This window comes from Musca domestica, unplaced genomic scaffold (genome assembly GCF_030504385.1).
Source record: "Musca domestica strain aabys unplaced genomic scaffold, Musca_domestica.polishedcontigs.V.1.1 11, whole genome shotgun sequence".
Taxonomy (NCBI): domain Eukaryota; kingdom Metazoa; phylum Arthropoda; class Insecta; order Diptera; family Muscidae; genus Musca; species Musca domestica.
The window spans coordinates 6,786,023-6,930,201 of NW_026712133.1; the positions used below are offsets into that span (position 1 = coordinate 6,786,023).

Here is a 144,179-nt window from a genome sequence, read left to right on the forward strand (position 1 = left end):
CTCCGAGACATTCGTGGCATTGACTCGTCAAAAAAGGTTGAGAAAAAAGTGCGGACTCATCTAACAAAGTCCGTACCTTCTGTGCGCTTCTTCCTTTAAATATTGCGTTCTTTGTCCTAAATTGGTTCATCCATTGCGTTTTTGTCCAGAGTTCAAAAAATTATCCATAGAAGGTCGTTTTTCAGTGCTAAAACGCTTCAATTGTTGTCTGAACTGTCTGACGGTTGGTCATGAAGTTAAAAAATGTGTAAGTCAAAACAATTGTGGGAAATGCAATAAGCGACATCACACACTTTTACATCGTGAGACGTCAAATCACCCAAATTCTACACCAGCAGCGACTCCGTCGCCATCAACTTCGAACCAATCCAACAATGCGAATCAAAATATTCCCTCGACTTCGTCAGGTATATCCCACTCTGTCAATCGGCAAGTGTATCATATTTCGCAAAACAAAAATGTTGTTTTGGGTACTGCAATGGTGAATCTAATTCACCAAGGCATCACATACCATGCTCGTGCCCTAATCGACCCAGCTTCTGAAGCGTCTTTCATCACTGAAAGTTTGCAACGTCGTCTTGGTATTTCTACTACGTCGACCCAAGCTACGATTTCTGGCCTTAATCAAAGTGTTTCCACTACATCCAGAAAATTGTGCTCATTATGCATAGGTTCTCCTATCGACTCATCAATTTTCATTGAAATCCCAGCTCTAGTGGTTCCCGCTATTTCTGGTAATTTACCCTCCATTTCAATAGGTGGTGACAAAACTTCCCGCTTGCCAAATATTCGTTTGGCGGATAGAAACTTCTGCGATTCTAGACCAGTTGACATTCTACTAAGCGCTGATTTATATCCTAGAATCCTTTTACAGGGAATTCAATCCCACATCTTAGGTTCTTTAATGGCACAGAGAACTGTTTTCGGCTGGATCATTACTGGTCCCATTCCCAATTCTACAATTACGGTTTTAACAACCACTATCAACTTTCCGGAAGAAGATCTTAACAAGACTCTTCTTCGATTCTGGGAATTGGAAGAACCTCCAAAACGCGCTATCTTGTCTCCTTCGGACAAATTCTGTGAGGAAAATTTCAAAAAGACGACTCGACGGGACTCAGAATGCAGATATATTGTCACACTTCCCATCCTTCCTGAATTCGCAGGCCAACTTGATCATTCTAGGACCAATTGCTTACGACAATTCTTTCGAAATGAGGCTTCACTCCTAAGAAAACCGCAAATAAAAACCATTTACGATGGCGTGGTCCGGGAATATTTAGAATTAGACCACATGAGACTGGTTTCGACTTCGTCAGCAAGCTCTACAGTTTGCTATCTTCCTCACCATCCGGTTATTAATCCGGATAAACAAACAACAAAATTGCGAGTGGTTTTCAATGCCTCGAACAGGACTTCCAACGAGAATAGTCTTAACGATATTCTCTATGTCGGCCCAACTCTTCAGTTGGACCTAGTCCTTCTTATTCTAAGATGAAGACTTTTCCAATATGTATTCAATTGCAACATAACGCAAATGTACAGGCAGATTCGGGTCGATTCTGCTCATACTCCTCTCCAACGAATTTTATTTCGGGATTCTCCCAACAAACCGGTTCAAGACTTTGAACTTCAAACGGTAACCTTCGGAGTAAACTGTGCTCCTTATCTTGCTACTTTTCTTCAATTGGCCGATGATACAGAAAATGAATTTCGTTGGAATGCACAGTTGGACCATTTCTATTTCAGTGTTAACCCGCTGGAACACCGGTCCAAATATACTAAACTGGAAGTTTTGTCAACCATCGCCAGGCTCTTCGATCCAGTAGGATGTTTAGGACAAGTAATTGTTGTAGCAAAAATCATCATGCAGCGTATTTGGCTGGACAACATTGGTTGGGACGATTCGCTTCCGTCTTCGACAGAATGGGAAAACTTTGTGATGTCCTATCAGGGTGTTAATTCCATATTCCGATGCCTCGGAAAAGGCATACGCGGGAGTAGCGTACATTCGTGTCGTTGCTTCAAATGGGAAAATTGTCACAAATTTGCTGACTTGCAAAACAAAAGTAGCTCCGCTTAAGTCCATTTCCCTCCCTCGCTTAGAATTATGCGGTGCTGTATTAGCATCAGAACTTGTCAAGGGTATTTTGAGTGAAATTGACATATCTTTTAATAATATCTTTTGTTGAACCGATTCTACGATAGTCCTTTCTTGGCTTCAAAAGACTCCATCTACATGGTCTACTTTCGTTGCAAATAAGGTATGTCGCATTCAAGAGAATGTTGGGCAAAATAAATGGTTTCATGTTCGAAGACAATCCTGCTGATTTAGGTAGCAGGGGGCTTTCTCCTTCGGAGTTGGACTCTTCTCAAATTTGGTGGCACGGTCCTCATTGGCTAAGCCTTAATAGTTCTAACTGGGAAATTCAAAATGTTTCTGTTGACACTGAGATCGAACTTCGTCCTGTTATAAGTCATGTCACTTTTATCAAAGACTATGATGATGTTTTAAATAGATTTTCTTCCATAGATAGGGCATTTCGTGCCATTGCATATATCTTTCGATTTTTCCACAACACGCATTCTTTTTATAGAGGTAAACATCATTATGAGGGTTCCGCTCCTAACAATTCAGAGATACTAGCAGTAAAATAACGTCTTGCTGCGCTTGCTCAAAAGGCATACTATTCAGAGGAATATTATGCCTTACTTCATAAACGACCACTTAATCCTAAAAGTGCTATTTTATCTCTAAATCCATTTCTGGATAAAGAAGGGGTAATGAGATTGAATGGCCGCCTATCGCAGTCTCCGACTCTCTACTATTCTGAACGGCATCCTATCCTCTTACCTTATCATAGTAAATTCGCAAGACTGTTGTTGGAACAAATTCATATAGATTCGCTTCATGGAGGAAACCAATTAATGCTCCGTATGCTTCGTATGGAGTGCTGAATTCCTCGCGCTACTTCACTGATTAGGTCAACCATAGGGCATTGCAAATTGTGCGTTTTAGCAAAGAAACGTACTTGTACCCAAATTATGACATCTCTGCCTCCTTTGTTTAGGCCTTTCACCTCTACAGGTATCGATTTCGCTGGCCCATTCGACATTAAATCCTTTACAGGTAGATGTTGTAAAATTACAAAGGGGTATATTTGTGTCTTTGTGTGCTTTTCTACGAAAGCAATACATAGCTAGCCTCGGATTTATCTACCACTACCTTCCTGGCTGCATTTAATAGATTTATATCTCGTCGTGGATGTCCAAAGACTATCTTCTCGGACAACGGCACTAACTTCGTTGGTGCATCTCGAGAGATAGAAAGGGAATTTAAGCAAGCATTAAATGAAATTCGTGATAAACTCCGATCAAAGTTTTCCTATCAAGAGCTTTCATGGAGATTTAACCCAGCTGGAGCTCCACATATGGGTGGACTTTGGGAAGCTGCGGTTAAAAGCTTTAAAACTCATTTTAGGAAAATGGCTAACAATAAGTGAGTCCACAATAAGTGAATCTCCATTGGATATCGTTAACCGGTATAGAAATTTAAAAGCACTCTCACAACAATTCTGCCTTCGGTGGAAAGAAGAATATTTAAAGAGCCTCCACCATCGTTACAAGTGGAAATTTCCGCAACGCGATATTCAACCAGACGATTTAGTAGTCCTTCGACAGGAACATTTACCTCCCACAGCGTGGAACTTAGGTCGCGTTGTCCAAGTTTATCCGGGAATTGACGGTCACGTTCGCGTCGCTGATATAAAAACGGAAAACGGTATCGTAAGACGACCTGTAGTTAAGCTGGTCATTTTGACCAACGACGATTAAAATGTTCACCTTTCTACCACGCCATCTCCCCTTTTTTCACAGATGGAAAATTTGAGTCAGATGGCCGCTTCCCTTCCTTATTATGATTAGGACATCCCAATTTCAGATGAAGAAAGAGGTGTCGAGGATGCCATTATTCCTCTGGGCTCCCAAGACTCCGACATACGCGGGGTCAGCAATGCTGCCGCTCCTCTACGGGAACCTGCACCGGCACTGCCAGCCAAATCAAACGGCTCTACGGCCGATCTAAAAGTTTCTGCGTCTCCTCTACGGGAGAATAGCACCGCAGAGCTTGCACCTAATCCGGGATCTTCGTCCCAAACGGCAGGAGATACCCCTCAGGTGCTCCTGGGCTTAACCAGTGCGGAAATTGCACCAGCGAGGTCTGCATCTCCCCAAGGCTCTTCCTGGACCGTCGTACGGCGTCTCCTCTACGGGAGCTTGCACCCGTCGTACACGAACTTCAATCGACAGATGTGGCTACTACAGGCGGAGAGGTTGCTCCTTTACGGGAGACTAAAACTCCCACTTCCGCCGAAACTCCTCAACGCAAATGCACAGTGGCCAGATCCATTCGACAACAGGGACCTATATGTGTTTTATGCACACAGAGGCACGGCCTTCGGGAATGTCCCGAGTTCATCAAATTGACCTACGAAAAAAGGATTCGATTTGTGGTTCAGGAGCATTTCTGCTCCAATTGTTTAGGCAGGTCACATACCCTCCGAAAATGTTTGAGTCCACATCGTTGTCAGAAGTGTAAAGGCGACCACCATACACTTCTTCACCTCGGCAAAAAGCCCCTATACAAGGGAAAAGTCCGACCTTCGGGTAAAAAAGATTCCACGTCACGTTAATCCACCTCGTCGCATATACCCGCTTCGAAAAAGTCCGTTCCAAAGAAGTCCTCTAAACCGAGTTTGTCCGCTCCCCTTGTCCGGTCTCGTCCAAGCCGTCGAGCTTTGTTGTTCCGACTATACAGTCCATCCAGCCCATTGTTACGCTGGGGCCGACAATGGTGGTTAATATTATCCTTCCGGATAGAAAAGTACCAGTCAGTGCGCTGTTGAACCCCTGTGCTGAACATAGCCGTATATGCTCAACGTTGGCTAGTAAGCTTCAGCTCAATTCTTTAGAGCTTTATTGCCAACTTACTTTGCAATCATTTCATGATTCGTCCCAACTTCTGCGCGTTTCCGCCAGAAGTATGTCCTTGAGGCATGTGGTCACGCCGTCGCAATCAGCCCACGACTATTTCAAGGACCATTATGCCGGGATGCAATTGGCAGATCCCGAATTCCATAAGTCCGCTCACGAGGGGGCTCATTCTTGGGCCTGATGTGTACCCGAAGGTAATAAAGTCACAGACTTATTCGAGTCCCGGGTTCCCCTGGGCTCAATTAACCATTTTTGGTTGGGTGATATCGGGGCCTTGAGCACTGTAGGATCGCCAGAGATGATCAGCCAACATCTGTCTCTATGGTCAAGCTGATTTTTTTGGCGGCAATCTTCAATTGTCTCGATGGTTCTACGACCATCAATTGTTTTTTTGAAAAAATTAAGAAAAAAAAAATAATAATAATAAAATGAATTTTATGCTCAAAATTGACGGTTACGCCTCTTATTTATTATATTTTTTCTTATTCATCATTTTAATAAGTTAAGATTTTTTAGTTGTAACATCGCTAGATGTTTCAAGGGCGACGGAAATGTTTAACTACAATTTAATTTAATTTTTTTTAAAATACAACCCTTTGCTCTTTTTCTTCAATTTGTCAAATACCATTTTATTCAACTTTGAACTTTCGTTCAAAGTTAGTGATGACAAATTGTAACGAGTAAAGATGATCAATTCGCGCCTCTCTTGTGACATCTAGGCTTGCTCGCTACTTTTTAGCTTACTTGTTTTTCGGATTATCGTCCAACAACATCGAGCAACACCCATTGTTAAAAAGGTAAATAATATTAGTTCTTCGACTAATATTCAATAAAACCGACAATTTTTATTATTGAAAAATTCTAATTCATTGTGTTTTATTTCCTTTTTTTATTTTCGCTGCTCCGCAACAAAGTTTTTATTTTGTATACACATTTGCATCTTCCTCTAGGCAGTTCTACCAATTTCCACGTATGATTTGCTTACATCGATTGCATTTCATCTTCCATGGCAGCAATATATTTTTCACTATCAGGGCTCTGAATTGCTTCATTAGATTGATGGTTCACTCGAGGAAACAATTTTGCATAAATATCTAGCACGTAATTTTCCCTTGTTTACTCTAGTCGATGTTCGAATGACAGGTCCTGTTTCAATTCCCTCTGCTTCTTAACCATTATGTAAAGTGTAATCTGCTATTAGGCTATTACTAGAACCTTCAAAATCGATCATCATTCAATATCTTGATCATCACAAATACTAATATATTCCATATTGTTACTAATATCTTCTACGTATGGGAATCTATTTAAAATTATCTTGCTTTCAGCTATGCGCCCGCTGAAATTTTCTTCGAATTACACATCTCTAGAAGTGATGATATTATTAGGGTCGTAATCCAATATCCAGTATTCTTTGGACTCGTCACAAAATCCAAATAACTACCCCTTCTTTTAAATATTGACCTTTTGACGAAACTTTTTATTATTATGGAAATATACATTGCAACTAAATTCTTTAATATACACTTGGTGATTTAGAGAACAACTAAAGTTATCGTTTCAGGTTAATGAAAAATAAAAAACTGCAGTATAATTTTTATACCCTCCACCTTGGAAAGGAGGGTATATTAACTTTGTCATTCCGTTCGTAACATCCTTAAATATTCGTCGTAGACCCCATAAAGTGTATATACTCATAATCAGCATAAAATTCTAAGCCGATTTAACGATGTCTGTTGAAATCACGATACAGCCCACATTATTTGACGTGGAGCGCCTATATTTAGCAGAGCAATTTGCATTGTGTCTAGGATGGTTGGTATTGAAAATGAGTTATATCGGTCCACGTTCTGGTATAGTCCCCATGTAACGGTACTTCCCGATATTCAGTATTTTGATAATTTATGCCACATTTTTTCTCGGATTTGCCTGAAAATTGGTATTTGTAGGTCATTTTTTTACGGATTTGTCTAAAAATTGATATTAGTGGGTTATAATGGGTCCTAGTTCGTGTGTCAAAACATTGTATGTACGGTACCTCCCAATATTCGGTATTTTGATGATTTTTGACATATTTTTTCACGAATTTCTCTGAAAATTGGTAGATGTTGATCATAATGGGTGCCAGTTCGTTTGGCGAGTCATTGTACTTATAGGTTCACGTTTTGGTATAGGCCCCATATAACGGTACCTCCCGATATTCGGTAATTTGATGATTTTTGCCACATTTTTTTCCGAATTTGTCTGAAAATTGGTATTTGTAGGGTTCTAGCTCCTTTGGCGAAACATTGCATGTGTAGATGCAAGATTTGGTATAGCCCCCATATAACGGTAACTCCCGATATTCGGCAATTTAATGGTTTTTGCCACATTTCTTTTAATCCATTACCCTAAGGCGGAGGGTATTAAAATTTTGGCCCGGCCGAACTTAATGTTTTTTACTTGTTTATAATAAATTGTGAAAAAATATTAAAAGGTACTTCATGTTGATACATTTTTACAGAAATATCACGATTCTAACATAAAACTATTTTATATAGTGTTTTTCAAACCAGTTTAATAAGTTCGACGGGTACTAATCCGAAACAAAAAGTTTTGGGAGTACAGTGAAATAAAACATTAGTATGTGTTAACGGATGCTCATCATGATCGTATAAGTCCATTGCTACTTACCCCAAGGGTGATCGGTCACATGAATGCTTGTGACTTGAAGTCAACCATCACCAAACTTGGAGATGAATGGCACAAAACAATCCATAAATGTTTACTTTAGCCAATACAGGTGTACAAAAACTGACACAACTGGAGGTCCAAGGGCTGGAACTTTAAAGACCAGACCCGATTTTATGTTAAAGGACAACGCCTTTACAATATAGGTCATTACGAAAATAAAACAATGCATACGTCATATATGAGACTTAAGCCACTGGATTTCACGCTGCTGACCTCGTTACCTTACACCAGCAGCTAAAAACCATTGAAATCGGAAGCCTTCCACAACTAAAAAAGTCGACAGCCATTCATCATTATACCATCAGTTATCTAGCTCTTTGTGTTGGAATTGGAGTAGCCATATACGTCACAGTGAAGATTCGCCACTACAAAACTTCCAAAAACATATAACCCGCAGTCAGTATCGTCATCATACGTCATTGACCAGACAGTTTCTTGAACGATTTCCGTTCAACGTTGGGAGAATACTTAAAAGAACATAATTTTTCATAAATATTTTTACTTTTTTATTATTGAATAGTTTCCTCATATATCAGCAAAGAACTGACCTAAATAATTTAATTGTTTACTTTAAGCAGGCATGGGTTATTGGCAGAAGAAATGTATTGTTTACTTTACATTTAATGCTAGTTTAAATTGTATTTAAGTTGTATAAATAGCATGTAAAAATAAATATTCTTGATAGATTGCAAGAAATTGTAAGCATATCAAGATTACGCAATTCAAGTGTTGTGTATATCTACCTTTCTCTACATTAAAAAACAAATCCATATATGTTTTTGCTCAATTTGCAAACTAAATTTTATTTCCCATTTAAAAATGCAGCTTTACTTCAATGTGTTGAAAAATCAAACCTTTGTAAGATATCACAGCCAATAGTGTTCTAAATGCAGATTGCTTCACAACTGATAATAATACTCATAATATTGACCATACTTTTGACAAAATCCTTTAGCCACCAAAAGTGTTTTGAATTTATGAGAAACATCGGATAAAGTTTTTATTTTTTTCCTCTAGACAGTTCTACCAATTTCCACGTATGATTTGCGTACATCGATTGCATTTCATCTTCCATTGCAGCAATCTATTCTTCACTATCAGGGCTCTGAATTGCTTCATTAGATTGATGGTTCACTCGAGGAAACAATTTTGCAAAAATATCTAGCACGTAATTTTCCCTTGTTTACTCTAGTCGATGTTCGAATGACAGGTCCTGTTTCAATTCCCTCTGCTTCTTAACCATTATGTAAAGTGTAATCTGCTATTAGGCTATTACTAGAACCTTCCAAATCGATCATCATTCAATATCTTGATCATCACAAATACTAATATATTCCATATTGTCACTAATATCTTCTACTGTTTTCTTTTAAAATTATCTTGCTTTTAGCTATGCGCCCGCTGAAATTTTTTTCGAATTTCACATCTCTGGAAGTGATGATATTATTAGTGTCGTAATCCAATATCCAGTATTTTTTGGACTTTTCACAAAATCCAAATAACAACCCCTTCTTTTAAATATTGACCTTTTGACGAAACTTTTTATTATTATGGAAATATACATTGCAACTAAATTCTTTAATATATACTTGGTGATTTAGAGAACAACTAACGTTATAATTTTAGATTAATGAAAAATAAAAAAACTGCTGCATATTTTTTATAATAAATTGTGAAAAAATATTGAAATGTACTTCATGTTGAAAACAGAATTCGTAATGAAAAAAAATATTTTTTTCATTTACCGATACATTTTTACAAAAATATCTCAATTCTAACATAAAATGTCTTTGGTTATAGGGAAATCCGTTAGATATCGAGTAGTTTGGAAATCGAATAAAAAAACGTGAATGACGAGAGATATAATGAAAAATTAATGAACAACAATAAGATCAAAACTATGGAGAAAGAGAAGCGAAAGATAGCTCAAAAATAGATCTATAACGCAGCATTACACCCTCGCGAAGTTGAGTTAGTGGCTACCCCAAACACAACTCCAGTATGCCAGCCACTAGAACATGGAATTATACGATGTTTTAAGATTTACTATCGCAGATTTATAGTAAATATATATTGTAGCATATTAAGAATATTTTTCTGACACTACAAACAAATACAACCTCCAAGAATCCATATTTTTTATTAAAGCCGCATGAAAGGTGGATTTGATTAAGATATTTACGAATCTTTTGAATTTGACGACGAAAATTGTATTCCTTTACAAGACTTACAAATGCTAATTAGAGGCTGTGGGACGATTCGGCATGAAGAATATCTCTCCATTAATCAGTTGACATCGATTCCGCAAGTGAAGAATGGGCAGATATATTGAATAAAGTAACAAATACCCCAGAAGCCGTCAAATGCCTCAAATTTTTAAAAATGTTTATGCAGAGTGATTTCGAAGCGCTTTATTATTTAAAATAACTATATAAATTAATTTACAATATCGTTTTATTAATGAAAAAAGCAAAGTTGCGTCAGGAATCTATAAAGAATTTTATTCGGAACTATTAAAAATTAAAAAGTTCGTTAAAAATGTTTGTAAGAACATATTGTGATGTGTGTACCTGTATTTAGGCTTGCCTTATGAGCCTTTTTAAATTACAGGAAATGTATTTGATTATGGTTTGTATAACTTATTTCATTTTTTTATACCCTCCACCATACATTGTATGGAGAGTATATTAAGTTCGTCGTTCCATTTGTAACTCATCGAAATAATAAATTTAGACCAAATAATGTACATATATTCTTGATCAGCGTAAAATTATATGACGATTCAACAATCCGTCTTTTGTAATCACGCTACAGTCTAAAATTTTGCACAGATCTGTCTGATGGCAGGTCAAGTTCGAAGATGCGCTATATCAGTCCACGATATCGTACCTCCGATTTTCGGTATTTTTGATGATTGTAGTCATATTTTTCAATGGAATTGTCTGATATTCTACACAAGGAGTTCTTTGTAAGTATTTTACTACCTGGACGAGAATTATACATATAGGTCCATTATATCGTATAGCCCCCATATATCGGTACCCCCCGATATTCGGTGTTTTGATGATTTTAGCCACATTTCAATGGAATTCTATGAAATTCGAGACAAGGAGTTCCTTGCAGTATTTTTAAGATTTTATCAGAATGTTTAATAGATTTTATTTTTTTAAGATTTCCTAATTCGTTCCAAATGGTGGAGGGTATTCAAAGTTCTGCCCGGCCGCGTTTTTACTTGTTTTAGTTTTATTTTGCAATAGCTGTTTTTGAGGATTGCAATTGAACGGAAGTATAGCTTTAAGTCTACATAATTTATTATTTTTTTTTTTAGATGCACTATTTAATAAGTTTTATGTTAGGTTGAAAAGAGGGGCGAAACAATTCGCCGCATGCCCTGATGGGCATACTTCTAAACAAGTATAGGCCTGTTGTGCACTCTAGACTAAAGGTTTTTGAAAAAACACGGGCAGTTTACAGTCTGTTATATTTGAAATTCAGTCGCCTTAATAAAATTTCTTAACTGTTTTATATCTTTTACCATGATCTGATTAAGGTTTGGTATGGAGTCGTTCCCTAAGAATTGCAAATATCAGGCAAACGCTGTGCATTTTCAGTATATGCTGTTATCTGCACATCCTATCTTGTATAGTTGAGCTTGTAGGCCCAGGTGCCCCGTAATGATGCCTGTTACTTCACTAATCTCCTTCTTACCTAGTAATAAACGATTCTTCGTTTTTTTTATCTCATTAGGGTCGCCCCACAATATTTTTGTGATTTCCCCTATGCCCTCATTGTTCCATAGGGACATGTGGGCGTTTTTTGCCAATGTCTTTAACACTGGATGTGACGCATTTAGCGGCACTGAATTGTAGCCTGTTTTGGCGAGAGTTCGCTATCATGTTACCTCTAACTCCCGCATGACCTGGTACCCATACAATGCGTACTGAGCCGTATTGAAAGTAGTTTTTGATTGAATTTATACATTCTAATACGGTTTTTGAAGTCACAGTTTTGGATGTTATAGCTTTTAAAGTGGTTTTATTGTCCGTTAGGACGTTTACGGTAGCCGTTCTCGGGTTAGCATTAAGACAGTTCAGACTCTCTGCAATCGCCCGGACCACCGCTTGAAGGAGCGTATTGTGATCGGGCTGTTCTTCAATAAAAAATGTCCCAGTCCCGCTCTCCCCCTGGCACTAAGGCGATATAACAACTGTTTCCAATCGGCATTTGCGTTAGGAATCCGTCAATCCACGAGTCTCTGGTAGGAATTATTGTTTCACAAGAAACAGCTACAATTGTCTGGTTTGATACAAAGTTTTCTATTGATTCTCTCGTTGTTACCTGTAACATGTTCGATGGTATGTAACTAGGACTTTACTTATCCACTCGACCATCGCCTTAAGCCTTATGGCCGTGACGTCCGCTTCATACCGTATCTGAATATCTATTGAGTCTAAAAATAGAATTGTCTCTAATGCCATTGTTAGTGTTCCCCTCATTGCGCCGCAAATGCTTAAGCAGCACGTTCGTTAGACTTTCTGTAATATTTTGGTATTACATTTTTTATCCAAAGCTGTTTACCAGACTACTGATTTATTTTAGAACAGGTTTATCACCATTTTAAACCTATAGCCCTTTTGCACGTTGTCCAACCCGTTCGTCGGCATGTTCTTGATTGGCCCAGCAAACAAGTAATCCAGATGCGTATTGTAGGCCAGGACATCGCCAATTCCTGCAGCTGTGCACCCTTCTTTCCTTATGGCGGTGTAAGTGTCCGCTCCTGATTTCACATCAAGGACGTAGCTCGTGAAACATTTTGTGGTATCTTCTAGTATTGGGTCTGAGTAAATGCGTCTGGGCAGATCTTCGATTATTACGACATTTACCTTCAGAGTCCATGTTCTCTTTGTGCGGTGAGGCGAAACTTTGAAGGTGGTGAATCGTTCCCCTTGGTATACCCGCCACGGAACGCTGCATAGGAAATTTTTGACATCGTCGCAGATTGGCTTATTATGGTGCACAACTTGCTAAAGCCCTCCATGAACTCGGCTGTTATGCGTACCATCCCCTTAGGTATAAATACCAAATTCCGCGCCAAAGCTGGGGTGGTTACGGTCTCTATGTTGAGCGATACCTCGTTTCCGGTCTGGTCTGCTGAGACTGCATTGAACAGGGCGTATGGGTTGGGCTACCGCTGCGATTGTCCAGGCAGCCATATCTGAAAAAGGCCAAAGGCGAGTATTAAATTCCTTTTTAAGTGGAAATCCGACTAGTTAGTAGAAAAACAATCTCAAAAAATTTTTTATGGGTCTGGTCCACCTGTATACGTTTTTTCGATACAACCTCAATTCCATTTATGCGGAGCCACCTATCATTCTTTATGACACCTAATTTATGACCTTCTTTGATTCTCTCCTTTTCATATTTCCTCCTAGTTCTTCTGTGAAGTTCTTGGAGATACTCTTACTTTAATTTGTTGCAGAAATATTGAGCCATGTGGTAGTATTATTGTATGACGTTCGCTTTATGTAAGATTGTACCAATCAGCCATTTTTTCCAATAATACCCTCTGACTCTAGAAACGGGTTTAGTGCCAATAGATGACTTGGAGGAGAGTGCGGTGTATTTTTTATTTGTGAGTTATATTTGTCTGCATATACGAATTTTTGTGTACGTATAATACAAGATCATTTTCCATCTTGAATTTCGGCTGATGTAAGATATTTTCCTGAGGTACCAAGATGTTGCCTATTTGCTCCCGTATTGTTAGAGTATGTATCGATAAACTTTAGCTAGAAAGGTGACACTTTTTTTTAATTTTTTTATATCTTTTTTTAACAACTTTGTTCCAATTCATCTGAGTTATTAGCTTCAACTGATCATCCCAGACAACTTTTTATAACCAGATTTGTTGCGATATTAGCTTGGCTACGACGACCACATGTGCCAGCGATCCATATGGGTCAAACAATTTAACTAAACTTGATAAAACTTTTCTTTTTTATTTCCATTGAAGGTGGTGTGAAATAAAAATAATCGTCTGAGATATTCTATCGAATTCCACACGTTTTTGTGGAAGAACCTTCGGAAATATTTAGCCAAATGAGTGGTAGTAAATGATGGTAACACCTCATGAAAATATCTTCAATTCCATACCGTCATTGATTGATTCCTATTCAGTGTGGCCGCCAGCATATATATCATGAACATATAAATTGTTCAAAACTATATATGCGGCTCTAAGATAGAACCTTTGACACACTCTGCTAGTTTAAGAAGAGTTTCAGTGCTAAATATGGTGCCCAGTTAACTCCAAATGCAACTGTTGGCAGCTCATAATTCTCTACTAGGTCTTCAAGAAACTGTCCAAAGAGCATTCTTGAATATTTTGTTGGCTTTGAATCCAAAAAGTATTTTGGCGATACATCTTTGTTTTATCTGCACTGAAGGCATATTTGACAAATCTCCATTTGGAATAATGGGTTCGGGAAATAATATGTCAATGAGATTTGTTTTGCTTGATGTAGGAAAATAAGCGTTTGTCTCGTGTGTTTTCATTCTACAGAATTGAGCTAGAGCGATGTTTCGTGAATTCCCTAAATCTTCGCATTTTTGGAATGGGAGAGTCACCACATATCTTCTATCCTTGTTCCGCATTGTTACTTCAGTATAAATATGTTTCCAAATCAGTCTTATTCTGACTGTAACATTATTTTAGGAGTTCCAAGTGTGAATATTAATAGTTCTATGACCAATATAAAATTTCGGGTCAGCCAGTTCTAATGATTTCACATCTCGAAGTTGTGGTTCATCTATGTTTTGTGGTGGTAAGCATGAAGGAAAGGTCTTTATAGCTAGAGCCCAATCTTTAAGTTTAGAGCTAGGGTCGTATTTGGATATCATAGATATAAAAAAGCAAGCTTTTATTGATGGTCTCGGAAACAAATTGATTTAAGCCAGTGATATAAACTAAGTTGTTCCGTGTAGGTAACGTCATGATCCTGGATTGTGATCCTGTGTCTATTAGAGCTCGGGCGTCGTAAAGTTGTCCCTCGGTTTCAATTTGTACTATTGCTGTGAAATGTAGTGTTCCACCAGATTGTCGCTAACTAATTTGCTTATCTTGGAGGGTCAAAGTGGTAATAGAGCGGCAGCACTGGTACTAGATTGTGCTTCCACTCGAGCTAGATATGTATTAATCGTTTGAGTTTCTTTTTCCCTGTGTAATAAAGTATTGTGTCAAATACGGCGATTTTTGTATGATCCCACGGGGTCCATATATTGCTTCTTCAGTTTATTTTTGTCGATAGGCTTTCCTTCTTCTTCTGGAACATAAACACGGCAGTCTATTTATGCTCTTTTGACCCGATCCCACGCAGAGTCCAAATACATGCATCGGGTTTGGTTATTGTAAATGTAATCAAGAAAATTGGTGGCGCAGTTTAAGAATTTACTGCTTAAAGTTTTATCCATTTTAAAAGATAAGCGTTAACCTTTACAAAATTTTGTTGCATTACAAAAAGGAGAGGTAGCCCAATGGAAAGGACTATCTGTGATTAAGATTTAAACTTTTGCCAAAATTATAATTTTTAAAATAAAGATAAGTTTTCTTCTTCGCTTGTTGTCGACAAGAATGGTCATATCTTGTTGTTTTGACTCAAATTATATAATTGAAAAATGCAAAAAATTTACTTTATATTTGACGCCAATCGAACTTCAGTTTGGCATTGTGTACCTAATGTTATCTGGACTATTATGTGTACATCAACACAGGCACTGGACCTAAGAGTCGAGATGAAATCAGTGCCTATAGTGTTATATAAATTGTTCAAAATTATATATGCGGCTCTAAGATAGAACCTTTGACACACTCTGCTAGTTCAAGAAGAGTTTCAGTGCTAAATATGGTGCCCAGTTAACTCCAAATGCAACTGTTGGCAGCTCATAATAATCTACTAAGTCTTCAGGAGACTGTCTAAAGAGTATTCTTTGATTTTTTGTTTGCTTTATGCGTTGAAGGCATATTTGAAGAATCTCCATTTTAAGATATGCAATTGAAAATTCTGTTGAAGAATGGGCTCAGGAAATAATATGTCATTGAGATTTGTTTTGTTTGATGTACGATAATAAGCGTTAAATACGACTCTTAGCTTCATTGTGAGTCAAACTGGTTTTATCACAGCGTGACGTAGTAGGCAATAAATTGAAACTTTATCTACTTCGTTTGGATTGATATTTCGTATATGACCAAGTTCTAAGTATTCAAGTATTAAGAAGTCGTATTGTTCTTTTGTCTCGTGTGTTTTCATAAGTTTCGTTTCCATTCTATAGAATTGAGCTAGAGCGATGTTTCGTGAATTCCCTAAATCTTCGCATTTTTGGAATGGGAGAGTCATCATATATCTTCTATCGGCTGATGTAAGATATTTTCCTGAGGTGCCAAGATGTTGCCTATTTGCTCCCGTATTGTTAGAGTATGTGATCGATAAACTTTAGCTAGAGAGGTGACACTTTTTTTAAATTTTTTTATATCTTTTTTTAACAACTTTGTTCCAATTCATCTGAGTTATTAGCTTCAACTGATCATCCCAGACAACTTTTTATAACCAGATTTGTTGCGATATTAGCTTGGCTACGACGACCACATGTGCCAGCGATCCCTATGGGTCAAACAATTTAACTAAAGTTGATAAAACTTTTCTTTTTTATTTTCATTGAAGGTGGTATGAAATAAAAATAATCGTCTAAGATATTCTATCGAATTCCACACGTCTTTGTGGAAGAACCTTCGGAAATATTTAGCCAAATGAGTGGTAGTAAATGATGGTAACACATCATGAAAATATCTTCAATTCCATACCGTCATTGATTGATTCCTCTTCAGTGTGGCCGCCAGCATATATATCATGAACATATAAATTGTTCAAAACTATATATGCGGCTCTAAGATAGAACCTTTGACACACTCTGCTAGTTTAAGAAGAGTTTCAGTGCTAAATATGGTGCTCAGTTAACTCCAAATGCAACTGTTGGCAGCTCATAATTCTCTACTAGGTCATCAAGAAACTGTCCAAAGAGCATTCCTTGAATATTTTGTTGGCTTTGAATCCAAAAATTATTTTGGCGATACATCTTTGTTTTATCTGCACTGAAGGCATATTTGACAAATCTCCATTTGGAATAATGGGTTCGGGAAATAATATGTCATTGAGATTTGTTTTGCTTGATGTAGGAAAATAAGCGTTAAATACGACTCTTAGCTTCGTTGTGAGTCAAACGGGTTTTATCACAGCGTGACGTAGTAGGCAATAAATTGGCACTTTATCTACTTCGTTTGGATTGATTTTTCGTATATGACCAAGTTCTAAGTATTCAAGTATTAAGAAGTCGTATTGTTCTTTTGTCTCGTGTGTTTTCATAAGTTTCGTTTCCATTCTATAGAATTGAGCTATAGCGATGTTTCGTGAATTCCCTAAATCTTCGCATTTTTGGAATGGGAGAGTCACCACATATCTTCTATCCTTGTTCCGCATTGTTACTTCAGTATAAATATGTTTCCAAATCAGTCTTATTCTGACTATAACATTATTTTAGGAGTTCCAAGTGTGAATATTAATGCTTCTATGACCAATATAAAATTTCGGGTCAGCCAGTTCTAATGATTTCACATCTCGAAGTTGTGGTTCATCTATGTTTTGCGGTGGTAAACATGAAGGAAAGGTCTTTATAGCTAGAGCCCAATCTTTAAGTTTAGAGCTAGGGTCGTATTTGGATCTCATAGATATATAAAGCAAGCTTTTATTGATGGTCTCGGAAACAAATTGATTTAAGCCAGTGATATAAACTAAGTTGTTCCGTGTAGGTAACGTCATGATCCTGGATTGTGATCCTGTGTCTATTAGAGCTCGGGCGTCGTAAAGTTGTCCCTCGGTTTCAATTTGTACTATTGCTGTGAAATGTAGTGTTCCACCAGATTGTCGCTAACTAATTTGCTTATCGTGGAGGGTCAAAGTGGAAATAGAGCGGCAGCATTGGTACTAGATTGTGCTTCCACTCGAGCTAGATATGTATTAATCGTTTGAGTTTCTTTTTCCCTGTGTAATAAAGTATTGTGTCAAATACGGCGATTTTTGTATGATCCCACGGGGTCCATATATTGCTTCTTCAGTTTATTTTTGTCGATAGCCTTTCCTTCTTCTTCTGGAACATAAACACGGCAGTCTATTTATGCTCTTTTGACCCGATCCCACGCAGAGTCCAAATACATGCATCGGGTTTGGTTATTGAAAACATTGAAATGTAATCAAGAAATTTGGTGGCGGAGTTTAAGAATTTACTGCTTAAAGTTTTATCCATTTTAAAAGATAAGCGTTAACCTTTACAAAATTTTGTTGCATTACAAAAAGGAGATAGCCCAATGGAAGGGACTATCTGTGATTAAGATTTAAACTTTTGCCAAAATTATAATTTTTAAAATAAAGATAAGTTTTCTTCTTCGCTTGTTGTCGACAAGAATGGTCATATCTTGTTGTTTTGACTCAAATTATATAATTGAAAAATGCTAAAAATTTACTTTATATTTGACGACGAGAAAATGTCAACTTTTTGCTAAAATGAGCAAACAAAAGAAAAACTCTCAAAATAAATATATGTGCCGGTTTGTCGAACAAAATATCCAAAATTTTCATTTAAAATCGCTTAATATCCTATGATATAACCCATTTACGAAGTTAACCTGCCTACTGCCAAAAAACGCATGGGTACAAAACTTCAGCCTTCTATCTCAATTCGTTCAAAAGAGCGTGATTACAACTGACAGACCAACAGAAATCACTTAATCCACTTAGAATTTACACTGAACACGAATATATATACTTTGTTGGTTCTGACATAAGTATTTCGAGGAGTTACAAACGAAATGACAAAGTTAATATACCCTCCATAGTATAGTGGAAGGTATAAAAATGAAGTCGCCAAGGCTTATGATTTCTTCCGGAGTCCCATATGAAGAAAGTTCTCAAAGCCGACATTGACGAAATCGATAGACTTCTAAAAGTTGTAAATTTTCATCATAGATTTCAACGGGGATTGAATGAAAACTGTGGTTCGTGTTAGCCAGTATGGGATATACCCAGAGAAGAAAATCTCAAGCCCCGGCTACTTTCAACAAGTATCCAATTACGGCCGAATGCTGGCTATTTACAAAAAGTATCAAATTTAGAAAACTTTGGTTCGCGTTAGCCGGTATGGTACATACCCAGAGTAGAAAATCTCAAGCACCGGCCGAAGTCGGGTACTTTCAAAAAGTATCCATTTTAGAAAACTTTGGTTCACGTTAGCCGGTATGGGACATATCCAAAGGAGAAAATCTCAATCCCCGGCCGGAGGCCGTCTACTTTCAAATATTATTAATTTTAAAAGAAAAGAAAACTTTAGTTGTCGTGGTCGGTTGAACGTACCCAGAAGAGTATATCTCTAGACCCAGTAAATCTCTGCTGGATAAGTATTGTCATTAGCTTTCAAACGATACCTATATTGTCTATATCGGGTAAGTAGATCCGGGTCCAGACCGGGTCTTGAACCCGGAATTTCGGGTCACAAAATCTAGGGGCCCGGGACCGTCTCTCAAGAAAAAATAGTTTCCCGGGATCAGAGTAAAAATAACTACCTCTGAGAAAACATCGAAAAAATCGAAGAGTTTTTACTAAACTAGAGTTGTTCCGATAATATTATCTCTATATTTTTCTATTCGAAGAATACAATTAATACTTTTTGTTGCCTTTTTTTATTTTTAGGCACTTCAGCATTCAGAGAACTCACTTGTAAAAAATATAGAACTCGTTTCCGAAAATCCGACTTTAAGCAGTTGTTTGCGAACTGTCGACGCTACTTCGAAAACACGCACTTTAAGTAATGCTATTTTCCGCTACTTACTACATGGAGCCTACCTATCTCTTTGGACAATTTTATATATTATTGCAATCCAACTTCAGTTCGGCATTGTGTACCTAATGTTATCTGGACTATTATGTGTACATCATCACACGCAGCGGACCAAAGAGTCTAGATGAAATCAGTGCCTATAGTGTTTTTAATAAAGATTTTAAAAGCATTGATGGATCTCTGAAGGCTGAACAATTCGAACGCGAAATAGGAATTCGATGATTTCTCAGATCAACTTTGTTTAAAGTGCGTAATATATTTTCGTTTGTTCAGTAAACATGTATGCACATTCTATTGTTAACATAAGTAAAATTAAAAAAAAATAGCAATTGTTTATTAAACTAGCAGAGGGGTTTTTGTGTCGGCGCACATTAAAAATTTTGTAGGAGACAATGATCTAAAAGTGACAAATAGAAATAGAAACAATATGATAAATGTACATAATTAGTAAAAACGAGCATTGGCGTATAATGTATTTAATAAAATAATGTAAGAGACAACCAGATTCTACCACAGACTATTGGAAGAGGTGTGTCCTCAAATGTCCAGATTCAAGACACGGAACTAAAAAACGATATGGGTATTGTTTGAAAGCTAATGAAAACAAGTGATCAAATGAGTAGTATCAAACTTAATGATTTTCACCCGTATTCATTTAAAACATTCCTCGAATGTTGAAAAGGTCCCCATTTTGGGAGTCCCCAAACTATATACTAAATAATAGCTTACACTGCAACCTTTTCAAAATGACAAAGTGCTATTATCGTTCCTGTACACTATTCAGTACATTCTGTTCAGTTTTTATACCCTCCACCATTCTATGGAGGGTATATTAACTTTGTCATTCCGTTTGTAACTCCTCGAAATACTCATGTCAGACCCAACAAAGTATATATATTCTTGATCAGCGTAAAATTCTAAGACGATTTAGCTATGTCCGTCTGTCTGTCTGTCTGTCCGTCTGTCTGTCCGTCTGTCTGTCTGTCTGTTGTAATCACGCTATCTTTCGAATGAATTGAGATAGATGGCTTAAATTTTGCACACATGTTTAGTTTTCCAGTAGGCAGGTTAAGTTCGTAAATGGGCCATGTAGTTCCACGTTTTCATATAGCCCCCATATAACGGTACCTCCCGATATTCGGTATTTTACTGATTTTAGCGACATTTTTCACCGGAATTGTTTTAAATTTGGTATTTAAAGTTCGAAATGGATACTACATCCTAAGACAGAAAATTGTCTGTGCAAGTCCACGTCTTCATATAGCCTCCATATAACGGTACCTCCCGATATTCGGTATTTTAATGAATTTAGCGACATTATTCACCGGAATTGTTTCAAATTTGTTATTTGAAGTTCGTAATGGATACTAAATCCTAAGTCAAAAAATGAGCCATGTAGGTCCACGTCTTCGTATAGCCCCCATATAAGGGTACCCCCCGATTTTCGGTATTTTGATGATTTAAGCGACATTATTTATCGGGATTGTTTCAAAATTCGCATGTGAAGTTCGTAATGGATACTTCAGTCCATGACAGAAAATTGTCTGTGCAGGTCCACGTTTTCGAATAGCCCCCATATAACGGTACCCCCCCCCCCATATTCGGTATTTTAATGATTTTAACTACATTATAAACAGATTTTTGTTCAAGTTTCACATTTAAATTATTGTAATAACTTATGACAAAATATGCCTATGGAGGCCCACGTCGTCGTATAAGCACTCGGTATTCTTAAGATTTTAACAGAATTTTTAACGGATTTTATTTTTTGGAAATTACCAAATTTGTACCAAATGGTGGAGGGTATTAAAAGTTCGGCCCGGCCGAACTTACAGCTTTTTTACTTGTTCTAAATGTTATGCTGTTTTAGGTAGCCGGCTTTCGGGCGGAGCTTGAACGATATGGGTATTGTTTGAAAGCTAATGAAAATACCTATCATACAAGTGGTCAAACTTAACGATTTTTTTCACCAGTATTAATTAAAAAAATTCCTCGAATGTTGAAAAAGGCCCCATTTTGGGAGTCTTAAAAATATATACTAAATTATAGCTCACACTGCAACCTTTTCAAAATGCCAAAGTGCTATTATCGTTCCTGAACTCTATTCAGTTTTTCTAAATTTTATGCTGTTTTTAAACCCGTGCAACCCGACTCTATTCAGTACATTCTGTCCGGTTTTTCTAAATATTATGCTGTTTTAGGTAGCTGTCTTTCGGCGTATGTATGTTTTAATTTCATTTATTTCATACAATTCAATATAACTAAGCCAACGTTGCCGAAATCTTATATAAATATACAGCAACATAAAACAGCTTATGACTAAGTTATCATTTAAAGCTCAAACGTAACAAAAATTAACAACTTATTTATTTGTATAAAATAATAAGACCCTCAGTCTTAATTCCTCTACCAAGCTGAGCAACAGTTAGGCAAGGCGGAGGGGAAAAAAGCAAGAGATATCTGTTACGCCGAGATTGCGTGAAATTAAATCAAATAAATAAAACACGAACGTTTTAGTTATAAGATATTAACTAAAGGCAGTTGCTTTATTGAGAAAAAAAATGGGTTAAAAAAGTAGATAAAGAATATAGATTACCTGCTTTAGTTGGTAGGCAAGAAACAAGTGAAGGGCACTCATAACATTGAATAGTGGCGTTGGCGGCAATTCGCCACTCGTTAGAACGCATTTTGACAATTCACTGTTGTAACAAAAAGGAATATGCAGATTCTAACGAGTATAACGTTAGATGAAGTTTCAAAAAAATGAATGTGGAAGCTAAGATACTATACTAAATTAAACATTGGCGACCACCTTGCAACATTATGAATGTTGTAACACTTACTTAAGACTAAATATAATAAATAAGGTGGACAGTGCAGTTTGTATGAGCAATTCGAACCTATTCAATTTATTTCATTTTTTTCCAATTCAAACTTTAAATACCGAGTATAATTGTAGCAAACTCCCAATAAAACTCATCCAAATAGGGTGTAATAAGCTAAAAATTCTGGCATACACGTCGGGACCGAACAATAAAGCCACGCAAACTGGTTTGAAAAAACAGGGATCTGCCAGTGGTAATCCCAAAAAAGGCTCCTTAATGTTTTCGGGGACAGCTTCCGAAGGCGTGAAAACATGCCTTAGATTTGTTACTTTCGCAGTAACCGAAATAGCCTGATTAGAGTCGTAGTTAGAGGCTACTGTGATGCGACAAAAGAACACTCCATCCAGATTGGAGGTTGGTAGTCTCAAATGAGACACCATCGAGTCGCAAATTTGGGTTTGCGGTCCGTAAGGGTCTAACACTGCTCGAATAGGAACAGATGGCTCAACGTCTAAGTGATATGGTCGAAACAGTTTGGAGTACCAGTGACCCCAGAGGTTTCCCGACGAACTGGGAAATCTGTTTTTATTCCTCGGGCGAACTGGTCGTAGGATCAAACCTCGTACGACCCGTTCGACTCTGACCTGTACATCTTCCGCGATCGTATGCATTACCGGAGAAGCCGCAGTTACGGATTCAGACATTCCAATGCACGGATGCGTAACCGACACGCTTGAACCCGTAGATACGGATTCTATATTTTTACCGCAGCTTGAACCCGCAAATACGGATTCGGATAATATTGAGGGGGAGGTCGGATTCCGTTTCCGATTCCGGCAACTTTACAGCAGAAATAGGCTTTACCAGGGCTTCAACAACTTCCGAGGTACTGCGCTTCTTCGTTCCCTTTAAAACACGATCGATTTTGGCAATGAGGTCGATTTTAAACATGTTGCTGGCGTCCATATTACTAGGAAAAGAAAACATTTTAATTATTTTCATCCGGCAATTGGTTGGTAAGAACTACCAAGTTAGTTATCGGCCGCTTTACAAAGTCGTTTGCCGAACGAACGTCCACGACTCGATCGTGCCGGTCTACTCCCGGATATACTTTTTCTACACGACCTAACTTCCACGAGGTCGGAGGAAGATTCTAGTGCCGAACCACGACTAAATCCTCCTTTTCTACTTCTTTTCCGGGAATTTCCATTTGTACCGCTTATGCAAAGTTTTAAGATATTCCTCCTTCCACCTATTACAAAACAAATGCGCAAGTGCTTGGACCTTTCTATACGGATTCACGAGCAATATCGGATATTGAAAAATGAAAGGTTCAGGAGGAGAAAGTAACGGCGCGCCAATTAAAAAGTGACCGGGTGTTAAAGAAACTAATTCCTGAGGATCGTCCGAGATAGGACAAAGAGGTCGCGAATTGAGACAAGCTTCTATTCGCGCTAACACTGTTGCTAATTCTTCCAAGGGGAAGCGAAGATTTCGTTTATGTCTCCGAAAAGGTTGTTTAAAACTTTTAACTCCAGCCGCCCAGAGTCCACCCATGTGAGGAGCACCGGCTGGAATAAATTTCGACGAGAGACCTTTGGGCGCGAGAACACCGAGGCTGATTTAAAGCTATCTCGAAGGAACTGAATGAAATCTTTGCGAATATCGCGAGAAGCTCCTACAAAATTTTGCGTTTATCAGAAAATATCGTACTTGGACAACATCGACGAGCAATAAATCGATGTAAAGCGGCCATGAAATTAGGCCGTATCGGATTTGTCTACTGCTAATTTCATGGCCGCTTTACATCGATTTATTGCTCGTCGATGTTGTCCAAGTACTATATTTTCTGATAAAGGCACAAATTTTGTAGAAGCTTCTTGCGAGATTCGCAAAGATTTCATTCAGTTCCTTCGGGATAGCTCTAAATCAGCCTCGGGTGTTCTCGCGCCCAAAGGTCTCTCGTGGAAATTTATTCCAGCTGGTGCTCCTCACATTGGTGGACTCTGGGAGGCTGTAGTTAAAAGTTTTAAACAACATTTTCGTAGACATAATCGAAATATTCCCTTCACCTTTGAAGAATTAGCAAAAGTGACAGCGCGAATAGAAGCTTGTCTCAATTCGCGACCCATTTGTTCTTTCTCGGACGATCCTCAGAAATTAGTTTCGTTAACTACCGGTCACTTTTTAATTGGCGCGCCGTTACTTTCTCCTCCTGAACCTTTCATTTTTCAATATCCGATATTGCTCGTGAATCCGTATAGAAAGGTCCAAGCACTTGCGCATTTGTTTTGTAATAGGTGGAAAGAGGAATATCTTAAAACTTTGCATAAGCGGTACAAATGGATATTCCCGGAAAAGAAGTAGAAAAGGAGGATTTAGTCGTGGTTCGGCACGAGAATCTTCCTCCGACCTCGTGGAGATTAGGTCGTGTAGAAAAAGTTTATCCGGGAGTAGACGGGCACGTTCGAGTCGTGGACGTTCGTACGGCAAACGACATTGTAAAGCTGCCGATAACTAGGTTGGTAGCTCTGACCAACCAATCGCCGGAAGAAGATAATTAAAAAGTTTTCCTTTCCTAGTAATATAGACGGCAGCAATATGTTTGAAATCGACCTCATTGCCAAAATCGATCGTGTTTTAACGGGAACGAAGAAGCGCAGCACCTTGGAAGTTGTTGAAGCCCTGGTAAAGCCTATTGCTGCTGTAATGTTGACGAAATCGAAAACGGAATCCGTATCTGCGGACTCAGTGATGTTGCCGACCTCCCCCTCAATATTATCCGAATCCGTATCTGCGGGTTCAAGCCGCAGTAAAAAAATAGAATCCGTATCTGCGGGTTCTAACGTGTCGGTTACGCATCCGTGCATTGGAATGTCTGAATCCGTAACTGCGGGTTCTCCGGTAATGCGTACGATCGCGGAAGATGTACAGGTCAGGGTCGAACCCATAACTGTGGGTTCTTTGGCGTCCTTGGCTCCTGTTGTGCAATCCCCGTAATTTCGAGAAGTTAGGTCCGAATTGGAGTACGTAACTGCGGGCTCAACGGGTTCCGGCGTATTAAATCGCAATTGTCGCATTTGCAATCGCAGACACTCGATTAGTACGTGCAAAGAGTTTCTGGCTATGACAGTTCAAGAGAGCAGAAAAATAATTGAAACACATCGGGACTGTACACGTTGTCTGGCAAAATGGCATCAATCTAATGCATGCCACAGCAGGAAATCTTGTGTTTAGTGTGGGGGTAGACACAATATATTGCTACATTCCGAGACCATGTATGTCAACACCATTACCAAAAGGTCAGTCCGTTATCGACAGAGTGAAAGGTCATATCCATACCCCAGTCCGTCATCTCGTACGAGGTTTGGTCCAACGACCAGTTCGTCCTGGGAATATAAACAGATTTCCCAGTTCGTCGGGAAACCTCTAGTGTCACTGGTACTCCAAACTGTTTCGACCATATCACTTAGACGTTGAGCCATCTGTTCCTATTCGAGCAGTGTTAGACCCTTACGGACCGCAAACCCAAATTTGCGACTCGATGGTGTCTCATTTGAGACTACCAACCTCCAATCTGGATGGAGTGTTCTTTTGTCGCACCACAGTAGCCTCTAACTACGACTCTAATCAGGCTATTTCGGTTACTGCGAAAGTAACAAATCTAAGGCATGTTTTCACGCCTTCGGAAGCGGTCCCGACGTGTATGCCAGAATTTTTAGCTCATTACACCCTATTTGGATGGGTTTCATCGGGAGATTGCTACAATTATACTCTGTATTTAAAAAAATGAAATAAATTGAATTGGTTTGAATTGCTCACATAGACTGCACTGTCCACCAGCTTGGTAGAGGAATTAAGTCTGAGGGTCTTATTATTTTATATAAATAAATTAGTTGTTAATATTTGTTATGTTTTGAGTTTTTTAGGATAACTTAGTTATAGGTTGTTTCATGTTGCTGTATATTAATATAAGATTTTGGCCACGTTGGCTTATTTATATTGAATTGTATGAAATAAATGAAATTAAAACATACATACGCCGAAAGCCAGCTACCTAAAACAGCATAATATTTAGAAAAACCGGACAGAATGTACTGAATAGAGTCGGGTTGCACTGGTTTAAAAACAGCATAAAATTTAGAAAAACTGAATAGAGTTCAGGAACGATAATAGCACTTTGGCATTTTGAAAAGGTTGCAGTGTGAGCTATAATTTATTATATATTTTGTGGACTCCCAAAATGGGGCCTTTTTCAACATTCGAGGAATTTTTTAAATTAATACGGGTGAAAAAATCATTAAGTTTGACCACTTGTATGATAGGTATTTTCATTAACTTTCAAACAATACCCATATCGTTTTGTAGTTCCTTGTCTTGAACCTGGACATTTGAAGATGCACCTCTTCCAATAGTCTGTGGTAGAATCTGGTTATCTCTTACATTATTTTTTTAAATACATTATACGCCAATGCTCGTATTCACTAATTATGTACATTTATCATATTGTTTTCTATTTCTATTTGTCACTTTTAGATCATTGTCCCCTACAAGAGTTTTAATGTGCACCGACACAAAAACACCTCTGATAGTTTAATAAACAATTGCTCATTTTTTTAATTTTACTTATGTTAACAATTGAATGTGCATACATGTTTACTGAACCAACGAAAATATACTACACACTTTAAAAAAAGTTGCTCTGAGAAATCATCGAATTCCTATTTCGCGTTCGAATTGTTCAGCCTTCAGAGATCCATCAATGCTTTTAAAATCTTCATTAAAAACACTAAAGGCACTGATTTCATCTCGACTCTTTGGTCCGGTGCGTGTGTTGATGTACATGAATAATAGTCCAGGTAACATTAGGTACACAATGCCGAACTGAAGTTCGATTGTAATAATAAAGTAGTAAGTAGCGCAAAATAGCATCACTTAAAGTGCGTGTTTTTGAAGTTGCGTCGACAGTTCGCAAACAACTGCTAAAGGCCCGATTTTCGGAAACGAGTTCTATATTTTTTATAAGTGAGTTCTCTGAATGCTGAAGTGCCTAAAAATAAAATTGTAAATAAGAAATAATAAGTCATAACTTAATAAATCAAAGGATTTTTTCCAAAGGCAACCAAAATTATTAATTTTATTCTTCGAATAGAAAAATATAGAGGTAAAATTATGGGAACAACTCTAGTTTAGTAAAAACTTTTCAATTTTTTTCAGAGGTAGTTATTTTTACTCTGATCCCGGGAAACTATTTTTTCTTGGGAGACGGACCCGGGGCCCCAGATTTTTTTTACCCGAAACTCCGGGTTCAAGACCCGGTCTGGACCCGGATCTACTTACCCGATATAGACAATATAGGTATCGTTTGAAAGCTTATGAAAATACTTATCCAGCAGAGATATACTCTTCTGGATACATTCAACCGACCACGCGAACTAAAGTTTTCTTTTCTTTTAAAATTAATAATAATAAGATTTTCTACTCTGGGTATGTCCCATACCGGCTAACGCGAACCAAAGTTTTCTAAATTTGATACTTTTTGTAAATAGCCGGCATTCGGCCGTAATTGGATACTTGTTGAAAGTAGCCGGGGCTTGAGATTTTCTTCTCTGGGTATGTCCCATACTGGCTAACACGAACCACAGTTTTCATTCAATCCTCGTTGTAATCTATGATCAAAATTTACAACTTTTAGGAGTCTGTCGATTTCGTCAATGTCGGCTTTGAGAACTTTCTTAATATGGGACTCCAGAAGAAATCATAAGCCTTGGCGACTTCATTTTTATACCCTCCACCATACTATGGAGGGTATATTAACTTTGTCATTCCGTTTGTAACTCCTCGAAATACTCATGTCAGACCCAACAAAGTATATATATTCTTATCTTTATTTTAAAAATTAAAATTTGGGTAAAAGTTTAAATCTTAATCACAGATAGTCCTTTCCATTAGGCTTTTTGTAATGCAACAAAATTTCGTAGAGGTTAACGCTTATCTTTTAAAATGGATAAAATTTTAAGCTGTAAATTCTTAAACTGCGCCAACGATTTTCTTGATTACATTTCAATGTTTTCAATAACCAAACCTGATGCATGTATTTGGACTCTGCATGGGTCAAAAGAGCATAATATCTAGCTCGAGTGGAAGCACAATCCAGAACCAGTGCTGCCGCTCTATTACCACTTTGACCCTCCAAGATATCAAATTAGTGAGCGACAATCTGGTGGAACACTATATTTCACAGCAATAATACAAATTGAAACCGAGGAACAACTTTACGACGCCCCAGCTCTAATAGACACAGGATCACAATCCAGGATCATGACGTTATCTACACGGAACAACTTAGTTTATGTCACTGGCTTAAACCAATTTGTTTCCAAGAACTTCAATAAAAGTTTGCATTTTTAACTATGAGATCCAAATACGACCCTAGCTTTAAACTTAAACATTGGGCTCTAGCTATAAAGACCTTACCTTCATGTTTACCACCACAAAACATAGATGAACCACAACTTCGAGATGTAACATCATTAGAACTGACTGACCCGAAATTTTATGTTGGTCCTACAACCATTAATAGTCACACTTGGAACTCCTAAAATAACGTTACCGTCAGAATAAAACTAACTTGGGAACACATTTATACTGAAGTAACAATACGGAACAAGGATGGAAGATATGTGGTGACTCTCCCATTCAAAAAATGCGAAGATTTAGGGAGTTCACGAAACATCGCTCTAGCTCAATTCTGTAGAATGAAAACACACGAGACAAAAGAACAATACGACTTCTTAATACTTGAATACTTAGATCTTGGTCATATACGAAAAATCAATCCAAACGAAATAGATAGTGTCAATTTATTATCTACTACATAACGCTGTGATAAAACCCGATCGATTCACAACGAATCTAAGAGTCGTATTTAACCCTTATTTTCCTACATCAAACAAAACAAATCTCAATGACATATTATTTCCTGAACCCGTTCTTCAACAGAATTTTGTATTGCAAATCTTAAAATGGAGATTCTTCGAATATGTCTTCAATGTAGAAAGCAAACAAAATATCAACGAATACTCTTTAGACAGTCTCCTGAAGACTTAGTAGAGGATTATGAGCTGCCAACAGTTGCATTTGGAGTTAACTGAGCGCCATATTTAGCACTGGAACTCTTCTTAAATTAACAGAGTGTGTCAAAGGTTCTATCTTAGAACCGGAAATATAATTTTGAAAAACTCAATGACTGAAAGGAATTAACTGCCGCTTTAGACTCTGCACTCATGAAATGCAGAAAAATAATACACAATATTCCACATGAACATTTACACCACTCAATTGGCTAGACAATTGGCTTCCACTAAGACATTTGGAATTCGATAGAATATCTCAGACGATTATTTTTATTTCACACCACCTTCAATGGAAATAAAAAAAGAAAAGTTTTATCAACTTTAGTTAAATTGTTTGACCCATATGGATCGCTGGCACATGTGGTCGTCGTATCCAAGCTAATATTGCAACAAATCTGGCTATAAAAAAGTGTCTAGGATAATCAGTTGAAGCCAATAACCAAGTTGTTAAAAATAGCAAAGATAAAAAAATTTTAAGAAAATGTCTCCCCTCCAGCTAAATTTTATCGATCACATAATCTAAGCTCTGGAAAAATACTGGAGCAAATAGGCAACATCTTCGCACCTCATGAAAAAATCTTACATCAACCGACATCCATGATGGAAAACGATCTTGCATTATTCGTGTACAAAAATTCGGATATGCAGACGAATAAAACTCACTAATAAAAAGTACACCACACTCTCCTCCAAGTCATCTATTGGCACTAAACCCGTTTCTAGAATTAAAGGGTATTATTAGAACTTATGGGCCAAAAAACCACATGGCCCAAAACTTAATAAATTGTTTAATATTACTTGTGCTATCGATATATTACTTGTATATCGATATATTGTTTTGAATTTTTGTTGCAGGTTATTGTTAATTATCTTTTTATTATTATTTTTGGTTATCTTTATGGTTTATTTATTCCTTTTTTTCCCTTTTGTAAATATTTTTTGTTATTCTTTTCTTGGAGTTGCCATATTCACTGGGTTAAAACGAGTGATAATTAGCGTTTTGTTGTATTTATACTGTTTAATTTAGAATAGTATCTTAGCTTCCACATTCATTGTGATTGAAACTTCATCTAACGTTATACTCGTTAGAATCTGCATATTCCTTTTTGTTACAACACTGAATTGTCAAAATGCGTTCTAACGAGTGGCGAATTGCCGCCAACGCCACTTTTCAATGTTGTGAGTGCGCTTCAATTGTCTCTTGCCTAACAACTAAACCAGGTTATACATATTCTTTATCCACTTTTTCCACCTCTTATTTCTCTCAATAAAGCAAATGCCTTTATTTAATATAACTAAAACGTTCGTGTTTTATTTAAGAGATGGATAAGAGAATTCGATTCTAATTGTGCTAGTTTCTCGGTTCTCGTTCAGCAGTCATCAACATTATCATCTTCATCAACCTCATCAACTTCATCATCTTCGTCAACTGCATCATCTTCATCAACTTCATCATCTTTAATAAACAGGTAGGTCAGTACAGTAAATATCTTAATTTGTGAGCTCGCGGAAAAAATAACAAAACGTAACGAAAAATAAAATTTCTTTATTTTACAAAGTTAATACATCGGCAGCTTAACAACGCGTTACGTTCTTTGTTGGCTCCGTCTATCGTATATTAGACACGGACGGACATTGTGATCAGTGAAAAAAAAAGAATATTGTGTTCGGGAAAATAATAATTAACAAGTGTTTGTTTAAATAGTGAGTGGAAAAATATTTTAAATTAATTATTTTAATAAAAAGTTGAGGTGTAATTGTTTGTTAGAACCAGCGTTCGAAAATAAACAGCGTGGTACTGTACCGTAGTGTTCTGTACCGTAAATTTTAAAGAATTTAAAAATCAATAATAAATATTAAAATCAAATCCACCTCACTCTAGTGTTCGTTCTTATTTGAAAAGAATAACAAAAAACCACCACCAAACTCAAAAAATCACTTTATCATATTCTTTATTATTTCACTGATGAAGCATACATAATTATACATATTTACGTTGGTTATTTATTTTCCTCTTTCTTACGTGTTTAAGTAAGAATTGTATCCCTTTATTTGAAATGGAATCGTGGTACAGTTTGTTGCAACACTTATCGTATTGTACATTCGTTGAAATCTGTTCACTACTTCTTATTGCAACATTGATATGTCAATGTCAGATTTCTACGAATTGGCGCTAAAGCTACCACCTTACTTCAGGCTGTCTTGGTGATTCTTGGTTGCTATCGGTTGAGTGTTCGTGCTCAACACTGTAGACATTACACGTTCGTGTGTAATTACAAAGGTAAATCTCGTCACCTTTTGATTATAATATCAATAAAGGATCCATATATTTATTTACATAAGAAACTAAAACGATCGTGTTTTATTTCTATTTATTTTTCTCTCCCCCTTTATCGGAGCGTGCGTGTGCGCTACACCATTCGGTTCGGTCGATGGTGCTTAGCTAATACGTTGGTACAAAGTTGAAAAAAAAAAATGTAATATATGGTAATGGTGTATGTGTGTACAATTTATATCAATTTTGGAAATTATAAAATAACGTGCACCCTACAGTCCGCATTAGTCATTTAATTGGTGAGTTCGTATGAATAATATTTTTATTACATTATTTTATACGAAATTTAATATTTTTTGATTATTTTTGTAATTTTTCATATTTATAATTTTTTATTAAAAATTTTTATATATTCTTAATATAATTGTCGGAATATTTTTGGGGTTTTTCTGAAATATTTTTGATTTTTCGTGGAAGATTTTTGAAAAATAAGGTTGATTTTTGAAAATTATCGAGGCATTTCGGTCATTTTGTCATATATTTTGATTTTTTTTTTGTGCCATTTTAAAATTTTTAGTTGGTTTTTTAAAAATCTTGGTCGATTTTTTTTTTTTAAATAAATCGGATTTTCCATTAGTTTATAGTGCAAGTTTTTTCATCCTTTTCATAATACTTAGCGACATTCATATATTTTAACCGTAAATTTGGAAAAATTTAGCCGGTTTTAATTTATTCCTAGAAAAAATTGGTTTCTCTAGCAAATAATTGAGTCGGTTTTGCTTCGAAATTTGAATATTTTGTTATCTTTCCGAAATTTTTTCGAATTATATTGGTTTACTAGAAGAAATTGGTATCTGTAGTTAAACATTTTGTCTTTTTCGGGAAATTTTGAAAGGTTTTTGATATATTTTTCTAAATATAAATCGAATTTTAGAATTATAAAGTCTCTGATTGAGAAAAAGACTTTTTTGTGGGAAAATTTGGATTTGTGTTTCGAGCGTGTAATTAAATATAATCCACAAATATGTCGTGCACTCCTTCGGACAGTTTTATCAGAGTTTCTGATGCTTTCGTCAAATTCGTAGAATATATTCGGGCCATGAAGACAGAAGAGATTAACCTCTGCGCTCTAGAAGTTCGCAGCGTCGAGTTAGAAAAGGTATGGAAAGAAAAGGATAAGTTTAACTAGTGTATGCTCTATTTGGAAACGTCTGAGGATACAACTAAAGATATGATCGAATCTGTTGATCACAAATATTAGGTCGTGTAACTCTTCTTTCTCGTGTAACTCTTCTCGTTGCAGTTCAGTAGTTTCACTCGTGCAGCATCCTTGTAATACTCCTGTAGAATTGCAGTCGTCCGATATGTAGGTCAGACTAGCTCCCCTAGGAATCCTAGCATTCGTCAGAGTTTTATTGATCCTCCTAATAATGACAGCGTTCATAATCCTATTTGTGATACAGATGTTTTGAAGGAGATTTTCAATCTTGGCCTACATTTAGAGACTTTTTTAGTGCGGTATACATAAACAATTCGCGATTGAGCGATATAGAGCGCCTGTGTCATCTCGTGAGCAAAACTAGTGGAGAGGCTCGAGAAATTGTATCGAAATTTCCATTTCACCCACCGCAGCTTCGGTCTGGCATGGAATGCGTTAAAATGCAATTATGACAGTCCGCGGTTGCTTGTCCACAATCAGTTAAAATTGCTTTTCGCTTTGGCCGTTCTTCAAAACGAATCTAGTTCAGGTTTGAAAACAGTACAACGCAAACAGTACATCCCTACAGAAAATTGGGACCCATTCTTGGTATTTTTATGTCTTCAGCGGTTACCGAAAATCACGCAAACGTTGTGGGAGCAAACAAATCAGCTATTTCACTTTGGAAAGATTTAGATAGTTTTTTGACTCAGAAATTCAAACTCTAATGTGTCTCCATAATATGAGGGGAAGTGAACCGGGAACCAAATCTGTCGTAAAAAAGATCCAAACGCATTTGACAAAATCGGATTCAGCGAGAATCCCTGAGTCTCCACAGAAAAAGGATTGTATTCTTTTCCCGAAACATAACCATCAACTTTTTGAATGTCCTCGATTTAAAAATATGTCGATTTCCACAAGATTCCCTATAGTTAAACGTCGGCGCATATGTGTCAATTGTTTGCGAAAGGAACACGAAGTGAAAACTTGTGTTAGTGGGCATCGGTTTTCTAAATGTAGTAAAACTCACCACACCTTGTTACATCGAAACGATTCTTCTCAAAACAGATGTACTTCTTCTCAAAATTCGTCTAATAAAATCCAACCAATGTCGAAAATAGATATTCTAGTTTAACGGTCGATTCATCTGTCCCTTCTACGTCAAGTGCAGGCAACCCCCGGCAGGTCTTCCATGCAGCTCAAAGTAATTCTGTGCTTTTAGGAACAGCAATGGTGTACTTAAGTTATTGTGGCATCCCCTACCCAGCTAGGGCTTTGATAGATCCCGCTTCAGAATCTTCTTTTTTGTCTGAGAGAATCCAGAATCGGTTAAAACTTCCAGTTTCTTCTACTAATGTTATCATTTCGGGCGTTAATTGTGCAATTTCGGCAAATTCACGCAAAGTTTGTTCGCTTACAATTGGAAGTCCTTGCGATCCTTCGATTATGTTATAGACGAACGCTCTGGTATTGCCACTCATTTCGGGAAGTTCACAGCCTCCTCAGATTTTACGTCGAAAATGCCAAAACTTCGGTTTTCTGACGTCAATTTATTTGATTCTCGTCCAGTTGATCTGCTCTTAGGTGCAGATTTATATCCTAAGATATTGTTGGAGGGATGTCGCCCTATTATATCGGGAACCTTGCTGGCACATAACACCATTTTCGGTTTGCTTGTCACTGATCCAATCTCGTCGTCGGCAGTCAGAACATTTGTTACGACTATAAATATAGAGGAAGATACCCCTAAGCGGAAAATGTTGTCTCCATCGGATCGTCTTTGCGAAGAAAATTACGTTCGGACCACTCGCAGGTCCTCTGACGGTAGATTCGTTGTTACCCTGCCTTTGCGAACTGAATTAGGAGTCCAACAATTCATTCGGAATGAGGCGTCCTTATAAAAAAAAACCTGGATGTTAAAACAAAAAATCTTGTAATCAACCCCGAAAAACAGGCAACAAAACTTAGAGTTGTCTTTAACGCGTCAAATTAAACATCTAACGGGAATAGTCTGAACGATATTCTACCTGTCGGGCCAACCTTACAACTGGACCTTGTACTTTTAATACTTTGTTGGCGAATATTTAAAATTGTTTTCAATTCAGACATAACCCAACTGTATAGACAGATTCGCGTTGACCCGCGGAACACCCCACTTCAACGAATTCATTATCGGGATCCGAAAACAAAGCCAATTCAAGATTTCGAATAAAAGACAGTGACCTTCGGCGTGAACTGCGCCCCTTATCTAGCTATTAGAACTTTATTGCAACTGGCGGATGAAACAGAATCAGAATACCCTCTAGCAGCGCACATATTGCTGAAATGCGTGTATGTGGATGATGTATTGACAGTAGCTCATTATCTCGAGACCGCGGTGACTGCTAGGGATCAGCTAATTTCGGCACTTTCTTCGGCTAAGATTGAGCTTAGAAAATGGACAGCCAATGATAAGACTATTTTGAATAGATTTCCTCCTGAACACTTGGTAGACGCACAATTACTGTGATTCGTAGAAGCTAGTAGTTCTAAACCTCTTGGTATAAGATGGAATGCCAGGATAGACTCCTTTTATTTTGAGGTCAATCCTATAGAGAAGAAATTGAATTATACAAAAAGGGAAGTGCTTTCGTCAATTGCTAAATTGTTTGACCCTGTTGGTTGGTTAGGTCCGGTTATTGTCACGGCAAAAATTATCATGCAAAAGGTCTGGTTAGGTCAAATCAGTTGGGATGATCCCCTTGTAGATTCCACTTATTCGGAGTGGATTAAGTTCGTAGAGTCGTACCACAACGTAAATAGGATACAAATTCCTCGTTGGGTACATTTTACCCCAAAGTGTTCTGCGCAATTACATGTATTTTCAGATGTCTCGGTCAAGGAATACGCGGAAGTAGTATATATATTCGAATTTAGGTCCGAGGTCAAAATGTGTTCGTGAATATAATCTCTAGTAAGACCATAGTGGCCCCTATTAAATCTGTGTCGCTCCCTCGTTTAGAGCTGTGTGGTGCTTTTCTAGCTTCGGAATTGTTGAAAGTCATTCTTAAGGAGATCGACATAGAATTTCGTCAGGTGTATTGTTGGACGGATTCGACTATTGTTTTGTCGTGGCTTCGAAAAACCCCATCTACATGGGCCACCTTTGTTGCCAATAGAGTCGGTAGGATTCAGGAAAATGTGGGGAATCATAACTGGTACCATGTTCGTTCGGAAGATAATCCCGCTGATCTAGGAAGCCGTGATGTATCACCATCAGACTTGGCTCCTAGCTCCTTTTGGTGGCATGGGCCGAGCTGGCTCAGCCAAGGTAAATCGAGTTGGTGTATTCGGGACTTAGCACCACTTGAGACGGACATAGAATTGCGTTCGGTGCAGAGTCATTTCTCCTTTGTCTCGTCGACGTTTACATATACTGGATAGGTATTCGTCTTTTATAGTAGGGATTCGTGCAGTAACTTACATGTTTAGATTCGTACGTCAGACTCATACTCAATACCGTGGTAGATATTATTACCCGGATAAAAGAATTTTCACTTCTGAGTTTATTACTCAAAATGTTTATTTTGCAAATGAGTATAAAATTTTGCTGGTCTAAATGCTCCTCTAAATCCCGTCCTAGATGAACATGGCGTCATGCGTTTGGATGGTCGTTTACAGCGGTCCACCCTATCGAAATCGGAGAGTTGCCCTATAATTCTCCCCTATAGAAGTAGGTTTGCTCGCCTCTTGGTGGAATATACACATGTTAAGAGCGTTCAGCTAATGTTACCTATCTTGAGAATGGAATATTGGATTCCAAGAGCAAAAAATATGATACGTGCAGTTGTTCGTAACTGCAAAGTTTGTATATTCGATAAAAAGCGTCATAATACTCAAATTATGACAGCTCTTCCACCGGAAAGGACAATAATAGACACGGCGTTTACTACAACTGGTGTAGACTTTGCTGGTCCTTCTGAAGTAAAATCGTTTTTGAGTAAAATCGTTTACTGGTCGGGCTTGCAAAATTACGAAAGGATACGTTTGGGTTTTTGTTTGCTTTTCGACGAAGGCCATTCATTTGGAGGCCGTATCGGATTTGTCTACTGCTAATTTCATGAAAGCTTTACATCGATTTATTGCTCGTCGAGGTTGTCCAAGTACGATATTTTCTGATAAAGGCACAAATTTTGTAGGAGCTTCTCGCAAGATTCGCAAAGATTTCATTCAGTTCCTTCGGGATAGCTCTAAATCAGCCTCGGGTGTTCTTGCGCCCAAAGGTCTCTCGTCGAAATTTATTCCAGCCGGTGCTCCTCACATGGGTGGACTCTGGGAGGCTGGGAGGGAGGCAACATTTTCGTTAGCGCGAATAGAATCTTGTCTCAATTCGCGACCTCTTTGTCCTATCTCGGACGATCCTCAGAAATTAGTTTCTTTAACACCCGGTCACTTTTTAATTGGAGCGGCGTTATGTGCTCCTTCTGAACCTTTCATTTTTCAACAGCCGATATCGCTCGTGAATCGGTATAGAAAGGTCCAAGCACTTGCCACGCGAACTAAAGTTTTCTTTTCTTTTGAAATTAATAAAAATAAGATTTTCTACTCTGGGTATGTCCCATACCGGCTAACGCGAACCAAAGTTTTCTAAATTTGATACTTTTTGTAAATAGCCGGCATTCGGCCGTAATTGGATACTTGTTGAAAGTAGCCGGGGCTTGAAATTTTCTTCTCTGGGTATGTCCCATACTGGCTAACACGAACCACAGTTTTCATTCAATCCTCGTTGTAATCTATGATGAAAATTTACAACTTTTAGGAGTTTGTCGATTTCGTCAATGTCGGCTTTGAGAACTTTCTTAATATGGGACTCCAGAAGAAATCATAAGCCTTGGCGACTTCTTTTTTATATCTTCCACTATACTATGGAGGGTATATTAACTTTGTCATTTCGTTTGTAACTCCTCGAAATACTTATGTCAGAGCTAACAAAGTATATATATTCGTGTTCAGTGTAAATTCTAAGTGGATTAAGTGATTTCTTTTGGTCTGTCAGTTGTAATCACGCTCCTTTGAACGAATTGAATTTTCTTTGGTTTGCTCATTTTGGCAAAAAGTTGACATTTTCTCGGCGTCAAATATAAAGTAGATTTTTAGCATTTTTCAATTATATAATTTGAGTCAAAACAACAAGATATTACCATTCTTGTCGACAACAAGCGAAGAAGAAATCTTATCTTTATTTTAAATTTGGGTAAAAGTTTAAATCTTAATCACAGATAGTCCTTTCCATTAGGCTTTTTGTAATGCAACAAAATTTCGTAGAGGTTAACGCTTATCTTTTAAAATGGATAAAATTTTAAGCTGTAAATTCTTAAACTGCGCCAACGATTTTCTTGATTACATTTCAATGTTTTCAATAACCCAACCTGATGCATGTATTTGGACTCTGCATGGGTCAAAAGAGCATAATATATAGCTCGAGTGGAAGCACAATCCAGAACCAGTGCTGCCGCTCTATTACCACTTTGACCCTCCAAGATAAGCAAATTAGTGAGCGACAATCTGGTGGAACACTACATTTCACAGCAATAGTACAAATTGAAACCGAGGGACAACTTTACGAGGTCCCAGCTCTAATAGACACAGGATCACAATCCAGGATCATGACGTTATCTACACGGAACAACTTAGTTTATGTCACTGGCTTAAACCAATTTGTTTCCAAGAACTTCAATAAAAGTTTGCTTTTTTAACTATGAGATCCAAATTCGACCCTAGCTTTAAACTTAAAGATTGGGCTCTAGCTATGAAGACCTTACCTTCATGTTTACCACCACAAAACATAGATAAACCACAACTTCGAGATGTAACATCATTAGAACTGACTGACCCGAAATTTTATGTTGGTCATACAACCATTAATATTCACACTTGGAACTCCTAAAATAACGTTACCGTCGGAATAAGACTAACTTGGGAACACATTTATACTGAAGTAACAATACGGAACAAGGATGGAAGATATGTGGTGACTCTCCCATTCAAAAAATGCGAAGATTTAGGGAATTCACGAAACATCGCTCTAGCTCAATTCTGTAGAATGAAAACACACGAGACAAAAGAACAATACGACTTCTTAATACTTGAATACTTAGATCTTGGTCATACACGAAAAATCAATCCAAACGAAATAGATAGTGTCAATTTATTATCTACTACATAACGCTGTGATTAAACCCGATCGATTCACAACGAATCTAAGAGTCGTATTTAACCCTTATTTTCCTTCATCAAACAAAACAAATCTCAATGACATGTTATTTCCTGAACCCATTCTTCAACAGAATTTTGAATTGCAAATCTTAAAATGGAGATTCTTCAAATATGCCTTCAATGCATAAAGCAAACAAAATATCAACGAATACTCATTAGACAGTCTCCTGAAGACTTAGTAGAGGATTATGAGCTGCCAACAGTTGCATTTGGAGTTAACTGCGCACCATATTTAGCACTGGAACTCTTCTTAAATTAACAGATTGTGTCAAAGGTTCTATCTTAGAGTCGCAAATATAATTTTGAACAATTTGAATTTGTTGATGGTATATTAGCTGGCGCCCACACTGAAGAGGAATCAACCAATGACCGAAAGGAATTAACTGCCGCTTTAGACTCGGTACTCATGAAATGCAGAAAAATAATACACGATATTCCACATGAACATTTACACCACTCAATTGGCTAGACAATTGGCTTCCACTAAGACGTTTAAAATTCGATAGATTATCTCAAACGATTATTTTTATTTCACACCACCTTAAATAGAAATAAAAAAAAATAATCAACTTTAGTTAAATTGTTTGACCCATATAGATCGCTGGCACATGTGGTCGTCGTAAGCTAAAATTGCAACAAGCTAATATTGCAACAAATCTGGCTATACAAATTTGTCCGGGATGATCAGTTGAAGTCAATAACTCAGATGAATTGGAAAAAAGTTGTTAAAAATAGCAAAGATAAAAAATTTAAAAAATATGTCTACGCTCTAGCTAAATTTTATCGATCACATACTCTAAAACTCTGGAAAATACTGGAGCAAATAGGCAACATCTTCGCACCTCATGGAAAAATCTTACATCAGCTGAAATCCATGATGGAAAACGAACTTGCATTATTTGATACAAAAATTCGTTTATGCAGACGAATATAACTCACAAATAAAAAAATACACCACACTCTCCTCCAAGTCATCTATTGACACTTAACCCGTTTCTAGACTTAAAGGGTATTATTAGAACAAGTGGCCCAAAACTTAATAAATTGTTTAATTTTACTTGTGCTATCGATATATAAGATGTGTTTTGAATTTTTGTCTGCTCATTGAGTTGCTGGTTATTGTTAATTATTTATTTTTGGTTATCTTCATGGTTTATTATACCCTCCACCTTGGAAAGGAGGGTATATTAACTTTGTCATTCCGTTTGTAACATCCTTAAATATTCGTCGTAGACCCCACAAAGTATATATATTTATAATCAGCTTAAAATTCTAAGTCGATTTAACGATGTCCGTCTGTCTGTCTGTTGAAATCCCGATATAGCCCACATTATTTGACGTAAATTTAGCAGAGCAATTTGTATTGTGTCTAGGATGGTTGGTATTGAAAATGAGATATATCGGTTCACGTTCTGGTATAGTCCCCATATAACGGTACCTCCCGATATTCGGTATTTTGATGATTTATGCCACATTTTTTTAACGGATTTATCTGAAAATTGGTATTTGTAGGTCATAGCGGGTCCTTGTGCGTGTGGCAAAACATTGCATGTATAATAAACAAAACATTGCATGTATAATGTATATACATATTATTATATATTATTTTTGCCACATTTTTTCACGAATTTGTCTAAACATTAGTATTTGTTGGTCATAATGGGTTCCAGCTCCGGTGGCGAAACATTGCATGCATGGGTCAACGATTTGGTATAGCCCCATATAACGGTACCTCCCAATATTCGGTATTTTGATGGTTTTTGCCACATTTTTTTACTGATTAGTCTAAAAATTGGTATTTGTGGGTCATAATGGGTCCTAGTTCGTGTGGCGAAACATTGTATGCATAGGTCTACGTTTTGGTATAGTCCCCATTAAGCGGTACATCCACAACATTTTTAACATTTTCAATAGTGTTAATATTTAATATGTTTAAAATTTCTTATATTAATCATTTATTTTCTTTATTTTTTCATGAAAAAAGAATTAAATTTTTCCTATTTTTTAATCTTCTTTCTTTAGGAGAATTAACTCCATTTTTAGGATTCTTACCAAAAATATTTTTAATTCAATCTTTAACTATAAATAATCAATTATTTTTATTAACTTTTATAGTAATAATAACATTAATTACTTTATATTTTTATATCCGATTATGTTATAGTGCTTTTATATTGGTTGAATAACATTTTCATATTATAAGTCTTCAAATATAAAGCTTTTACTAACTTTTTCTTATATTTCAACTTTTGGGTTATTTTTAACTTCTTCCTTATATTTCTTTTTTAAGGCTTTAAGTTAAATAAACTAATAGCCTTCAAAGCTATCAATATAAGAATAATCTTTTAAGCCTTAGTAAATTTATTACTCCTTTAGAATTGCAGTCTAATGTCATTATTGACTATAAAGCTAATTGATTAAAGAGAAAAATTCTCATAAATAAATTTACAATCTATTGCCTAAACTTCAGCCATTTAATCGCAACAATGGTTATTTTCTACTAATCATAAAGATATTGGTACTTTATATTTTATCTTTGGAGCATGATCTGGTATAGTAGGAACATCATTAAGAATTTTGATTCGAGCTGAATTAGGACACCCTGGTGCTCTAATTGGAGATGATCAAATTTATAATGTTATTGTAACAGCTCATGCTTTTATTACAATTTTCTTTATAGTAATACCTATTATAATTGTAGGGTTTGGAAATTGATTAGTTCCTTTAATATTAGGAGCTCCCGATATAGCATTCCCTCGAATGAATAATATAAGTTTTTGATTATTACCTCCTGCATTAACTCTATTATTAGTAAGAAGTATAGTAGAAAAGGGAGCTGGAACAGGTTGAACTGTTTATCACATTTATCATCAATTATTTCTCATGGTGGAGCTTCAGTTGATTTAGCTATTTTCTCTCTTCACTTAGCAGGAATTTCTTCAATTTTAGGAGCAGTAAATTTTATTACAACTGTAATTAACATACGATCAACAGGAATTACATCTGATCGAATACCTTTATTTGTATGATCAGTTGTAATTACTGCATTATTATTATTATTATCTTATCCTGTTCTTGCTGGAGCTATTACTATTCTATTAACTGATCGAAATTTAAATACTTCATTCTTTGATCCAGCTGGAGGAGGTGATCCAATTCTTTATCAACATTTATTCTGATTCTTTGGTCATCCAGAAGTTTATATTTTAATTTTACCTGGATTTGGAATAATTTCTCATATTATTAGTCAAGAATCAGGAAAGAAGGAAACATTCGGTTCTTTAGGAATAATTTATGCTATATTAGCAATTGGACTTTTAGGATTTATTGTATGAGCTCATCATATATTCACTGTAGGAATAGACGTTGATACTCGAGCTTACTTCACTTCACCTACAATAATTATTGCTGTACCTACTGGAATTAAAATTTTTAGTTGATTAGCTACATTATACGGAACTCAATTAACTTATTCTCCAGCTATTTTATGAGCTTTAGGATTCGTATTCTTATTTACTGTAGGAGGTTTAACAGGAGTAGTATTAGCTAACTCATCTGTTGATATTATTTTACATGATACATATTATGTAGTTGCTCATTTCCATTATGTACTTTCTATAGGAGCTGTATTTGCTATTATAGCAGGATTTGTACATTGATATCCTCTATTTACTGGATTAACTCTAAATAATAAGCTTTTAAAAAGTCAATTTGTTATTATATTTATTGGAGTAAATTTAACATTCTTCCCTCAACATTTCTTAGGATTAGCCGGAATACCTCGACGATATTCTGATTATCCTGATGCTTATACAGAATTAAATATAATTTCAACAATCGGTTCAACAATTTCATTATTAGGATTTTTATATTTATTCTATATTATCTGAGAAAGTTTAGTATCTCAACGACAAGTAATTTTCCCAATTCAATTAAATTCATCAATTGAATGATTACAAAATACTCCACCTGCTGAACACAGATATAATGAATTGCCTTTACTAACTAATTTCTAATATGGCAGATTAGTGCAATGGATTTAAGCTCCATATATAAAGTATTTTACTTTTATTAGAAACTAATGTCAACATGAGCAAATTTAGGTTTACAAGATAGTTCTTCTCCATTAATAGAACAATTAATTTTTTTTATGATCATGCATTAATAATTTTAGTAATAATTACAGTATTAGTCGGATATTTAATGTTTACATTATTTTTTTACAAATATGTTAATCGTTATTTATTACATGGACAAACAATTGAAATTATTTGAACTATTTTACCTGCAATTATTTTATTATTCATTGCTTTCCCTTCTTTACGATTATTAAACTTATTAGATGAAATTAATGAACCATCAGTAACTTTAAAGGCTATTGGTCATCAATGATACTGAAGTTATGAATATTCAGATTTTAATAATGTTGAATTTGATTCTTATATAATTCCTACAAATAATTACCAGTAGATGGATTCCGTTTATTAGATGTAGATAATCGAGTAGTTTTACCAATAAATTCTCAAATTCTAATTTTAGTAACTGCTGCTGATGTAATTCATTCATGAACTGTTCCTGCTTTAGGTGTAAAGGTTGATGGTACTCCTGGTCGTCTAAATCAAACTAATTTCTTAATTAATCGACCAGGTTTATTTTATGGACAATGTTCAGAAATTTGTGGAGCTAATCATAGTTCTATACCAATTGTAATTGGAAGTATTCCTGTAAATTATTTTATTAAGTGAATTTCTAAAAATAATTCTTCATTAGATGACTGAAAGCAAGTACTGGTCTCTTAAACCATTTTATAGTAAATTAGCACTTACTTCTAATGAAAAAATTAGTTAAAAATATAACATTAGTTTGTCAAACTAAAATTATTAATTTAAATTTTAAAACTCATTCAACAAAGTCATTTAACTTAAAATGATAACAAATTTATTCTCTGTTTCTGACCCTTCATCAAGTATTTTTAATCTTTCATTAAATTGTTTAAGAACTTTTTTAGGAATTTTAATAATTCCATCAATATACTGACTTATACCATCTCGATACCACATTTTTTGAAATAATATTTTATTAACACTTCATAAGGAATTTAAGACTTTACTTGGCCCAATAGGAGCAAACGGTTGTACATTTATTTTCGTTTCATTATTTTCTATAATTTTATAGGATTATTTCCATATATTTTTACAAGCACAAGTCATTTAACTTTAACACTAACTCTAGCTCTTCCTTTATGATTATGTTTTATATTATATGGATGAATTAACAATACTCAACATATATTTGCTCATTTAGTTCCTCAAGGAACTCCAGCTATTTTAATAACATTTATAGTATGCATTGAAACTATTAGTAATGTAATTCGACCAGGAACTTTAGCTGTTCGATTACCAGCTAATATAATTGCTGGACATCTACTTCTTACTCTTTTAGGAAATACAGGTCCTTATTTATCTATAGTATTACTTAGTTTTTTAATTATTACACAAATTGCATTATTAGTTTTAGAATCAGCAGTTGCAATAATTCAATCATATGTATTTGCTGTTCTAAGAACATTATATTCTAGAGAAGTTAATTAATGTCAACACATTCAAATCACCCATTTCATTTAGTAGATTATAGTCCATGACCATTAACAGCATCAATTGGAGCTATAACAACAGTTGCAGGAATAGTAAAATGATTTCATCAATATGATAATTCATTATTCTTATTAGGAAATGTTATTACAATTTTAACTGTATACCAATGATGACGAGATGTTTCTCGAGAAGGAACATATCAAGGTCTTCATACACTTTCTATTACTACAGGTTTACGATGAGGAATAATTTTATTTATTCTTTTAGAATTACTGTAACTTGAGCTCATCATAGTTTAATCATCATTTAATCATTTACAAAATACACAAGGATTATTTTTTACAGTACTATTAGGGATCTACTTCACAATTCTTCAAGCTTATGAATATATTGAAGCCCCATTCACAATTGCAGATTCAGTTTACGGTTCTACTTTCTTTATAGCAACAGGATTTCATGGTCTTCATGTATTAATTGGAACAACTTTTTTAATTGTTTGTTTAGGTCGACATTTAAATAACCATTTTTCAAAAAATCACCACTTTGGATTTGATGCTGCTGCTTGATATTGACATTTTGTTGATATTGTTTGATTATTCCTTTATATATCTATTTACTGATGAGGAGGATAATTTATTATCTATATAGTATAAAAAGTATATTTGACTTCCAATCATATGGTCTATTATTAATAGTATAGATAATTTTCTTAATTTTAACAATTAGTTCAATCCTTCTATTAATTTCTATAATACTTTTAGCTTCAATTTTATCTAAAAAAACAATTGTAGATCGTGAAAAAGCTTCACCATTCGAATGTGGATTTGACCCAAAATCATCATCTCGTATACCTTTTTCTCTTCGATTTTTTTAATTACTATTATTTTTTTAATTTTTGACGTAGAAATTGCATTAATTTTACCAATTATTTTAATTATTAAATTTTCAAATATTATATGCTGAACAATTACGTCTATTATACTTATTTTGATTCTATTATTAGGACTTTATCATGAATGAAATCAAGGAATATTAAATTGATCAAACTAAATAGGGTTGTAGTTAATTATAACATTTGATTTGCATTCAAAAAGTATTGAATTTTCAATCTACCTTGAATATGAAGCGATATATTGCAATTAGTTTCGACCTAATCTTAGGTACATTTACCCAAAAAGCGGCTTATCACTGTTAATGATAGAATTGAGTTATAAACTCCAATTAAGGAAGTATGATGTTCAAGTAAAATCTGCTAACTTTTTTCTTTTAATGGTTAAATTCCATTTATACTTCTATTTATATAGTTTAATAAAAACATTACATTTTCATTGTAAAATTAAATAATGTTATTTCATAAATTACTAAAAATAATTCAGTATATTCAAAGATTAATTAATCTCCCTAACATCTTCAGTGTCATACTCTAAATATAAGCTATTTGAATAGAAACAAATTATATATATGTATAAAATTACAATTCAAAAAATAAAACTTAATAAATAAATTTTTAAATTATTATTTTGTAATATTTGATTTAACTGAGAATTTTTAATTAAATTGTAATAAAGTTGTTGACCCCCAAAATATTCAGATCAACCTTGATCAAATGATTTAATCCTTATTTTACATAAAATTAAAGGATAATTAATAATTCCATAAGTAGAAATATAAGGTATAAATCATATTGAACCTAAAAAATAAGAGAAATTATAATTTCTTAAAGCCTTATTTATAAAAAATAAAGATACATTAGAAATTAAATAACCTATTAAACCACCAATAATACATACAAATAAAGTCAATAACTTTAAATTTAAAGGTAAAATAATAACTTCCGGAGTAGGAAACATTAATCAACTTAATATACTTCCTCCTACAATTCTTAAAATTAATAAACCTATTATACTCTTTAATATTACTCAACCTTCATCATTAAGTATATTTAAAGAAGAAAAATTAGAATCTCAAGTTATTGAATAATAAACTAATCGAAAAGAATAACATACTGTTAAACCTGTTGAAAAAAAATATAAAAAAAAGAAAATAAATTTATATAAGAAAATGATACTATTTCCAAAATTAAATCCTTTGAATAAAATCCTGCTCAAAATGGTATACCACATAATGCTATATTTGCAACATTAAAACAAGAAGAAGTTAATGGCATTATTAATCTTAAGCTTCCCATTAAACGAATATCTTGATTATTATTTATATTATGAATAATTGCTCCTGCACACATAAATAATAAAGCCTTAAATAAAGCATGAGTTAATAAATGAAAAAAGCTACTTTATAATAACCTATAGATAAAATTTTTATTATTAAACCTAATTGTCTTAAAGTAAATAAAGCAATAATCTTCTTTAAATCAAACTCATAATTAGCACCCAATCCAGCTATAAATATTGTTAAACCTGACAATAATTGTTCTTAATACAATATTAAATCGAATTCATAAATAAACTCCAGCTGTTACTAAAGTTGAAGAATGAACTAAAGCCGACACTGGAGTAGGAGCTGCTATTGCAGCTGGTAATCAAGAAGAAAATGGAATTTGTGCACTTTTTGTTATTGCAGCTAATATCACTAATAATCCAACAATTAATATTTCTCTATCAGACTGCATTACATCTAAATAAAAAATATATAATTTCAACTACCATAATTGAATATTCAAGCAATTGCTAATAATAAAGCTACATCAATCCAATCCGATCCAATTCGATTTGATAAAGCAGTTAATATACCAGCATTATATGACTTAATATTTTTAAAATAGATTACTAAACAATAAGAAACTAATCCTAATCCATCTCAACCTAATAAAATTCTAATTAAATTTGGACTAATAATTAATAATATTATTGAAGTTACAAATATTAATACTAATATAATGAATCGATTAATCTTATAATCTCTTTCTATATATTCCTTTCTAAAGAAGAAATTATTAATACAAAAGATATAAAAATTAATCTTATTCAATCTAATAAAATTGTTATTACAATTATTAAAGAATTTATAGAAACAACTTCTCATTCAATAAAAATTGTAAAATCATTTATAATAAAAATTAATCCTATAGTAAATGACAAAAGTCTAAAAAAATAAAGTAATGAATCTAATTGAACAAATTGATAAATATTTCTCGATTTAAAAAGACTTTTATCTTATCATTGACACCACAAATCAATATTTTTATTAAACTATTTAAATAATTATAATAATGACATACATATATCCCCCTTTAAAATTAATAAATTTAAAGGAAATCAATGTAAAAATAATAGTAAATATTCTCGAATCTTTCCTCCTCTAAAAGAATAAACTCCAGAAAATAACTTTCCATGTTGTCTATAAGCATATAAATATAACGTATAAACAGCTCTAAAAAGACAATAAAGATAATATTAATATTGTTAATCAAGATCAACTAACAATTCTATTAATTAAAGAAATTTCTCCTAATAAATTTAAAGTAGGAGGAGCTGCTATATTAGCAAAACTTAATAAAAATAATCATAAAGCCAATGAAGGTATAATACTTAATAAACCCTTATTAATTAATAAACTTCGTCATCCTAATCGTTCATAAGAAATATTTGCTAAACAAAATAATCCAGAAGAACATAATCCATGAGTAATTATTAAAGTATAAGAACCACATATTCCTATATATGTTATAGTTATTAACCCAGCTAAAACAATTCCTATATGAGCAACTGAATATTAAAGAAACAATTCACAATCTTAATAAAATGAATCCATAAGAAATTATATCTGAACCAAATATATAAGAAATTGATATACAATAATTTGAATATATATTTATTAAAATAAAAATAAAAGAAATAAAAAATAAAAAACTTTGAACCATTCAATATGAATTTTTAATAAAACATAAAGGAAATAAAAATAAAACTATAAAAATAATTTTTAACATTGTAATACATTAAATCTTTGAAAATAATCATTTCCATGTGTACGAATTATTGAAACTAAAATTGAAAGACCTAAGGCACCTTCACATACTCTAAAAGTTAAAAATATTATTCTAAAAAAATTTTCATAATTGTATATATTTAAATGTACAAATAATAAAAGAAATAATCTTAAAACAATATATTCTAATCTTAATAATATAGATAATAAATGCTTTCGATTAGAAACAAAAGTAAATACTCCTATAATAAATAAAATAGGTAAACATCAATTTAAAATTATTAACATAAGTTTTAATAGTTTAATAAAAACATTGGTCTTGTAAACCAAAAATAAGAGTTACTCTTTTAGAACTTCAAGAAAAAAGAAATTTCTTTATCATTAATCCCCAAAATTAATATTTTAATTAAACTATTTCTTGATATTATACAATGAATTTTAATAACTCTTTTATATATTTTTAATTTTATTATTATAAATATTAAACATCCATTAGCTATAGGATTAACCTTACTTATTCAAACTATTTTAGTTTCAGTAATTTCAGGATTAATAACTATAACATTTTGATTTTCTTATATTTTATTTTTAGTATTTTTAGGAGGAATACTAGTTCTATTCATAAAATATTTACAATTTCTTCAAAAATTTTAATTTCATCAGTTTCTATTTTCTTTATTATATTTATTACATTATATTTTATTGACAAAAGAATTCTATTAAATTATTCTAATATAGAAATTCAATCAATTTCTAATTTAAATTCATATATAATTAACGTGACCATACGTCCCGCTTTGGGCGGGACAGTCCCGCTTTGAGGTTATCTGTCCCGCTGTCCCCAGCGAGAGCAAAAATATCCCGCTTTCGAAAATACTGGATATTGATATTGATGAAAAATACATGAGTTATTTTTTCCCCGTGAACATATAATTTATTTGCATAGTTTTTTTCAAGCAACATTAACATTAAAATTAACTCGAAAGATTTTGTAATGCTAATGCTGGAGTTAATGTCGACGTCGTCGACGGCGTCAAATGTCAAAAAAATTGAATCGTATGAAATTTTATGAGAGCAGTTAATCTTAACGCCGTAAGAAATTCGACGCCGAAAAAGTTCAATCTGTTTCAACTTTTTCGGCGTCGTCGACGGCGTTGACATTAACTCCAGCATAACAAGGGAAATCACCAAATGCTTATAAAAACAGAAAAGGTTTCTGTCACTCTGTCAGTACCCTAAGCATAGACGCTCTAAATTGTTCTGGTATCTTTTCATCGCGGAGTCGGAGAAGGCGAGCAAAGTCAAACAATTTTTTTCAATGTTAGTGATTGTAACATTACAATAATGCCTAAACGCAAGTGTACTTTTAACATTTCTTTGCGAAATAAGTATCCATTTATAAAACAAAGAAGTGGTGAATCAGACGTTACGTGTGAAAAATGTCGTACTGATTTTAGTGTTGGACATGGTGGTGCCAGTGATATTGAGAAGCATTTAAAATCGGAAGAACACAAGCTTTCTGATCAAGCTGCCGCTTCAAGCTCGTCAATGCTTTCTTTTTTTAAAAGAACAAATTTGGCGACTTCCAAAGACTTGGATATAGCTGCAGCGGAGGGTGCGTGGGCGTACCACACAGTGCAAGAAAACCACAGTTTTCGTTCGAATGACTGTGCTTCAAATCTAATACAAATATGTTTTGAGCAAAAATTTAGATGTGCCCGTACAAAATCACAAGCTATAGTTGTAAATGTGCTGGCACCTATGGCGATGGACGAATTGAAAGAACACCTTCACGAAGCCCACTGCATATCTTTATTAACCGATGCTTCCAATCAATAAAATTATTCCCTGTTTTAGTTCGCTATTTTGTACCATACGAAGGCGTGAGAGTCAGGATTTTAGAGTTTCAAAAGCAGCCAGGCGAATCATCTGATATAATTGTGGATTATTTGAAAGAAGTATTATCTTGCAATGATTTGAATAAGAAAATTGTGGCATTTTGTGCAGACAATACAAACTGCAACTTCGGAGGAAAGAATAGAAAAGGGATAAATAATGTTTACGCGAAATTGAACCTATCCGTCGGAAGGCAGCTCATTGGGATTGGGTGTGGAGCCCATATAATTCATAATGCTATCAAAACAGCCGCAGATTGTCTCCCTGTTGACTTCGAATGCATCATTGTGAAAATTTATTCATTCTTCTACATCTACAGCATTCGGGTAGAAGTTCTGAAAGAGTTCTGTGATTCCACCGACACAGAGTATCAGAAACTGTTGGGCTACAGTAAAACAAGGTGGCTTGCTTTAATGCCGGCGCTTGAGAGAATTTTAAAAATGTTTCAGCCTTTGAAAACCTATTTTCTGAGCATAGATAAATGCCCTACTATTTTAAAAACGTTTTTCGAAAATCCCAGCTCTGAATTGTGGTTATATTTTTTGCACGCACAGACAGCGATTTTTCATCAAGCCGTGTTGAAAATCGAGGGACAAAACTTGTCCGCAATAGAGTCTGCGAATGAAATTAATCGTCTCCGAGATAACTTAGAACTTAAAGAGAATTCGATTTTCCTTCCTCATTCCGTCCGCAATCTACTGGTAAAATTACAAAAAACTGACGTTGCTGTTGATGAGCAGAATGTGAAACTGCGGCAGCGGATTTTTATAAGACAAGTAAAGAATACTTGGAACAGTGGTGCCAGTTCAATGCACATCTAGCAGTATTTGAATGGTCAAATTTGAGAAAAGTCCCTACTTGGGAAGACGTACAGAATGTGACGGATTTGCTGATCACACAACGATTTCTTAGCAGTAGCCAAGATACGGAGGTGTTCGATGAGTTTTCGCTTATTTCCAGTTACGTCACAGTTGAAAAAATCAAAAGCTGGAACGATGAGAATGTTGCTACTGAAGACCGTTGGGTGGAGCTGTTTAAACACTTCCGTGCTAATAATCTCAACTGCACAAACTTTCGCACAATTGTTGAGTATGTTTTATGAATGCCTGGAAGTAACGCACCTGTCGAAAGAGTTTTTTCCCTAATGAATAAAATATGGACAAGTGAAAAAACGCAGTTAAGTGTGAAAGTTTAAAAAGCTATTTTAATTACTAAGACTAACATCAACAAACAATGTAATCAGCTCCATTCCTACTTGAAAACTAGACCCGATATTTTAAAACTAATTTGCTCTGCTGACAAATTCTCTCCGTTTTTGAATAAAATTTGTTTTTAAATGCATATTTTTTTTTACAAAATTCCGCAGGCGTCCCGCTCTGACGAAAAATATAAATGGTCACATTATATATAATAGAAAATTCTCTTTCTTTAAACAAATTATATAATTATCCAACTAATTTATTAACAATTTTATTAATAAATTATTTATTAATTACACTAATTGCAGTATTAAAATTTACTAATTTATTTAAGGGACCTTTACGGCCAATATTTAATTAACTAATGAACAAACCTTTACGACTTTAACATCCAATTTTAAGTATTGCAAATAATGTACTAGTAGACCTACCTGCTCCAAGTAATATTTCATCATGATGAAATTTCGGATCATTATTAGGTTTATGTTTAATTATTCAAATTTTAACTGGATTATTTCTTGCTATACATTATACAGCAGATATTAATTTAGCATTTAATAGAGTAAATCATATTTGTCGAGACGTTAATTATGGTTGATTATTACGAACTTTACATGCTAATGGTGCATCATTTTTCTTTATTTGCATTTACCTACATGTAGGACGAGGAATATATTAAGGATCATATTTATATACACCAACTTGACTAGTAGGAGTAATTATTTTATTCTTAGTTATAGGAACAGCTTTTATAGGATATGTTCTTCCTTGAGGACAAATATCTTTCTGAGGAGCAACAGTTATTACTAATTTATTATCAGCTATTCCTTATTTAGGAATTGATTTAGTACAATGAGTTTGAGGAGGATTTGCTGTAGACAATGCAACTTTAACTCGATTTTTTACTTTCCACTTTATTTTACCTTTTATTGTATTAGCAATAACAATAATTCATTTATTATTTTTACATGAAACAGGTTCAAATAATCCTATTGGATTAAATTCTAAAATTGATAAAATTCCTTTCCATCCTTATTTTACTTATAAGGATATTGTTGGATTTATTATTATAACAATAATTTTAATGTTACTAGTATTAATTAATCCATACTTATTAGGAGATCCAGATAATTTTATCCCTGCTAATCCTTTAGTTACACCTGTTCATATTCAACCTGTATGATACTTTTTATTTGCTTATGCTATTCTTCGATCTATTCCAAATAAGTTAGGAGGAGTAATTGCATTAGTTCTATCAATTGCAATTTTAGCAATTCTACCTTTCTATCACTTAAGAAAGTTCCGAGGAATCCAATTTTATCCAATTAATAAAATTATATTCTGAACAATAGTAGTTACAGTTATTTTATTAACATGAATTGGTGCTCGACCAGTTGAAGCTTCTTATGTTTTAGTTGGTCAAATTTTAACAGTAGTTTATTTCTCTTATTTCTTATTTAATCCTTTAGTAACAAAGTGATGGGATAATTTATTAAATTAGTTATTGAGCTTGAAATAAGCATATGTTTTGAAAACATAAGATAGAAAATTAATTTTCTATTAACTTTTTACTAAATAAAATTCACTATAATAAATATAATAAAAAAATCTTAAATCCTACAAAAAATAATAATAAATTTAACGAAAAAGGTATAAATCTTTTTCAAGCTAAATATATTAATTTATCATAACGGAATCGAGGTAAAGTTCCACGAACTCAAATAAATATAAAAGAAACAAATGTTAACTTTAAATAAAAAGAAAAAGAAAACACATCACATCCTAAAAATATTACACAAAATAATATTCTTATAAATAAAATACTTGCATATTCAGCTAAAAAAATTAATGCAAATCCTCCTCTTCTATATTCAATATTAAATCCAGAAACTAATTCCGACTCACCTTCAGCAAAATCAAAAGGTGTACGATTTGTTTCAGCTAATGAAATTCTAAATCTAACTTATGCTATTGGAAATATTAAAAATAAAAATCAAATAAATAATTGATACTTATAATATATATATATATATTATAACCTCCAATTAAAAAAATAAAACTTAATAATACTAAAGCTAATCTTACTTCACAAGAAATAATTTGAGCAACAGCTCGTAAACCTCCTAATAAAGCATAATTAGAATTTGAAGATCAACCAGCAATTATTACAGTATATATTCCTAAACTTGTTCAACATAAAAAAATAATAAACCTAAATTAAAAGAAAATAATTTAATAAATTAAGGTATACATATTCATACCAATAAAGATAAAAATAATGAAAAAATAGGAGAAAAATAATAAGAAATGTAATTTGATAATAAAGGATAAGTTTGTTCTTTAGTAAATAATTTTATTGCATCACAAAAAGGTTGAGGAATTCCTATAATTCCTACCTTATTAGGTCCCTTACGAATCTAAATATAACCAAATACCTTTCGTTCTAAAAGTGTCAAAGATGCAACTCTTACTAAAACACAAATTACAAATAATAAACTACCAATAATAAATAATAAATTTTCTAAATAAAACATGTACTATTTGTAATATAAATTACATATATAAATTCTAAATTTATTGCACTAATCTGCCAAAATAGTAAATTAATTATATTCAATTATAAAAATAATAATTTATCAAATATTAGGTCCTTTCGTACTGAAATATTTTAATTTTTTAAAGATAGAAACCAACCTGGCTTACACCGGTTTGAACTCAGATCATGTAAGAATTTAAAAGTCGAACAGACTTAACATTTTAGCGGCTACACCAAAATATATCTCTTAATCCAACATCGAGGTCGCAATCTTTTTTATCGATATGAACTCTCCAAAAAAATTACGCTGTTATCCCTAAAGTAACTCAAATTTTTAATCGTTAATAACGGATCAATTATTCATAAATTAATGATTTAATTAATTAAAAGTTTTTTAAATTTTAATATCACCCCAATAAAATATTATCAGCAATCACAACAAAAAAAATCCACAAAATTGTAATTACCTAAATATAAAGATTTATAGGGTCTTCTCGTCTTTTACATTTATTTTAGCTTTTTGACTAAAAAATAAAATTCTATTATAAATTTTTATGAAACAGTTAATATCTCGTCCAACCATTCATACCAGCCTTCAATTAAAAGACTAATGATTATGCTACCTTTGCACAGTTAGGATACCGCGGCCTTTAAAATAATTCAGTGGTCAGGTTAGACTTTTTAAATAATTCAAAAAGACATGTTTTTGTTAAACAGGCGAACATTAATTTTGCCGAGTTCTTTATAAAAACTTTTCATATAAACTTATTTATACATAAATATATACTAATATTATCATTATTACTTCATTTTTAAAATTGAAATGAATACTTTAATAAAAAATTAAAATTTAAATAAATAATTAACATTTATAAAATAAATTATAACACTTTTATTAATAATAACTATTTCTAAATCTATATTTATTATATTATTCAAATATTTTTAATAATTTATTTTACAGCTTATCCCATAAAATATTAAAATTTAATAATTTATTAGTTAATTTAACTAACTAAATACTATAAAATTTCTAAATTAAATTATTTCTTAAAGAACTAGATACTTTTAAAAACGAATAACATTTCATTTCTAATATATTATAAAAAATAATTTTGCCACATTAACTTTCATAATATATTAACTCTTTTAAAATCGAGAAAATTAAATATTTAATTTTTATTTGATAAACCCTGATACACAAGGTACAATAAATTAAAATTTTCCTTTAAAATAATATTTTTTCAAATTATTTCAATTTTCTTTCACAATAATTAAATTTATTTTTTCTTTATAAAATACTAAAACATAATCATTTTATAATTATTTTTAATAAAATAGTTAAGAAACAATAAAAATTAATAAATAAAATTTAATCAATTTATATTGATTTGCACAAAAATCTTTTCAATGTAAATGAAATGCTTTACTGAATAAGCTTTAAATTGCATTCTAGATACACTTTCCAGTACATATACTATGTTACGACTTATCTTATCTTAGTAATAAGAGTGACGGGCGATGTGTACATATTTTAGAGCTAAAATCAAATTATTAATCTTTATAATTTTACTATCATATCCACCTTCAATAAACATTTCAAATTTATATTCGTTTAAATAAATTTATTGAAAATTAACATTCTTATAAAATATTCTAATAACGACGGTATATAAACTAAACAAATTTAAGTAAGGTCCATCGTGGATTATCGATTACAGAACAAGTTCCTCTGAATAGACTAAAATACCGCCAAATTTTTTAAGTTTCAAGAACATAACTACTACCACCTAAGTAACTCCTTTTACATTTTAAATAATAGGGTATCTAATCCTAATTTATTATTAAAACTTTTAAGCTTCAATTAATTATTTAAAAAACAATTTATAATTTAAAAATTTCACCTAATAAATTATATTTTATTTTAAATTAAACAATTTAACTTTTACTGAAAAAATTTATTTGCATTATTCGTATAACCGCGGCTGCTGGCACAAATTTAGCCAATACTCTTTAATATAACTATTTCTAGATTTCTCTAATTAATAATACTAATTACTGCGAATATAAATTAATTTATTTATTATTAAAATAAATAAAAATTCATACAAAAATTTACATATAAATTAAACTAATAATAAATTTTTAAGCTAAAATAAAACTTTAAACTTAATTTATAAAAATTTATAAAATTACTTAAAATTTAAAAATTTAAATTAAAACATAAAAATTAGAATTATTAATAATTAATGTTATTAAATAATATAAAATTGCTAATTACTCACGCAAATTTTGATTCAATTAATTAATCATATTTATAATTTTATTAAATAATAAATTTATTTATTATTAATATTTTATATAAATATACCCCTATATAATTTTATAAAATATTTATAGTATTATAAAATAAGTGTTATTTTTAACATTAAAAAAAAACAATTATATCCCCTAATATAATTACATTTTAATAATTAATTATAAAAAAAAAAAATAAAAAAAATTTTTAAATATAATAATTTAATAAATAATTAAATATAGTAAACAAATGTTTTATAAATATAAAATTTAATTATATTTTATAAAAATAAATCAAAATTAAATTTTTAGATTTTTAAATTTTTAGATTATTTATATATACTAGCTGAACCCGGTGTGCTTCGCTACCCCTTTTGATTTTATATGCATTCAAAATTTTATTTACGAATATATGTTGGATAAAGAAAAACAAATTTAAAAATTAAAAAAAAATATTGCACTAATTTAATGCGTTAATAAACAAAATCATTACAAAAGCAGTAACATGACATGCATATACGGAGGGTTTGTCCTTTGGATTTATTTATTTCATAGCAAATACCAAGCGTGCAGGAAACTGCAATTTTTTTAAGTAGAGTGGTTTTTCTATTGCAATTAGTGAATTCGAGATAGCAACATACTTCGCCGTAATAAGCGTATTTCAAATAAATTGTTTAGTTGTTTTTTAGTGTTAGCCTAAGGCGTTGTGGGCCAATGGTTCTTATTAAAATCATATCCCAATCTGATCCGATTTAAATATAATTTTAAAAAAATTACTTTCACACCAAACTCCGCCACACCTTTCATAATTCATTGAAATTGGTGCGTCAAATATGTGAAATCGGCCGAGAATATATGGGAGCTATATCCAAATCTTAACTAATTTCCAATTAATTTATCACATTTATTATTATAACCAAATTCCACCACACATTCTGAATTTCATTGGAATCGGTCATATATATCGTGTTTGGTGCATAATATGTATGAAATCGGCCGAAATATATATGTTAGCTATATCCAAACCTCAACTGATTTCAATATAATTTGGCAATTTTTGCTGGTGCCAGATTTTGTCTCTCTCGCTTTGGGTGCATCAAATATGTGAAATCGGCTGAGTATATATTTGGGAGCTATAATCACATCTGAGCGTATTTGAATATAATTTGTCAAATTTATTTTTGTACCAAATTTAGCCACTCATGCCGAATTTCGTTGGAATCGGAAATACGTATCGTGTTTTGTGCATCAAATATGTGAAATCGGCGGAAAATATATATGGGAGCTATATCCAAATCTGAACCGATTTTAATATAATTTGACTAATTTATTTTCTAATCAAAATCCCGTTACATATTCCAAATTTCTTTGGAATCGAATATACATATCGTGTATGGTGCATAAAATACATGAAATCGGTCGAAAATATATATGAGAGCTATATCCACAACTGAACCGATTTTAATATAATTTGACAAATGTATATTTGTTTTAATTTCCGCTACACATTCCAAATTTCATTGAAATTAGAGATACATAGCGTGTTTGGTGCATCAAATACATGAAATCGGTCGAAAATATATATGGGAGCTATATCCAAATCTGAACCGATTTCAATTTAATTTGATAAATTCATTTTGGCTCCCAATTCCGTTACTTATTTTAAATTTCATTACAATTGGAAATACATGTCGTGTTTGGTCCACCAAATACATGAAGTCGGCCGAAAATGTATATGGGAGCTATATCCAAATCTGAACCGATTTCAATATAATTTGGGAAATCAATTTTTTAGATAAAATCCATCACACGTTTCAAATTTCATTGAAATTGGGGATACATAGCGTGTTTGGTGCATCAAATGCTTGAAATCGGGCAAAAATATATATGGGAGCTATATCCAAATGTGAACCGATTTCAATATAATTTGACAAATTTATTTTCGGATTAAATCCCGTCACAGATTCCAAATTTCATTGGAATTGAACATTCATATTGTGTTTGAGGCATCAAATGAGCTATATCCAAATCTGAACCGATTACAATATAATTTGGCAAACTTATTTTTGTTCCAAATTCCGTTACGTATTCCAAATTTGGAGACTGTATCTTCAACCAATCAATAGATATGTGCATATAAAATCTAAATTTTTGGGAGGTACCTCCGATACTGATGAGTCCGATACTGAGATGTCGCAGTATATATGGAAATTTTCAGTAAAATGTATTCAGCGCTTTTCGAGTTCATAAATTACAAACAAACAAACAAACATACATTTTCCTCTTTTATATATATATATATATATATATATATATATATATATATATATATATATATATATATATATATATATATATATATATATATATATATATATGTATATATATTTCGAATATTGGTAAAACTACTCGATTATCTACATCTAATAAACGGAATCCATCTACTGGTAATTATGTAAGAATCAAATTCAACCTTATTAAAATCTGAATATTCATAACTTCAGTATCATTGATGACAAATAGCCTTTAAAGTTACTGATGGTTCATTAATTTCATCTAATAAGTATAATAATCGTAAAGAAGGGAAAGCAATGAATAATAAAATAATTGCAGGTAAAATAGTTCAAATAATTTCAATTGTTTGTCCATGTAATAAATAACGATTAACATATTTGTTAAAAAATAATGTAAACATTAAATATCCGACTAATACTGTAATTCTTACTAAAATTATTAATGCATGATCATGAAAAAAATTAATTGTTCTATTAATGGAGAAGAACTATCTTGTAAACCTAAATTTGCTCATGTTGACATTAGTTTCTAATAAAAGTAAAATACTTTATATATGGAGCTTAAATCCATTGCACTAATCTGCCATATTAGAAATTAGTTAGTAAAGGCAATTCATTATATCTGTGTTCAGCAGGTGGAGTATTTTGTAATCATTCAATTGATGAATTTAATTGAATTGGGAAAATTACTTGTCGTTGAGATACTAAACTTTCTCAGATAATATAGAATAAATATAAAATTCCTAATAATGAAATTGTTGAACCGATTGTTGAAATTACATTTCATGCTGTATAAGCATAAGGATAATCAGAATATCGTCGAGGTATTCCGGCTAATCCTAAGAAATGTTGAGGGAAGAATGTTAAATTCACTCCAATAAATATAAAACAAATTGACTTTCTAAAAGCTTATTATTTAGAGTTAATCCAGTAAATAGAGGATATCAGTGTGCAAATCCTGCTATAATAGTAAATACAGCTCCTATAGAAAGTACATAATGGAAATGAGCAACTACATAATATGTATCATGTAAAATAATATCAACAGATGAGTTAGCTAATACTACTCCTGTTAAACCTCCTACAGTAAATAAGAATACGAATCCTAAAGCTCATAAAATAGCTGGAGAATAAGTTAATTGAGTTCCGTATAATGTAGCTAATCAACTAAAAATTTTAATTCCAGTAGGTACAGCAATAATTATTGTAGGTGAAGTGAAGTAAGCTCGAGTATCAACGTCTATTCCTACAGTGAATATATGAGTCCAATTGCTAATATATATATATATATATATATATATATATATATATATATATATATATATATATATATATATATATATATATATATATATATATATATATATATATATATATATATATATATATATATATATATATTACTCATTTAAAAAAAAAATATCCATATATATTAATACTTAAAATCTAAAAATTACTATTTTTAATCATATAGATTGAATAATAAATAAAAAAAATTATACATTTTTCTCAAAAATTATGTATAAATAGAGAAAAAAAAGAGCCTCATTCCATTGAATGAATTGCCTGATAAAAGGGTTACCTTGATAGGGTAAATTATGTAATTAATATTACATTCATTATATTTAATAGAATTAAACTATTTCTAAAAGTATCAAAAACTTTTGTGCATCGTACACCAAAATATATTCATTATAAAAATGATAAGCTATTTAAGCTACTGGGCTCATACTCCATTTATAAAGGTTCTAATCCTTTTCTTTTTAATTTTTAATAATTCATCAAAAATTATACTTTTAACTATTTTAATAATAGGATCTTTAATTGCAATTTCAGCAAACTCTTGAATAGGAGCCTGAATAGGTTTAGAAGTTAATTTGTTAGCTTTTATCCCCCTAAAAAATTAATACCTACAGAAGCATCTTTAAAGTACTTTTTATCTCAAGCACTAGCTTCTTCTGTATTTTTATTTGCAGTAATTTTATTTTTACTTAAAACTGGTAAAAATAATGCAAATTTTAATAGAAATAATTATTCTTTCTTCTTTATTATTAAAAAGAGGTTCTGCTCCTTTCCATTTTTGATTTTCTAATGTAATAGAAGGATTATCATGAATTAATGCATTAATTCTAATAACTTGACAAAAAATTGCTCCGTTAATATTAATTTCTTATGTAATTTTTAAGCCATTAATTATTATCAGAATTATTTTATCAAATTTAATTGGTTCATTAGGAGGTTTAAATCAAACTTCTTTACGTAAATTAATAGCTAATTCTTCAATTAATCATTTAGGATGAATATTAGCTGCAATATATAATAGAAATATTTGATTAGTATATTTTTTATTTTATACATTTTTAACATTTTCAATAGTGTTAATATTTAATATGTTTAAAATTTCTTATATTAATCAATTATTTTCTTTATTTTTTCATGAAAAAAGAATTAAATTTTTTCTATTTTTTAATCATCTTTCATTAGGAGGATTACTTCCATTTTTAGGATTCTTACCAAAAATATATGTAATTCAATCTTTAGCTATAACATTACATTAATTACTTTATATTTTTATATCCGATTATGTTATAGTGCTTTTATATTAAACTATTATGAAAATAGTTGAATAACATTTTCATATTATAAGTCTTCAAATATAAAGCTTTTACTAACTTTTTCCTATATTTCAACTTTTGGGTTATTTTTAACTTCTTCCTTATATTTCTTTTTTTAAGGCTTTAAGTTAAATAAACTAATAGCCTTCAAAGCTATCAATATAAGAATAATCTTTTAAGCCTTAGTAAATTTATTACTCCTTTAGAATTGCAGTCTAATGTCATTATTGACTATAAAGCTAATTGATTAAAGAGAAAAATTCTCATAAATAAATTTACAATCTATTGCCTAAACTTCAGCCATTTAATCGCAACAATGGTTATTTTCTACTAATCATAAAGATATTGGTACTTTATATTTTATCTTTGGAGCATGATCTGGTATAGTAGGAACATCATTAAGAATTTTGATTCGAGCTGAATTAGGACACCCTGGTGCTCTAATTGGAGATGATCAAATTTATAATGTTATTGTAACAGCTCATGCTTTTATTACAATTTTCTTTATAGTAATACCTATTATAATTGTAGGGTTTGGAAATTGATTAGTTCCTTTAATATTAGGAGCTCCCGATATAGCATTCCCTCGAATGAATAATATAAGTTTTTGATTATTACCTCCTGCATTAACTCTATTATTAGTAAGAAGTATAGTAGAAAAGGGAGCTGGAACAGGTTGAACTGTTTATCCACATTTATCATCAATTATTTCTCATGGTGGAGCTTCAGTTGATTTAGCTATTTTCTCTCTTCACTTAGCAGGAATTTCTTCAATTTTAGGAGCAGTAAATTTCATTACAACTGTAATTAACATACGATCAACAGGAATTACATTTGATCGAATACCTTTATTTGTATGATCACTTGTAATTACTGCATTATTATTATTATCTCTTCCTGTTCTTGCTGGAGCTATTACTATACTATTAACTGATCGAAATTTAAATACTTCATTCTTTGATCCAGCTGGAGGAGGTGATCCAATTCTTTATCAACATTTATTCTGATTCTTTGGTCATCCAGAAGTTTATATTTTAATTTTACCTGGATTTGGAATAATTTCTCATATTATTAGTCAAGAATCAGGAAAGAAGGTAACATTCGGTTCTTTAAGAATAATTTATGCTATATTAGCAATTGGACTTTTAGGATTTATTGTATGAGCTCATCATATATTCACTGTAGGAATAGACGTTGATACTCGAGCTTACTTCCCTTGAGCTACAATAATTATTGCTGTACCTACTGGAATTAAAATTTTTAGTTGATTAGCTACATTATACGGAACTCAATTAACTTATTCTCCAGCTATTTTATGAGCTTTAGGATTCGTATTCTTATTTACTGTAGGAGGTTTAACAGGAGTAGTATTAGCTAACTCATCTGTTGATATTATTTTACATGATACATATTATGTAGTTGCTCATTTCCATTATGTACTTTCTATAGGAGCTGTATTTGCTATTACAGCAGGATTTGTACATTGATATCCTCTATTTACTGGATTAACTCTAAATAATAAGCTTTTAAAAAGTCAATTTGTTATTATATTTATTGGAGTAAATTTAACATTCTTCCCTCAACATTTCTTAGGATTAGCTGGAATACCTCGACGATATTCTGATTATCCTGTAATGTAATTTCAACAATCGGTTCAACAATTTCATTATTAGGAATTTTATATTTATTCTATATTATCTGATAAAGTTTTGTATCTCAACGACAAGTAATTTTCCCAATTCAATTAAATTCATCAATTGAATGATTACAAAATACTCCACCTGCTGAACACAGATATAATGAATTGCCTTTACTAACCAATTTCTAATATGGCAGATTAGTGCAATGGATTTAAGCTCCATATATAAAGTATTTTACTTTTATTAGAAACTAATGTCAACATGAGCAAATTTAGGTTTACAAGATAGTTCTTCTCCATTAATAGAACAATTAATTTTTTTCATGATCATGCATTAATAATTTTAGTAAGAATTACAGTATTAGTCGGATATTTAATGTTTACATTATTTTTTAACAAATATGTTAATCGTTATTTATTACATGGACAAACAATTAAAATTATTTGAACTATTTTACCTGCAATTATTCTATTATTCATTGCTTTCCCTTCTTTACGATTAGTATACTTATTAGATGAAATTAATGAACCATCAGTAACTTTAAAGGCTATTGGTCATCAATGATACTGAAGTTAGGAAATTTCAGATTTTAATAATGTTGAATTTGATTCTTATATAATTCCTACAAATGAATTAAAAGTAGAGGGATTCCTCTTATTAGATGTAGATAATCGTGTAGTTTTACCAATAAATTCTCAAATTCGAATTTTAGTAACTGCTGCTGATGTAATTCATTCATGAACTGTTCCTACTTTAGGTGTAAAGGTTGATGGTACTCCTGGTCGTCTAAATCAAACTAATTTCTTAATTAATCGACCAGGTTTATTTTATGGACAATGTTCAGAAATTTGTGGAGCTAATCATAGTTTTATACCAATTGTAATTGAAAGTATTCCTGTAAATTATTTTATTAAGCGAATTTCTAAAAATAATTCTTCATTAGATGACTGAAAGCAAGTACTGGTCTCTTAAACCATTTTATAGTAAATTAGCACTTACTTCTAATGAAAAAATTAGTTAAAAATATAACATTAGTTTGTCAAACTAAAATTATTAATTTATTAATATTTTTTAATCCCTCAAATAGCACCAATTGGTTGATTAAGCTTATTTATTATTTTTTCAATTACATCTGTAATATTTAATGTAATAAATTACTATTCATATATTCCTTCAATACCTAAATCAAATTTAAGTAATAAAACTCATTCAACAAAGTCATTAAATTTAAAATGATAACAAATTTATTCTCTGTTTTTGATCCTTCATCAAGTATTTTTAATCTTTCATTAAATTGTTTAAGAACTTTTTTAGGAATTTTAATAATTCCATCAATATACTGACTTATACCATCTCGATACCACATTTTTTTAAATAATATTTATTTTATTTTATTTTTTATTAACACTTCATAAGGAATTTAAGACTTGACTTGGCCCAATAGGAGCAAACGGTTCTACATTTACTTTCGTTTCATTATTTTCTATAATTTTATTTAATAAATTTATAGGATTATTTCCATATATTTTTACAAGCACAAGTCATTTAACTTTAACACTAACTCTAGCTCTTCCTTTTTGATTATGTTTTATATTATATGGATGAATTTACAATACTCAACATATATTTGCTCATTTAGTTCCTCAAGGAACTCCAGCTATTTTAATACCATTTATAGTATGCATTGAAACTATTAGTAATGTAATTCGACCAGGAACTTTAGCTGTTCGATTAACAGCTAATATAATTGCTGGACATCTACTTCTTACTCTGTTAGGAAATACAGGTCCTTATTTATCTATAGTATTACTTAGTTTTTTTTAATTATTACTCAAATTGCATTATTAGTTTGCAATAATTCAATCATATGTATTTGCTGTTCTAAGAACATTATATTCTAGAGAAGTTAATTAATGTCAACACATTCAAATCACCCATTTCATTTAGTAGATTATAGTCCATGACCATTAACAGCATCAATTGGAGCTATAACAACAGTTGCAGGAATAGTAAAATGATTTCATCAATATGATAATTCATTATTCTTATTAGGAAATGTTATTACAATTTTAACTGTATACCAATGATGACGAGATGTTTCTCGAGAAGGAACATATCGAGGTCTTCATACACTTTCTGTTACTACAGGTTTACGATGAGGAATAATTTTATTTATTCTTTTAGAATTACTGTAACTTGAGCTCATCATAGTTTAATCATCATTTAATCATTTACAAACTACACAAGGATTATTTTTTACAGTACTATTAGGGATCTACTTCACAATTCTTCAAGCTTATGAATATATTGAAGCTCCATTCACAATTGCAGATTCAGTTTACGGTTCTACTTTCTTTATAGCAACAGGATTTCATGGTCTTCATGTATTAATTGGAACAACTTTTTTAATTGTTTGTTTAGGTCGACATTTAAATAACCATTTTTCAAAAAATCACCACTTTGGATTTGAAGCTGCTGCTTGATATTGACATTTTGTTGATATTGTTTGATTATTCCTTTATGAATCTATTAGTGATGAGGAGGATAATTTATTATCTATACAGTATAAAAAGTATATTTGACTTCCAATAATATGGTCTATTATTAATAGTATAGAAAATTTTTTCTATTTTAACAATTAGTTCAATCCTTCTATTCATTTCTATAGTAGTAATACTTTTAGCTTCAATTTTATCTAAAAAAACAATTGTAGATCGTGAAAAAGCTTCACCATTCGAATATGATTTGACCCAAAATCATCATCTCGTATACCTTTTTCTCTTCGATTTTTTTAATTACTATTATTTTTTTAATTTTTGACGTAGAAATTGCATTAATTTTACCAATTATTTTAATTATTAAATTTTCAAATATTATATGCTGAACAATCACGTCTATTATACTTATTTTGATTCTATTATTAGGACTTTATCATGAATGAAATCAAGGAATATTAAATTGATCAAACTAAATAGGGTTGTAGTTAATTATAACATTTGATTTGCATTCAAAAAGTATTGAATTTTCAATCTACCTTGAATATGAAGCGATATATTGCAATTAGTTTCGACATAATCTTAGGTAAATTTACCCTTATTCTTTTAATTAATTGAAACCAAAAAGCGGCTTATCACTGTTAATGATAGAATTAAGTTCTAAACTCCAATTATGAAGTATGATGTTCAAGTAAAAGCTGCTAACTTTTTTCTTTTAATGGTTAAATTCCATTTATACTTCTATTTATATAGTTTAATAAAAACATTACATATTCATTGTAAAATTAAATAATTTTATTTCATAAATTACTAAAAATAATTCAGTATATTCAAAGATTAATTAATCTCCCTAACATCTTCAGTGTCATACTCTAAATATAAGCTATTTGAATAGAAACAAATTATATATATGTATAAAATTACAATTCAAAAATAAAACTTAATAAATAAATTTTTAAATTATTATTTTGTAATATTTGATTTAACTGAGAATTTTTAATTAAATGATAATAAAGTTGTTGACCCCCAAAATATTCAGATCTACCTTGATCAAATGATTTAATCCTTATTTTGCCTAAAATTAAATTAAAAATTAAATTAAAATTAAAATTAAATTAATTCCATAAGTAGAAATATAAGGTATAAATCATATTGAGCCTAAAAAATAAGAGAAATTATAATTTCTTAAAACCTTATTTATAAAAATTAAATAACCTATTAAACCAACAATAATACATACAAATAAAGTCAATAACTTTAAATTTAAAGGTAAAATAATAACTTCCGGAGTAGGAAAAATTAATCAACTTAATATACTTCCTCCTACAATTCTTAAAATTAATAAACCTATTATACTCTTTAATATTACTCAACCTTCATCATTAAGTATATTTAAAGAAGAAAAATTAGAATCTCCAGTTATTGAATAATAAACTAATCGAAAAGAATAACATACTGTTAAACATACTGTTAAACCTGTTGAATATATATATAAAAAAAGAAAATAAATTAATATAAGAAAATGATACTATTTCCAAAATTAAATCCTCTGAATAAAATCCTGCTAAAAATGGTATACCACATAATGCTAAATTTGCAACATTAAAACAAGAAGATGTTCATGGTATTATTAATCTTAAACTTCCCATTAAACGAATATCTTGATTATTATTTATATTATGAATAACTGCTCCTGCACACATAAATAATAAAGCCTTAAATAAAGCATGAGTTAATAAATGAAGAAAAGCTAATTTATAATAACCTATAGATAAAATTCTTATTATTAAACCTAATTGTCTTAAAGTAGATAAGGCAATAATCTTCTTTAAATCAAACTCATAATTAGCACCTAATCCAGCTATAAATATTGTTAAACCTGACAATAATTGTTCTTAATACAATATTAAATGGAATTGATAAATAAACTCCAGCTGTTACTAAAGTTGAAGAATGAACGAAAGCCGACACTGGAGTAGGAGCTGCTATTGCAGCTGGTAATCAAGAAGAAAATGGAATCAATTCGATTTGATAAAGCAGTTAATATACCAGCAATATATGACTTAATATTTTGAAAATAAATTACTAAACAATAAGAAACTAACCCTAATCCATCTCAACCTAATGAAATTCTAATTAAATTTGGACTAATAATTAATAATATTATTGAGGTTACAAATATTAATACTAATATAATGAATCGATTAATCTTATAATCTCTTTCTATATATTCCTTTCTAAAGAAGAAATTATTAATACAAAAGATATAAAAATTAATCTTATTCAATCTAATAAAATTGTTATTACAATTATTAAAGAATTTATAGAAACAACTTCTCATTCAATAAAAATTGTAAAATCATTTATAATAAAAATTAATCCTATAGTAAATGACAAAAGTCTTAAAAAATAAACTAATGAATCTAATTGAACAAATTGATAAATATTTCACGATTTAAAAAGATTTTTATCTTATCATTGACACCACAAGTCAATACTTTTATTAAACTATTTAAATAATTATAATCATTACATACATATATATCCCCCTTTTAAATTAATAAATTTAAAGGAAATCAATTTAAAAATAATAGTAAATATTCTCGAATCTTTCCTCCTCTAAAAGAATAAACTCCAGAAAATCACTTTCCATGTTGTCTATACGCATATAAATATAATGTATAAGCAGCTCTAAAAAAAGACAATAAAGATAATATTAATATTGTTAATCAAGATCAACTAACAATTCTATTAAAACAATTAAAGATCATCATAAAGCCATTGAAGGTATAAAATTTAATAAACCCTTATTAATTAATAAACTTCGTCTTCCTAATCGTTCATAAGAAATATTTGCTAAACAAAATAATCCAGAAGAACATAATCCATGAGTAATTATTAAAGTATAAGAACCACATATTCCTATATATATTATAGTTATTAACCCAGCTAAAACAATTCCTATATGAGCAACTGAAGAATAAGCAATTAAAGCCTTTAAATCAGTTTGACATAAACATGTTAAACTTACTAATACTCCCCCAACTAATCTAATTCTAATTCAAATAAAATTAAATTTAAGTCCTAATAATTGTAAAAAATGAAATACTCGTAATAAACCATAACCCCCTAACTTTAATGTAATTCCAGATAAAATTATTGAACCAGAAACCGGAGCTTCAACATGAGCCTTTGGTAATCACAAATGAACTAAAAATATTGGTATTTTTACTAAAAATGCTATAACTAAAGAAAAATATAAAATTTCATAATTAAATATATAATTATTTAATAAATAAAAATTTATAGTATTTGTTACCTTATATAAATAAAAAATACCAATAAATATCGGTAAAGAAACTAACAATGTATAAAATAATAAATATACCCCCGCTTGTAACCGTTCAGGTTGATAATCTCATCCTAAAATTAAAAATAAAGTAGGAATTAAACTACTTTCAAAAAATAAATAAAATATAAATAAACTTATACTTCTAAAAGTTAATACTAATATTAATAGTAATAAAATAATATTAAATAAAAATAAATTTTATTATTATATTTAAATACTGATTCTCTTGCTATTAATATTAAAGAAACAATTCACAATCTTAATAAAATTAATCCATAAGAAATTATATCTGAACCAAATATATAAGAAATTGATATAAAATAATTTGAATATATATTTATTAAAATAAAAATAAAAGAAATAAAAAATAAACAACTTTGAACCATTCAATATGAATTTTTAATAAAACATAAAGGAAATAAAAATAAAACTATAACCAGTAAGGAAAGCTCAAAAGTCGGGCGGGGCCGACAATATGATACCCTACACGACTATGCATATTTAGTAGAGCTCTCGTAAAAAGGTTTATACAGGGCATTTCAGAGCTCTATGAGATATTTGGTACAAAATCAAAATCTATCTAATTCTATCGTGGATTTTACGAACTATGGCTATCTCTGAACCGGGTTTCTCCAAATTTGACGTATTAGCTTCTAGACTTTATTCGGTCTTATGTACGAAAATTCATGCCATTTGGGCTGATATTGGCCATGGGAGCTATATCCAAATCTGAACCGATTTGGGTAAAATTTAAAACAGCTATTCCTGTGCTCCATCTAATACCTGGTACCAAATATCACGGTTGTGTGGCTGATATTGGCCATTTGGTGGCCAATTAACCCGAAATCGGATGAAGATATATATGGTATGTGAGGGACTTAAAGATCAAATCGGATGAAAGATATATATGGGAGCTATAGCTATATCTGAAGCGATTTTCTCCAACCGAACTCGGTTGGGTGTGCCAAAATTCAGGTCATTTGGACTGATAGTGGACATTTGGTGCACATTTAACCCGAAATCGGATGAAGATATATATGGGAGCTATATCTAAATTTGATCCGATTCTCACCAATTTCAATAGTGTTCGTCCTTGGGCCAAAAAAATATTGTTTGGAAAATTTTATCTCAATCGGATAATAAATGCGACCTGCATTTTGTTCACAAGAATATATGGACAGACGGACGGACGGACTGACATGCATAAATCGACTCAGAAAGTGATTCTATGAAGGTTCTCAAAAGTAACTATGGGTCTATCTCGTTTCCTTCTCCATGTTACAAACAAATGCACAAAGACATAATACCCTTACCACTATGTGGTGTAGGGCATAAAAATAATTTTTAACATTGTAATACATTAAATCTTTGAAAATAATCATTTCCATGTGTACGAATTATTGAAACTAAAATTGAAAGACCTAAAGCACCTTCACATACTCTAAAAGTTAAAAATATTATTCTAAAAAAATTTTCATAATTGTATATATTTAAATATACAAATAATAAAAGAAATAATCTTAAAACAAAATATTCTAATCTTAATAATATAGATAATAAATGCTTTCGATTAGAAACAAAAGTAAATACTCCTGTAATAAATAAAATTCTAGGTAAACATCAATTTAAAATTATAAACATTAGTTTTAATAGTTTAATAAAAACATCTTGTAAACCAAAAATAAGAGTAACTCTTTTAAAACTTCAAGAAAAAAGAAATTTCTTTATCATTAATCCCCAAAATTAATATTTTAATTAAACTATTTCTTGATATTATACAATCAATTTTAATAACTCTTCTATTTATTTTTAATTTTATTATTATAAATATTAAACATCCATTAGCTATAGGATTAACCCTACTTATTCAAACTATTTTAGTTTCAATAATTTCAGGATTAATAACTAAAACATTTTGATTTTCTTATATTTTATTTTAAGTATTTTTAGGAGGAATACTAGTTCTATTTATTTACGTAACTTCTTTAGCTTCAAATGAAATATTTACATTTTCTTCAAAAATTTTAATTTCATCCGTTTCTATTTTCTTTATTATAATTATTTCATTACATTTCATTAACAAAAGAATTCTATTAAATTATTCTAATATAGAAATTCAATCAATTTCTAATTTAAATTCATATATAATAGAAAATTCTTTTTCTTTAAACAAATTATATAATTATCCAACTAATTTATTTTATACATTTTTAACATTTTCAATAGTGTTAATATTTAATATGTTTAAAATTTCTTATGTTAATCAATTATTTTCTTTATTTTTTCATGAAAAAAGAATTAAATTTTTTCTATTTTTTAATCATCTTTCATTTGGAGGGTTACCTCCATTTTTAGGATTCTTACCAAAAATATTTGTAATTCAATCTTTAACTATAACATTACATTAATTACTTTATATTTTTATATCCGATTATGTTATAGTGCTTTTATATTAAACTATTATGAAAATAGTTGAATAACATTTTCATATTATAAGTCTTCAAATATAAAGCTTTTACTAACTTTTTCTTATATTTCAACTTTTGGGTTATTTTTAACTTCTTCCTTATATTTCTTTTTTTAAGGCTTTCAGTTAAATAAACTAATAGCCTTCAAAGCTATCAATATAAGAATAATCTTTTAAGCCTTAGTAAATTTATTACTCCTTTAGAATTGCAGTCTAATGTCATTATTGACTATAAAGCTAATTGATTAAAGAGAAAAATTCTCATAAATAAATTTACAATCTATTGCCTAAACTTCAGCCATTTAATCGCAACAATGGTTATTTTCTACTAATCATAAAGATATTGGTACTTTATATTTTATCTTTGGAGCATGATCTGGTATAGTAGGAACATCATTAAGAATTTTGATTCGAGCTGAATTAGGACACCCTGGTGCTCTAATTGGAGATGATCAAATTTATAATGTTATTGTAACAGCTCATGCTTTTATTACAATTTTCTTTATAGTAATACCTATTATAATTGTAGGGTTTGGAAATTGATTAGTTCCTTTAATATTAGGAGCTCCCGATATAGCATTCCCTCGAATGAATAATATAAGTTTTTGATTATTACCTCCTGCATTAACTCTATTATTAGTAAGAAGTATAGTAGAAAAGGGAGCTGGAACAGGTTGAACTGTTTATCCACATTTATCATCAATTATTTCTCATGGTGGAGCTTCAGTTGATTTAGCTATTTTCTCTCTTCACTTAGCAGGAATTTCTTCAATTTTAGGAGCAGTAAATTTCATTACAACTGTAATTAACATACGATCAACAGGAATTACATTTGATCGAATACCTTTATTTGTATGATCACTTGTAATTACTGCATTATTATTATTATCTCTTCCTGTTCTTGCTGGAGCTATTACTATGCTATTAACTGATCGAAATTTAAATACTTCATTCTTTGATCCAGCTGGAGGAGGTGATCCAATTCTTTATCAACATTTATTCTGATTCTTTGGACATCCAGAAGTTTATATTTTAATTTTACCTGGATTTGGAATAATTTCTCATATTATTAATCAAGAATCAGGAAAGAAGGTAACATTCGGTTCTTTAAGAATAATTTATGCTATATTAGCAATTGGACTTTTAGGATTTATTGTATGAGCTCATCATATATTCACTATAGGAATAGACGTTGATACTCGAGCTTACTTCCCTTGAGCTACAATAATTATTGCTGTACCTACTGGAATTAAAATTTTTAGTTGATTAGCTACATTATACGGAACTCAATTAACTTATTCTCCAGCTATTTTATGAGCTTTAGGATTCGTATTCTTATTTACTGTAGGAGGTTTAACAGGAGTAGTATTAGCTAACTCATCTGTTGATATTATTTTACATGATACATATTATGTAGTTGCTCATTTCCATTATGTACTTTCTATAGGAGCTGTATTTGCTATTACAGCAGGATTTGTACATTGATATCCTCTATTTACTGGATTAACTCTAAATAATAAGCTTTTAAAAAGTCAATTTGTTATTATATTTATTGGAGTAAATTTAACATTCTTCCCTCAACATTTCTTAGGATTAGCTGGAATACCTCGACGATATTCTGATTATCCTGTAATGTAATTTCAACAATCGGTTCAACAATTTCATTATTAGGAATTTTATATTTATTCTATATTATCTGATAAAGTTTTGTATCTCAACGACAAGTAATTTTCCCAATTCAAATTACAAAATACTCCACCTGCTGAACACAGATATAATGAATTGCCTTTACTAACTAATTTCTAATATGGCAGATTAGTGCAATGGATTTAAGCTCCATATATAAAGTATTTTACTTTTATTAGAAACTAATGTCAACATGAGCAAATTTAGGTTTACAAGATAGTTCTTCTCCATTAATAGAACAATTAATTTTTTTCATGATCATGCATTAATAATTTTAGTAAGAATTACAGTATTAGTCGGATATTTAATGTTTACATTATTTTTTAACAAATATGTTAATCGTTATTTATTACATGGACAAACAATTGAAATTATTTGAACTATTTTACCTGCAATTATTTTATTATTCATTGCTTTCCCTTCTTTACGATTATTATACTTATTAGATGAAATTAATGAACCATCAGTAACTTTAAAGGCTATTGGTCATCAATGATACTGAAGTTATGAATATTCAGATTTTAATAATGTTGAATTTGATTCTTATATAATTCCTACAAATGAATTAAAAGTAGAGGGATTCCTCTTATTAGATGTAGATAATCGTGTAGTTTTACCAATAAATTCTCAAATTCGAATTTTAGTAACTGCTGCTGATGTAATTCATTCATGAACTGTTCCTACTTTAGGTGTAAAGGTTGATGGTACTCCTGGTCGTCTAAATCAAACTAATTTCTTAATTAATCGACCAGGTTTATTTTATGGACAATGTTCAGAAATTTGTGGAGCTAATCATAGTTTTATACCAATTGTAATTGAAAGTATTCCTGTAAATTATTTTATTAAGCGAATTTCTAAAAATAATTCTTCATTAGATGACTGAAAGCAAGTACTGGTCTCTTAAACCATTTTATAGTAAATTAGCACTTACTTCTAATGAAAAAATTAGTTAAAAATATAACATTAGTTTGTCAAACTAAAATTATTAATTTATTAATATTTTTTAATCCCTCAAATAGCACCAATTGGTTGATTAAGCTTATTTATTATTTTTTCAATTACATCTGTAATATTTAATGTAATAAATTACTATTCATATATTCCTTCAATACCTAAATCAAATTTAAGTAATAAAACTCATTCAACAAAGTCATTAAATTTAAAATGATAACAAATTTATTCTCTGTTTTTGACCCTTCATCAAGTATTTTTAATCTTTCATTAAATTGTTTAAGAACTTTTTTAGGAATTTTAATAATTCCATCAATATACTGACTTATACCATCTCGATACCACATTTTTTTAAATAATATTTATTTTATTTTATTTTTTATTAACACTTCATAAGGAATTTAAGACTTTACTTGGCCCAATAGGAGCAAACGGTTCTACATTTATTTTCGTTTCATTATTTTCTATAATTTTATTTAATAATTTTATAGGATTATTTCCATATATTTTTACAAGCACAAGTCATTTAACTTTAACACTAACTCTAGCTCTTCCTTTTTGATTATGTTTTATATTATATGGATGAATTAACAATACTCAACATATATTTGCTCATTTAGTTCCTCAAGGAACTCCAGCTATTTTAATACCATTTATAGTATGCATTGAAACTATTAGTAATGTAATTCGACCAGGAACTTTAGCTGTTCGATTAACAGCTAATATAATTGCTGGACATCTACTTCTTACTCTGTTAGGAAATACAGGTCCTTTTTTATCTATAGTATTACTTAGTTTTTTTAATTATTACTCAAATTGCATTATTAGTTTGCAATAATTCAATCATATGTATTTGCTGTTCTAAGAACATTATATTCTAGAGAAGTTAATTAATGTCAACACATTCAAATCACCCATTTCATTTAGTAGATTATAGTCCATGACCATTAACAGCATCAATTGGAGCTATAACAACAGTTGCAGGAATAGTAAAATGATTTCATCAATATGATAATTCATTATTCTTATTAGGAAATGTTATTACAATTTTAACTGTATACCAATGATGACGAGATGTTTCTCGAGAAGGAACATATCAAGGTCTTCATACACTTTCTGTTACTACAGGTTTACGATGAGGAATAATTTTATTTATTCTTTTAGAATTACTGTAACTTGAGCTCATCATAGTTTAATCATCATTTAATCATTTACAAACTAAACAAGGATTATTTTTTACAGTACTATTAGGGATCTACTTCACAATTCTTCAAGCTTATGAATATATTGAAGCTCCATTCACAATTGCAGATTCAGTTTACGGTTCTACTTTCTTTATAGCAACAGGATTTCATGGTCTTCATGTATTAATTGGAACAACTTTTTTTATTGTTTGTTTAGGTCGACATTTAAATAACCATTTTTCAAAAAATCACCACTTTGGATTTGAAGCTGCTGCTTGATATTGACATTTTGTTGATATTGTTTGATTATTCCTTTATGTATCTATTTACTGATGAGGAGGATAATTTATTACCTATACAGTATAAAAAGTATATTTGACTTCCAATAATATGGTCTATTATTAATAGTATAGAAATTTTTTTCTATTTTAACAATTAGTTCAATCCTTCTATTCATTTCTATAGTAGTAATACTTTTAGCTTCAATTTTATCTAAAAAAACAATTGTAGATCGTGAAAAAGCTTCACCATTCGAATGTGGATTTGACCCAAAATCATCATCTCGTATACCTTTTTCTCTTCGATTTTTTTAATTACTATTATTTTTTTAATTTTTGACGTAGAAATTGCATTAATTTTACCAATTATTTTAATTATTAAATTTTCAAATATTATATGCTGAACAATCACGTCTATTATACTTATTTTGATTCTATTATTAGGACTTTATCATGAATGAAATCAAGGAATATTAAATTGATCAAACTAAATAGGGTTGTAGTTAATTATAACATTTGATTTGCATTCAAAAAGTATTGAATTTTCAATCTACCTTGAATATGAAGCGATATATTGCAATTAGTTTCGACATAATCTTAGGTAAATTTACCCTTATTCTTTTAATTAATTGAAACCAAAAAGCGGCTTATCACTGTTAATGATAGAATTAAGTTCTAAACTCCAATTATGAAGTATGATGTTCAAGTAAAAGCTGCTAACTTTTTTCTTTTAATGGTTAAATTCCATTTATACTTCTATTTATATAGTTTAATAAAAACATTACATTTTCATTGTAAATTAAATAATTTTATTTCATAAATTACTAAAAATAATTCAGTATATTCAAAGATTAATTAATCTCCCTAACATCTTCAGTGTCATACTCTAAATATAAGCTATTTGAATAGAAACAAATTATATATATGTATAAAATTACAATTCAAAAATAAAACTTAATAAATAAATTTTTAAATTATTATTTTGTAATATTTGATTTAACTGAGAATTTTTAATTAAATGATAATAAAGTTGTTGACCCCCAAAATATTCAGATCTACCTTGATCAAATGATTTAATCCTTATTTTGCCCAAAATTAAATTAAAATTAAAATTAAAATTAAATTAATTCCATAAGTAGAAATATAAGGTATAAATCATATTGAGCCTAAAAAATAAGAGAAATTATAATTTCTTAAAACCTTATTTATAAAAATTAAATAACCTATTAAACCAACAATAATACATACAAATAAAGTCAATAACTTTAAATTTAAAGGTAAAATAATAACTTCCGGAGTAGGAAAAATTAATCAACTTAATATACTTCCTTCTACAATTCTTAAAATTAATAAACCTATTATACTCTTTAATATTACTCAACCTTCATCATTAAGTATATTTAAAGAAGAAAAATTGGAATCTCCAGTTATTGAATAATAAACTAATCGAAAAGAATAACATACTGTTAAACATACTGTTAAACCTGTTGAAAAAAATATAAAAAAAAAGAAAATAAATTAATATAAGAAAATGATACTATTTCCAAAATTAAATCCTCTGAATAAAATCCTGCTAAAAATGGTATACCACATAATGCTAAATTTGCAACATTAAAACAAGAAGATGTTCATGGTATTATTAATCTTAAACTTCCCATTAAACGAATATCTTGATTATTATTTATATTATGAATAATTGCTCCTGCACACATAAATAATAAAGCCTTAAATAAAGCATGAGTTAATAAATGAAAAAAAGCTAATTTATAATAACCTATAGATAAAATTCTTATTATTAAACCTAATTGTCTTAAAGTAGATAAGGCAATAATCTTCTTTAAATCAAACTCATAATTAGCACCTAATCCAGCTATAAATATTGTTAAACCTGACAATAATTGTTCTTAATACAATATTAAATCGAATTCATAAATAAACTCCAGCTGTTACTAAAGTTGAAGAATGAACGAAAGCCGACACTGGAGTAGGAGCTGCTATTGCAGCTGGTAATCAAGAAGAAAATGGAATCTGTGCACTTTTTGTTATTGCAGCTAATATCACTAATATTCCAACAATTAATATTTCTCTATCAGACTGTATTACATCTAAATAAAAAATATATAATTTCAACTACCATAATTTAATACTCAGGCAATTGCTAATAATAAAGCTACATCTCCAATTCGATTTGATAAAGCAGTTAATATACCAGCAATATATGACTTAATATTTTGAAAATAAATTACTAAACAATGAGAAACTAATCCTAATCCATCTCAACCTAATGAAATTCTAATTAAATTTGGACTAATAATTAATAATATTATTGAGGTTACAAATATTAATACTAATATAATGAATCGATTAATCTTATAATCTCTTTCTATATATTCCTTTCTAAAGAAGAAATTATTAATACAAAAGATATAAAAATTAATCTTATTCAATCTAATAAAATTGTTATTACAATTATTAAAGAATTTATAGAAACAACTTCTCATTCAATAAAAATTGTAAAATCATTTATAATAAAAATTAATCCTATAGTAAATGACAAAAGTCTTAAAAAATAAACTAATGAATCTAATTGAACAAATTGATAAATATTTCACGATTTAAAAAGATTTTTATCTTATCATTGACACCACAAGTCAATACTTTTATTAAACTATTTAAATAATTATAATCATTACATACATATATATCCGCCTTTTAAATTAATAAATTTAAAGGAAATCAATGTAAAAATAATAGTAAATATTCTCGAATCTTTCCTCCTCTAAAAGACTAAACTCCAGAAAATCACTTTCCATGTTGTCTATACGCATATAAATATAATATATAAGCAGCTCTAAAAAAAGACAATAAAGATAATATTAATATTGTTAATCAAGATCAACTAACAATTCTATTAAAACAATTAAAGATCATCATAAAGCCATTGAAGGTATAAAATTTAATAAACCCTTATTAATTAATAAACTTCGTCTTCCTAATCGTTCATAAGAAATATTTGCTAAACAAAATAATCCAGAAGAACATAATCCATGAGTAATTATTAAAGTATAAGAACCACATATTCCTATATATGTTATAGTTATTAACCCAGCTAAAACAATTCCTATATGAGCAACTGAAGAATAAGCAATTAAAGCCTTTAAATCAGTTTGACATAAACATGTTAAACTTACTAATACTCTCCCAACTAATCTAATTCTAATTCAAATAAAATTAAATTTAAGTCCTAATAATTGTAAAAAAGGAAATACTCGTAATAAACCATAACCCCCTAACTTTAATGTAATTCCAGATAAAATTATTGAACCAGAAACTGGAGCTTCAACATGAGCCTTTGGTAATCACAAATGAACTAAAAATATTGGTATTTTTACTAAAAATGCTATAACTAAAGAAAAATATAAAATTTCATAATTAAATATATAATTATTTAATAAATAAAAATTTATAGTATTTGTTACCTTATATAAATAAAAAATACCAATAAATATCGGTAAAGAAACTAACAATGTATAAAATAATAAATATACCCCCGCTTGTAACCGTTCAGGTTGATAATCTCATCCTAAAATTAAAAATAAAGTAGGAATTAAACTACTTTCAAAAAATAAATAAAATATAAATAAACTTATACTTCTAAAAGTTAATACTAATATTAATAGTAATAAAATAATATTAAATAAAAATAAATTTTATTATTATATTTAAATACTGATTCTCTTGCTATTAATATTAAAGAAGCAATTCACAATCTTAATAAAATTAATCCATAAGAAATTATATCTGAACCAAATATATAAGAAATTGATATAAAATAATTTGAATATATATTTATTAAAATAAAAATAAAAGAAATAAAAAATAAACAACTTCGAACCATTCAATATGAATTTTTAATAAAACATAAAGGAAATAAAAATAAAACTATAACCAGTAAGGAAAGCTCAAAAGTCGGGCGGGGCCGACAATATGATACCCTACACGACTATGCATATTTAGTAGAGCTCTCGTAAAAAGGTTTATACAGGGCATTTTAGAGCTCTATGAGATATTTGGTACAAAATCAAAATCTATCTAATTCTATCGTGGATTTTACGAACTATGGCTATCTCTGAACCGGGTTTCTCCAAATTTGACGTATTAGCTTCTAGACTTTATTCGGTCTTATGTACGAAAATTCATGCCATTTGGGCTGATATTGGCCATTTGATGCACAATTAACACGAAATCGGATGAAGATATATATGGGAGCTATAGCTATACCTGAACCTATTTTTACTAAAATTGGTGTACTTGCTTCTAAGCTGGTTTCGGTCGGATTTGCCAAAATTGATGCTATTACGGCCATTTGGTGGTCAATCACCCGAAATCGGATGAAGATATATATGGGAGCTATATCCAAATCTGAACCGATTTGGGTAAAATTTAAAACAGCTATTCCTGTGCTCCATCTAATACCTGGTACTAAATATCACGGTTGTGTGGCTGATATTGGCCATTTGGTGGCCAATTAACCCGAAATCTAATGAAGATATATATGGAAGCTATATCCAAATCTGAAGCGATTTCGATAAAATTTAAAACAGCTATTTCTGTGCTCCATCTAATACCTGGTACCAAATATCACGGTTGTGGAGTGCATAGTAGGAATGTGAGGGACTTAAAGATCAAATCGGATGAAAGATATATATGGGAGCTATAGCTATATCTGAACCGATTTTCTCCAAATTTGATATACTTGCTTCTAGGCCGAACTCGGTTGAGTGTGCCAAAATTCAGGTAATTTGGACTGATAGTGGACATTTGGTGCACATTTAACCCGAAATCGGATGAAGATATATATGGGAGCTATATCTAAATTTGATCCGATTCTCACCAATTTCAATAGTGTTCGTCCTTGGGCCAAAAAAATATTGTTTGGAAAATTTTATCTCAATCAGATAATAAATGCGACCCGCATTTTGTTCACAAGAATACATGGACAGACGGACGGACGGACTGACATGCATAAATCGACTCAGAAAGTGATTCTATGAAGGTTCTCAAAAGTAACTATGGGTCTATCTCGTTTCCTTCTCCATGTTACAAACAAATGCACAAAGACATAATACCCTTACCACTATGTGGTGTAGGGCATAAAAATAATTTTTAACATTGTAATACATTAAATCTTTGAAAATAATCATTTCCATGTGTACGAATTATTGAAACTAAAATTGAAAGACCTAAAGCACCTTCACATACTCTAAAAGTTAAAAATATTATTCTAAAAAAATTTTCATAATTGTATATATTTAAATATACAAATAATAAAAGAAATAATCTTAAAACAATATATTCTAATCTTAATAATATAGATAATAAATGCTTTCGATTAGAAACAAAAGTAAATACTCCTGTAATAAATAAAATTCTAGGTAAACATCAATTTAAAATTATAAACATTAGTTTTAATAGTTTAATAAAAACATCTTGTAAACCAAAAATAAGAGTAACTCTTTTAAAACTTCAAGAAAAAAGAAATTTCTTTATCATTAATGCCCAAAATTAATATTTTAATTAAACTATTTCTTGATATTATACAATCAATTTTAATAACTCTTCTATTTATTTTTAATTTTATTATTATAAATATTAAACATCCATTAGCTATAGGATTAACCCTACTTATTCAAACTATTTTAGTTTCAATAATTTCAGGATTAATAACTAAAACATTTTGATTTTCTTATATTTTATTTTAAGTATTTTTAGGAGGAATACTAGTTCTATTTATTTACGTAACTTCTTTAGCTTCAAATGAAATATTTACATTTTCTTCAAAAATTTTAATTTCATCAGTTTCTATTTTCTTTATTATAATTATTTCATTATATTTTATTAACAAAAGAATTATATTAAATTATTCTAATATAGAAATTCAATCAATTTCTAATTTAAATTCATATATAATAGAAAATTCTCTTTCTTTAAACAAATTATATAATTATCCAACTAATTTATTAACAATTTTATTAATAAATTATTTATTAATTACACTAATTGCAGTAGTATTGAACAAACCTTTACGACTTAAACATCCAACTTTAAGTTTTGCAAATAATGCACTAATAGACCTACCTGCTCCAAGTAATATTTCATCATGATGAAATTTCGGATCATTACTAGGTTTATGTTTAATTATTCAAATTTTAACTGGATTATTTCTATACATTATACAGCAGATATTAATTTAGCATTTAATAGAGTAAATCATATTTGTCGAGACGTAAATTATGGTTGATTATTACGAGCTTTACATGCTAATGGTGCATCATTTTTCTTTATTTGCATTTATCTACATGTAGGACGAGGAATATATTACAGATCATATTTATATACACCAACTTGACTAGTAGGAGTAATTATTTTATTCCTAGTTATAAGAACAGCTTTTATAGGATATGTTCTTCCTTGAGGACAAATATATTTCTGAGGAGCAACAGTTATTACTAATTTATTATCAGCTATTTCTTATTTAGGAATTGATTTAGTACAATGAGTCTGAGAAGGGTTTGCTGTAGACAATGCAACTTTAACTCGATTTTTTACTTTCCACTTTATTTTACCTTTTATTGTATTAGCAATAACAATAATTCATTAATTATTTTTACATGAAACAGGTTCAAATAATCCTATTGGATTAAATTCTAATATTGATGAAATTCCTTCCCATCCTTATTTTACTTATAAGGATATTGTTGGATTTATTATTATAACAATAATTTTAATTTTACTAGTATTAATTAATCCATATTTATTAGGAGATCCAGATAATTTTATCCCTGCTAATCCTTTAGTTACACCTGTTCATATTCAACCTGAATGATACTTTTTATTTGCTTATGCTATTCTTCGATCTATTCCAAATAAATTAGGTGGAGTAATTGCATTAGTTCTATCAATTGCAATTTTAGCAATTCTACCTTTCTATCACTTAAGAAAGTTCCGGGGAATCCAATTTTATCCAATTAATAAAAGGTCGCAATTAATACGAGGTCGCAATCTTTTTTATCGATATGAACTCTCCAAAAAAATTACGCTGTTATCCATAAAGTAACTTAAATTTTTAATCGTTAATAACGGATCAATTATTCATAAATTAATTTAATTAATTAGAAGTTTTTTAAATTTTAATATCACCCCAATAAAAAATTATCAGCAATCACAACAAAAAAATTCCACAAAATTGTAATTACCTAAATATAAAGATTTATAGGGTCTTCTCGTCTTTTAAATTGATTTTAGCTTTTTGACTAAAAAATAAAATTCTATTGTAATTTTTTTTTAAGCAGTTAATATCTCGTCCAACCATTCATACCAGCCTTCAATTAAAAGACTAATGATTATGCTACCTTTGCACAGTTAGGATACCGCGGCCTTTAAAATAATTCAGTGGGCAGGTTAGACTTTTTAAATAATTCAAAAAGACATGTTTTTGTTAAACAGGCGAACATTAATTTTGCCGAGTTCTTTATAAAAACTTTTCATATAAACTTCTTTATACATAAATATATACTAATTTTATCATTATTACTTCATTTTTAAAATTAAAATGAATACTTTAATAAAAAATTAAAATTTAAATAAATAATTAACATTTATAAAATAAATTATAATACTTTTACTAATAATAACTATTTCTAAATCTATATTTATTATATTATTTAAATATTTTTAATAATTTATTTTACAGCTTATCCCATAAAATATTAACATTAAATAATTATTTAGTTAATTCAACTAACCGAATAATATAAAATTTCTAAATTAAATTTATTTCTTAAAGAACTAGATACCTTTAAAAACGAATAACATTTCATTTCTAATATATTATTAAAAATAATTTTGCCACATTAGCTTTCAAAATATATTAACTCTTTTAAAATCGAGAAAATTAAATATTTAATTTTTATTTGATAAACCCTGATACACAGGGTACAATAAATTAAATTTTCTTTTAAAATAATAATTTTTCAAATTATTTCAATTTTCTTTCACAATACTAATTCACTATAATTAAATTTTTTTTTTCTTTATAAAATACTAAAACATAATCACTTTATAAGTATTTTTAATAAAATAGATAAAAAACAATAAAAATTAATAAATAAAATTTAATTAATTTTTATTGATTTGCACAAAAATCTTTTCAATGTAAATGAAATGCTTTACTGAATAAGCCTTAAATTGCATTCTAGATACACTTTCCAGTACATCTACTATGTTACGACTTATCTTATCTTAGTAATAAGAGTGACGGGCGATGTGTACATATTTTAGAGCTAAAATCAAATTATTAATCTTTATAATTTTACTATCAAATCCACCTTCAATAAACATTTCAAATTTATATATTAGTTTAAATAAATTTATTGTAACCCATTTCTACTTAAATATAAGCTACACCGTGATCTGATATATTTTCTTTTATAGAATTTTGAAAATTAACATTCTTATAAAATATTCTAATAACGACGGTATATAAACTAAACAAATTTAAGTAAGGCCCATCGTGGATTATCGATTACAGAACAGGTTCCTCTGAATAGACTAAAATACCGCCAAATTTTTTAAGTTTCAAGAACATAACTACTACTACCTAAGTAATTCCTTTTACATTTTAAATAATAGGGTATCTAATCCTAGTTTATTATTAAAATTTTTAAGCTTCAATTAATTATTTAAAAAACAATTTATAATTTAAAATTTTCACCTAATAAATTATATTTTATTTTAAATTAAACCATTTAACTTTTACTGAAAAAAATTATTTGCATTATTCGTATAACCGCGGCTGCTGGCACAAATTTAGCCAATACTCTTTAACATAACTATTTCTAGATTTCTCTAATTAATAATACTAATTATTAAAATAAATAAAAATTGATGAGGAGGATTGGTGGCTCTTTCCGAAACCTAGGTATTCCCTGCCTTACCCCCTGGTAAACATTACCATCGTTCTCCACTATAAACAAACGTTGTTTTTATAAAAACAACAATAAAGGGATAAAGCCTGACCATTTTGCAACAACAAAATACTACGGTACCCCGAACAAACAAGCCACACTGTTCTATTAATAGACAAGGCACGGTCGACGAAGAGGTTTTTGTTGTAACAGACAAAACAAACTTACATGGTTATGTTACTTCGTTCAGGTTGAACGAAAGCATAACAAGTGGAGAAAGATGTAAATGTTTATAAGTGCGGTTGTAAGATTTAGAAGACTTTTCAAAAGAATTTTAGTTTTATTTAATTCTTTGGTTCCTCTTCTATTGAGCTTACGATCTCGTCACTTGGGTAATAAATGTTTTTTGTCAGAAGTTATTTTTAAAATAACTTCTGGGGAGAATATCCCAGACAAAAAACAAGGGAACTGATGAGGATTGGTGGCTCTTTCCGAAACCTAGGTATTCCCTGCCTTACCCCTGGTAAACATTACCATCGTTCTCCGCTATAAACAAACGTTGTTTTCATAAAAACAACAATAAAGGGATAAAGCCTGACGGTATCCCGAACAAACAAGCCACACTGTTCTAAAAATTCATACAAAAATGTACATATAAATTAAACTAATAATAAATTGTTAAGCTAAAATAAAACTTTAAACTTAATTTATAAAAATTTTTAGCATTATTTAATATTTAAAAATTGAAATTAAAACATAAAAATTAGAATTATTTATAATTAATATTATTGAATAATAGAAAATTGGTAATTACTCACGCAAATTTTGATTCAATTAATTAATCATATTTATAATTTTATTAAATGACAAATTTTAATAAATTTATTTATTATTAATATTTTACATAAATATACCCCTATATAATTTTATAAAATATTTATAATAATATAAAATAAATATTATTTTTAACAAAAAAAAATTCCAATTATATCCCCTAATATAATTACATTTTAATAATTATTTATAAAAAAAATGAAAAATTTTTTAAATATAATAATTTAATAAATAATTAAATATAGTAAACAAATAATTTATAAATATAAAATTTAATTATATTTTATAAAAATAAATCAAAATTATTTTTTTCTTCACGGATTTGTCTAAAAATTGGTATTTGTTGGTCATAATGGGTTCCAGCTCCCGTGGCGAAACATTGCATGCATGGGTCCACGATTTGGTATAGCCCCATATAACGGTAACTCCCGATATTCGGTATTTTGATGAGTTTTGCACATTTTTTTACTGATTTGTCTAAAAATTGTTATTTATTGGTCATAATGGGTCCTAGTTCATGTGGCGAAACATTGTATGTATAGGTCCACGTTTTGCTATAGTCCCCATTAAACGGTACCTCCCAATATTCGGTATTTTGATGATTTTTGACATATTTTTTCATGAATTTCTCTGAAAATTGGTAGTTGTAGATCATAATGGGTTCCAGCTCCGGTGGCGAAACATTGCATGCATGGGTCCAAGATTTGGTATAGCCCCATATAACGGTACCTCCCGATATTCGGTATTTTGATGGTTTTTGCCCCATTTTTCACTGATTAATCTAAAAATTGGTATTTGTGGGTCATAATGGTCATAATATAACGGTACCTTCCGATATTCGGCATTTTAATGGTTTTTGCCACATTTCTTCTAATGTTTCTTTACCCAAAGTTGGAGGGTATTAAAACTTTGGCCCGGCCGAACTTAATGTTTATTACTTGTTTTTCCCTTTTTCTCCTTTGTAAATACTTTTCGTTATTCTTTTCTTGTAGTAGCCATATACACTGGGTTAAAACGAGTGATAATTAGCGTTGTGTTGTATTGATACTTCTTGCTTTTTTCCCCTCTGCCTTGCCTAACTGTTGCTCAGCTGGGTAGAGGGATTAAGTCTGAGGTTCTTATTATTTTATATTAACAAATTAGTTGTTAATTTTTGTTATGTATTGAGTTTTTAGGATAACTTAGTCATAGGCTGTTTTTATGTTGCTGTATATTAATATAAGATTTTGGCCAGGTTGGCTTATGTATATTGAATTGTATGAAATAATTGAAATTTGAAAAATTCAAAACGGATCAAATTTAAACATCTTTAAGTAATCAATGCTGGACATACGCAGAGGAGTAAATCTCAAGCTCCGCCCGAAAGCCGGCTACCTAAAACAGCATAAAATTTAGAAAACCCGAACAGAATGTACTGAATAGTGTACAGGAAACTATAATATCACTTTGGCATTTTGAAAAGGTTGCAGTGTAAGCTATAATTTAGTAAATATTTTGTGGACTCCCAAAATGGGGCCCTTTTCAACATTCGGGGAATTTTTTAAATTAATACGGGTGAAAATCATTAAGTTTGATACTACTCATGTGACCACTTGTTTGATAGGTATTTGCATTAGCTTTCAAACAATACCCATATCGTTTTGTAGTTCCGTGTCTTGGACCTGGACATTTGAGGATGCATTTATTCCAATAGTCTATGGTAGAATCTGGTTGTCTCTTACATTATTTTTTTAAATAAATTATGCGCCAATGCTCGTATTTACAAATTATGTACATTTATCATATTGTTTCTATTTCTATTTGTCACTTTTAGATCATTGCCTCCTACAAAAATTTTAATGTGCACCGACACAAAAACCCCTCTGCTAGTTTAATAAACAATTGCTAATTTTTTTTTTCATTTTACTTGTTTTAACAATAGAATGTGCATACATATTTACTGAACAAACGAAAATATATTACGCACTTTAAAAAAAGTTGATCTGAGAAATCATCGAATTCCTATTTCGCGTTCGAATTGATCCGAGATCCATCAATGCTTTTAAAATCTTTATTAAAAACACTATAGGCACTGATTTCATTTCGACTCTTTGGTCCGGTGCGTGTGTTGATGTACATGATTAATAGTCCAGATAACATAAGGTACACAATGCCGAACTGAAGTTCGATTGCAATAATATATAAAATTATCCAAAGAGATATGTAGGCTCCATGTAGTAAGTAGCACAAAATAGCATCACTTAAAGTGCGTGTTTTCAAAGTAGCGTCGACAGTTCGCAAACAACTGCTAAAGGCCCGATTTTCGGAAACAAGTTCTATATTTTTTACAAGTGAGTTCTCTGAATGCTGAAGTGCCTAAAAATAAATTGTAAATAAAAAATAATAAGTACAGGTCATAACATAATACACACCCTCTTGTTTTTAATAAACAAAAAACGATAAGATGAAATCAAAAGATTTTTTTCAAAGGCAACCAAAATTATTAATTTTTTTCTTCGAATAGAAATATATAGAGGTAAAATTAGTGGAACAACTCTAGTTTAGTAAAAACTCTTCGAATTTTTCGATTTTTTTTCCAGTGGTGTTTTATAGTAGTTTTACCCGGATCCCGGGAAACTATTCTTTCTTTTCTTTTTCTTCTTAATAAAAATATTGGTCTTGTAAACCAAAAATAAGAGTAACTCTTTTAAAACTTCAAGAAAAAAGAAATTTATTTATCATTAATCCCCAAAATTAATATTTTAATTAAACTATTTCTTGCTATTATACAATCAATTTTAATAACTTTTCTATTTATTTTTAATTTTATTATTATAAATATTAAACATCCATTAGCTATAGGATTAACCCTACTTATTCAAACTATTTTAGTTTCAATAATTTCAGGATTAATAACTAAAACATTTTGATTTTCTTATATTTTATTTTAAGTATTTTTAGGAGGAATACTAGTTTTCTTTATTTACGTAACTTCTTTAGCTTCAAATGAAATATTTACATTTTCTTCAAAAATTTTAATTTCATCAGTTTATTGACAAAAGAATTCTATTAAGTTATTCTAATATAGAAATTCAATCAATTTCTAATTTAAATTCATATATAATACAAAATTCTCTTTCTTTAAACAAATTATATAATTATCCAACTAATTTATTAAAAAATTATTTATTAATTACACTAATTGCAGTAGTAAAAATTACTAATTTATTTAAGGGACCTTTACGACCAATATTGAATTAACTAATGAACAAACCTTTACGACTTAAACATCCAATTTTAAGTATTGAAAATAATGCACTAGTAGACCTACCTGCTCCAAGTAATATTTCATCATGATGAAATTTCGGATCATTACTAGGTTTATGTTTAATTATTCAAATTTTAACTGGATTATTTCTATACATTATACAGCAGATATTAATTTAGCATTTAATAGACTAAATTATATTTGTCGAGACGTTAATTATGGTTGATTATTAGGAACTTTACATGCTAATGGTGCATCATTTTTCTTTATTTGCATTTATCTACATGTAGGACGAGGAATATATTACGGATCATATTTATATACACCAACTTGACTAGTAGGAGTAATTATTTTATTCCTAGTTATAGGAACAGCTTTTATATGATATGTTCTTCCTTGAGGACAAATGTCTTTCTGAGGAGCAACATTTATTACTAATTTATTATCAGCTATTTCTTATTTAGGAATTGATTTAGTACAATGAGTCTGAGGAGGGTTTGCTGTAGACAATGCAACTTTAACTCGATTTTTTACTTTCCACTTTATTTTACCTTTTATTGTATTAGCAATAACAATAATTCATTTATTATTTTTACATGAAACAGGTTCAAATAATCCTATTGGATTAAATTCTAATATTGATAAAATTCCTTCCCATCCTTATTTTACTTATAAGGATATTGTTGGGTTTATTTTTATAACAATAATTTTAATTTTACTAGTATTAATTAATCCATATTTATTAGGAGATCCAGATAATTTTATCCCTGCTAATCCTTTAGTTACACCTGTTCATATTCAACCTGAATGATACTTTTTATTTGCTTATGCTATTCTTCGATCTATTCCAAATAAATTAGGTGGAGTAATTGCATTAGTTCTATCAATTGCAATTTTAGCAATTCTACCTTTCTATCACTTAAGAAAGTTCCGGGGAATCCAATTTTATCCAATTAATAAAAGGTCGCAATCTTTTTTATCGATATGAACTCTCCAAAAAAATACGCTGTTATCCCTAAAGTAACTTAAATTTTTAATCGTTTATAACGGATCAATTATTCATAAATTAATGATTTAATTAATTAGAAGTTTTTTAAATTTTAATATCACCCCAATAAAAATTATCAGCAATCACAACAAAAAAAATCCACAAAATTGTAATTACCTAAATATAAAGATTTATAGGGTCTTCTCGTCTTTTAAATTTATTTTAGCTTTTTGACTAAAAAATAAAATTCTATTATAAATTTTTATGAAACAGTTAATATCTCGCCCAACCATTCATACCAGCCTTCAATTAAAAGACTAATGATTATGCTACCTTTGCACAGTTAGGATACCGCGGCCTTTAAAATAATTCAGTGGGCAGGTTAGACTTTTTAAATAATTCAAAAAGACATGTTTTTGTTAAACAGGCGAACATTAATTTTGCCGAGTTCTTTATAAAAACTTTTCATATAAACTTCTTTATACATAAATATATACTAATTTTATCATTATTACTTCATTTTTAAAATTAAAATGAATACTTTAATAAAAAATTAAAATTTAAATAAATAATTAACATTTATAAAATAAATTATAATACTTTTACTAATAATAACTATTTCTAAATCTATATTTATTATATTATTTAAATATTTTTAATAATTTATTTTACAGCTTATCCCATAAAATATTAACATTAAATAATTATTTAGTTAATTCAACTAACCGAATAATATAAAATTTCTAAATTAAATTTATTTCTTAAAGAACTAGATACCTTTAAAAACGAATAACATTTCATTTCTAATATATTATTAAAAATAATTTTGCCACATTAGCTTTCAAAATATATTAACTCTTTTAAAATCGAGAAAATTAAATATTTAATTTTTATTTGATAAACCCTGATACACAGGGTACAATAAATTAAATTTTCTTTTAAAATAATAATTTTTCAAATTATTTCAATTTTCTTTCACAATACTAATTCACTATAATTAAATTTTTTTTTTCTTTATAAAATACTAAAACATAATCACTTTATAAGTATTTTTAATAAAATAGATAAAAAACAATAAAAATTAATAAATAAAATTTAATTAATTTTTATTGATTTCCACAAAAATCTTTTCAATGTAAATGAAATGCTTTACTGAATAAGCCTTAAATTGCATTCTAGATACACTTTCCAGTACATCTACTATGTTACGACTTATCTTATCTTAGTAATAAGAGTGACGGGCGATGTGTACATATTTTAGAGCTAAAATCAAATTATTAATCTTTATAATTTTACTATCAAATCCACCTTCAATAAACATTTCAAATTTATATATTAGTTTAAATAAATTTATTGTAACCCATTTCTACTTAAATATAAGCTACACCGTGATCTGATATATTTTCTTTTATAGAATTTTGAAAATTAACATTCTTATAAAATATTCTAATAACGACGGTATATAAACTAAACAAATTTAAGTAAGGTCCATCGTGGATTATCGATTACAGAACAGGTTCCTCTGAATAGACTAAAAAACCGCCAAATTTTTTAAGTTTCAAGAACATAACTACTACTACCTAAGTAATTCCTTTTACATTTTAAATAATAGGGTATCTAATCCTAGTTTATTATTAAAATTTTTAAGCTTCAATTAATTATTTAAAAAACAATTTATAATTTAAAAATTTCACCTAATAAATTATATTTTATTTTAAATTAAACCATTTAACTTTTACTGAAAAAAATTATTTGCATTATTCGTATAACCGCGGCTGCTGGCACAAATTTAGCCAATACTCTTTAACATAACTATTTCTAGATTTCTCTAATTAATAATACTAATTACTGCGAATATAAATTAATTTATTTATTATTAAAATAAATAAAAATTGATGAGGAGGATTGGTGGCTCTTTCCGAAACCTAGGTATTCCCTGCCTTACCCCCTGGTAAACATTACCATCGTTCTCCACTATAAACAAACGTTGTTTTTATAAAAACAACAATAAAGGGATAAAGCCTGACCATTTTGCAACAACAAAATACTACGGTACCCCGAACAAACAAGCCAGACTGTTCTATTAATAGACAAGGCACGGTCGACGAAGAGGTTTTTGTTGTAACAGACAAAACAAACTTACATGGTTATGCTACTTCGTTCAGGTTGAACGAAAGCATAACAAGTGGAGAAAGATGTAAATGTTTATAAGTGCGGTTGTAAGATTTAGAAGACTTTTCAAAAGAATTTTAGTTTTATTTAATTCTTTGGTTCCTCTTCTATTGAGCTTACGATCTCGTCACTTGGGTAATAAATGTTTTTTGTCAGAAGTTATTTTTAAAATAACTTCTGGGGAGAATATCCCAGACAAAAAACAAGGGAACTGATGAGGATTGTTGGCTCTTTCCGAAACCTAGGTATTCCCTGCCTTACCCCCTGGTAAACATTACCATCGTTCTCCACTATAAACAAACGTTGTTTTCATAAAAACAACAATAAAGGGATAAAGCCTGACGGTATCCCGAACAAACAAGCCACACTGTTCTAAAAATTCATACAAAAATGTACATATAAATTAAACTAATAATAAATTGTTAAGCTAAAATAAAACTTTAAACTTAATTTATAAAAATTTTTAGCATTATTTAATATTTAAAAATTGAAATTAAAACATAAAAATTAGAATTATTTATAATTAATATTATTGAATAATAGAAAATTGGTAATTACTCACGCAAATTTTGATTCAATTAATTAATCATATTTATAATTTTATTAAATGACAAATTTTAATAAATTTATTTATTATTAATATTTTACATAAATATACCCCTATATAATTTTATAAAATATTTATAATAATATAAAATAAATATTATTTTTAACATAAAAAAATACCAATTATATCCCGTAATATAATTACATTTTAATAATTATTTATAAAAAAAATGAAAAATTTTTTAAATATAATAATTTAATAAATAATTAAATATAGTAAACAAATAATTTATAAATATAAAATTTAATTATATTTTATAAAAATAAATCAAAATTATTTTTTTCTTCACGGATTTGTCTAAAAATTGGTATTTGTTGGTCATAATGGGTTCCAGCTCCCGTGGCGAAACATTGCATGCATGGGTCCACGATTTGGTATAGCCCCATATAACGGTAACTCCCGATATTCGGTATTTTGATGAGTTTTGCACATTTTTATACTGATTTGTCTAAAAATTGTTATTTATTGGTCATAATGGGTCCTAGTTCATGTGGCGAAACATTGTATGTATAGGTCCACGTTTTGGTATAGTCCCCATTAAACGGTACCTCCCAATATTCGGTATTTTGATGATTTTTGACATATTTTTTCATGAATTTCTCTGAAAATTGGTAGTTGTAGATCATAATGGGTTCCAGCTCCGGTGGCGAAACATTGCATGCATGGGTCCACGATTTGGTATAGCCCCATATAACGGTACCTCCCGATATTCGGTATTTTGATGGTTTTTGCCCCATTTTTCACTGATTAATCTAAAAATTGGTATTTGTGGGTCATAATGGTCATAATATAACGGTACCTTCCGATATTCGGCATTTTAATGGTTTTTGCCACATTTCTTCTAATGTTTCTTTACCCAAAGTTGGAGGGTATTAAAACTATGGCCCGGCCGAACTTAATGTTTATTACTTGTTTTTCCCTTTTTCTCCTTTGTAAATACTTTTCGTTATTCTTTTCTTGTAGTAGCCATATACACTGGGTTAAAACGAGTGATAATTAGCGTTGTGTTGTATTGATACTTCTTGCTTTTTTCCCCTCTGCCTTGCCTAACTGTTGCTCAGCTGGGTAGAGGGATTAAGTCTGAGGTTCTTATTATTTTATATTAACAAATTAGTTGTTAATTTTTGTTATGTATTGAGTTTTTAGGATAACTTAGTCATAGGCTGATTTTATGTTGCTGTATATTAATATAAGATTTTGGCCAGGTTGGCTTATGTATATTGAATTGTATGAAATAATTGAAATTTGAAAAATTCAAAACGGATCAAATTTAAACATCTTTAAGTAATCAATGCTGGACATACGCAGAGGAGTAAATCTCAAGCTCCGCCCGAAAGCCGGCTACCTAAAACAGCATAAAATTTAGAAAACCCGAACAGAATGTACTGAATAGTGTACAGGAAACTATAATATCACTTTGGCATTTTGAAAAGGTTGCAGTGTAAGCTATAATTTAGTAAATATTTTGTGGACTCCCAAAATGGGGCCCTTTTCAACATTCGGGGAATTTTTTAAATTAATACGGGTGAAAATCATTAAGTTTGATACTACTCATGTGACCACTTGTTTGATAGGTATTTGCATTAGCTTTCAAACAATACCCATATCGTTTTGTAGTTCCGTGTCTTGGACCTGGACATTTGAGGATGCATTTATTCCAATAGTTTATGGTAGAATCTGGTTGTCTCTTACATTATTTTTTTAAATAAATTATGCGCCAATGCTCGTATTTACAAATTATGTACATTTATCATATTGTTTCTATTTCTATTTGTCACTTTTAGATCATTGTCTCCTACAAAAATTTTAATGTGCACCGACACAAAAACCCCTCTGCTAGTTTAATAAACAATTGCTAATTTTTTTTTTCATTTTACTTGTTTTAACAATAGAATGTGCATACATGTTTACTGAACAAACGAAAATATATTACGCACTTTAAAAAAAGTTGATCTGAGAAATCATCGAATTCCTATTTCGCGTTCGAATTGTTCAGCCTTCAGAGATCCATCAATGCTTTTAAAATCTTTATTAAAAACACTATAGGCACTGATTTCATTTCGACTCTTTGGTCCGGTGCGTGTGTTGATGTACATGATTAATAGTCCAGATAACATAAGGTACACAATGCCGAACTGAAGTTCGATTGCAATAATATATAAAATTATCCAAAGAGATATGTAGGCTCCATGTAGTAAGTAGCACAAAATAGCATCACTTAAAGTGCGTGTTTTCAAAGTAGCGTCGACAGTTCGCAAACAACTGCTAAAGGCCCGATTTTCGGAAACAAGTTCTATATTTTTTACAAGTGAGTTCTCTGAATGCTGAAGTGCCTAAAAATAAATTGTAAATAAAAAATAATAAGTACAGGTCATAACATAATACACACCCTCTTGTTTTTAATAAACAAAAAACGATAAGATGAAATCAAAAGATTTTTTTCAAAGGCAACCAAAATTATTAATTTTTTTCTTCGAATAGAAATATATAGAGGTAAAATTAGCGGAACAACTCTAGTTTAGTAAAAACTCTTCGAATTTTTCGATTTTTTTCCAGTGGTGTTTTATAGTAGTTTTACCCGGATCCCGGGAAACTATTCTTTCTTTTCTTTTTCTTCTTAATAAAAATATTGGTCTTGTAAACCAAAAATAAGAGTAACTCTTTTAAAACTTCAAGAAAAAAGAAATTTATTTATCATTAATCCCCAAAATTAATATTTTAATTAAACTATTTCTTGCTATTATACAATCAATTTTAATAACTTTTCTATTTATTTTTAATTTTATTATTATAAATATTAAACATCCATTAGCTATAGGATTAACCCTACTTATTCAAACTATTTTAGTTTCAATAATTTCAGGATTAATAACTAAAACATTTTGATTTTCTTATATTTTATTTTTAGTATTTTTAGGAGGAATACTAGTTTTCTTTATTTACGTAACTTCTTTAGCTTCAAATGAAATATTTACATTTTCTTCAAAAATTTTAATTTCATCAGTTTATTGACAAAAGAATTCTATTAAGTTATTCTAATATAGAAATTCGATCAATTTCTAATTTAAATTCATATATAATACAAAATTCTCTTTCTTTAAACAAATTATATAATTATCCAACTAATTTATTAATAAATTATTTATTAATTACACTAATTGCAGTAGTAAAAATTACTAATTTATTTAAGGGACCTTTACGACCAATATTTAATTAACTAATGAACAAACCTTTACGACTTAAACATCCAATTTTAAGTATTGAAAATAATGCACTAGTAGACCTACCTGCTCCAAGTAATATTTCATCATGATGAAATTTCGGATCATTACTAGGTTTATGTTTAATTATTCAAATTTTAACTGGATTATTTCTATACATTATACAGCAGATATTAATTTAGCATTTAATAGAGTAAATTATATTTGTCGAGACGTTAATTATGGTTGATTATTACGAACTTTACATGCTAATGGTGCATCATTTTTCTTTATTTGCATTTATCTACATGTAGGACGAGGAATATATTACGGATCATATTTATATACACCAACTTGACTAGTAGGAGTAATTATTTTATTCCTAGTTATAGGAACAGCTTTTATAGGATATGTTCTTCCTTGAGGACAAATGTCTTTCTGAGGAGCAACATTTATTACTAATTTATTATCAGCTATTTCTTATTTAGGAATTGATTTAGTACAATGAGTCTGAGGAGGGTTTGCTGTAGACAATGCAACTTTAACTCGATTTTTTACTTTCCACTTTATTTTACCTTTTATTGTATTAGCAATAACAATAATTCATTTATTATTTTTACATGAAACAGGTTCAAATAATCCTATTGGATTAAATTCTAATATTGATAAAATTCCTTCCCATCCTTATTTTACTTATAAGGATATTGTTGGGTTTATTTTTATAACAATAATTTTAATTTTACTAGTATTAATTAATCCATATTTATTAGGAGATCCAGATAATTTTATCCCTGCTAATCCTTTAGTTACACCTGTTCATATTCAACCTGAATGATACTTTTTATTTGCTTATGCTATTCTTCGATCTATTCCAAATAAATTAGGTGGAGTAATTGCATTAGTTCTATCAATTGCAATTTTAGCAATTCTACCTTTCTATCACTTAAGAAAGTTCCGGGGAATCCAATTTTATCCAATTAATAAAAGGTCGCAATCTTTTTTATCGATATGAACTCTCCAAAAAAATACGCTGTTATCCCTAAAGTAACTTAAATTTTTAATCGTTTATAACGGATCATAAATTAATGATTTAATTAATTAGAAGTTTTTTAAATTTTAATATCACCCCAATAAAAAATTATCAGCAATCACAACAAAAAAAATCCACAAAATTGTAATTACCTAAATATAAAGATTTATAGGGTCTTCTCGTCTTTTAAATTTATTTTAGCTTTTTGACTAAAAAATAAAATTCTATTATAAATTTTTATGAAACAGTTAATATCTCGTCCAACCATTCATACCAGCCTTCAATTAAAAGACTAATGATTATGCTACCTTTGCACAGTTAGGATACCGCGGCCTTTAAAATAATTCAGTGGGCAGGTTAGACTATTTAAATAATTCAAAAAGACATGTTTTTGTTAAACAGGCGAACATTAATTTTGCCGAGTTCTTTATAAAAACTTTTCATATAAACTTCTTTATACATAAATATATACTAATTTTATCATTATTACTTCATTTTTAAAATTAAAATGAATACTTTAATAAAAAATTAAAATTTAAATAAATAATTAACATTTATAAAATAAATTATAATACTTTTACTAATAATAACTATTTCTAAATCTATATTTATTATATTATTTAAATATTTTTAATAATTTATTTTACAGCTTATCCCATAAAATATTAACATTAAATAATTATTTAGTTAATTCAACTAACCGAATAATATAAAATTTCTAAATTAAATTTATTTCTTAAAGAACTAGATACCTTTAAAAACGAATAACATTTCATTTCTAATATATTATTAAAAATAATTTTGCCACATTAACTTTCATAATATATTAACTCTTTTAAAATCGAGAAAATTAAATATTTAATTTTTATTTGATAAACCCTGATACACAAGGTACAATAAATTAAATTTTCTTTTAAAATAATAATTTTTCAAATTATTTCAATTTTCTTTCACAATACTAATTCACTATAATTAAATTTATTTTTTCTTTATAAAATACTAAAACACAATCACTTTATAAGTATTTTTAATAAAATAGATAAAAAACAATAAAATTTAATGAATAAAATTTAATCAATTTATATTGATTTGCACAAAAATCTTTTCAATGTAAATGAAATGCTTTACTGAATAAGCTTTAAATTGCATTCTAGACACACTTTCCAGTACATCTACTATGTTACGACTTATCTTATCTTAGTAATAAGAGTGACGGGCGATGTGTACATATTTTAGAGCTAAAATCAAATTATTAATCTTTATAATTTTACTATCAAATCCACCTTCAATAAACATTTCAAATTTATATTCGTTTAAATAAATTTATTGTAACCCATTTCTACTTAAATATAAGATACACCTTGATCTGATATATTTTCTTTTATAAAATTTTGAAAATTAACATTCTTATAAAATATTCTAATAACGACGGTATATAAACTAAACTAATTTAAGTAAGGTCCATCGTGGATTATCGATTACAGAACAGGTTCCTCTGAATAGACTAAAATACCGCCAAATTTTTTAAGTTTCATGAACATAACTACTACTACCTAAATAATTCCTTTTACATTTTAAATAATAGGGTATCTAATCCTAGTTTATTATTAAAACTTTTAAGCTTCAATTAATTATTTAAAAAACAATTTATAATTTAAAAATTTCACCTAATAAATTATATTTTATTTTAAATTAAACAATTTAACTTTTACTGAAAAAAATTCATTTGCATTATTCGTATAACCGCGGCTGCTAGCACACATTTAGCCAATACTCTTTAATATAACTATTTCTAGATTTCTCTAATTAATAATACTAATTACTGCGAATATAAATTAATTTATTTATTATTAAAATAAATAAAAATTCATACAAAAATTTACATATAAATTAAACTAATAATAAATTTTTAAGGTAAAATAAAACTTTAAACTTAATTTATAAAAATTTTTTAAATTATTTAAAATTTAAAAATTGAAATTAAAACATAAAAATTAGAATTATTAATAATTAATATTATTGAATAATAGAAAATTGGTAATTACTCACGCAAATTTTGATTCAATTAATTAATCATATTTATAATTTTATTAAATGACAAATTTTAATAAATTTATTTATTATTAATATTTTACATAAATATACCCCTATATAATTTTATAAAATATTTATAATAATATAAAATAAATATTATTTTTAACATAAAAAAATACCAATTATATCCCCTAATATAATTACATTTTAATAATTATTTATAAAAAAAAATGAAAAATTTTTTAAATATAATAATTTAATAAATAATTAAATATAGTAAACAAATAATTTATAAATATAAAATTTATTTATATTTTATAAAAATAAATCAAAATTAATTTTTTTTTTTCACGGATTTGTCTAAAAATTGGTATTTGTTGGTCATAATGGGTTCCAGCTCCGGTGGCGAAACATTGCATGCATGGGTCCACGATTTGGTATAGCCCCCATTAAACGGTACCTCCCAATATTCGGTATTTTGATGATTTTTGACATATTTTTTCACGAATTTCTCTGAAAATTGGTAGTTGTAGATCATAATGGGTTCCAGCTCCGGTGGCGAAACATTGCATGCATGGGTCCACGATTTGGTATAGCCCCATATAACGGTACCTCCCGATATTCGGTATTTTGATGGTTTTTGCCCCATTTTTCACTGATTAATCTAAAAATTGGTATTTGTGGGTCATAATGGTCATAATATAACGGTACCTTCCGATATTCGGCATTTTAATGGTTTTTGCCACATTTCTTCTAATGTTTCTTTACCCAAAGTTGGAGGGTATTCAAATTTTGGCCCGGCCGAACTTAATGTTTATTACTTGTTTTCCCTTTTTCTCCTTTGTAAATACTTTTCGTTATTCTTTTCTTGTAGTAGCCATATACACTGGGTTAAAACGAGTGATAATTAGCTTTGTGTTGTATTGATACTTCTTGCTTTTTTCCCCTCTGCCTTGCCTAACTGTTGCTCAGCTGGGTAGAGGGATTAAGTCTGAGGTTCTTATTATTTTATATTAACAAATTAGTTGTTAATTTTTGTTATGTATTGAGTTTTTAGGATAACTTAGTCATAGGCTGTTTTTATGTTGCTGTATATTAATATAAGATTTTGGCCAGGTTGGCTTATGTATATTGAATTGTATGAAATAATTGAAATTTGAAAAATTCAAAACGGATCAAATTTAAATATCTTTAAGTAATCAATGCTGGACATACGCAGAGGAGTAAATCTCAAGCTCCGCCCGAAAGCCGGCTACCTAAAACAGCATAAAATTTAGAAAACCCGAACAGAATGTACTGAATAGTGTACAGGAACTATAATATCACTTTGGCATTTTGAAAAGGTTGCAGTGTAAGCTATAATTTATTAAATATTTTGTGGACTCCCAAAATGGGGCCCTTTTCAACATTCGGGGAATTTTTTAAATTAATACGGGTGAAAATCATTAAGTTTGATACTACTCATGTGACCACTTGTTTGATAGGTATTTGCATTAGCTTTCAAACAATACCCATATCGTTTTGTAGTTCCGTGTCTTGGACCTGGACATTTGAGGATGCATTTATTCCAATAGTCTATGGTAGAATCTGGTTGTCTCTTACATTATTTTTTTAAATAAATTATGCGCCAATGCTCGTATTTACAAATTATGTACATTTATCATATTGTTTCTATTTCTATTTGTCACTTTTAGATCATTGTCTCCTACAAAAATTTTAATGTGCACCGACACAAAAACCCCTCTGCTAGTTTAATAAACAATTGCTATTTTTTTTCATTTTACTTGTTTTAACAATAGAATGTGCATACATGTTTACTGAACAAACGAAAATATATTACGCACTTTAAAAAAAGTTGATCTGAGAAATCATCGAATTCCTATTTCGCGTTCGAATTTTTCAGCCTTCAGAGATCCATCAATGCTTTTAAAATCTTTATTAAAAACACTATAGGCACTGATTTCATTTCGACTCTTTGGTCCGGTGCGTGTGTTGATGTACATGATTAATAGTCCAGATAACATAAGGTACACAATGCCGAACTGAAGTTCGATTGCAATAATATATAAAATTATCCAAAGAGATATGTAGGCTCCATGTAGTAAGTAGCACAAAATAGCATCACTTAAAGTGCGTGTTTTCAAAGTAGCGTCGACAGTTCGCAAACATCTGCTAAAGGCCCGATTTTCGGAAACAAGTTCTATATTTTTTACAAGTGAGTTCTCTGAATGCTGAAGTGCCTAAAAATAAATTGTAAATAAAAAATAATAAGTACAGGTCATAACATAATACACACCCTCTTGTTTTTAATAAACAAAAAACGATAAGATGAAATCAAAAGATTTTTTTCAAAGGCAACCAAAATTATTAATTTTTTTCTTCGAATAGAAATATATAGAGGTAAAATTAGCGGAACAACTCTAGTTTAGTAAAAACTCTTCGAATTTTTCGATTTTTTTCCAGTGGTGTTTTATAGTAGTTTTACCCGGATCCCGGGAAACTATTCTTTCTTTTCTTTTCCTTCTTCATAAAAATATTGGTCTTGTAAACCAAAAATAAGAGTAACTCTTTTAAAACTTCAAGAAAAAAGAAATTTCTTTATCATTAATCCCCAAAATTAATATTTTAATTAAACTATTTCCTGCTATTATACAATCAATTTTAATAACTTTTCTATTTATTTTTAATTTTATTATTATAAATATTAAACATCCATTAGCTATAGGATTAACCCTACTTATTCAAACTATTTTAGTTTCAATAATTTCAGGATTAATAACTAAAACATTTTGATTTTCTTATATTTTATTTTTAGTATTTTTAGGAGGAATACTAGTTCTATTTATTTACGTAACTTCTTTAGCTTCAAATGAAATATTTACATTTTCTTCAAAATTTTTAATTTCATCAGTTTATATTTTCTTTATTATAATAATTTCATTATATTTAATTGACAAAAGAATTCTATTAGATTATTCTAATATAGAAATTCAATCAATTTCTAATTTAAATTCATATATAATAGAAAATTCTCTTCCATTAAACAAATTATATACTTATCCAACTAATTTATTAATAAATTATTTATTAATTACACTAATTGCAGTAGTAAAAATTACTAATTTATTTAAGGGACCTTTACGACCAATTATTACTAGGTTTATGTTTAATTATTCAAATTTTAACTGGATTATTTCTATACATTATACAGCAGATATTAATTTAGCATTTAATAGAGTAAATCATATTTGTCGAGACGTTAATTATGGTTGATTATTACGAACTTTACATGCTAATGGTGCATCATTTTTCTTTATTTGCATTTATCTACATGTAGGACGAGGAATATATTACGGATCATATTTGTCCTCAAGGAAGAACATATCCTATAAAAGCTGTTCCTATAACTAGGAATAAAATAATTACTCCTACTGGCCTAGTTGGTGTATATAACAACTTGACCAGTAGGAGTAATTATTTTATTCCTAGTTATAGGAACAGCTTTTATAGGATATGTTCTTCCTTGAGGACAAATGTCTTTCTGAGGAGCAACAGTTATTACTAATTTATTATCAGCTATTCCTTATTTAGGAATTGATTTAGTACAATGAGTCTGAGGGGGGTTTGTATTATTGTATTAGCAATAACAATAATTCATTTATTATTTTTACATGAAACAGGTTCAAATAATCCTATTGGATTAAATTCTAATATTGGTAAAATTCCTTCCCATCCTTATTTTACTTATTAGGATATTGTTGGATTTATTATTATAACAATAATTTTAATTTTACTAGTATTAATTAATCCATATTTATTAGGAGATCCAGATAATTTTATCCCTGCTAATCCTTTAGTTACACCTGTTCATATTCAACCTGAATGATACTTTTTATTTGCTTATGCTATTCTTCGATCTATTCCAAATAAATTAGGTGGAGTAATTGCATTAGTTCTATCAATTGCAATTTTAGCAATTCTACCTTTCTATCACTTAAGAAAGTTCCGGGGAATCCAATTTTATCCAATTAATAAAAGGTCGCAATCTTTTTTATCGATATGAACTCTCCAAAAAAATACGCTGTTATCCCTAAAGTAACTTAAATTTTTAATCGTTAATAACGGATCAATTATTCATAAATTAATGATTTAATTAATTAGAAGTTTTTTAAATTTTAATATCACCCCAATAAAAAATTATCAGCAATCACAACAAAAAAAATCCACAAAATTGTAATTACCTAAATATAAAGATTTATAGGGTCTTCTCGTCTTTTAAATTTATTTTAGCTTTTTGACTAAAAAATAAAATTCTATTGTAATTTTTTTTAAGCAGTTAATATCTCGTCCAACCATTCATACCAGCCTTCAATTAAAAGACTAATGATTATGCTACCTTTGCACAGTTACGATACCGCGGCCTTTAAAATAATTCAGTGGGCAGGTTAGACTTTTTAAATAATTCAAAAAGACATGTTTTTGTTAAACAGGCGAACATTAATTTTGCCGAGTTCTTTATAAAAACTTTACATATAAACTTCTTTATACATAAATATATACTAATTTTATCATAATTACTTCATTTTTAAAATTAAAATGAATACTTTAATAAAAAATTAAAATTTAAATAAATAATTAACATTTATAAAATAAATTATAATACTTTTACTAACAATAACTATTTCTAAATCTATATTTATTATATTATTTAAATATTTTTAATAATTTATTTTACAGCTTATCCCATAAAATATTAACATTAAATAATTATTTAGTTAATTCAACTAACCGAATAATATAAAATTTCTAAATTAAATTTATTTCTTAAAGAACTAGATACCTTTAAAAACGAATAACATTTCATTTCTAATATATTATTAAAAATAATTTGGCCACATTAACTTTCAAAATATATTAACTCTTTTAAAATCGAGAAAATTAAATATTTAATTTTTATTTGATAAACCCTGATACACAAGGTACAATAAATTAAATTTTCTTTTAAAATAATAATTTTTCAAATTATTTCAATTTTCTTTCACAATACTAATTCACTATAATTAAATTTATTTTTTCTTTATAAAATACTAAAACATAATCACTTTATAAGTATTTTTAATAAAATAGATAAAAAACAATAAAAATTAATAAATAAAATTTAATTAATTTATATTGATTTGCACAAAAATCTTTTCAATGTAAATGAAATGATTTACTAAATAGGCTTTAAATTGCATTCTAGATACACTTTCCAGTACATCTACTATGTTACGACTTATCTTAGTAATAAGAGTGACGGGCGATGTGTACATATTTTAGAGCTAAAATCAATTTATTAATCTTTATAATTTTACTGTTGTTGCAAAATCGTCAGGCAAAATCCCATTATTGTTGTTTTTATAAAAACAACGTTTGTTTATGAGTGAAAAAACAAAACAAAAAACATTTTTTACCCAAGTGACGAGATCGTATGCTCATTAGGAGAGGAACAAAAGAATTACATAAAACTAAAATTCTTTTGGAAAATCTTCTAAATATTACAACCGCACTTATAAACATTTACATTTTTCTCCACTTGTTATGCTTTCGTTCAACCTGAACGAAGTAACATAACCATGTAAGTTTGTTTTGTCTGTTACAACAAAAAACCCCTTCGTCGACCGTGCCTGTGTCTATTAATAGAACAGTGTTTGGCTTGCTTGTTTGGGATACCATAGTATTTTGTTGTTGCAAAATCGTCAGGCAAAATCCCATTATTGTTGTTTTTATAAAAACAACGTTTGTTTATGAGTGGAGAACGATGGTAATGTTTACCAGGGGGTAAGGCAGGGAATACCTAGGTTTCGGAAAGAGCCACCAATCCTCATCAGTTCCCTTGTTTCTTGTCTGGGATATTCTCCCCAGAAGTTATTTAAAAAAATAACTTCTATGACAAAAAACATTTTTTACCCAAGTGACGAGATCGTAAGCTCAATAAAAGAGGAACCAAAGAATTAAATAAAACTAAAATTCTTTTGAAAAGTCTTCTAAATCTTAAAACCGCACTTATAAACATTTACATCTTTCTCCACTTGTTATGCTTTCGTTCAACCTGAACGAAGTAGCATAACCATGTAAGTTTGTTTTGTCTGTTACAACAAAAACCTCTTCGTCGACCGTGCCTTGTCTATTAATAGAACAGTGTGGCTTGTGTGTTCGGGGTACCGTAGTATTTTGTTGTTGCAAAATGGTCAGGCTTTATCCCTTTATTGTTGTTTTTATAAAAAACAACGTTTGTTTATAGTGGAGAACGATGGTAATGTTTAGCAGGGGGTAAGGCAGGGAATACCTAGGTTTCGGAAAGAGCCACCAATCCTCCTCATCAATTTTTATTTATTTTAATGATAAATAAATTAATTTATATTCGCAGTAAATAGTATTATTAATTAGAGAAATCTAGAAATAGTTATATTAAAGAGTATTGGCTAAATTTGTGCCAGCAGCCGCGGTTATACGAATAATGCAAATAATTTTTTTCAGTAAAAGTTAAATTGTTTAATTTAAAATAAAATATAATTTATTAGGTGAAATTTTTAAATTATAAATTGTTTTTTAAATAATTAATTGAAGCTTAAAAATTTTAATAATAAACTAGGATTAGATACCCTATTATTTAAAATGTAAAAGGAATTACTTAGGTAGTAGTAGTTATGTTCTTGAAACTTAAAAAATTTGGCGGTTTTTTAGTCTATTCAGAGGAACCTGTTCTGTAATCGATAATCCACGATGGACCTTACTTAAATTTGTTTAGTTTATATACCGTCGTTATTAGAATATTTTATAAGAATGTTAATTTTCAAAATTTTATAAAAGAAAATATATCAGATCAAGGTGTATCTTATATTTAAGTAGAAATGGGTTACAATAAATTTATTTAAACTAATATATAAATTTGAAATGTTTATTGAAGGTGGATTTGATAGTAAAATTATAAAGATTAATAATTTGATTTTAGCTCTAAAATATGTACACATCGCCCGTCACTCTTATTACTAACATAAGATAAGTCGTAACATAGTAGATGTACTGGAAAGCGTATCTAGAATGCAATTTAAAGCTTATTCATTAAAGCATTTCATTTACATTGAAAAGATTTTTGTACAAATCAATAAAAATTAATTAACTTTATTTATTAATTTTTATTGTTTTTTATCTATTTTATTAAAAATACTTATAAAGTGATTATGTTTTAGTATTTTATTTTTTTTAGTATAACTTTTTGTCATAGAAGTTATTTTTTTAAATAACTTCTGGGGAGAATATCCCAGACAAGAAACAAGGGAACTGATGAGGATTGGTGGCTCTTTCCGAAACCTAGGTATTCCCTGCCTTACCCCCTGGTAAACATTACCATCATTCTCCACTCATAAACAAACGTTGTTTTTATAAAAACAACAATAATGGGATTTTGCCTGACGATTTTGCAACAACAAAATACTATGGTATTCCAAACAAGCAAGCCAAACACTGTTCTATTAATAGACACAGGCACGGTCGACGAAGGGGTTTTTTGTTGTAACAGACAAAACAAACTTACATGGTTATGTTACTTCGTTCAGGTTGAACGAAAGCATAACAAGTGGAGAAAGATGTAAATGTTTATAAGTGCGGTTGTAAGATTTAGAAGATTTTCCAAAAGAATTTTAGTTTTATGTAATTCTTTTGTTCCTCTTCTATTGAGCTTACGATCTCGTCACTTGGGTAAAAAATGTTTTTTGTCATAGATGTTATTTTTTTAAATAACTTCTGGGGAGAATATCCCAGACAAGAAACAAGGGAACTGATGAGGATTGGTGGCTCTTTCCGAAACCTAGGTATTCCCTGCCTTACCCCCTGGTAAACATTACCATCGTTCTCCACTCATAAACAAACGTTGTTTTTATAAAAACAACAATAATGGGATTTTGCCTGACGATTTTGCAACAACAAAATACTATGGTATCCCAAACAAGCAAACCAAACACTGTTCTATTAATAGACACAGGCACGGTCGACGAAGGGTTTTTTTGTTGTAACAGACAAAACAAACTTACATGGTTATGTTACTTCGTTCAGGTTGAACGAAAGCATAACAAGTGGAGAAAGATGTAAATGTTTATAAGTGCGGTTGTAAGATTTAGAAGATTTTCCAAAAGAATTTTAGTTTTATGTAATTCTTTTGTTCCTCTTCTATTGAGCTTACGATCTCGTCACTTGGGTAAAAAATGTTTTTTGTCATAGAAGTTATTTTTTTAAATAACTTCTGGGGAGAATATCCCAGACAAGAAACAAGGGAACTGATGAGGATTGGTGGCTCTTTCCGAAACCTAGGTATTCCCTGCCTTACCCCCTGGTAAACATTACCATCGTTCTCCACTCATAAACAAACGTTGTTTTTATAAAAACAACAATAATGGGATTTTGCCTGACGATTTTGCAACAACAAAATACTATGGTATCCCAAACAAGCAAGCCAAACACTGTTCTTTTTATAATTTTACTATCAAATCCACCTTCAATAAACATTTCAAATTTATATTCGTTTAAATAAATTTATTGTAACCCATTTCTACTTAAATATAAGATACACCTTGATCTGATATATTTTCTTTTATAAAATTTTGAAAATTAACATTCTTATAAAATATTCTAATAACGAAGGTATATAAACTAAAATTTAAGTAAGGTCTATCGTGGATTATCGATTACAGAACAGGTTCCTCTGAATAGACTAAAATACCGCCAATTTTTTTAAGTTTCAAGAACATAACTACTACTACCTAAGTAATTCCTTTTACATTTTAAATAATAGGGTATCTAATCCTAGTTTTTTATTACAATTTTTAAGCTTCAATTAATTCTTTAAAAAACAATTTATAATTTAAAAATTTCACCTAATAAATTATATTTTATTTTAAGTTAAACAACCGCGGCTGCTGGCACAAATTTAGCCAATACTCTTTAATATAACTATTTCTAGATTTCTCTAATTAATAATACTAATTATTGCGAATATAAATTAATTTATTTATTATTAAAATAAATAAAAATTCATGCAAAAATTTACATATAAATTAAACTAATAATAAATTTTTAAGCTAAAATAAAACTTTAAACTTAATTTATAAAAATTTTTAAAATTATTTGAAATTTAACAATTTAAATTAAAACATAAAAATTAGAATTATTAATTATTAATATTATTTAATAATATTAAATTGGTAATTACTCATGCAAATTTTGATTCAATTAATTAATCATTATTATAATTTTATTAAATGATAAATTTTAATAAATTTATTTATTATTAATATTTTACATAAATATACCCCTATATAATTTTATAAAATATTTATAATAATATAGAATAAATGTTATTTTTAACATAAAAAAATACCAATTATTATTATATATAATTACATTTTAATAATTATTTATTAAAAATGAAAAAAATTTTAAATATAATAATTTAATAAATAATTAAATATAGTGAACAAATAATTTATAAATATAAAATTTAATTATATTTTATAAAAATAAATCAAAATTAAATTTTTTTCACGGATTTGTCTAAAAATTGGTATTTGTTGGTCATAATGGGTTCCAGCTCCCGTGGCGAAACATTGCATGCATGGGTCCACGATTTGGTATAGCCCCATATAACGGTACCTCCCGATATTCGGTAATTTGATGGTTTTTGCACATTTTTTTACTGATTTGTCTAAAAATTGGTATTTGTGGGTCATAATGGGTCCTAGTTCGTGTGGCGAAACATTGTATGTATAGGTCCACGTTTTGGTATAGTCCCCATTAAACGGTACCTCCAAATATTCGGTATTTTGATGATTTTTGACATATTTTTTCACGAATTTCTCTGAAAATTGGTAGTTGTAGATCATAATGGGTTCCAGCTCCGGTGGCGAAACATTGCATGCATGGGTCCACGATTTGGTATAGCCCCATATAACGGTACCTCCCGATATTCGGTATTTTGATGGTTTTTGCCCCATTTTTCACTAATTTATCTAAAACTTGGTATTTGTGGGTCATAATGGTCATAATATAACGGTACCTTCCGATATTCGGCATTTTAATGGTTTTTGCCACATTTCTTCTAATGTTTCTTTACCCTAAGTTGGAGGGTATTAAAATTTTGGCCCGGCCGAACTTAATATTTATTACTTGTTTTTATACCTTCCACCAAAAAAGGTATGGAGGGTATATTAAGTTCGTCATTCCGTTTGTAACTCATCGAAATAATCATTTTAGACCCAACAAAGTATATATATTCTTCATCAGCGTAAAATTCTAGGAGGATTTAGCCCTGTCCGTCCGTCTGTCCGTCTGTTGTAATCACGCTACATTCTAAACGAATTAAGATAGGAAGCTAAAATTTTGCACAGATCTCTCTTTTGTCTGCAGGCAGGTCAAGTTCGAAGATGGGCTTTATCGGTCCACAATATCGTATAGCCCCCATATAACGGTACTCCCCCGATATTCGGTATTTTGATGATTTTACCCCCTTTTTCCAACGGAATTGTCTGAAAATCTACACAAGGAGTTCCTTGTGGGTACTTTATACCTCGGCAGAGAATTATCTATATAGGTCCACAATATCGTATAGCCCCCTGTTGGAGCAAAAGTATTTTATTATTTTTATTCTAAGTCTTATTATTTCATTTATTATAATTAACTTATTATTTTTATTATAATTTACAATCCCTATTTGTCTGAACTGACATCCCTAATTACATTGTAAATTTTTCAACCGGCATCCCTATTTCTTTTCTAATTGCAATTTTTGGCAATTCCTCTTTTAATCGCATTCTTCGATTCAAGGTCAATATTTGTCTCAACATAAGCCGGACAATGATCTTTGCTGCCTCCGTTACGTTATGCTTTGTTGTTGTTGTTAATTTCTCTATTTACCCTAATGAGTGGAAATGTAAACAAAGCAATAGCGTCAGCAGAGACAGTAAATATGATCAATGCTGGCTCGTTATGTTGACGATTACAAATCTATTTTTAGTATTGTTCCTTTTCTCTGCCGTGCTGCATTAAATCGATCTAACGCTAACATAATTTTCTGCCATGCTGCTAATACAAACAAAACGACCTAAGTCGCAAATTTTATAAATTAAAGTTTAAGAATATTAATAAGAATTAAGTGTCCCATCAAGAGCAAAACTATTACCAAATTATATTTAATTATAATTTTGATTAAATAAAATTGCCCCAGTGACAATAAATTTTAAAGAACATTTTATTGTGTTTTTTTTGCTCTGGCTCAGGCAGCCATTCTCCTACATTTTTATGGTGCCGAAACCCGGGACAAGTGAAAATTCCTGACTCTAAAACTTAAGAACAGTGTTCGTGAACTTTAATTAAACCAAAAGAAAATTACTTTACTCGGTCTTAAATTTGTGAAATAAAATAATAAATAATATGAGAAAGTTTAATAACTTTTAAAGAATAGTAAAAGTGAACTTCCGAAACAATTAAACTGCGATAAAAATCTTTTAAATAACTGTGAACATTTTATCAAAATATATGTCTGCCGCTATTCTGGGAAAATTCTAAATCTAAACAAACCTAAACCCTGAGAAAATTAATTTGACAAATTTAAAAGAATAATACTGTGAACTTCAATACTTACTCCTTTGTTGAACTTCTATACTTACCATTGTGCTGAACATCTATACTTACCACTGTGCTGAACATCTATACTTACCACTGTGCTGAACTTCTATACTTACCACTGTGCTGAACATCTATACTTACCACTGTGCTGAACTTCTATACTTACCACTGTGCTGAACATCTATACTTACCACTGTGCTGAACTTCAATACTTATACCTGTGCTGAAAAAGATATTTTTTTTGGAAAAAACAAAGTGAAGACTTCGTACTGCAACAATAGCTCAAACAAGTTTTGTTATATTTTGGTCCTGTCTCATACTGGTGAGAAATTGAATAGACATTTTATATAAATTTATGAACATTTGCGCCATTTTGACACATTTTGCTGCCTCAAATTTTAATCAAATTCAAAATGGAGGATTACTCGAGAGCAATTGAAGACCAAAGGATTTTAATGAGCCGTGTCCAACGCATAATTTCTGACTTCGATCAATTGTCTGTTGGTGAAAAAACGCGAGGTTTGTGTCAAAGTTGTCTCGACGAGATAGAAGAAATTAAGAAAACTTTTGAGGCCAACCATGAGCAGATTTTTGATGCGGTGCGTGACCGATCAATCAACACTGATGATGTCCCATATTTTCATGAAGATGTGCATTACTCATTTTTCAAAATCTATCTCAGTGGTAAAGGAAAGTTGCTTGATTTTATGGCCGAATATCGAGCTCCAAATTCTCCAAATATTCATTCTACTTTTCATGCCTCAAGTTCCTCTCAAAGAAACGATTCCATTATCCCAGACATTCGTCTTCCGAAAATCGACATTCCAATTTTTTCTGGTGACTATTTAAATTGGGTGTCATATAGAGACATGTTTATTTCGCTGGTTCACAACAACCAAAGCTTGTCCAATGTTCAAAAATATTATTTTTTGAAAAATTCTTGTCGAGATACCCCATTAACTATCGTCAACGAATATCCTGCCTCTGAGACAAGCTATGATCTTGCATGGACTGCATTGAGTAAAAGATACCACAACAAACGAAAAATAGCTGACACTGTGTTACGCAAACTACTTAGTATCCCGAAATCCAATGGTTCATGTGAAAGCATAAAAAATCTTCTTGATTCTACTAGAAATAGCTTGGCTCTTCTAAGCAGTTTAGGTGTTGATTGTTCCAATTGGGATCCGCTCCTGATTCACATTACTGTCAGTAAATTAGACCTGCAAACATGCAAAGAATGGGAACAATCATTAAAAGCTGCCACAGAAATTCCTAAAATTACCATCTTATACAACTTTTTCGAAACGACATTTCGCACATTAGAATCGATCTCTGAGTTTACTGAGTGCATTCCTAAGCCACATTTTAAATCAAACAACTCGAAATCGTATCAATCCCAAAGAATGACTCAACATCGTCGAATAAATATGGCGACGATAAACGATGAAAATTGCCCCTGTTGTGGTAAGCGTCATTTTCTTTATAAGTGTTTCAAATTTCTTGCGATGCCCTCTGCCTCGAAGCTTGAATTTATCAACTCCAAGAAAGTATGTCGAAATTGTTTAAATGTTGGTCATTTCTCGAGAGACTGTAAAAGTACAAGTCGTTGTAAATCCTGCCACCTCGCTCATCATACGATTGTACACAACGATTATACCTCTCGCAATACCTCAAGTTTCTCCGATGTTTCTCATAGCAGGAACGATAATGCAGCTTCTACTTCCGCCGTTGAGAATTCTAATGTCAACTTGTCTCTATTGAATACCACAGTCATGCCTCATGTTCTGTTAGCAACCATTCGTGTATTAGTGAAAAGCGAATTTGGAAACTTCAAATTAAGGGCCATTTTGGATCAAGGAGCCCAAGCATCTTTGATAACGGAAAGTGCTTCCCAACTTTTGCGGCTTCAAAAATACAACACTTTAGCTCAGATCACAGGTGTAGGTGGAAAAACAGTAATGGTTAAAAAATATGTTAAGTTTGCTCTTGCCTCTCACTACGAATCAGGTCAAGCATATGTCATGCCTTCCCTAAATAATTATTGTGCTGGTCCTGTGGACAGACATAAATTGCCGTCTTTAACAGAATTTTCTCTAGCTGACCCTGAATTTGATAAAAATGATCCCATAGATTTACTTATTGGTGGTGATTTATACGGAGACATACTACTACCGCAACAAAAGAAATTCGAAAAAGGCATTTTTCTTCAACTTACCCATTTTGGATGGATTGTTTCTGGCCCTACCGCTGAAATCTCTTATGCGCATTCCGTCAATGTTAATTTATGTTCCATAGACACCCAACTTAAGGCATTTTGGGAACAAGAAGAGCTCATAGAAACAAGAAAAATGACCCACGAAGAAAAAGCATGTGAAGAGTTCTTTAAGAAAACTTGTTCTCGTGGCTCTGATGGAAGATATACCGTCGCATTGCCATTCATTTCTCAAATACTTGGCAAATCTTCCCCTGTATTTAGTCATAGTGACTTCAGCGCTTTAAAACGTTTAAAACAAGTGGAGAGTAAATTCGTTAAAAACCCCAAATTTGCCTCAGAATATAGGAATTTTATGGATGAATATGAATCGCTAGGACATATGGTCAATATTGGTCCCTATCCTCAATCCATTCATCCTTACGGATATTTTCTGCCCCATCATGGCGTTATTCGGGAATCAAGTTCCACGACAAAATTACGTGTGGTTTTTGATGGTAGCAGCAAAATCCCTCTTTCTCCTTCTTTAAATGAGGAACTGTTCCCCGGACCTGCTTTACAAAATGACTTGCCGACAATCATCAATCGCTGGCGTCGATTCAAAATTGGTTTCAGGTCAGATTTAGAAAAAATGTTCCGTCAGATAAGAGTCATAGAAAACCATCAACATTACCAGCAAATTTTGTGGCGAAATTCCGATTCTAACATTCACGTATATAAACTGCAAACCGTCACCTATGGTACCTCCTCGGCTCCGTATCTCTCAATAAGAGTTCTTCATCAATTGGCTCAAGATGAAAACAAAACTTTCCCAGAAGCTTGTAAGATTTTAAAATCTGATACTTATGTCGACGATATTATTTCTGGAGCTGACTCTGAGTCCGAAGCAATATTTTTGCAAAAACAGTTGGTCCAACTACTCTCTGCAGGAGGATTCAATTTACGTAAGTGGACTTCTAACTCTCCAGAGCTTATGTCCCACATACCAGAAGACTTCCGTGAAAAGTCAAATGTTTTTGATTTAAATGGACCAAACTTGGTAAAGGCCTTGGGCTTATGTTGGAATACTGACAAAGATACGTTTTCATTTGAGGTTAATTTTCCCATAAAACCTGACGTCACAAAAGCTAGTCTTCTCTCTGATGCCGCCAAATTATATGACCCTTTGGGATGGCTAGCACCTGTCACGATACAAGCGAAAATTTATTTCCAAAAGTTATGGCTCGAAGGCATCGATTGGAAAGATGATGTTTCTGATACAATGAAATTTAATTGGCACTCTTACTTAAAACGATTAAAAGGCATCGAAAATATTGCCATTCCACGCTGGTTAGGCAGTTTTAAAGAATGTCCAGTCGAGCTGCACGGATTTTGCGATGCATCTACTTCTGCTTTCGCAGCCGCGGTTTATATCAAAATTTTGAATGATAATGGAGAAGGTGTAGTAAACTTACTACAATCAAAAACAAAAGTTGCCCCCCTAAAGGTTTTGTCTATCCCGAAGTTAGAACTATGTGGAGCAACGCTTTTAACAAAACTCATGCATAAAGTACACGATATGCTGGATCTCAACATTACTAATGTTTATTACTGGACTGATAGTATTACCGTTTTGTGCTGGCTCAGAGGAGAGTCGTCCAGATGGAACGTTTTCGTTGGAAATCGAGTCGGTGAAGTCCAACGACATTCTAACATATCTCAATGGCGCTATATTTCAACTCATGACAACCCTGCTGACTGTGCTTCCCGTGGTATTACGTCTACTGAGTTAGTTCAACATCCTCTTTGGTGGTCTGGTCCTCTTTGGCTCTCTCATCCTCAAAATCTCTGGCCCAAACAACCAGACAACTCTTATGACACTAATCTGGAAAAGCGGAAATCACTTAACGTTCATTCTTCTACTGTGTCTAAATATCCGGATTTATTAACTGATTACTCTTCTCTTACTAAGTTAACTCGAGTCATGGCTTATATTTTGAGATTTCTTCAATACAAACCTGGTTCTAAAATCCGACATAAAGGCTTTCTTCGAGCGACGGAATTGAATAAGGCGCTACAAAAACTTGTTATTTTGTCTCAAGACGTCGATTTCCCCGAGGAACTACAAATATTAAAGAAAGGAGGAAGCATTTATCCAAGAAGCAAAATTGCCCAATTGTGTCCCTTTATTGACGACGATGGCGTACTACGTGTTGGAGGCAGATTGCAAAAAGCTAAGTTTCACTATGACTTTAAATATCCTATGTTATTGTCCAAACACAGTCCTTTATCTCTCTTAATATTTACAGATGCTCATAAGAAGACACTTCATGGAGGTCTCATCCAGATGCAAGCCTATGTCACTAGAAGGTTTTGGATATTATCTGCCCGAAATCTTGCTAAAAATGTCCAACGCCAATGTATTACGTGCTTTAAGTACAAGGCCAAATCCCTGCAGCAAATAATGGGCAATCTTCCGTCTGTGCGATTGCAACCCACAAGACCTTTTAAACATAGTGGTGTGGATTACGCTGGCCCAATAACCATTAAGCAATCAACGGCCAGGAATTCTGTCACGACAAAAGGATACATCTGTCTCTTCATATGTATGGTCACGAAAGCTCTTCACCTTGAAGCCGTAACAAGTCTTTCTACTGATGCTTTCATTGCTGCCTTCAGAAGGTTCACCTCACGACGAGGGATGTGTTCAGACCTTTACTCCGATTGTGGCACGAATTTCATTGGCTCTAATAAGGAACTTAAGATTCTACAAAGAAGAAATACAGAATCGCTACCGGAAGATTTGGCAAACCTACTAGCTGACAATGGCACAAATTGGCACTTTATTCCACCGGCTTCCCCAAATTTTGGAGGACTTTGGGAAGCTGGCGTCAAATCCACAAAACATCATTTAAAACGCATCATGGAGCATCGCATTCTTACTTACGAAGAATTAGCAACTCTGTTGGCTCAAATTGAAGGATGTCTCAATTCAAGACCGCTATGTCCTATTTCGCCTGACCCTTCAGATTTCGAAGCTCTAACTCCATCTCATTTTCTCGTTGGAGAACCGATTTTATGTGTCCCAGAAGAAAATCTGTTAAATTTCTCCATTGATAGACTTTCCCGGTGGAAAGTTGTCCAACTCCTTAAACAACAATTCTGGAAACGCTGGTCCTCAGAATATGTAAACCGTTTGCAGTCTCGCCCTAAATGGCTCAAACCTCAAAAGAATCTTGAAGTCGATGATCTTGTCATTATTTTCGATGAAAGATTGCCTCCAGGCCAGTGGCCGCTTGCCCGAATTATCGATGTTCATCCTGGTACTGATGGAAAAGTAAGAGTTGTCTCATTAAAGTCGAATGGAAACATCTACAAACGTCCTGTCTCCAAAGTCGCACTACTTCCTCTTCAAGACTATTTCAATCCCCCACAAGGCCAACATAAGAGTTGCTGTGAGCAGAGGCATAGCATGGTAATCTCTAAAACCAAATAAAACACCTCATCATTCATCATGGTCAAGAACAGTTGTTCTTTGTGCGGGGGAATATTGGAGCAAAAGTATTTTATTATTTTTATTCTAAGTCTTATTATTTCATTTATTATAATTAACTTATTATTTTTATTATAATTTACAATCCCTATTTGTCTGAACTGACATCCCTAATTACATTGTAAATTTTTCAACCGGCATCCCTATTTCTTTTCTAATTGCAATTTTTGGCAATTCCTCTTTTAATCGCATTCTTCGATTCAAGGTCAATATTTGTCTCAACATAAGCCGGACAATGATCTTTGCTGCCTCCGTTACGTTATGCTTTGTTGTTGTTGTTAATTTCTCTATTTACCCTAATGAGTGGAAATGTAAACAAAGCAATAGCGTCAGCAGAGACAGTAAATATGATCAATGCTGGCTCGTTATGTTGACGATTACAAATCTATTTTTAGTATTGTTCCTTTTCTCTGCCGTGCTGCATTAAATCGATCTAACGCTAACATAATTTTCTGCCTTGCTGCTAATACAAACAAAACGACCTAAGTCGCAAATTTTATAAATTAAAGTTTAAGAATATTAATAAGAATTATGTGTCCCATCAGGAGCAAAACTATTACCAAATTATATTTAATTATTTTTATATTTGATTAAATAAAATTGCCCCAGTGACAATAAATTTTAAAGAACATTTTATTGTGCTTTTTTTGCTCTGGCTCAAGCAGCCATTCTCCTACACCCCCATATAACGGTACCCCCCGATATTCGGTATTTTGCTGATTTTACCCACATTTTTGAACGGAATTGTCTGACAATCCACACAAGGAGTTCCTTGTGGGTAGTTTATACCTCGGCAGAGAATTGTCTATTTAGGTCCACGATATCGTATAGCCCCCATGTAACGGTACCCCCCGATATTCGGTATTTTGATGATTTTACCACATTTTTCAACGGAATTGTCTGAAAATCCACACAAGGAGTTCCTTGTGGGTACTTTATACCTCGGCAGAGAATTATTTATATAGGTCCACAATATCGTATAGCCCCCATATAACGGTACCCCCCGATATTCGGTATTTTGATGATTTTACCCACATTTTTGAACGGAATTGTCTGAAAATCCACACAAGGAGTTCCTTGTGGGTACTTTATACCTCGGCAGAGAATTATCTATATAGGTCGACAATATCGTATATCCCACATATAACGGTACCCCCCAATATTCGATATTTTGATGATTTTACCTACATTTTTAAACGGAATTGTCTGAAAATCCACACAAGGAGTTCCTTGTAGGTACTTTATACCTCGGCAGAGAATTGTCCATATAGGTCCACGATATCGTATAGCCCCCATGTAACGGTACCCACTGATATTCGGTATTTTGATGATTTTACCCACATTTTTCATAGGAATTGTCTGAAAATCCACACAAGGAGTTCCTTGTGGGTACTTTATACCTCGGCAGAGAATTATTTATATAGGTCCAAAATACCGTATAGCCCCCATATAACGGTACCCCCCCCGATATTCGGTATTTTGAAGATTTTACCCACATTTTTCATCGGAATTGTCTGAAAATCCACACAAGGAGTTCCTTGTGGGTACTTTATACCTCGGCAGAGAATTATCTATATAGATCCACGATATTGTATAGCCCTCATATAACGGTACCCCCGATATTCGGTATTTTGATGTTTTTAGCCATATTTTTCAACGGAATGGTCACAAGGGGTTCTTTGTACACAAGGGGTTCTTTGTGAGCACTTTACCCACCGACAGAGAATTCTCTATATAGGTTAACGATAACGTATAGCTCCCATATAACGGTACCCCACGATATTCGGTATTTTGATGATTTTAGCCACATTTTCCAATCGTATTGTCTGAAAATCCACACACGGAGTTCCTTGTGAGTACTTTACACGCAGACATAGATTTGTCTTTATAGGTCCACAATATCGTATATCCCCCCATATATCGGTACATTCCTATATTAGATATTTTAAAGAATTTTTATTGGATTTTATTTTTTTGAAAATTTTCTAATTCGTTCCAAATGGTGGAGGGTATTCAAAGTTCGGCCGGGCCGAACTTTTTTTTACTTGTTCTCTTTTTCTCCTTTGTAAATACTTTTTATACCCTCCACCATACTATGGAGGGTATATTAACTTTGTCATTCCGTTTGTAACTCCTCGAAATACTCATATCAGACCCAACAAAGTATATATATTCTTGATCAGCGTAAAATTCTAAGTCGATTTAGCGATGTCCGTCTGTCTGTCTGTTGTAATCACGCTAGCTTTCGAATGAATTGAGATAGATGGCTAAAATTTTGCACACATGTTTATTTTTCCAGTAGGCAGGTTAAGTTCGTAAATGGGCCATGTAGGTCCACGTTTTCATATAGCCCCCATATAACGGTACCTCCCTATATTCGGTATTTTGATGATTTTAGCGACATTATTCATCGGAATTGTTTCAAATTTGGTATTTGAAGTTCAAAATGGATACTACACCCTAAGACGGAAAATTGTCTGTTCAGATCCACGTCTTCGTATAGCCCCGATATAACGGTACCTCCCGATATTCGGTTTTTCGATGATTGTAGCGTCATTATTCACCGGAATTGTTTCAAATTTGGTATTTGAAGTTCAAAATGGATACTACACCCTAAGACAGAAAATTGTCTGTGCAGGTCCACGTCTTCATATAGCCCCCATATAACGGTACCTCCCTATATTCGGTATTTTGATGATTTTAGCGACATTATTCACCGGAATTGTTTCAAAATTGGTATTTGAAGTTCGTTATGGGAACTACAGTCTGTGACAGAAAATTGTCTGTGCGGGTCCAGGTCTTCGTATAGGCCCCATATATCAGTACCTCCCTATATTCGGTATTTTGACGATTTTAGGTACAATACCCACCGAAGTTGTTTGAGATGTGGTATTTGAAGTTCGTAATAGATGCTACAGTCTGTGACAGAAAATTGTCTATGCTGGTCCAGGTCTTCGCACAGCTCCAGTTTAACGGCAGCTCCTTATATACGACATTTTGATGATTGTAGCTACATTATTCGCCGTTTATTTCTAGTTTCGAATTTGCTTAATGGCTTATGACAAACAATGCCTATGTATGTCCACGTCGTATAGACCCCAATATAACGGCTATATTCGGTATTTTTAAAATTTTAACAGAATTTTTTAAGGATTTTATTTTTTAAAAATTTTCAAATTCGTTGCAAATGGTGGACGGTATTAAAAGTTCGGCCCGGCCGAACTCACTGCTTTTTGACTTGTTGTTATTCTTTTCTTGTAGTAGCCATATTCACTGGGTTAAAACGAGTGATAATTAGCGTTGTGTTGTATTGATACTTCTTGCTTTTTTCCCCTCTGCCTTGCCTAACTGTTGCTCAGCTGGGTAGAGGGGTGAAGTCTGAGGTTCTTGTTATTTTATATTAACAAATTAGTTGTTAATTTTTACACCCTCCACCATACTATGGAGGGTATATTAACTTTGTCATTCCGTTTGTAACTCCTCGAAATACTCATGTCAGACCCAACAAAGTATATATATTCTTGATCAGAGTAAAATTCTAAGTCGATTTAGCGATGTCCGTCTGTCTGTCTCTCTGTCTGTCCGTCTGTCTGTTGTAATCACGCTATCTTTCGAATGAATTGAGATAGATGGCTAAAAATTTGCACACATGTTTATTTTTCCAGTAGGCAGGTTAAATTCGTAAATGGGCCATGTAGGTCCACTTTTTCATATAGCCCCCATATAACGGTACCTCCCTATATTCGGTATTTTGATGATTTTAGCGACATTATTCACGGGAATTGTTTCAAATTTGGTATTTGAAGTTCAAAATGGATACTACACCCTAAAACGGAAAATTGTCTGTACAGGTCCACGTCTTCGTATAGCCCCCATATAACGGTACCACCCGATATTCGGTATTTTGATGATTTTAGCGACATTATTCATCGGAATTGTTTCAAATTTGGTATTTGAAGTTCAAAATGGATACTACACCCTAAGACAGAAAATTGTCTGTGCAGGTCCACGTCTTCATATAGCCCCCATATAACGGTACCTCCCTATATTCGGTATTTTGATGATTTTAGCGACATTATTCACCGGAATTGTTTCAAAATTGGTATTTGAAGTTCGTTATGTGAACTACAGTCTGTGACAGAAAATTGTCTGTGCGGGTCCAGGTCTTCGTATAGGCCCCATATATCAGTACCTCCCTATATTCGGTATTTTGACGATTTTAGGTACAATACCCTCCGAAATTGTTTGAGATGTGGTATTTGAAGTTCGTAATAGATGCTACAGCCTGTGACAGAAAATTGTCTATGCTGGTCCAGGTCTTCGCAAAGCTCCAATTTAAAGGCACCTCCTTATATACGATATTTTAATGATTTTAGCTACATTATTCACCGTTTATTTCAAGTTTCGAATTTGAATATGGTAATGGCTTATGACAAACAATGCCTATGTATGTCCACGTCGTATAGACCCCAATATAACGGCTATATTCGGTATTTTTAAAATGTTAACAGAATTTTTTAAGGATTTTATTTTTTAAAAATTTCCAAATTCGATGCAAATGGTGGAGGGTATTAAAAGTTCGGCCAGGCCAAACTTACTGCTTTTTAACTTGTTGTTATGTATTGAGTTTTTAGGATAACTTAGTCATAGGCTGTTTTTATGTTGCTGTATATTAATATAAGATTTTGGCCAGGTTGGCTTATGTATATTGAATTGTATGAAATAATTGAAATTTAAAAAATTCAAAACGGATCAAATTTAAACATCTTTAAGTAATCGATGCTGGACATACGCAGAGGAGTAAATCTCAAGCTCCGCCCGAAAGCCGTTTACCTAAAACAGCATAAAATTTAGAAACCCGAACAGAATGTACTGAATAGTGTACAGGAACTATAATATCACTTTGGCATTTTGAAAAGGTTGCAGTGTAAGCTATAATTTAGTAAATATTTTGTGGACTCCCAAAATGGGGCCCTTTTCAACATTCGGGGAATTTTTTAAATTAATACGGGTGAAAATCATTAAGTTTGGTACTACTCATGTGACCACTTGTTTGATAGGTATTTTCATTAGCTTTCAAACAATTTGTAGTTCCGTGTCTTGAACCTGGACATTTGAGGATGCATTTATTCCAATAGTCTATGGTAGAATCTGGTTGTCTCTTACATTATTTTTTTAAATACATTATGCGCCAATGCTCGTATTTACAAATTATGTACATTTATCATATTGTTTCTATTTCTATTTGTCACTTTTAGATCATTGTCTCCTACAAAATTTTTAATGTGCACCGACACAAAAACCCCTCTGCTAGTTTAATAAACAATTGCTAATTTTTTTTTTTAATTTTACTTGTTTTAACAATAGAATGTGCATACATGTTTACTGAACAAACGAAAATATATTACGCACTTTAAAAAAAGTTGATCTGAGAAATCGTCGAATTCCTATTTCGCGTTCGAATTGTTCAGCCTTCAGAGATCCATCAATGCTTTTAAAATGTTTATTAAAAACACTATAGGCACTGATTTCATTTCGACTCTTTGGTCCGGTGCGTGTGTTGATGTACATGATTAATAGTCCAGATAACATAAGGTACACAATGCCGAACTGAAGTTCGATTGCAATAATATATAAAATTATCCAAAGAGATATGTAGGCTCCATGTAGTAAGTAGCGCAAAACAGCATCACTTAAAGTGTGTGTTTTCAAAGTAGCGTCGACAGTTCGCAAACAACTGCTAAAGGCCCGATTTTCGGAAACAAGTTCTATATTTTTTACAAGTGAGTTCTCTGAATGCTGAAGTGCCTAAAAATAAATTGTAAATAAAAAATAATAAGTAAAGGTCATAACTTAATACACACCCTCTTGTTTTTAATAAACAAAAAACGGTAAGATGAATAAAATAAACTAAACAAATTTAAGTAAGGTCCATCGTGGATTATCGATTACAGAACAGGTTCCTCTGAATAGACTAAAATACCGCCAAATTTTTTAAGTTTCAAGAACATAACTACTACTACCTAAGTAATTCCTTTTACATTTTAAATAATAGGGTATCTAATCCTAGTTTATTATTAACATTTTTAAGCTTCAATTAATTATTTAAAAAACAATTTATAATTTAAAAATTTCACCTAATAAATTATATTTTATTTTAAATTAAACAATTTAACTTCTACTGAAAAAATTTATTTGCATTATTCGTATAACCGCGGCTGCTGGCACAAATTTAGCCAATACTCTTTAATATAACTATTTCTAGATTTCTCTAATTAATAATACTAATCACTGCGAATATAAATTAATTTATTTATTATTAAAATAAATAAAAATTCATACAAAAATTTACATATAAATAAAACTAATAATAAATTTTTAAGCTAAAATAAAACTTTAAACTTAATTTATAAAAATTTTTAAAATTATTTACAATTTAAAAATTTAAATTAAAACATAAAATATAGAATTATTAATAATTAATATTATCTATATATATAAAAATCAATTGTTGTTTGTTGGTAACGGAATCAGTTTAAAACGGCTGGACCGATTTGCATAATTTTTTGTAAAAACCCCGAGTCATACCCCGAGTTAGGTTCTTAAAGAAAAAAATATAGACCAAGCCCACTTTTGCGTCCACAATTTTGATTTATCTAAAATCCTTATATTTGCCAATATAGAGGAGATATCGGTTTGAAAATTATTGCACGAGATACTGTTGACTTTCCATCCCCCTCTAAGTATTTATTTGGGGCTGAGGAACTGTCGTTGTCAGTACTTTTTAATTTATATCTATATATATAAAAGAAAGTTGTGTTAGTTACTATTTATCTATTTATTTATTTTTTTTTTTTTTTTGAATTCAAATATTAATACCAATTTATTTAATTGACTTGATTTCTTGAGAAATGAAATTGATGGCGAGTTACATGGAAGTGTAGTACCGAATTATGTGGTGGCGAAACGGAATAGATGATGTCGAAATAATTTAATGGAATCGAATTTTAAAATAGAAGTACATTCTATTGACAAACTATATAAGGATCTTTAAACTTTTTTTGTAAAAAATCAGCGAACAAGTTGAAGATTTTTTCAATGTGTTATTCTTCTTTTGTCAATTTTTTTTTTTCAATTTGTATTATCTAATTGAATTCAGTAAATTTTTTGTGAACAAAATAAAGAATAATTTTTCACTATATACGAATTTTCACCAAAAATTTAAATAAGTGGGAAATACGATGTTAACTGACATCTACCTCCAGGGCCGACATCGTGGTTCAGCTGAAAGATGCGAACACATTTGAACAAACGAAAATTACCGAAAAACCCTAATGGGGCTCATTTCAAAGCGTGGAACTACTTCTTTCCTGTCACAATAATCCGTCCAATGTACAATCAGAAAAATACCAAATATAAAGGGTGGAAAATAGTAGAGCGAATGGGACTCTTAGTAAGAAAAGAATTTCTATCCTTCCAGAAACTCTTCCCAAACATTCGAGATACCTTTAATCGCTTTTGCAGGTCATGATATCGATCATAACTCACGGATAAGGGTACAACCCGATTTCATATTTATATAACCATCGTATGATTTAAGTTTTTTTGGTGTCTTGGTCACTTTTTTAATATTTTGGACATTATTTGGCATATTTGTTTCTAAGGAGGTAGAAAACCTCTTCGCATAAAGTTTGAAATTTTCAGAGTAGGGCCCATTTTGGTCTTGATCATATTCATTAAAGTCCCCACATTGGAGTATCTCCAAGTCCACTTTCACATCTAATTGGTGGTCAGAAAAGATAATTTTGTTTTCTATTGAATTTGTAACCCCCAAGAGAATATTGGTTGGGCCACGTTTTGGTATAACCCTTATATAAATGTATCCCTGATTTCAGCTATGACCGTGGTCTTGGCCACGTTTTTCAACTGATTTGGCCATTATTTGCTGTATTTAGGCTACTTTGTGAGTAGAGAACCGTCTTACAGAAAAATGTCAACATACTTAAATATTTTGGTACAGTCCCCATGTAGTCCCCAGGCCCGCCGATCTATAGTGATGTTTACCGATTGGCGGACAACAACGCGGGTATTGTTTAATCGTCATTGAATTTTACTATGAACAAGAACATAGACTTTTTGGGGACTCTAATGCGCAATTTGAGGTGCTATGGTAATGGGTGTAAAAGCGTAATTAACTTTGACTATTCAGAAATTATTTTGATTAGTCGAATCAATATTTATATTAAAATTTGTTCACCTTTATGAGCTAGATTTGTGAAATATTATGCTATGCTAAATTTGCATTAAAGACTAAAACTACGGGCCGGCAACGCGGACAAATCCGAGGAGAAATGTGACAAAAATCGTCAAAATAACGAATTTCGAGAGGTACCGTTATATGGGGACTATACCAAAACGTGGACCATTTTCAATACCAACCATCCTATACACAGTACAAATTGTTCTGCTAAATTTTGAAGCTCTACGTCAAATAATGTGGGCTGTATCGTAATTTAAATAAACAGACATACAGACGGAGTCTATGACGAATATTTAGGGATGTTACAAACGGAATGAAAAAGTTAATATACCTTCCTTTCCAAGGTGGGGGATATAATAAGCATTAAAGACTAAAATTACGGGCCGGCAACTATTACACTATTACGATTTACCTAAAATCTTTATATTTGCCAAAATAGTGAAGATATCGGTTTGAGAATTATTACACAAGATGCTGTTGGCTTTCCATCCAACCCTAAGTACTTATTTAGGGGCTGAGGAACGCGCCTACTTTTAAATCTATCTCTCTATATGTAAAAGAAAGTTGTGTTATAACATAAAGACCGCCGGTGTGATTTTAACGATTTAGACAAATTTGGAATTGCCTCTTGGCAAAAAAAATAAAATCCAAAAAAATCGCGTAAAAATGTGAAATTTGAACATTCTATATGATGTGTAGGTTTTTTTTTGGGGTAGTATAAAGCCACAACGGATAAAACTGTTATTTATAGATTTTATGTATTTATTCGTAATACCCAATAAAATTCTAAGATCGGGAAAAATCGAAAATTTTTCAATGGAATCGAATTTCAAAATAATAGTACATTCTACCGACAAACTTCGTAAGGACCTTTAAAAATTTGCCGCAAAAAAAATCAGCGAACCAATAGTCAAATACCGACTATAAAGAACGCAAAATAGAAATTCTACCTAAACATTCAAGATACCATTAATCGCTTTGCCAGGTCATGATATGGACCATAACCCCTGATAACGGAACAACCCGATTTCAAGTATATTCTACATTTTAACCATATTTTTCGTACTAATTTTAGCTTATGTTGATAATTTAAGAAGAAACCATCTTTGCAAAAAATTATCACGTTTTGGTATGAAATAAACTCCGAAATGTCAATCTGGGACTCATTCAGTCGGAAATTGTGGCAGAAACATGAAAAAAAATACGAAATTATAAAGCAACTTTATTGGATCTCCACCGCAAAATTTAAATGACAAACAATCTTACGGTAATCGGAGCAAAAGAGTAATTTTTTGGCTATTCTGACAAAATTCTGCCTTCAAGTATGAGGTGGACAAAACTGAATACCACGCAGTACGGGATTTTAAACGTTGGAAATACAAGTTTCAAATTATAGCTCATTTGAATGCTTTTTACAACATCAAAAATTGAGCTGAATTTTCACATGGGGCTATTATAGATGTTCTTTATCATATAGATATTTAACACTCAAATTAAAGCCTATAGCTGAAAAATAAGATCAGGGTATTCAAAATATCTAAAACCGACGGTAATTATAATTTTTGCCATGAATATTAATTTATATTTAGTCATGGAGTCATTACTCATAATCAAGTCATTACTTATAATCAAAATTGGAGTAATTATAATGGCGTCATTACTTATAATCAAAATTGTGCCGCCTACATAAGTCAGATCTGTGATTTATTATGCTTTAAAGACTAAAAGTACGGGCCGGCAACGCGGACCGGGCCAGCTAGTTGAATAATATAAAATTGGTAATTACTCACGCAAATTTTGATTCAATTAATTAATCATATTTATAATTTTAAATTAAAAATTTACATATAAATTAAACTAATAATAAATTTTTAAGCTAAAATAAAATTTTAAACTTAAATTATAAAAATTTTTAAGATTATTTGCAATTTAAAAATTTAAATTAAAACATAAAAATTAGAATTATTAATAATTAATATTATTGAATAATATAAAATTGGCAATTACTCACGCAAATTTTGATTCAATTAATTAATCATATTTATAATTTTATTAAATGATAAGTTTTAATAAATTTATTTATTATTAATATTTTACATAAATATACCCCCATATAATTTTATAAAATATTTATAATAATATAAAATAAATGTTATTTTTAACATAAAAAAATACCAATTATATCCCCTAATATAATTACATTTTAATAATTATTTATTAAAAAAAATAAAAAATATTTTAAATATAATTATTTAATAAATAATTGAATATAGTAAACAAATAATATATAAATATAAAATTTAATTATATTTTATAAAAATAAATCAAAATTAAATTTTTTTTCACGGATTTGTCTAAAAATTGTTATTTGTTGGTCATAATGGGTTCCAGCTCCGGTGGCGAAACATTGCATGCATGGGTCCACGATTTGGTATAGCCCCATATAACGGTACCTCCCGATATTCGGTATTTTGATGGTTTTTGCACATTTTTTACTAAAAATTGGTATTTGTGGGTCATAATTTGTCCTAGTTCGTGTGGCGAAACATTGTATGTATAGGTCCACCTTTTGGTATAGTCCCCATTAAACGGTACCTCCCAATATTCGGTATTTTGATGATTTATAACATATTTTTTCACGAATTTCTCTGAAAATTGGTAATTGTAGATCATACTGGGTTCCATCTCCGGTGGCGAAACATTGCATGCATGGGTCTACGATTTGGTATAGCCCCATATAACGGTACCTCCCGATATTCGGTATTTTGATGGTTTTTGCCCCATTTTTGCCTGATTTATCTAAAAATTGGTATTTGTGGGTCATAACGTTCATAATATAACGGTACCTTCCGATATTCGGCATTTTAATGGTTTTTGCCACATTTCTTCTAATGTTTCTTTACCCTAAGTTGGAGGGTATTAAAATTTTGCCCCGGCCGAACTTAATGTTTATTACTTGTTTTTCCCTTTTTCTCCTTTGTAAATACTTTTTATACCCTCCACCATACTATGGAGGGTATATTAATTTTGTCATTCCGTTTGTAACTCCTCGAAATATTAATGTCAGACCCAACAAAGTATATATATTCTTGATCAGCGTAAAATTCTAAGACGATTTAGCCATGTCCGTCTGTCCGTCTGTCTGTCTGTGTGTCTGTGTGTCTGTGTGTCTGTCTGTCTGTCTGTCTGTCTGTCTGTCTGTCTGTCCGTCTGTCTGTCTGTTGTAATCACGCTATCTTTCGAACAAATTGAGATAGGCGGCTAAAATTTTGCACACATGTATATTTTCCCAGTAGGCAGGTTAAGTTCGTAAATGGGCCATGTAGGTCCAAGTTATCATATAGCCCCCATATAACGGTACCTCCCGATATTCGGTATTTTGATGATTTTAGCGACATTATTCACCGGAATTATTTCAAATTTGGTATTAGAAGTTTGTAATGGATAGTAGAGCCTAGGACAGAAAATTATCTGTGCAGGTCCACGTCTTCATATAGCCCCCATATAACGGTACCTCCCGATATTCGGTTTTTCGATGATTGTAGCGTCATTATTCACCGGAATTGTTTCAAATTTGGTATTTGAAGTTCAAAATGGATACTACACCCTAAGACAGAAAATTGTCTGTGCAGGTCCACGTCTTCATATAGCCCCCATATAACGGTACCTCCCTATATTCGGTATTTTGATGATTTTAGCGACATTATTCACCGGAATTGTTTCAAAATTGGTATTTGAAGTTCGTTATGGGAACTACAGTCTGTGACAGAAAATTGTCTGTGCGGGTCCAGGTCTTCGTATAGGCCCCATATATCAGTACCTCCCTATATTCGGTATTTTGACGATTTTGGGTACAATACCCACCGAAGTTGTTTGAGATGTGGTATTTGAAGTTCGTAATAGATGCTACAGTCTGTGACAGAAAATTGTCTATGCTGGTCCAGGTCTTCGCACAGCTCCAGTTTAACGGCAGCTCCTTATATACGACATTTTGATGATTGTAGCTACATTATTCGCCGTTTATTTCTAGTTTCGAATTTGCTTAATGGCTTATGACAAACAATGCCTATGTATGTCCACGTCGTATAGACCCCAATATAACGGCTATATTCGGTATTTTTAAAATTTTAACAGAATTTTTTAAGGATTTTATTTTTTAAAAATTTTCAAATTCGTTGCAAATGGTGGACGGTATTAAAAGTTCGGCCCGGCCGAACTCACTGCTTTTTGACTTGTTGTTATTCTTTTCTTGTAGTAGCCATATTCACTGGGTTAAAACGAGTGATAATTAGCGTTGTGTTGTATTGATACTTCTTGCTTTTTTCCCCTCTGCCTTGCCTAACTGTTGCTCAGCTGGGTAGAGGGGTGAAGTCTGAGGTTCTTGTTATTTTATATTAACAAATTAGTTGTTAATTTTTACACCCTCCACCATACTATGGAGGGTATATTAACTTTGTCATTCCGTTTGTAACTCCTCGAAATACTCATGTCAGACCCAACAAAGTATATATATTCTTGATCAGAGTAAAATTCTAAGTCGATTTAGCGATGTCCGTCTGTCTGTCTCTCTGTCTGTCCGTCTGTCTGTTGTAATCACGCTATCTTTCGAATGAATTGAGATAGATGGCTAAAAATTTGCACACATGTTTATTTTTCCAGTAGGCAGGTTAAATTCGTAAATGGGCCATGTAGGTCCACTTTTTCATATAGCCCCCATATAACGGTACCTCCCTATATTCGGTATTTTGATGATTTTAGCGACATTATTCACGGGAATTGTTTCAAATTTGGTATTTGAAGTTCAAAATGGATACTACACCCTAAAACGGAAAATTGTCTGTACAGGTCCACGTCTTCGTATAGCCCCCATATAACGGTACCACCCGATATTCGGTATTTTGATGATTTTAGCGACATTATTCATCGGAATTGTTTCAAATTTGGTATTTGAAGTTCAAAATGGATACTACACCCTAAGACAGAAAATTGTCTGTGCAGGTCCACGTCTTCATATAGCCCCCATATAACGGTACCTCCCTATATTCGGTATTTTGATGATTTTAGCGACATTATTCACCGGAATTGTTTCAAAATTGGTATTTGAAGTTCGTTATGTGAACTACAGTCTGTGACAGAAAATTGTCTGTGCGGGTCCAGGTCTTCGTATAGGCCCCATATATCAGTACCTCCCTATATTCGGTATTTTGACGATTTTAGGTACAATACCCTCCGAAATTGTTTGAGATGTGGTATTTGAAGTTCGTAATAGATGCTACAGCCTGTGACAGAAAATTGTCTATGCTGGTCCAGGTCTTCGCAAAGCTCCAATTTAAAGGCACCTCCTTATATACGATATTTTAATGATTTTAGCTACATTATTCACCGTTTATTTCAAGTTTCGAATTTGAATATGGTAATGGCTTATGACAAACAATGCCTATGTATGTCCACGTCGTATAGACCCCAATATAACGGCTATATTCGGTATTTTTAAAATGTTAACAGAATTTTTTAAGGATTTTATTTTTTAAAAATTTCCAAATTCGATGCAAATGGTGGAGGGTATTAAAAGTTCGGCCAGGCCAAACTTACTGCTTTTTAACTTGTTGTTATGTATTGAGTTTTTAGGATAACTTAGTCATAGGCTGTTTTTATGTTGCTGTATATTAATATAAGATTTTGGCCAGGTTGGCTTATGTATATTGAATTGTATGAAATAATTGAAATTTAAAAAATTCAAAACGGATCAAATTTAAACATCTTTAAGTAATCGATGCTGGACATACGCAGAGGAGTAAATCTCAAGCTCCGCCCGAAAGCCGTTTACCTAAAACAGCATAAAATTTAGAAACCCGAACAGAATGTACTGAATAGTGTACAGGAACTATAATATCACTTTGGCATTTTGAAAAGGTTGCAGTGTAAGCTATAATTTAGTAAATATTTTGTGGACTCCCAAAATGGGGCCCTTTTCAACATTCGGGGAATTTTTTAAATTAATACGGGTGAAAATCATTAAGTTTGGTACTACTCATGTGACCACTTGTTTGATAGGTATTTTCATTAGCTTTCAAACAATTTGTAGTTCCGTGTCTTGAACCTGGACATTTGAGGATGCATTTATTCCAATAGTCTATGGTAGAATCTGGTTGTCTCTTACATTATTTTTTTAAATACATTATGCGCCAATGCTCGTATTTACAAATTATGTACATTTATCATATTGTTTCTATTTCTATTTGTCACTTTTAGATCATTGTCTCCTACAAAATTTTTAATGTGCACCGACACAAAAACCCCTCTGCTAGTTTAATAAACAATTGCTAATTTTTTTTTTTAATTTTACTTGTTTTAACAATAGAATGTGCATACATGTTTACTGAACAAACGAAAATATATTACGCACTTTAAAAAAAGTTGATCTGAGAAATCGTCGAATTCCTATTTCGCGTTCGAATTGTTCAGCCTTCAGAGATCCATCAATGCTTTTAAAATGTTTATTAAAAACACTATAGGCACTGATTTCATTTCGACTCTTTGGTCCGGTGCGTGTGTTGATGTACATGATTAATAGTCCAGATAACATAAGGTACACAATGCCGAACTGAAGTTCGATTGCAATAATATATAAAATTATCCAAAGAGATATGTAGGCTCCATGTAGTAAGTAGCGCAAAACAGCATCACTTAAAGTGTGTGTTTTCAAAGTAGCGTCGACAGTTCGCAAACAACTGCTAAAGGCCCGATTTTCGGAAACAAGTTCTATATTTTTTACAAGTGAGTTCTCTGAATGCTGAAGTGCCTAAAAATAAATTGTAAATAAAAAATAATAAGTAAAGGTCATAACTTAATACACACCCTCTTGTTTTTAATAAACAAAAAACGGTAAGATGAATAAAATAAACTAAACAAATTTAAGTAAGGTCCATCGTGGATTATCGATTACAGAACAGGTTCCTCTGAATAGACTAAAATACCGCCAAATTTTTTAAGTTTCAAGAACATAACTACTACTACCTAAGTAATTCCTTTTACATTTTAAATAATAGGGTATCTAATCCTAGTTTATTATTAACATTTTTAAGCTTCAATTAATTATTTAAAAAACAATTTATAATTTAAAAATTTCACCTAATAAATTATATTTTATTTTAAATTAAACAATTTAACTTCTACTGAAAAAATTTATTTGCATTATTCGTATAACCGCGGCTGCTGGCACAAATTTAGCCAATACTCTTTAATATAACTATTTCTAGATTTCTCTAATTAATAATACTAATCACTGCGAATATAAATTAATTTATTTATTATTAAAATAAATAAAAATTCATACAAAAATTTACATATAAATAAAACTAATAATAAATTTTTAAGCTAAAATAAAACTTTAAACTTAATTTATAAAAATTTTTAAAATTATTTACAATTTAAAAATTTAAATTAAAACATAAAATATAGAATTATTAATAATTAATATTATTGAATAATATAAAATTGGTAATTACTCACGCAAATTTTGATTCAATTAATTAATCATATTTATAATTTTAAATTAAAAATTTACATATAAATTAAACTAATAATAAATTTTTAGGCTAAAATAAAATTTTAAACTTAAATTATAAAAATTTTTAAGATTATTTGCAATTTAAAAATTTAAATTAAAACATAAAAATTAGAATTATTAATAATTAATATTATTGAATAATATAAAATTGGCAATTACTCACGCAAATTTTGATTCAATTAATTAATCATATTTATAATTTTATTAAATGATAAGTTTTAATAAATTTATTTATTATTAATATTTTACATAAATATACCCCCATATAATTTTATAAAATATTTATAATAATATAAAATAAATGTTATTTTTAACATAAAAAAATACCAATTATATCCCCTAATATAATTACATTTTAATAATTATTTATTAAAAAAAATAAAAAATATTTTAAATATAATTATTTAATAAATAATTGAATATAGTAAACAAATAATATATAAATATAAAATTTAATTATATTTTATAAAAATAAATCAAAATTAAATTTTTTTTCACGGATTTGTCTAAAAATTGTTATTTGTTGGTCATAATGGGTTCCAGCTCCGGTGGCGAAACATTGCATGCATGGGTCCACGATTTGGTATAGCCCCATATAACGGTACCTCCCGATATTCGGTATTTTGATGGTTTTTGCACATTTTTTACTAAAAATTGGTATTTGTGGGTCATAATTTGTCCTAGTTCGTGTGGCGAAACATTGTATGTATAGGTCCACCTTTTGGTATAGTCCCCATTAAACGGTACCTCCCAATATTCGGTATTTTGATGATTTATAACATATTTTTTCACGAATTTCTCTGAAAATTGGTAATTGTAGATCATACTGGGTTCCATCTCCGGTGGCGAAACATTGCATGCATGGGTCTACGATTTGGTATAGCCCCATATAACGGTACCTCCCGATATTCGGTATTTTGATGGTTTTTGCCCCATTTTTGCCTGATTTATCTAAAAATTGGTATTTGTGGGTCATAACGTTCATAATATAACGGTACCTTCCGATATTCGGCATTTTAATGGTTTTTGCCACATTTCTTCTAATGTTTCTTTACCCTAAGTTGGAGGGTATTAAAATTTTGCCCCGGCCGAACTTAATGTTTATTACTTGTTTTTCCCTTTTTCTCCTTTGTAAATACTTTTTATACCCTCCACCATACTATGGAGGGTATATTAATTTTGTCATTCCGTTTGTAACTCCTCGAAATATTAATGTCAGACCCAACAAAGTATATATATTCTTGATCAGCGTAAAATTCTAAGACGATTTAGCCATGTCCGTCTGTCCGTCTGTGTGTCTGTGTGTCTGTCTGTCTGTCTGTCTGTCTGTCTGTCCGTCTGTCTGTCTGTTGTAATCACGCTATCTTTCGAACAAATTGAGATAGGCGGCTAAAATTTTGCACACATGTATATTTTCCCAGTAGGCAGGTTAAGTTCGTAAATGGGCCATGTAGGTCCAAGTTATCATATAGCCCCCATATAACGGTACCTCCCGATATTCGGTATTTTGATGATTTTAGCGACATTATTCACCGGAATTATTTCAAATTTGGTATTAGAAGTTTGTAATGGATAGTAGAGCCTAGGACAGAAAATTATCTGTGCAGGTCCACGTCTTCATATAGCCCCCATATAACGGTACCCCCCGATATTCGGTATTTTGATGATTGTAGCGACATTGTTTACCGGAATCGTTTCAAATTTGGTATTTGAAGTTCTTTCAAATTTCGCATGTGAAGTTCGTAATGGATACTTCAGCCCATGCCAGAAAATTGTCTGTGCAGGTCCACGTCTTCGTATAGCCCCATATAACGGTACCCCCCATATTCGGTATTTTGACGATTTTAGCTACACTATAAACAGATTTTTCTTCAAGTTTCGCATTTAAATATAGTAATAATTTATGACAAAAGTTGCCTATGCAGGCCCACGTCGTCGTATAAGCATTCAGTATTTTTAAGATTTTAACAGAATTTTTTACGGTATTTTTTTTTTTTTTTGGAAATTGCCAAATTTGTACCAAATGGTGGAGGGTATTAAAAGTTCGGCCGGCCGAACTTACAGCTTTTTTACTTGTTGTTATTCTTTTCTTGTAGTAGCCATATTCACTGGGTTAAAACGAGTGATAATTAGCGTTGTGTTGTATTGATACTTCTTGCTTTTTTCCCCTCTGCCTTGCCTAACTGTTGCTCAGCTGGGTAGAGGGGTGAAGTCTGAGGTTCTTGTTATTTTATATTAACAAATTAGTTGTTAATTTTTATACCCTCCACCATACTATGGAGGGTATATTAACTTTGTCATTCCGTTTGTAACTCCTCGAAATACTCATGTCAGACCCAACAAAGTATATATATTCTTGATCAGCGTAAAATTCTAAGTCGATTTAGCGATATCCGTCTGTCTGTCTGTCTGACTGTCTGTCCGTCTGTCTGACTGTCCGTCTGTCTGTCTGTTGTAATCACGCTATCTTTCGAATGAATTGAGATAGATGGCTAAAATTTTGCACACATGTTTATTTTTCCAGTAGGCAGGTTAAGTTCGTAAATGGGCCATGTAGGTCCACTTTTTCATATAGCCCCCATATATCGGTACCTCCCTATATTCGGTATTTTGATGATTTTAGCGACATTATTCACCGGAATTGTTTCAAATTTGGTATTTGAAGTTCAAAATGGATACTACACCCTAAGACGGAAAATTGTCTGTGCAGGTCCACGTCTTCGTATAGCCCCCATATAACGGTACCACCCGATATTCGGTATTTTGATGATTTTAGCGACATTATTCATCGGAATTGTTTCAAATTTGGTATTTGAAGTTCGTTATGGGAACTACAGTCTGTGACAGAAAATTGTCTGTGCGGGTCCAGGTCTTCGTATAGGCCCCATATATCAGTACCTCCCTATATTCGGTATTTTGACGATTTTAGGTACAATACCCACCGAAATTGTTTGAGATGTGGTATTTGAAGTTCGTAATGGATGCTACAGCCTGTGACAGAAAATTGTCTATGCTGGTCCAGGTCTTCGCAAAGCTCCAATTTAACGGCACCTCCTTATATACGATATTTTGATGATTTTAGCTACATTATTCACCGTTTCGAAGTTTCGAATTTGAATATGGTAATGGCTTATGACAAACAATGCCTATGTATGTCCACGTCGTATAGACCCCAAAATAACGGCTATATTCAGTGTTTTTAAAATGTTAACAGAATTTTTTAAGGATTTTATTTTTTTAAAATTTCCAAATTCGTTGCAAATGGTGGAGGGTATTAAAACATTCATGTGACCACTTGTTTGATAGGTATTTTCATTAGCTTTCAAACAATACCCATATCGTTTTGTAGTTCCGTGTCTTGAACCTGGACATTTGAGGATGCATTTATTCCAATAGTCTATGGTAGAATCTGGTTGTCTCTTACATTATTTTTTTAAATACATTATGCGCCAATGCTCGTATTTACAAATTATGTACATTTATCATATTGTTTCTATTTCTATTTGTCACTTTTAGATCATTGTCTCCTACAAAATTTTTAATGTGCACCGACACAAAAACCCCTCTGCTAGTTTAATAAACAATTGCTATTTTTTTTTAATTTTACTTGTTTTAACAATAGAATGTGCATACATGTTTACTGAACAAACGAAAATATATTACACACTTTAAAAAAAGTTGATCTGAGAAATTATCGAATTCCTATTTCGCGTTCGAATTGTTCAGCCTTCAGAGATCCATCAATGCTTTTAAAGTCTTTATTAAAAACACTATAGGCACTGATTTCATTTCGACTCTTTGGTCCGGTGCGTGTGTTGATGTACATGATTAATAGTCCAGATAACATAAGGTACACAATGCCGAACTGAAGTTCGATTGCAATAATATATAAAATTATCCAAAGAGATATGTAGGCTGCATGTAGTAAGTAGCGCAAAATAGCATCACTTAAATTGCGTGTTTTCAAAGTAGCGTCGACAGTTCGCAAACAACTGCTAAAGTCCCGATTTTCGGAAACAAGTTCTATATTTTTTACAAGTGAGTTCTCTGAATGCTGAAGTGCCTAAAAATAAATTGTAAATAAAAAATAATAAGTACAGGTCATAACTTAACACACATCCTCTTGTTTTTAATAAACAAAAAACGGTAAGATGAAATCAAAAGATTTTTTTTCAAAGGCAACCAAAATTATTAATTTTATTCTTCGAATAGAAAAATATAGAGGTAAAATTAGCGGAACAACTCTAGTTTAGTAAAAACTCTTCGAATTTTTCGATTTTTTCCAGTGGTGTTTTATAGTAGTTTTACCCGGATCCCGGGAAACAATTTTTTCTTGGGGGACGGACCCGGGACCCCAGATTCTTTTGACCCGCAACTCCGGGTTCAATACCCGGATCTACTTACCTGATAAAGACAATATAGGTATCGTTTGAAAGCTTATGGAAATACCTATCCAGCAGTGATATACTATTCTGGGTACGTTCAACCGACTATGCGAACTAAAGTTTTTTATGTCCCATACCGGCTAACGCGAACCAAAGTTTTCTAACATGGATACTTTTTGAAAGTAGCCGGCTTCGGCCGGGGCTTGAGATTTTCTCCTCTGGAGAAATCGTTCGCCGGCTGAGGCGAACGAAAGTTTTCTAAATTGGACACTTTTTGTAAGATTTTTTCCTCTGGACATGTCGGCACTTTTTGTAAATAGCCGGCCTTCGGCCGGGGCTTGAGATTTTCTCCTCTGGGTATGTCCCACACCGGCTAACGCGGACCAAAGTTGTCTTAATTGGACACCTTTTGTAAGTAACCGGCCTTCGGCTGGGGCTTGAGATTTTCTCCTTTGGGTATGTCCTACACCGGCTAACGCGAACCAAAGGTTTCTAAATTCGGCACTTTTTGTAAATAGCCGGCCTTCGGCCGGGGCTTGAGATTTTCTCCTCTGGGTATGTAACACACCGGCTAACGCGGACCAAAGTTGTCTTAATTAGATACCTTTTGTAAGTAGCCGGCCTTCGGCTAACGCGAACAAAAGTTTTTCAAAGTTGATACTTTTTGTACTTTTTCGGCTGGGACTTGAGATTTTCTACTCTGGGTATGTCACAAACCGCCTAACGCGAACCCAAATTTTCTAAATTTGATATTTTTTGAATACCAACGCCGACTACGCGAAATAAACCTTTTTTATTGAAAACATAATTTTAATGAACTGGCTGGAATCGGGTTATGCGGGTGGAAAGACCCATATCTCTGAACACAGAAAAGGTATAAGCACAAATTGTAGCATTTTGGAAAGATAAAAATGTCAACAATACTTTGGCGTCAATTTGGTTGAACCCCATAATGGGCCCTTTTCCGACTTTTTGGGTGTTTTATAAAAAATTCAAGTCCAAAAAATCGATAGATTGACTATAACTTCCGAACCGTTTAAAAATTAGCATCAGCCCGGGAAACTATTTTTTTCTTGGGGACGGACCCGAAATCCCAGACTTTTGACCCGAAAGCCCGGTTCAAGACCCCGAATAGACCCAGATGCACTTACCCGATATAGACAATATGATGGTAATTTTTGGCTTAACTCTAGTTTAGTAAAAACTCTTCAATTTTTTTCCAGTGGTAGGTATTTTTACCCTGATCCCGGGAAACTATTTTTTTCTTGGGGGGACGGACCTGGGACCCCAGATTTTTGACTCGAAAGTCCGGGTTTAAGACTAGACCCGGATCAAATTACCCGATATAGACAATATGAACCCGATATAGCCTATGAAAATACCTATCCAACAAGTGGTCACATGATAAGGTAAGATGTTACGGTTCGGAAGTTATAGTCAAATTATCGATTTTTTGGACCCGGATTTTTTATAAAACCTCCAAAACGTCAAAAAAGGGTCCATTACGGGGGACAACAAAATTGATGACAAATTATAGCTGACACTTTTCCAAAATGCTACAATTTGTGCTAATACCTTTACTGAATCCAGAGATATTGGTCTTTCCATCAGCATAACCCGATTCTAACCAGTTCATTAAAACTATGTTTTCAATAAAAAAAGGTATATTTCGCGTAAGCATCAAATTCAGAAATCTTTGGTTTGCGCTAGCCGGTGTTGGACATACTCAGAGGAGAAACTTCCAAGCCCCAGACGAAGGCCGGGTATTTACAAAATGTGTCAAATTTAGAAAAGTTTGGTTCGCGTTAGCCGGTGTAGGACATACCCAGAGGAGAAAATCTCAAGCCCCAGCCGAAGGCCGTCTACTTACAAAAGGTATCCAATTTAGAAAACATTGGTTCGCGTTAGCCGGTGTAGGACATACCCAGAGGAGAAAATCTAAAGCCCCGGCCGAAGGCCGCCTACTTACAAAAGGTATCCAATTAAGACAACATTGGTCCGCGTTAGCCGGTGTGGGACATACCCAGAGGAGAAAATCTCAAGCCCCGGCCGAAGGCCGGCTACTTACAAAAGGTATCTAATTAAGACAACTTTGGTCCGCGTTAGCCGGTGTGTTACATACCCAGAGGAGAAAATCTCAAGCCCCGGCCGAAGGCCGGCTATTTACAAAAAGTGCCGAATTTAGAAACCTTTGGTTCGCGTTAGCCGGTGTAGGACATACCCAAAGGAGAAAATCTCAAGCCCCAGCCGAAGGCCGGTTACTTACAAAAGGTGTCCAATTAAGACAACTTTGGTCCGCGTTAGCCGGTGTGGGACATACCCAGAGGAGAAAATCTCAAGCCCCGGCCGAAGGCCGGCTATTTACAAAAAGTGCCGAATTTAGAAACCTTTTGTTCGCTTTAGGCGGTGTCGGACATACCCAGAGGATAAAATCTCAAGGCCCGGCCGAAGGCTGGCTATTTTCAAAAAGTGCCAAATTTAGAAAACTCTTGTTATTCCGACGACTGCTACGCGAAATAAACCCTTTTTATTGAAAACATCATTTTAATGAACTGGTTAGAATCGGGTTATGCGGATGAAAAGACCTATATCTCTGGACTCGAAAAAAGTATTAGCACAAATTGTAGCATTTTGGAAAGGTAAGAGTGTCAGCTATAAGTTGGAAACAATTATGTTGACCCCCATAATGGACCCTTTTTTGATTTTTTGGGGGTTTCATAAAAAATCCCGGTCCAAAAAATCGATAATTTGACTATAACTTCCGAACCATGACAACTTACCCCTTCATGTGACCACTTGTTGGATAGGTTCCATAAGCTTTCAATCGATACCCATATATCGGGTAAGTGGATCCGGGTCCAGGCGGGGTCTTAATCCCGGACTTTCGGGTCAAAAATCTGTGGTCCCGGGTCCGTCCCCCAAAGAAAAAAATAGTTTCCCGGGATCAGGGTAAAAATACCTACCTCTGGAAAAAATTGAAGAGTTTTTACTAAACTAGAGTTGTTTCGTTAAGCCAAATTAGCTGACTACACTACATATTCAATATAACTTGAGAAGGCTAAAATTGGTGAAACCTAGTTCTACTACGTGGACAATATCATATACATCGAATTTTTTTTCTAAATTCCAAAGCAATGCGACAGATTAGTGTGTTTATCCTACCAACAGCGCGGATATGGATATGATAATCTTACCGCTGTTGTTTTTGTTTATTTAGAACATTAGGTGCGTGAAAAAACACAAATATTGAAAAACAACGTTTATGAAGTAACAAATTATTTACAGTTTTAGAAGATATATTGACTTCTTCTTTGACTCCTTTTGTAGGTGATATGATTTCCCAAAATTTGGCTATAAATCGTTGTAAATGTTCCTCTCGTCGTTTTTTTAAGCGATACTTCTGCAACCTTTCCTCAGTAGTTTCCATTTTTTACATACTGGGTAAAAAGAAATGGGGAAGTCGATTACGGTTGCTAAAATCAGTCGATTTTAAGAATTAGACCCCATTTACACAGGGAAAGTTTCTCAGTAGAAGATTGAGTATGTTGGGAACGTAGTAGAAGGCAATAACATGGGCATGACAGGAGAATACAGGTAGATGCATCAACGCTTGGCAGCATTGATATGTCAAAAAAATTTAAATGTTTTTTCGAATATAAGTAGATTTTTATATATAGTTTCATATACTACGCCATTCGGAGGCTATTATAATTCGCGTTTTTCAACAATTTTTACAAATTTAAATAATTTTTAATTCAACATTTCCAATTCCAAAATTGGTTTTGACAGCTCATTGTCCAAGCAGCTGTGTCGACGCGTCTACCTATATTCTTCTACCATGAATATGGGTGAAAGGTAAAACGCACGGTAGTCGCATCGAAACAGCTGTTGGGCCAATGAACTGTCAAACCACTTTTGAAATTTAAAATTCTGCATGAAAAATTATTTACATTTGTAAAAATTGTTGAAAAATTAATATCATAACAACCTCCGATTGGTGTCATATAAGGAAACTTATACAAATCTACTTTTTTTAAAAAACATATTTTAAAATAAAAAAATCTATCATGGGTAAAATGCATTCGCATAATTCGGAAAACGAGCAATTTTAAAACAAAAAACTAGTAAAAGGTAGATGCATCAACATTGATATGTCAAAAATAAGCAAATTTTATATGTATATATCATGGTAGAAGTAATAGGTAGACGCATGGACACAGCTGTTGGGACAATGAACTGTCAAACGAATTTTGGAATTGAAAATGTTGAATGAAAATGTATTTAAATTTGTAAAAATTGTTGAAAACGCGAATTATAATAGCCTCCGAATGACGTAGTATAAGAAAACATATGAAGATCTACTTATATTTGAAAAAACATTTAAATTTTTTTGACATATCAATGCTCCCAAGCGTTGATGCATCTACCTGTATTCTTCTGCCATGGTATATATATATGCAATAATTTTTACAAATTTCAATAATTTTTCATTCAACATTTTGAATTCCAAAATCGGTTTGACAATTCATTGTATTAGCAGCTGTGTTGATGCGATTACCCGTATTCTTCTACCATGGCTAAACTTCAAAATTAAAAGACAAATATGTTTTACGTTCAGTTTTATGTCCACCATAGGAGAAGAAGAAAAGTAGTCTTAGGCCGGTTATTACATCTCGCCAGCGTGACCGTTGTGCCACTAAAGTATCAATTTTGCCACTTTTTTTGAATTTTCATACCGTTCTGCCACTTTTTTATTTTGATTCTAAATGAGCCACTTTTTTGAATTTTTGTGCCACTGTTTTATACATTGTGCCACGTTTTTTAAACTACATATATTTTAATCTAAACGCTGTATTTAAAATAATGAAAAGCGTCGTACGCTGCCATTTCCAATCAGCGATAGCAAATCTTAGAGCGAAAGCTTTTATATTAGGTGTTTGTAAGTGGTTTTCGCATGCTCAAAGTTGTCAACATTGTTGTGTTTGTTTATTTCTGGAACAGCTGTTAAGAAATATTTTTATACCCTCCACGAGGGTATATTAAGTTCGTCATTCGGTTTGTAACTCATCGAAATAATCATTTTAGACCCAAAAAAGTATATATATTCTTGATCAGCGTAAAATTCTAAGACGATATAGCCCTGTCCGTCCCCCTGTCCGTCTGTTGTAATCACGCTACCGTCAACACGAATTAAGACAGAAAGCTAAAATTTTGCAGAGATCCCTCTTTTGCCTGCAGGCAGGTCAAGTTCGAAGATGGGCTATATCGGTCCACGATACTTCCTGAAAGAGAATTGTCTATATAGGTCCACATCTTCGTATAGCCCCCATATAACGGTACCCGCGATTTTCGGTATTTTGATGATTTTAGCGACATTATTCACCGGAATAGTTTCAAATTTTGTATTTGAAGTTCGTAATGGATACTACATCCAATGCCAGAAAATTGCCTGCGCAGGCTTAACAAGTTTGTTGACCCCCATAATGGGCCCTTTTTTGACTTTTCGGGGGTTTCATAAAAAATCCGGGTCCAAAAAATCGATAATTTGACTATAACTTCCGAACCATGACAACTTACCCCTTCATGTGACCACTAAGCTTTCAATCGATACCCATATATCGGGTAAGTGGATCCGGGTCCAGGCGGGGTCTTGATCCCGGACTTTCGGGTCAAAAATCTGTGGTCCCGGGTCCGTCCCCCAAGAAAACAATAGTTTCCCGGGATCAGGGTAAAAATATCTACCTCTGGAAAAAAATTCGAAGAGTTTTTACTAAACTAGAGTTGTTTCGTTAAGCCAAATTAGCTGACTACACTACATATTCAATATAACTTGAGAAGGCTAAAATTGGTGAAACCTAGTTCTACTACGTGCACAATATCATATACATCGAATTTTTTTCTAAATTCCAAAGCAATGCGACAGATTAGTGTGTTTATCCTACCAACAGCGCGAATATGGATATGATAATCTTACCGCTGTTGTTTTTGTTTATTTAGAGTCGATTACATTTGCTACAAATCAGTCCATGGCCCAATTATAAGGTCTTCCTTCGAGCGAATTAATCTAAAAACAGCTGTTATTTTACCAGATGAAATGTCAAAATTCATGCTTGAGGCGAAAATAAATATTTTCGCCTTGACAGAAGAATTTTGTGGCGAATTTGTTTGTTGTCATTTTTTGTATGTATAACACATGGTACAAAAATACAGGTAGAGCCATCGACGCAACTGCTGGGACAATGAACCGTCAAACCGAATTTGAAATTAAAAATGTTAAACGAAAAATTGTTGATATTTTAAAAATTGCATATCATAACAACCTCGTATTAGAAAACGTATAAAAATCTACTTATTTTTGACAAAACATTTTAACAATTTTGACATATTAATGTTCCCAAGCATTGTAATAATTTTTTGAATAATTTTTCATTTTAAATTTTTAACTTAAAAATTGGTTTGACAGTTCATTGCCCCAGCAGCTATGCAATGCGACTACCTGTATTCTTCTACCATCGTTTTGAAGTTTGTTTTTGTTGCAGCGAATTCAAATTTAATTGACAGATGGTCTGGTAATCAGCTGAGCTGGAAGGGGGACCTTATACTTGGATCATGAATCAGTCGATTTTAAGAACAGTAGAAAATTGAGTATGTTGGGAACGTAGTAGAAGGCAATAACATGGGCATGACAGAAGAATACAGGTAGATGCATCAACGCTTGGGAGCATTGATATGTCAAAAACATTTAAATGTTTTTTCAAATATAAGTAGATTTTTATATATAGTTTCATATACTACGCCATTCGGAGGCTATTATAATTCGCGTTTTTCAACAATTTTTACAAATTTAAATAATTTTTCATTCAACATTTCCAATTCCAAAATTGGTTTTGACAGTTCATTGTCCAAGCAGCTGTGTCGACGCGTCTACCTATATTCTTCTACCATGAATATGTGTGAAAGGTAAAACGCACGGTAGTCGCATCGAAACAGCTGTTGGGCCAATGAACTGTCAAACCACTTTTGAAATTTAAAATTCTGCATCAAAAATTATTTACATTTGTAAAAATTGTTAAAAAATTAATATCATAACAACCTCCGATTGGTGTCATATAAGGAAACTTATACAAATCTACTTTTTTTAAAAAACACATTTTAAAATAAAAAAATCGATCATGGGTAAAATGCATTCGCATAATTCGGAAAAGGAGCAATTTATAAACAAAAAACTAGTAAAAGGTAGATGCATCAACATTGATATGTCAAAAATAAGCAAATTTAAATTTTTTTTTTTTTTCGAACGTTCCCACGCCTCACATTCCCACCCCTGCCGACCGAGGGGGCGACCTCCCTTTACGGAGGGATCGCGTACACATCATGATCCGCATCATAATGGGAATTCAGTAGGAAATTGAATACCAGCTACAGAATCTAATTCATCAGCTAGTTTGTCAAATAATAAAACATGTATGTTAATTGTTTAAAAATAAAATTATTCTAGATTTAATAACTTCTAAACTCATACAAAAATCTACATTACAATACAAAGAATTAATTTGTGCGGTGAAAATCAGTACATAATAATTGGTAGTATCTACTAGATCTAAAATGAACATTAATTCTAATAGATGAGATTAGGAAATCTGAAGGTATATAACCATTTAATATTTTTAGTACAAACATGGAGTTCAACATAATAC

The 144,179-nt window shown here is 31.2% G+C and overlaps 1 protein-coding gene, 1 non-coding gene and 20 pseudogenes across 2 annotated transcripts; 17 read left to right on the top strand and 5 right to left on the bottom strand.

Annotated features, from left to right (window-relative positions):
* The first annotated feature begins 42,122 nt into the window (after positions 1–42,122).
* LOC131806286 (cytochrome c oxidase subunit 1-like) lies at positions 42,123–44,002 on the top strand (annotated as a pseudogene).
* A 599-nt stretch (positions 44,003–44,601) lies between these two features.
* Positions 44,602–45,999, top strand: LOC131806326 (cytochrome c oxidase subunit 3-like; annotated as a pseudogene).
* Positions 46,000–46,391: 392 nt separating this feature from the next.
* LOC131807087 (NADH-ubiquinone oxidoreductase chain 5-like) lies at positions 46,392–47,577 on the bottom strand (annotated as a pseudogene).
* Positions 47,578–48,481: 904 nt separating this feature from the next.
* LOC131807088 (NADH-ubiquinone oxidoreductase chain 6-like) lies at positions 48,482–52,349 on the top strand (annotated as a pseudogene).
* A 3-nt stretch (positions 52,350–52,352) lies between these two features.
* On the top strand, positions 52,353–53,488 carry LOC131806308 (cytochrome b-like; annotated as a pseudogene).
* Positions 53,489–59,382: 5,894 nt separating this feature from the next.
* LOC131807089 (cytochrome c oxidase subunit 1-like) lies at positions 59,383–60,665 on the bottom strand (annotated as a pseudogene).
* A 151-nt stretch (positions 60,666–60,816) lies between these two features.
* Positions 60,817–61,742, top strand: LOC131807090 (NADH-ubiquinone oxidoreductase chain 2-like; annotated as a pseudogene).
* Positions 61,743–61,770: 28 nt separating this feature from the next.
* LOC131806287 (cytochrome c oxidase subunit 1-like) lies at positions 61,771–63,559 on the top strand (annotated as a pseudogene).
* Positions 63,560–65,284: 1,725 nt separating this feature from the next.
* On the top strand, positions 65,285–65,926 carry LOC131806322 (cytochrome c oxidase subunit 3-like; annotated as a pseudogene).
* A 1,177-nt stretch (positions 65,927–67,103) lies between these two features.
* Positions 67,104–68,312, bottom strand: LOC131806329 (NADH-ubiquinone oxidoreductase chain 5-like; annotated as a pseudogene).
* A 3,388-nt stretch (positions 68,313–71,700) lies between these two features.
* LOC131806294 (cytochrome c oxidase subunit 1-like) lies at positions 71,701–73,813 on the top strand (annotated as a pseudogene).
* Positions 73,814–75,215: 1,402 nt separating this feature from the next.
* On the top strand, positions 75,216–75,858 carry LOC131806323 (cytochrome c oxidase subunit 3-like; annotated as a pseudogene).
* An 875-nt stretch (positions 75,859–76,733) lies between these two features.
* Positions 76,734–77,921, bottom strand: LOC131807091 (NADH-ubiquinone oxidoreductase chain 5-like; annotated as a pseudogene).
* A 3,418-nt stretch (positions 77,922–81,339) lies between these two features.
* On the top strand, positions 81,340–82,787 carry LOC131807092 (cytochrome b-like; annotated as a pseudogene).
* A 5,562-nt stretch (positions 82,788–88,349) lies between these two features.
* LOC131807093 (NADH-ubiquinone oxidoreductase chain 6-like) lies at positions 88,350–88,824 on the top strand (annotated as a pseudogene).
* Positions 88,825–88,833: 9 nt separating this feature from the next.
* On the top strand, positions 88,834–89,959 carry LOC131806318 (cytochrome b-like; annotated as a pseudogene).
* A 5,381-nt stretch (positions 89,960–95,340) lies between these two features.
* LOC131807094 (NADH-ubiquinone oxidoreductase chain 6-like) lies at positions 95,341–96,125 on the top strand (annotated as a pseudogene).
* A 103-nt stretch (positions 96,126–96,228) lies between these two features.
* LOC131806312 (cytochrome b-like) lies at positions 96,229–96,825 on the top strand (annotated as a pseudogene).
* A 3,239-nt stretch (positions 96,826–100,064) lies between these two features.
* Positions 100,065–102,083, top strand: LOC131807095 (NADH-ubiquinone oxidoreductase chain 6-like; annotated as a pseudogene).
* A 312-nt stretch (positions 102,084–102,395) lies between these two features.
* On the top strand, positions 102,396–103,093 carry LOC131806327 (cytochrome b-like; annotated as a pseudogene).
* An 8,833-nt stretch (positions 103,094–111,926) lies between these two features.
* LOC131807096 (uncharacterized) lies at positions 111,927–116,210 on the top strand. Its single transcript, XM_059132107.1, has one exon. The coding sequence runs from the start codon at positions 111,927–111,929 to the stop codon at positions 116,208–116,210; it is 4,284 nt and encodes a 1,427-aa protein (XP_058988090.1).
* A 19,475-nt stretch (positions 116,211–135,685) lies between these two features.
* On the bottom strand, positions 135,686–140,029 carry LOC101896791 (uncharacterized). The gene is made up of 2 exons (XR_009344009.1): positions 139,766–140,029; positions 135,686–136,160 (listed from the first exon to the last, which is right to left on the bottom strand). It is a non-coding gene; the product is annotated as an uncharacterized LOC101896791 (transcript).
* Between the last annotated feature and the right edge of the window lie 4,150 nt (positions 140,030–144,179).

Excerpts from the sequence above, each read along its gene's own strand:
- LOC131807096 (XM_059132107.1), top strand. The coding sequence starts at position 111,927 with ATGACTCAACATCGTCGAATAAATATGGCGACGATAAACGATGAAAAT.